The sequence below is a fragment of the Strongylocentrotus purpuratus genome, unplaced genomic scaffold (genome assembly GCF_000002235.5).
Source record: "Strongylocentrotus purpuratus isolate Spur 01 unplaced genomic scaffold, Spur_5.0 spur5_scaffold_20, whole genome shotgun sequence".
Classification (NCBI taxonomy): domain Eukaryota; kingdom Metazoa; phylum Echinodermata; class Echinoidea; order Camarodonta; family Strongylocentrotidae; genus Strongylocentrotus; species Strongylocentrotus purpuratus.
In genome coordinates this window covers 3731961-3876139 of record NW_022145606.1, presented here as the reverse complement: position 1 = coordinate 3876139, position 144179 = coordinate 3731961, and the positions used below count along the sequence as shown (strand labels likewise).

Sequence of the window (144179 nt, the reverse complement as noted above, 5' to 3'; positions counted from 1 at the left end):
TGTTCAAAGACACTACATTTTATTAGAGCAACATATTATTAAAATAAAAATATTGTTATTGCCAATTTAAAGAACAAAATGTAATTAATTTAGCTCTTGTAAATCATTGTACTGAAATAGATAACTGGATTCAATTTTTCTTTGTACAAAACATGTTGCTATACTGAACATGTACAGTGTTTATAAATGCTCCTTTTGAGGACTCTTCACATACATGTAGATTGTAAACATTTCCTTACGAACGTTATTTATTCATGGCATTATATAAATTGTGGTGGGCAGCCAATGGCTGAATTGTTCATATTTTACAAGCAAATAAAAAAACATTAATTTATAAATACATTACAAATGGTCAAATTATATGTTTCAATGCAACCATGTATGGACAAAAATCTGTTCCGTCATAAATCAATAACAAAGAAAATAAAGGTTCATGACTACTCCTTTGAATAATAAAGAATAAATAAAAAATAATGGGACATGTGCATGTGTAAGCCTAAATTTTCTCCCGCCATAACATGCGTCATGTGAATACAGTAGCTTTTATGAATGGACGGCTGCTATACTGTGCATGTGGCCCTTGACACATAACCTTGTTACCTATCTAAGTTTTGTTTGTATATCCACACGTTTGAATGAATGAACTCTTCGCTTTATTAGCTTCTACTTTGAAAGGAAGCTCACCCAAGGCTTTTACTAGCCTTTATTCCAGGTGCTGGATATATTTGATGCGCATCATACATACACGTATTGCCTTTCAAAGGATGAGTAGATGTCTATAAAGTTAGTCCTTCATACATTTGCAGATTATTTTCTCTCTGAGTATAGTAGATGGCAGTGCTCAAGGATAATATGCACCTGGGACACATGGGGGACCACAATCTAATTCTTTACTCACAAAATTCTGATACTTTGATGTACCGTTAACAAATGAATTATTCATAACGTTAACAAGTTTTGTAATTTATTAAAGCTATAGTAATTTAAGATGGCGCCCATGTAAATATGATGTGAGCGCACAGCGCAGGCAGGGACGCAACAAAACATGCACATCTGAAAATATTGATGATGCAGTGTTTAAACGCATATTGAAATGGCAGCCTTAACCGTGAAGGGGTGTATAAGGGCATGCTCAACAGGGAAAAAAATAATATTTATTTTTCGGGGGCTACTTTTCAAGCTTGCCTGCATAAAAATAACACTCTAAAACTTGTTTTGCTTTGAACTCTGTGCAAATTTACGGGGGCTCTTTTCTGTTTTTCAGGGGCTCTTTTGGGCATTTCGGGGGCAAATTTGCCCTGAGCCCCCGCGTATTTATTTTTACTAATGCTGAATGTCTGTGACTGAGACTAGTCCGTAGTAATGATTCAAAGAGGGCGGGGCCCGAATGAAAGCAAATTACCCTCAATGAATAAACCACAAAGAATGCTGGTTTTTATGAAAGATTGAGTGCCTGCATTGTGCATGCTTACTCATTTGTAATACAATGGAGATTGTAGGCAATAGAGAGATTTTTCTCTTTGCAATTTGTATGCTGTAGACACCATTGCATTGTATCTATGAAGTTATCAATTTAGGGTGAGTTAAATGTACACTCTTTGCTACGATAATGTATTTGATGTATACGTGTACATGTAAGTGTACCTGTATTTATTTGACTCCTTTATTTGTGCTTATTTGAATGTGTTGAGACAAAAGCTTCTATTAAGTGTTCGGAGCCCTAAATTTTCAAAAAATTTGATGGCAAAATTTCAGTTATATTGTAGCATAATGTTCTCTCACCCCCCCCCCTCCTCTCTCTCTCTCTCTATAGTCTATATATAAAATCATGTTCTCTCACCCTCCCCCCCTCTCTCTCTCTCTCTCTCTCTCTCTCTCATGTTCTCTCACACCCCTCTTCCACCTCTCTCTTTCAGCTTGTCTTGTTCACATCGTGTCTATGCAGACAGGATACATGTTAATTCTGACACCTCATGATGAGTCTTTCTTTCTCTCTCTACCGTCATAGTGTCCTACAATTTGTACATGTAGTATCATAGTATCCTGGCCATGATCCATCACCACAACATTGATAATCATTGTGATCATTATAATAATAATAACTGCAATAATAATTTGTCGCTGTTTTCACGAAGTGACGGTAGTGAAAAATAATTGCATTCACTTTGCGTGACGATTTTCCTCACTACCGTCACTTCGTGAAAACAGGGACGAATTGTACTACAGTCAAACCTGTCTGTAAAGATGTTTCAATGATAAACTACATGTATTTTCAACGGAGACAAAACATGTGGTATTTGTAGACTGGCAGTCTTTCTATACAGGTGGTCACTCCAGCAGGTCTGACTGTATTAGTAAGGGTAGTATAGTAGTAGTAGTAGTAGTAGTAGTAGTAGTAGTAGTAGTAGTAGTAGTAGAAGTAGCAGTAGTAGTAATGATGGTGATGATAATGATTTATTTATTATTTTTGGAAAGTTTACTAGTATACATGTTTAATTATTTCTCCAATTTCTCTTTGAATTGCTGTTTGCTGTAGGTTTAGTGCTGATCAAACTGACTCGGTGTAAGGGTGTATGGTACACGGAGACCAAGGTTGAGGTACGTATAGCACACTTAAAGCCCCAGTGCACTACTAATAGCTACTTGCGCCCTCTAAAGAGCAAACAATGCCAAAGCGGTGTCCATTGGTTCCCCATGGTCCCCTTTTTCTGTAAATGTTAATTGAGAGCTGAGTTGATGAGATAACCACCTGTCAGTGACCATGCAGCGAGCTAACCTTGTACTTTGTAATAACTTTCGTAAATTTGTGTCTGAACAGAAAGGGGGCTAAGCTTAGCCTAGGACTATAGGTGGGGCTAAGACCCCCCTTTAATCTCACCTACACATTCTGATGGCAGGACGATCATGTCGTGTGTTGTGGGCTTTAGAAATCTCCACCTTGAAATAACTTGCACACCTCTACAGTGACCTATTGTTTGATTGGAACAAGAAGAGGGGTGGATGGTTCACTCTGTTTCTAAAGTAGCCCCCGAAAAATAAATATTAATTTTTTCCCTGGAACACAGAGTCTCTGTATCTAAACGGACAATGCGACGTAGAGCTTTGCATACTTGTAAAACTACACATAATGCTGGTACGTACTTTGAAATGGTATTTTAAAAATCAACAAAGCATTCAAAACTAAAGCGAAAACAGAAACTGTTAAAGGGAAATCCAACCTTGATAACAAATTACACATGTACATGTATTCTAGAAGAAAGACAGATCAGAGAACTAGACATGTGAAAGTTGAATTGATATTGGACGAGTGAGCTGCTTGCAAGAAGCTAAATGTACACTTTGCATGTACATGTACATGTATGTACCGTCGATGTCAGTCTTTTTATGACTAGCTCATGAGTTTGCCTGAATTAAGATTTTTTTTCTATTTAAAGCTTTTTACTTTTTCTTTCTTTCTTTAAAAACAAGGGGTTAGGGGATACCAATATGTATGATGAATTGATTCCAAACCGAAATGTATTCAGAACTATCTTAGTTTGAAATGTATTAGCTACCTGTACATACATGTACATTGTACATTGACACTTGTATTGTATCCAGCCATGTGAGATAATTATGTAATCTAATATTAATTGCTGGAGTAATAATTTGTTTATCTTTTACCAACAGGTCTGAAGCATCTTTCCTGAAGAAAGGGAAACATTGAAAAGAGATTTACGGTGGAAAATAGTTGAGCGCCACGGACCAAGCAGGCCCAGGGCTGTAGGTAGCTAGACTGTGAAAGGGGGAGTCTGGACTCCCACAAAACACTGTAACACCTACATGAAAGAGAGTAGAAGGGACCAGAGGCGATCGTGACATTCCTAAGAGGATTTGAAGGAGAGACTTTGACGTTGTTTGATACGCAGAAAGGAGAAAAAAAGACTCTTTAACGATGGGGAAGGTACTATCAAAGATCTTCGGAAAGAAGGACATGAGAATTCTCATGCTGGGCTTGGATGCAGCCGGCAAGACAAGTATCCTTTTCACAAAATACACTCAATTTATTTCATTATTTTTACAGCGAGACTGCACACTTGTAGGCAGCTTCTTCTTCTTCCATTTTGAGTACATGCCTCTTTACAGAGTATTGTCGTACTATACTGGTGTGTGCAGGTGGACCACTACACCGGGGTTTCCCCCCTACTCTTATACAAATAGTGCAGTGGGTTCTTAACGTGCAAAGGTAGTAACTCTTCTCTACACAGGGCCTCCATTTAACATCTTATCCGAGGGACAGAGCGTTTTCCACTTAACATAGCCTGTGTCTATGAACAAGGGGAGGGGCACATTAACACACAATGCAGGCTTCAATCATCCCCCTCAAAACAGCCAACAATGCCTTAGCGGTACCTGTTGATCCCCCATGGTCCCCTTTTTCTTATATCCCTCCTTGATCAACTAGTGCAGATATGGTTTAATTAATTTTGATTATTTAATTTTGAAGGGAAAATTTCAGATCAAAATACTGTATTTTAAAGTGGTTTTCTCTCAATGATCAATAATTTAGTTTTTGAAAACAATAGAGGGGGTTAGTAAAACACTACCTGTTACCTATTTCAAATCAAAAGAAAAATTGACAATGATTTTGCTAATCATGAATATTTTGCTACCATGCTTTTAGGAAAGATTTCAATCATGTTTGTTTTACAACAACATTTTCGCCCTTTTACAAGTTTTGAGATTTTTGCCGCGTAAATCCATGCAACACCCCTTTAAAAGACCAGATGCACTAGTTTGGCCAGGAGGGATTAGACCTCACTGCATGGTCACTGGCAGGTGGTTATCTCATCAAATCAGCTCTCAGTTAACTAATGAAAAAGAGGGCGCAAGTACATGTGTAGGTATAAGTAGTGCAATGAGCCTTTAAATAGCCTCTAAACTACATGCACAATGTTGCTAGCATGCTACGCCGTTGGGCACATGTCAATTATTTGTTATCTTGATCACTCACTGTAAGTTTCATTGGATTCTGTGAGATTCTATTTTCTATATATTTACCAGAACTCAAGATTATATTGTTTATACAGTATACAGTACATGTATGACTGTGTATTGAGCACTTCCCTACTATGATAGCATGCGTCAGTCATGCATGCAATCATAGTGTACTGAATGAACTAGGGTGTCCTTACTGTGTGAAGTACTATGCATCATGGATAAGACAGTTCCTCATTTTCCTGCAGTAATTAACACAGGAGATTCAATTAGGCATGAGTAGGGCTATCCCCCTTTGTAGTGTTCTAGGCTCGGTGTGTATGCAGTACTCAGGGGTTTGGTGTCGGCACTCTGGTACATGTGGCTGCTATGCAGTATGTAGAAGAGAGTTTTAATACATGCACATGTACATGTATGTGGGGAAAGAAAGCTACTTCTACATGTATCTTTACTTGTGTGTGATGCATGGAGAGAGAGAGAGAGAGAGAGAGAGAGAGAAAGAAAAAAAGAGAGAGAGAGATAGATAGAGAGAGGAAAGGGGGGGGGGGGAGATAGAGAGAGGGGGAGATAAAGAAAGATAGATATAGAGAAAAAGATGTAGAGCGGGGGAGATAGAGAGAGAGATAGAGAGAGAGATAGAGAGAGAAAGAGAAATATAGATAGAGAGAGGGGGATGGGGGGGGGGGGGGGAGAAGGGGAGCGAGGGAAGGGGTGGGAGAGACAGACAGACAGAGAGAATAATAATATTATTTCCAGAGTAATTATTTCTGTATGCACATTCCCTTATGCACAGTATGTATTAGTGATCGCTTGACGATTCATATGGCATCATTTAATCTCTTTTTTCCTTCTAAAAAGATAGGGAAATCTGACCTTTGAGTTTTACCTGTACATGTACATGTATGTACGTGTACTGTGTACATTGTATAGACTATGAAGGTGAGTGTTAGAGAGAGAAAGAGAGAGAGAGGGGGGGGGGGGGAAGACACACAGACAGACAGATAGAGAAAGAGAGAGAGATAGAGACAAAGACGGATAGACCGAGAAGGGGGGGGGGGGGGGGGGAGGGTGACGAGACAAATAATGAGAAAACCAGAGAAGGATCGTTTGAAAACGAGTTTGAGAGAGGATAAAGAAAGATAGACAGACATGAGTGGGGGGGGGGGGTGAAAGTGAGGGTGGTGGAGTGAGAGATAGAGGAAGAAGACAATAATTACAAGGAAAACCAGAGGGAGATTGTTTGAGAAGGAGTTTGAGAGAGAAAGAGAGGGAATGAGAATAGGGATGGGCAAAAATGAGCACTTGAAAGAAAGAAAGAGAGAGAGAGAGAGAGAGAGAGAGAGGGTGCAGTGTCAAGAGAAGGAGAGAACCAAGAAATGGAATTGGGGGAGGGGGTTTAGAATTCAAATATTGAGCAGTAGAGAAACTGTTAGACAAGAAAAGAGGGGGAGTGAGAAAGAGTGAGAAAGGCAGAGGTGAGATAGCGAGAGAGAGAGAGAGACAGACCGACAGGGAGTTTGAGAGAAAGAGAATGAGAGGGAGTGACTGAGTTGGAGAGAGTAGGAAGGAAGTGGGTGAGAACACACTTGAGAAGGAAGGAAATGAAGCAAATAGAGTACATATTACCGTGTCAAGTGTTCATGACCGACCGTACTTCATTATGAATGCAGTCTTTATGACCTTGTTCACACTCACAAAATTCATCATCAAACTTTATGTACATGTACATGTACATTGTTCATGAAAACCATAGAAATACGTGTACGATTATTATTATTTTGTGTACCGGTAAGTACCTGCTTAAGTGACGACATGTATAGCAAGAGCACAAAAGATGGTCTTTGTAGACAGGTTACATGTTTCAATGAGAAAAACATTTTCAAGGGAAACTAAAAATGTCTTGGTAGTCAGGTGGTCCTTGTAGACAGAATATTATCTTTTTTTAACAATTAACCTGTACTTGGCAGTACTTATGACACTCATCCAAACTCTATCATTCTTTCTATTTTTTTTTGTGCGCCTCGAAGTAGCATTGTCTAGATACATGTAGACGGCGCTATATAAATGCCTATTATTATTATCATTATTATGGTCAATAAAGCAGGTTTGATTTTTTTAAGAAAAGCGCAGTAAACTTGGTAAGGCTTGTTCGGGTATGGAGCTGTAAACCATGCACAGACGTACCTCAAGATTTCCATATTTAAATCAAAATTGTCTTCATGAAACAGCACAAGTTTGCAAGGCACATTGAACAGTGCTCTGTCTAGTTGAGTGAGTCACAGCCTATTTTTAACAATTACAAATAAAGGCACATGTATGGTTTTATGGATGTTTTAATGGGAAGTCCCTCCCAGCTTGCCAACATTGCCAGCTTCCCTGTTTAAATGCAATAGAGTGTGTTTACACAACTAGAAATATTCAAACAAACATGTTGAGAGTTGTGAAGTACACTGTATATCAGGTAAATGTAGATTTGCTACAAACTCACTGATAATGTACATTACATACAAGTACATTGTAAATGTAGTTAGTTGTACTGGACAAAAATGACAGTGTGTGTATTTGAAATCTATTTATGAAAGTAAATTTGTCTTACATTTGTCCATGTTGATAAACAAAATGTGCTCCGTTTCCTGCTAGAGAATCGAAGAGTCATTGTATGTTTCTACAATGTCATTTATAAATGTTTTCAAGTCTGCTATTTTTGTCAAGTTAATGCGGGGTTCAGGTTCCATGCTGCATTGGTGTAGATACAATGTGCAAGTATGGGCAAAAGGGCACCCCCCAAAAAATATAAAAAGGGGAGAGGGATGGCTGAAATTAACGAAGCTTGTACAGAGTGTGGTGTAGTGCCCTTTTACAGTACATGTCAAGGAATGAGCTCTTTAAGTGGTCATGGTGCTTCACTGTTTAAGACTCTATCAAGAGAGGAAATTGAAGATTTAGCTTAACGTGAAGTTGTCATATTCTAAGCTACTCAAAAGAGATGATCACAATGACTCACTTATCTTATACATCAGATCAGGTCTGCATAGTTAAGTGATTAGTACGTGTAGTACAGTACATGATTAATATGTGCACAGTACAATGTACATCGCAATGTACATCACTTGGCTTTCAATAGATAAATGAGTTCTAGATGAGTTATCAATAACATGTTACAATATTAATCTGTTATTTATAATAAGGCTGTGCACAACAGTGCAATGAGGTACCGAGTACACTCCCAGGCTTACACTCGAATATTCGGAGCCCATGTTTTTATATAATTTTTTTTGCCACCACCATACCACTGGAGCAGTATTCCAAGTCCATCGCGGAAAACGCATGCAATTTTACTTCGAGTTGCAGTTGAAGGTGCTGATTTAATAATAATAATAACAGTAAACAATGCTGTTTTAAAAACCAAAGATGGCAGAATGATCCATTTTCCTTCGAGTCCAAACAGAAATCCGGACATTTGGTCCCAGTTTCTGAATGGTGAGTTTGACAGTGCTTGAGTTGGGGAACATTTTTACCGACGGTACCATGCCAGCGGCAGGCGCTCTCCCTGGCACGGCTAAGCGTCGGCCTGGACAGTGCCAGGTGACGGGGATTTATTTATTTATTTGTATTTTATTTATTTTTAATTTTTTTTTTTTGCGGCCGAATATTCGAGTACGAGAAATCGTACTCGAGTAGTTTTCAACCGTGCAGGTACTCAAGCATTCGACTACTCGTCGCAGCCCTAATTTATAAGCTACTGAAATCATGGCAGTTGATTGGCTGAGAGCAAATTTGTCATAGATATTTAGCATTTGTTATTGATAACAAGTTTTATGTGATATACATGTTGTATACACAAGTACACGTACTGTACATTGTACATGTATACATCACATAATAATGTACTATGAGTACTGAGCCCTGTTTTGTAAAACAAGTGGACAGAAAGTATTTTGTACATTGTCTACAGTGTGTACAATGTGCATGTACTGTACATCTAACATTGTCAGAATGTGGTTTACTCCTTGCAACTATTCAATAGATTTGTAACCTGCGTGTAAATTAATTTGTGAAATAACGACTGAAATTCATCCATTTAACGATGCTTAGTACAGTACTTTCCTGCTCTAGTTTCAGTTGCGTACTACCTTCAATAATGGCATTGCACTTGCGCACGTTACACACTTTCAAAGCATGTGAACAAATATGTACTGTATGCGTTATCTACAGTTGTGCTCAAAATTGATTAAGCTCATGAGTGTAATATTTCACACTGTTTGTAGCTAACATCAGATTTGTTATAGCAACAAATAAGCAAACAATAAACAGGAAGTACCAATGATACATGTAGCTTTTTACTAATGAAGAATTTAGAAAATGTATGTTGTTTTCCATAAGGTGCACTTGCACATGTGATAGTTAACAAACTTTCAAAGCATGTGTACACTACAGTTGTGCTCAAAATTAATTAAGCTCATGAGTCCAATATTTCCTAATGATTGTAGTCATTGTAACATCAGAATTGTTATAGCAACAAATAGGCAACAGATATGCAGGAAGTACTAATAATAGCTTTTACTAATAAATGAAGAATTTAGAAAAGTACCGGAATGTTATTTTCCATAGGGTATGGATAATTATGAATACAACTGTACAAGTACCGTATGTAACGTACTGTACGCACGCTGAGTATAAGAACATGTTGAGCTGTTGATGAACAAGTTTACAAATTAACTGTGAAGTGTACGATGTACATGTACAATGTACATGTACAGGGGGAAAATACAGACCTGGGGGGGGGGGGGGTGTTTCACAAAGATCCTAAGTAGAACTTAACAATAAGTTGGACTTAAAAATTATGGACAGCCATTGGAGCCTTAAAATGAAATATATTCAAAAGCAGATATTCAAGTATTTTAGACTTTTTATGAATTCCACATCTAGAACATGAAGTCTCCTTGATGATAGAAACTATGAATGATTTAAATCAACATTTTATGCCTTTCAAAATAACTTTTACAAAATATTTTCAAAGATGCTAATGGCTTTCCATAAATTTTAAGTCCAACTTAGAATTAAGTTCGACCAGGGACGTGATAGAGAAGGACTGGAATAAAGCCGCTCTCCTTTGACCCCATGCTCCAAGCCGCCGAAAAGTTATGCGCTAATCTGCAACTGTTGACCAGGTGGTGAGATAAAAGAGCGCATGAAATTTCAGGAGTTAGAATTCCTACATCAGGAAATGGTATCACTGCAACTGTTCGCTGTCCCTTCCAATGATTTCTCATCCATTGTTGAATGTGTAAAGAGTAGAACAAGCGAACACAAACTTGTGTACTTTCATCCTTTTTTAAACTTGAAAAATACAAAAAACACGCGAAAACACGCATTAGCAAACTTAATGTTATTGAAGATTGTAAACCATGGATCAAATAACGGGACATTAAAGCATGCACAAATTAGCGCATCATCCTAAAATATTGAGTTTTTGACAGGATGTAATTTTTCTTTTACCATCTCTGGCACACAAATTAAAGGAAGGACGGAGTTTTAAATTTGAAAATTTGTTTGATGCACTATTCCCAATAAAATCCCCATATAAAGTGTTTGATTTACACTGAAATTTTGCCGGTAATTTAATATTTTGTAATAAATGTAAAACTGGTGCCTGGCTTCCGAAAGTCCCCGCAGTGGAAGCGCGGTTCGGAGCATGGAACTTCAAAGCCAAGTGGAATGTTACACATCCCATTGTTACGCTTTAGAACTCAAGAATGCGTTTGAATAAATTACAAGAGTTTCGCCTCCTTTTCTTTCACCTCCCTGGTTCGACTTAGGATCTTTGTGAAACACCCCCCTGTACATGTATGTAGATTAAGGTTACAGTTAACACCTGAAATATTCATACCCCTTGTTGATTTGATTTAAAAAATCAATTATTTTTAAAATGCAAGATTGAAGAGTTGAACTACATGTAGTTGAATTTGGGCCTTTGTTGAAAATGAATCGGGACAAATCAATTTTTAACATATTTTAAACATTACAAAACTTAAGGGTATGAATAATTTAGTTATTACATTGTAATTCTGTTTACAGGAGTTCATAAATCTCTTATTATTGGTCTGAAAATCCAATTTATTTCAAGCTTTCACCGTTCTGTATGTACCCGTATATTCTGTCTGATTCAATATTGAGTTATTGACCAGTCTTCCTTTCACAGCCGTGTTATAAATATAAACTCGGACTTGGTTCAATCAGTCACGACTATCATAACTCTAAACTCTCTTATTATTGGTCCGATTTATTTGAAGCTTTCACCATTCTGTGTACCTGTATGATTGAGTGTTTACCTTAACCAGTGTTCCTTCCTCAGCGGTGTTATAAATATAAACTCGGACTTGGTTCAATCAGTCACGACTATGTTCTCTAAACTCTCTTAATATTATTGGTCCGATTTATTTCAAGCTTTCACCATTCTGTGTACCTGTATGATTGATCAATGAGTGTTTACCTTAACCAGTGTTCCTTCCTCAGCGGTGTTATATAAACTGAAGCTGGGTCAATCAGTCACAACCATCCCAACGGTGGGCTTCAACGTAGAAACAGTCACATTCAAAAATGTCAAATTCAATGTATGGGTAAGTATCAGAAAACACTATAATTATGTTTATTGAAATATGATGAAGGTGGTGGTGGTGGTGGTGGTGGTGGTGGTGGTGGTGGTGGTGGTGGTGGTGGTGACGGTGATGGTGATGGTGATGATCATAGTGATGACGATGATGATTGTGAGGATGGCTGTGGTGATGATGATGATGATGATGATGATGATGATGATGATGATGGTGGTGGCGGTGGTGGTGGGGGGGTGGTTGTTGTGGTGATGATGATGATGATGATGATGGTGGTGGCGGTGGTGGTGGTGGCGGTGGTTGTTGTGGTGATGATGATGGTGATGATGATGATGAAGGTGATGATGATGATGGTGGTGGTGGTGGTGGTGGTGGTGGTGGTGGTGGTGGTTGTTGTGGTGATGATGGTGATGACGATGATGAAGGTGATGATGATGATGGTTGTGGTGGTGATATAGTTGGTGATGAGGATAGATGACAATGATGGTGATGATAGAAAATAATAATGGCTAATGTAAATTTTGTGATATTGATAACAATATTATTGATAGTAATAATAACGATTTCTAAAATAATAGTAATAATAGTTAATACTACAACTACTATTTCTTGACACCTTATAATAATGATAATAATGATGATGATAATAATCTTTCACAACTACAGTAACAATGTTTTCTTTATGAGTTTCAAGCAATATAGCTACAGTCTGAACACAGCCTGGTTGCAACAAGGTTTTGTTCCTGTATGTTTGATCCAAATTGAGGCACAAGGAAATGTAAATGCCATACTTGTAATGCATATTATTGTAATGTATATGTTTATTTTCGTTAGTGCCAGAAAGATTCCTGCTCATTTTCTTTCCAATGGAATGATTTCTGTATGCACATTCCCTTTTCACAGGAAGTAACTGATCGCTTGACATATGGCATCATTTAACTTTAAAAAAAAGCTACAGAAATCTGACCTTGTGATTTACTGGTATGTACATTGTAATATAGACTATGAAAGCAAAGTATGCAGAATCGAGGCGATACACCACTTAAAAACAAATCAAAACCAAATATGAAAATTAACCTGTCTTTCTCTCTCTCTCTCTCTCTATCTCTCTTTTTTCTCTTTATCTCTTTCTCTCTCTCTCTCTTTCTCTCTCTCTCTCTCTCTGCTGAATGTTAGTGGTCCAGATAATCTAACTTGTATGGAGGTGTTACCCAATGTTTACCTAGTGCCAGACTATTCTGCTTCTATTCAATTTTTTTCTAGGATGTTTATGGTCAAAATAGCCTCAGACATCATGTTCATCTTCTTTTCTTTTGCAGGATGTTGGTGGTCAAGATAAAATTCGGCCTCTATGGAGGCATTATTACACAGGAACACAGGGGTTGATCTTCGTAGTAGACTGCGCCGACAGGGATAGGATAGACGAAGCAAGGCAAGAGCTCCATCGGATAATCAATGATAGGGAAATGAAAGAAGCTATCATCCTCATCTTCGCCAATAAACAAGACCTTCCAGATGGTAAGAACTCTAACTGTTACTGATCACCGGACCATTTGGTTCTTTTTCACCCTTTTTACTATCTTGTCAGTTTTCGCCCCTCATTTCTTTTTCTTTTCATCTTTTTTGTCTTCACTCGCACTTTTTCCTATTACTCACCGTTATCTTTTTTCTCCCCCATTTTACTTTCTTTCGCCCTTTTACTTTTTATATCTTGGCCTTTTTTCCTCACCTGCCCGTTTATCTTTTTCTCCCTTTTTTACCATCTCTTGCCCTTTTTATTATGCTGTTTTTGAGCCAATATATTATGGGTAACACCCTGAAGTGACTGCTAACCAATGATGAGAACCAAACAAAAGCTAACATTCTGTGGTGTCATTTCTGTTTGGCTTTCACAAATTAGAAATAAAAACTGAACTCCTAATTTTTGTAACATGAAGCAAGTGACATAATAATAATAATAATAACTATTTCTTATATGGCGCTTTTTCAGGAGGGCCCTATCAAAGCGCCTTACAGATATATATACTATTACCCCGGTCATCGGATTCAAGGCTTACCCGCACACAATGTATGCACATTCTCCACTCCCTGGGGAGCATAGATGCATTAATACCTATGTGCTGTTTCTCTTTCCCTCTCTGCAGCCATGAAGCCCATTGAAGTCCAAGAAAGACTAGGCCTCACCAAGATCAGGGACCGGAACTGGTTCGTTCAGCCTGCCTGTGCGACGTCAGGCGAGGGCCTTCTAGAAGGGTTAACATGGCTAACATCTAATAATAAACCCTGATCTGATGCAACACAAATATATATATCAACAAAAAAACAAGAAAAACTAAAGTCTGCCTACTTTTTCTTAGCCTAGCTTCCAGCAGGAGGATATTTTCCGTCACATTCTCTCCCCTATTGTACAGTCTAGCTTTTCGTTGCACCGCCCTCGCTAGTCAAAGGATGTTTTTGGAAAGACTTCAACATGTTTTGCTAGTCAGGGGTAATCGGTAGCGACAAATAGCTAAAGGGGTGTGAGATTGTGAGAAAATAATGATCTTCTTGTATGGAAACTAGGCTAACTATACCTTCTTGTAATCTTATATAAATAAAGACAATTTTTTAATAAAAAGATTTGTTTATACTTAGATGATTCAGTAGAGTTAATTCTCAGAAAATGAATTTTTGTTGTTGTTACAATGTGTATATTAATGCTCAAGATACTGTTCGCCTGTATGTACAAATCTCCCATATTGGTTTTGGAAAAGAGTTTCAATGTAAGGCCTGTTTACACATGGTGTGTCTGTTCAAGCGATTTCTTTTACGTTTCAGCGAATGTCAATTGGGGATGAAGCACAGTGCAGTAGGCAACAATGGTATTACATGTACGGACTACCCATCTGTGTGTTAAACGATGCAGAAATGTGACAAGCTTGGCGCGCACTATACGATCCATCTGTATGATCTGACTTTGAAAGAATTTGTGATAGCAAATGTTATGAACGTTCACACATGTAAAATCTTACTGAGCGAGGCTCTCATATCATTGATGAATTCAAAATTTCAAGGGATTTCAGGCTCCCTTGGACGGGAAATGCTAAATGGCGTAGAATCATACAAACGTCAAACTGGCTATTGGCTACGATTTGACGCAGTTTTGGTTTTATTTCGACTTGAAATGATACACACAAATTCCAAGTTGATTATTTGGCACCTAAATCAGAAAGGAGATAATACAATTCTAATTTCTACAAGAAATTGATTTGCAGTTGGATCGTATAGTTTGCGTTGAGCTTTACTAAAAAGAACACAATTCTGCCGGGTTTACGGAGTTGCATGTGAACTAGTCTTGTGGTGACTTTGCAGAGGTTTATTGTAATCGGACCTACCTTGCAGTGCCTATGTTGCAATAAAACCTTACATTTTCTCAATAGAGTACCGTAGTGTGATGTCATACTGGCTAATTTGTCAAGGTTGCTGGTTCCAAACAATTTTGTGCTAAACAATGGTGGGGTGATCACACCAGCCTCAAACAGTAAATCGGCCCTGCTCCATCCCGTTGCTTAAATTATTGGGGTGAACCTCATGCGCAGGCTCCGTTGTTTGGAACCAGTAACCTGGACGACGAGTGAATATGATGTTAGCACTTCGGTACTGTCTTACTTAAGCCAAAAGCTCTGAAGATCCCACCAAGGTGTTACAAATGTGGTGTTTGGTGCTTAGGCAGTTATTAAGCACATTCAAACTATTCCTGTGTTAGAGATCCTGAATTCATTTTATGGTTTTTGTGCAGTGTTAGCACCTGATGAGGTGTTTGCTTAGCACCAACATACTCCATTACACCTGTATTGAAATCCATCAGTGCATTAATGACTGAATATTAGCACCTAGTCTTGGTGTCAATGTAAATCCTTTTCAATCGCTTGAGAAGTTTCAAAGAATTAGTTTCTCGCTGCAAAAAGGACAAATTAATTTGACAGTATTTTAGTAGGCAGAGTATGAATTGCATTGCTGCTAAACCGACATGTACATGTATTAGTACATGTCATTAGTTCAAAGTTCAAAGCAGTTGCTTGATGTGCACTTCTGTTTCACCCTCTTCTTGATATCATGTGACTTGTCATGTGATTTAACCATCAGATCACATGACCAAAGTTGTCACATGCTACTTGCCTTTGTATTGTTGTAATGTACATTGGCTTTATGCAATCCTCCTAGAGAGACTGGATAGTAGTTGTTTCGCAACCCCTAGGGTTCTGCCGGAAAGTTTCTCAATGATCCTCGGTGCTATGGGAAACAATCGCTCGTGTCGTGTTCAAACGATTCCTAGTTACTGGTAATAATTTAAAAATATGATAGAACATTTGTGCTATACCACAAGTCAATACTAGCTATTAAAACTAATATTAAACATCTTTCCTGTACCAATGGTTGATATAGATGGCGATGAAGAATTAACAAAATGCAAGTTTTTGCTTGGGCTGAGCCTTAAAGCCACACTGTCCTACTTGTAGCTACTTGCTCCCTCTATATAGAAAACAATGCCTAACCGGTGACCACTGGTCTCCCATTATCCTCTTTTTCTAATGTTAATTGAGAGCTGAGTTGATGAGAAAACCACCTGTCCAGTGACCTTGCAGGGTGGTCTAATCCCTCCTGTAAACTAGTACAGATGTGCTTTAACAAATATGCTCTCAGCCAATCAAATGCATGGATTACAGTAGCTTATACCAGTTATTGCATCTTGCCATTGATAACAAGTTTCATGAAGCAAGGGTGGGCCTTAAAACAATTAAATTAAAATCAACTATTGATTCATATCTCCTGATTACATAATAATCAATGTATGGCAGGCTTTGTAAATGTAAAACGGGAGAAAAATTACATTTTTATTATTAATCTATGCATGTACAGGCATTTTGACTTACCTATTAATTTTCTTCTATATACTCCTTAGCACTAATTTGTATCTATTTCTTTTATTTGAAAAAGTGCTAATATCTGAATACATTTGAAAGATAATTCCTTCTTTTTTTTTAAATAAAAAGACTATCTGGGACAGTTTGCATTGAGTACATGTATTTATATTTTCTGAGTTATTTCAAAACTTGTCCAGGCTTTGAGAATTCTGTTAGAAGATGTAGTTACCCAACGATCAAGGCATTCACAACAGTATATCTTTTCAAAATGAACATATCTTTGTTAATTATTTTAGTAAAAAAAGTGTGAAATTAAATTTCACGTCTGTTAGGCATTATTTTCATTTGCAAAACAGTTGTGATGTAATTCATTATTCTTTCTACACATTATCAAAGCTCATCTGTACATTATTTTAGTTAAAATAATAGTTTTACAAAATTAACTCACTCAGGCACATTTCATCCTCAAAGGCACCCTTGTGTCTGCTCAACACTTGTTATCCTGGGCCCCTTTTCACAAAACTTTTCATCAATGACAAATGACAGTTTATGTTAATACAAGCTACTGAAATCCTTGCTCCTGATTGGTTATCAGCAGATTTGTCACTGATTTTTGTCATTTGTCATTGAAAAAGGTTTTGTGAAACAGGGCTCTGGACTTGGCCCTGCTGATGTATGCAATATGTGGGACTAGGCTAATGTTTCCAATGTAGACACCTATGCAGTGAGTTGATATTTGTTTAATGACTTATCGGCCCTTTCTGATTGAAACACAAGTTCTGCAGCTTCCTCAGGAAGTTCATACATGCTAAAGCTAAACAAGAGAGGTTTTGTGAAGTCAGCTTGATGATGTGGTAGTCATGAAACAACTGTTCAAATCCAGCTAATTTGTGAAAGCATTAAACCTATATCTGCGTTTATATAATGCCCAGAGTCAAAAATCTTTGTAACGGTTGTTAGACCGCTGGTTGGAATGGAGTAAAGGCTTGTCAGATGTGGCGCTGTAAACACCTCAGAAATGAGCCCTCGTGTTTTAAATGGATGGTAAATGCGCACAGTAAAGGACTTGAGCGTATATTCACTGGGCTCTGTGTTACAAGATACAGAAAAGGAAAGCTTGTTACACTTTGTGTCATTAGATAAAAAAAACGCAGCGGTATTGCTGCATCATTTTAGCCCAAGAATTAAAGCAGAGAAAACCTAATGCAGCATTCAATGTTGTAGCCGTTAGGAATGTAGAAAACAAAGCTTTTTGTATTGCATGCACTCGTGTATGGGAACAGTCCAAGTCATATACCACAGGGCTGTCTCCATGGCTTAAGTTTATTCTTCCATTGTGTATTGTTATGGAGTTATATCCACGGACATGAGTCCAAGCGTTACCTCTCAGTGCGTGAGGAAAGATGCATCTTTGAAACAGGGGGGGTGTTTCACAAAGATTCTAAGTCGAACTTGTTCTCTAAGTTGGACTTGAATATTATGGACAGCCATTTGTAGCCTCATAATGAATTATATTCAAAAGCTAAAATTCAAGTATTTTAGACTTTTCATGAATTCCACATCAAGAACATGAAATCTCCCATGATAATAGAAAATATAAATGATTAAAATCAACATTTAATGCCATTTAAAATAACTTTTACAAAATATTTTCAAGGATGCTAACAGCTTTCCATAATAGTCCAACTTAGAGATAAGTTCAACTTAGGATCTTTGTGTAACACCCCCTGATCTATTATTATTTAGCTTTTTTGTGTATATCTGAAAGAAAAAGATGAAATTTGGTGCAGTAGTTGTGTGTATTGCTTTCAAAAGTAGGAAAGATTATAATGTACATATCTCTATATTGACTCTCTCTTGTAATTATTAACTTTCCCCTCTATCTTGTAGATGCTCTTGATCTCCCCTCCAGCTTGGAATGGAATGATCCTGTCATGTATTTATAGCATAGATTATTTCTTGATTGGGTTCGCACCACTTTCAGATGATAGGGGTGTGTTTTATGATGAGGCATTCTTCCCCTCAGTGCATGTTGTATGTAAGGTAACAGTGCAAGATTATTAAAGACGATTACAGCTTTTTTTCATGTTTGTATTGAGATTTGTAAATTAATAACAGTCATGAATTACCCTTACGATTGAATTATATGTAATAAAACACTTCTGATCATACATTCATACATGTATTTATTATTTTTTTTAACATTTTGAATATGAAATGAAATTAATGCGCAGAACAAAGTTCTTTTTGGGTATACATGGTAGACCTTTAAAATAATGCATTTCAGTTGCTTTTTTGACATCTAAAGGCATTTATTCATCTGCTTTTGTTATTTTATTCTATTTATACCTAATAGTAGAGAAGAAGATTTATCCATAGATTCGTCAATTGCAACAAACTTACTTTGTGTATATATATCCCTAGAATGGCACAAATTCAAAACATTGTTCTGTAATCAAAATTTAGACAAATGTAAAATCAAACGATAAGAAAGAAAGATATGTGAGCCCTTATACTTATCCTGACCAAAATAAACACTTCATTATTCGTACGTTTTGCAAATACACTATTTTTCAGATACCGTATACTTATATTATTGTGCCATTTCCTTGTATTTTTATCTCACTTAACTACATGTGTATTATAACCTTACTTTCCCATCCAACACGATGTGTTATATTTTATTTTGCTTACCGGTATTTTTAATTTTTGTTGTACAGTGTACGAGCATAAAAGGAAACCTTTGTATTTTGTGTTCCTACCATCCGGCAGGGATTGAAAATTCAATTGAAATAGGTCAAAGGTCAAGGGGAGTCTGTTCTTCTCTCTCTTGCATTTGTTGTCGGATCCAGTTTGACCTAATGGGTTCATTCATTTACTCGCCAATAATTGGCTACTTTTCGCTGATTTTCGGTGAAAGGACGCCATTACAGGGATTGAAAATCAATTGAAATAGTTCAAAGGTCAAGGGTCACGGGAGTCTTTTCTTCGCTCTCTTGCATTTGTTGTTGTTGTCGTTTGATTCACGCATGTTCTTTTGCCCACTTTGCCTAACGCAGAGAATCAGAACCGGTTTGATTTAATGGTTCATTCGTTTACTCGCCACTGCTTGGCTACTTTTCGCTGATTTTCAGTGAAAGGCCGCCATTACGAGGCAGGTTTTTATAACTCACTTTGTATGTGATGTGGGCAGTTAGATAAAAGCCTCATGAACATGACGGAAGTATAGTTAGAAGGAAAACCAACTTTTTGATACCAACCAACCAACTGACAGTTTACATGTTGTGAATGGATAACAAAGGACTTTATTAAATGCATGTTGATGTTGTTGACGGGGCTTCAATGACCTTATATACAAACAATGTATGTATGAAGTAATTTGCATTCTCAGTCAAGAACTATTGAGAAATGAATAAAACAATATATGTGAGCCTACCCCTTACTGTGTTCCTGTAGTTGTTCCTATTTGTTGCTTTATTCATTTACATGTTATTTATAATAATAATAATTATAATAATAATAATAATAATAATAATAATAGTTCGTCCTTATATAGCGCATATCAGGACCGCATTTATTCATTTATTTAATTGTTTATTCATTATTTATTCATTTTTTAATTCATTCTTTAATGTATCATTTTTTATTAATTAATTTATTAAGTATGTATTCATTTATTAATTCATTTATTAATTTTTTTATTAAGTTATTAATTCATTTATTCATTTATTAATTCATTTATTAATTCATTTATTCATTTTTTTTATTAATTTATTAATTAATTTATTCATTTATTAATTCATTTATTCATTAATTTATTAATTTATTCATTAATTAAGTTTTTTTTTTACCAGTATTGCTTCATCAGTGATCTCAACACTGTTTAACAAGAAGGCATTGCATTGAAACTGATTTGTATTGGCTTCCTACATGTTGGGCTGTATTTTGTATTGTATTGTGTTGCAGTTTTAACTCACTTGTAACTCACTTGTAACTCACTTGATCCAGGATTATTCAGTCTTAAGACTGTTGTTCCTATCCATGGTTTTGTTCGGTTGGGGTTGTCATCGTATTTATCTGGGGCATCTTTCCACCATTTCTCAAGCCCAGATTTGGCCGCTTTATGTATGATCCTGGCGTATGAGAAAGTTATGTTACAAGTTCAACAACATCCTATTCAAAGCATGTTCATTTTACTAAAAGTATCAACAAGATGTCAGCGAACTTGTACTTTTGACACTTTTGTGAAACGCTGGCGTGCTCTCTTAGCTGTGTTGCTGTGTCTGATATATACCCTTACTGAAATCCAATATTAGATTTTGTGTGGGGAAGAAATTTGCAATATCAATATGAACAGTGAAACAAGATTTTTTTTTTCATAGTCTTATGAATGAAAGTGAAACTGGTGAGGTAGCTAGTACAAGCTTCCTTAATTGTCGGAGTAAAACCCTATTAGGATACAAATGTAGTGATGTCTATTAAAGGTAAAGACCAGTATTGGAAACGCCCCAATTTCAAAAAATGAAATGGAAGCTCTTATTACCAATCATGTGAAAGAATATGTTTTGACTAATACATGATGATAAAAAATTTGCCGGGAAACCGCCTACTAATTCATATATTTGGTAAATTTGTTTCTCTCATGGTCTGTGAGAGATATAGGGTAGTCCCATATACATCTTTCTGTGTATAGTGCTTGTAACTTTACGAAGAATGGGCCAAATTTCTTATCATTTTGATGATTCCAGAACCTTGCAGATGCTAGATGCTAGATGATCAACCTTTTCTGATCGATCCCACAACGTTTCTTTCACAATGCAATCGCATGACCATAACTGGTCTTTACCTTTAAACCAATGGCATGGTACGAAATGATTTATCACCTATTTAGCTTTAAAATCAGCCTGATGACTTTTATGGCCGGAACCAACCTGTGGTGATCTATTCATTACTTTTTTAAAAGCTTTCCCCATTTAGTGCGATCTCATACAGTCAAACCTGTCTATATAGCGACCGCCCAAGGGAAACACAAAAAGTGACCTTTGTAGACAGGTGGTCTTTGTAGACGGGTTCCTTTAGTACATGATTCAATGAGAAACCATTTTCAAGGGAAACAACAAATGTGGCCTTTGTAGACAGGTGGTCTTTGTAGACAGGTGGTCACTAAAGCAGGTTTGACTGTATTTCTTTTCAAATCTGATAGGATTTAGTTCATAGCTTGTCCAATGGGCTTCAGACTATATATTTGATGAACTATTATGTTGCCCTTTTTGTTTGTATGATGTATATTGTAAATGTGAAGTGGTAAACTGCCACAGGTTTTTTTATGCAACTACTAACTAAGGTCTTGGTTGTATTCACTGAACCCTGTGTTTTAAAGATACAGACATGTATTACATTTTACATCACAACAAATATTTACTTGTGATAAATATTTATTAATTTAGCACATAATAATTAACAAATAATTCTCTGAGCGCTTTACAATCTACATCAACATATATAAGAGGACAAATAACACCAATATATGCACACCAACACTTTCATACAAGAATAGTATACACTATAGGCCTACTGTATTTAATAAGAAAAGGTGCGTTTGAAGGGAAGATGTATTCCTGATCATCAAGGGCTGGAGCTGAAACCACAAAGGATCGGTTTACATATATATGCAAAGAGGATGTACTGTATTTAACAAATAGTTTTCAATTTCATTTTGCATCCACATTGCATTTAAAAGGCATCACAAATAACTGCAAAACATAACTGCAACATAAGTGCATAACATAACACAATCTGGAATAAAATGTTGTTGCTGTTCAGGTCAGAGAAGGAGGCCTGGGGTTTGTGTTCACCTCCTGCTTTGCTATCGTTTTATTGTACCTGTATATTTATTTTTTGGTCCAGTCTATAATTATGTACATATTTTATAAACACATACATAATATCTGCATGTATAAACAATGCTGATCGAGAGGAGGAGGAGGAGGAGGAGAGATAGAGATAATAGAGAAAGAGAGAGAGAGAGAGAGAGAGAGAGAGAGAGAGAGGAGATAAAAATAGACGGAGAGGGGAGGGGGGATATATATATATATATATATAGAGAGAGAGAGAGAGAGAGAGAGAGGGGGGAGAGAGAGAGAGAGAGAGAGAGAGAGAGAAGAGAGAGAGGGATAGAGAAGGAAGATTGCTAATAAGGCTCGGTAAAGTTAAAATGTAATACCATCTTCGGTACTCGCATCACTAAATATTAGTAAAAGTGAAAGGACCGGTTAACCGGATATCCGGACCTGTAAAATCCAAAATGGCGTTTTATCATACTGCTTGTTTTGTGATCACTGTGATGGTTGTCTGCAATGCCATCTTATATCCCACTATATTCAGCTCAATCTTCCGGCGTTGGTTCGGCGAAGCACCTCCGAAGCCAGAGAAGGAATCAGTTCCGGGTAAGATTGATATTTTGTTGTGAATTATCTCGTTTTAATTCAGTGTCAAGAGACGATGTTGTTTGCCATTCCTGGCCTGGCTGGATTGTGGATGAGCTGCTGCTGCACCTCGGTTTTGCCGTAGCCGGGTACGATGGACGGCGGCGCTTTGTGCATTGAGCTGAGTGAACGTGAAGTGTAGACAGTGTGTGAATGCGATGCTGATTTTGAGGATTAAAAGAAGATAGATTTCATAGTCTGAATCTGAAATAATACTGCTCAACATAGCTAGATGATTAATACCAGATATGATATTGATATGACCTAGATCTAGATTCTAGCCTTAATTAATTGGCATCCATTTGCCTGTGTAAACGATAGGGGAGCTGGCCGGTCTGACTCTGAAAATGAGGATTGGACGCTGTACTTCGTATCCATTTTTTACCCGTAACTCCGGCGTGGAGATACCTGACCAAAACATACCAAAAATCAAGTAAATCTTCATCAATTGTTCAAATAGGTCTAATAATGGTCATGATTTAAAAGTCTTTGTGTTTCTCACCTGGTTTAGTGGTTAGATCTAGACTCTCTAGATCTAGTGTCAATTTTATTATTTCTTTTGAAGTATTTTTCCTACAAAAGAAGACATTTATAGATATTCTCACAGGTTCCACATTGAACTGCTGCACAATTACAATACAATTGCATACCGTGCGTACGCGTACCGATGAAGGGCCTAGGGTAGTGTGGGCAGGTACAATGTATGCATGCGTGAAGTTAGTGACCGTAGTAATGATCTTAAATTTATTCATGGACACGTGTGCACATGCACCCCTTCGTCGAGTTGTCGGTATGCGTTACCAGAGACGCCAAGTTCAAAGATCAGCAATGCGTGACATTTTCATGATTCGGCGTGCGGGCGAGGGTATAACACACGTATAAGGTATAGCGTTTTTTCTAAACCTATCGTGCGCACCGTGCTTGAGACCATTTTCAGACCTTCAAAATGGGTGACGTTATAAGGGGGTTCACTATGTACAGACAGGAAGGATTAGATCTCAGACAGGAATTGGGTTAAAACACCTTTAATAAGGCGACAACGGCCTTAGAAACAACAATCGAAATCTTACAGACAATCGTCCATTTTCTCCTCTCCCGATCCCTCTCCCGATCATATCGGTATCGGTATCGGTTATCACGATATCAATCCCTATACTCTCCCCCACCAAAAATACCCTACGGGGTTTTTTTTCAAATTATATTCAAACATTTCCAAACTGCTCATAAAACAAGCCAAATCTCGCCCGAGACATATACATGTGAAGCAACAATATTGCAACCAAGCGCGCGTACAGACAAAACAGACGACCACCAGTTCTCTTAATTTGCTGTGATCGCTATCGACTCTTTCTATGTTGAGTTCAGGGTAAATCTATACACCCAGTTCGCTTGTCTGCGCAAGATACCATCAGTACTCAAAAAATGTACACTGTAAGAATAACGAACACCGCACCCCAAAGGATAGCTTCCCCCTTTAAAACAGAGATGCAAAATACATAATGCCAAAAACCAACAAGAAAAAACGTCCAATACAGATTATCGTCTGAACATGTTCAAACATATCCACGAATACCTTTTCAAAGAAAAATCAAAAGAAGTAACACAGCACCAGCACAGCTGAGTGCTCTTTTGTTTGATTTCTTTCTAAAAGAAATAACCCTTAGACAAATTTGTAATTTATCCCTACCTGCATGGCTAAAGTGTAGGATGAATGACAACTAAACATACTTCGTATCCTCTATTAATTTAAATCCGTTCAGCAGGTCCGGCAAAAACATTTAAATATATATAACAATATATATATATATTGTTATACCCAATGTCAGGTCAGATATAGTGTTTACCAAAGTGTAGGACGTTAGCAAAACTAACATCTGTATATGTGTAAATTATAAACTACACTCAATTGGTAGTCCTTTTGTTTCGTTTATCTTTTGAAACACAAATTCTGTGTACATACTGTATAACAATTTCATGTGCACAAAAATTCAGTGTACATGTATAACTCTAAGTAAAAACACTAGATGCAAAGACAGAAAATTCGCAGGGAATCACAAGTTTATATACAGTTCCAATTTTCAACAATTTCCAACCGGTTGTATTTATCCTTTAACTGTAAAGATAAGGATCCGACATGTTAATATAATAGTCATCAACAATTCTGAACTCTGAAGAGTGCATAATTCTGCACGAGCCGGAATTAAAGCACATGGGCACGCACCAATATAAATGGTTGACATTAAACATATAACATCAGTTGAAATAAGAGTCTGTTAGAATCTATATTAAGAGTCCAGATCAATTAAACTTAGCGTCCATTTAGTTTCGCGATCCATAGCCCAACTGTGACAGTCCCGCTCTCGACCAAACTGCAATCTTACTCGGCTATAAAGGTAAGTCAATGTAATCGTGAGTCGCGAACTTTCAACCAGTCCTGATCCAATATGCTACAATAAGCGACAATTTTAACAGCGTTGACAACATGCGAAGTCTATGTTCGAAGTAATTAGCACCCTTTCAATTGGTCCACATGAACAATGCGAGTTATCTTCTTGTTGGCAGCGTTCACCACAAGAAAATTCACTGGGGTTAGTTTTTTCTGCACAACAAACGGCCCAGTCCATCGTGGTGCTAGCTTAGCTGAGAAGTTCTTTTCCGCATTTGATAGAGGTTTAGTCTTCACCATGACTTGGCTTCCTTCAGTGATGCGGCACTCATCACGGCTCTGGTCGTAGTATTGTTTGGAGCTACTAACAGCGCGTCGACGATTGTGTGCGATTTCTTCTTGCGTAGGAATGTCTTTGTTTCCCTCAGTCTGCAGGCGGTTAGTCAAGGGAGAAGCCAAGCGCCGTCCAAACATAACTACTGATGGTTCTACACCAAGTGTGTCATGACTACTGCTGTTCAGGGCAAACGCGAGTTCAGCGAGATGAACATCCCACTGTCGATGGTCAGATCCGGTGTAAGCTTGAAGCATGGCCTTGATGTTACGATTCACCCTTTCGACCCAGTTCGTTTGGGGGTGATATGGCGTGATGAAGATCTGCTCAATCCCCCAATCTGTGCAGACAGCTCGCAGAACCTTCCCTCTGAATTGGGGGCCATTGTCCGAGAGCAGGGCTCCTGGAGGTCCATATCTGCAGAACAGTTCCCTCACTAGAGTGGTTGCAACCGACTGGCTGGTAGCTGACTTCAAAGGCAGAATCTCCACAAACTTTGAGAAATGGTCGACAGCCACCAGAATATACTCATGCCCAGCATACGACTTTGGCAAAGGCCCCATGAGATCTACACCAACCTTTTCCCAAGGCCTCGTGGAGGTACTAGACAACATCTTCCCTTGACGTCTCTGGTAAGAAGGTTTTGTTTGAAGACAAACCTTACAACTGCGAATAAAGCTTCTTACAGACCGCGACATACCACTCCACCAGAGACCCATCGACTTCAACCTTTGAAGTGTCTTCTTTCTCCCAAGATGCCCAGCTATTGGCTTGCAATGACACTCAACTAACACTGCATTCTGAAGTGCCTTGGGGATAACTACACATTCATTCTTATACAACACCATTCCCTTCAAACTGAAATCTGAAAACCTCTGAACAGGACCTTGATCCTCCCCACCACCATTCTTTTGCTTTTCAAGGATCTGAATGATTGGCAAAAGATCTGGGTCACTCTGTTGTGCCCTCAGGACAGAATCCTTTGTCAAATCCAAAGGAAGAACGACTTCATCCGTGGCCTCTGACTTGCCAACACAAGATGGGCAAGAGTATTTGTCCACCTCCTCCGCCTCTTGAGAACCAATATGGACACAAACCTGGTGATACCACTTATCACAATCATCACATTGTACCCAACTAACCGACTCATCATCCGGGGAAATGCAATCACTGGCTGCACATAAGTCCTTTTCATGTCCGTCACAGACTCGATCCGACAAAACCCTGTTTACAACTCCCACCAAAGGGGCAACACCTTTCTCAGGAATCCTAGATAGTGCGTCCGGGACATGATGTTGCTTTCCAGGCCTGTATATCACCTGAAACCGAAAATCCTGAAGCCTCAGAATCCAACGAGCAAGTCGCCCATTTTGCTTCTTCTTCCGAAATAACCAGCAAAGTGCCTGGTGGTCCGTTATTACACGACACTCTCTACCTTCCAGATATGGCCGCCATTTCTCTAGGGCCCATACTACAGCCAAACACTCCTTCTCAGTAGTACTATAATTCCTTTCTGCAGCAGACAAAGACCGACTCGCATAGGCGATAGTTCTCGTCCCAGACGGTTGCTGCTGGATCAGGACTGCACCGACCCCAACATTGCTGGCATCTGTGTGTACAGCAAACCTTGATTCTTCATCAGGGTAGCCTAGTATTGGCTCAGTGAGGAGGCTCTCCTTCAAGGCCTGAAAAGCACGAGTGCAGTCAGCAGTCCAATTCCAGGGAACACCTTTCTTCTTCAATCCATGAAGAGGTGCAGCAACCTCTGAGAAGCTAGGAATGAATTTCTGATACCATCCGGCCATCCCAAGGAACCTCTCTAATTCCTTGATCGACCTAGGTTGGGGATAGTTAACAATGGTAGACACCTTCTCGGGGTCCATCTTGAGTCCATTTGAGCTGACAACATGGCCAAGATATTTCATTTCTTGGCAGGCAAACTGACATTTCTCAGTATTTACGGTCAGACCCGCTTGTCGTAAGCAACAAAAGATCTCCTGGAGATCAGAGATGTGCTGCTCAATATCCGGAGAGAAACACACAATGTCGTCCAAGTAGACATAGCAATTTCGCCCTATCAGGCCATCAAGCACCTTGGACATCAACCGTTGGAAACTGGCAGGACCATTTACCACACCAAAAGGAAGGACCTTGAAGTGGAATAGACCCCTATGACAAACAAAGGCAGTCTTCTCCTCATCCTCATCTGCAACACCCATCTGCCAGTATCCACTGCGCAGATCTAATGACGAGAAAACCGAGGCACCATGCAGAGAGCTCAAAATGTCATCCACTGTAGGCATGGGGAAGGCATCAATCTTTGTAATTGTATTCAATTTTCGGTAATCGACACACATCCTGTACTTCCCGTTCTTCTTAGGGACCATCACTACAGGAGCGGCCCAAGGTGAATCTGAAGGCTCAATCTTCCCCATGTCCAGAAGCTTATCCAACTCTTCATCAAGAGCTTGTCTTTTCTCAGGACTCACCTTGTACGGGTGAGAGCGGATGGGAGAAGCCCCTCCTACATCAATTCTATGAATAGCCATGTTCGTATGACCAGGTACCTCACTAAACACATCTGGGAAGTCTTGAAAAACCTGATCTAATTTCTGTCTATCTGCTTCAGTTAGATCAAGTTTCTTCATCTCATCCTCAGCTTGGAGATGAACATCGACTTCTTCTTCAACATGTGACATCTCCTGCCCTCCATTCAACGAGAACTTAACTGGCCGCTCATTGGCCCCATTGCTACTTGTGCTATAACTACGACTGCCAAAATCTATGATAAGTTTCACCTTTTCAGCAAAGTCAGCACCAAGGAGGACAGGTACTGGGAGCCTACCAACCACATGAAAGACCTCAGTCGCAGTGCTGCCTCCTAGACCCACTTGCAGGGATGCTAAACCATCAGGCACTAAGGCGGTTTCATTGATCATGCCTAACACCCCTTCAGTTTCACGAGTAACCTCTACCCCTAACTCCTTACACAATTCAAAAGTGACCAGGGAAACCTCTGACCCCGAGTCCAGCAGGGCTTGGGTCTTCACCACTCTGTCATCTAGACCCTGAACAACAACATCTGCAATTGTAGCATCACCCCTATCCTTTGCAATGAAATTGCACCTTGGTGACGGTTCTCGAGTAAAGCCCTGTGGAGGTCCTCCCTGGAAACCCGACCCTGTGGCCCCCGGAGGTACCGGACAGTTGGCAATTCTGTGCCCGAGCTGGCCACACCGGTAGCAGGCAGCATTAAAGGATCTACGTCCCGTGGGGTTACTGCCTGCACCTGTCCGTCGTGGAGTGGAGGGATCACTCCCTGGGGTTGTGTTACCCGCATTCGCCCCCCTCTGGATTACTAATTCGTCCGCCTTGCGCGCAACTACCATGAGAGATGTGGCTTGTAGCTCCCTTAGCTTTAACCTCAATACTTCATCGGGTACTCTCTCTAAGAATTGGTCAATCATGACCAGATTGAGCCCTTTAGAGACTTCAGGCATCTCTACTGCCTCCTGGGGTATCTCAACCCACTTCAAAAAATAACCTTGTAAATGACTAGCGAATTCTTCATAGCTTTCATTGGTCTTCTTATGTTCTTTTTTGAACTTTATTCTGTATGCCTCCGGAGTGAGGTGGTACCTTCTCTTTATGGCCAGGACAACATCATCATAGTTGTTTTGTTCTCTAGTACTCAGGGCGTGGAATGCCTGCTGAGCTCTTCCAGTAAGATATGGTTCTAACAGCCGAGGCCATTCACTCTTTGGCTTGTTTGCTGCCAGGGCTAGTCGCTCAAAAGTGCTAAGGTAGCACACCATATCATCATCGTTACTTAGCTGATGTAATCCCTTTAACGGAGGACCAGTTTGTGCAGAGCTACCGATTGCAGCAGACAGTAAGGATTTGCATAGTTTCTCAGTCTCATGATGATGAGAATCTTCAAGGTGCTTCATGACCCGCAAAAGGTCATCCACACCCACACCTGTATTTTTTGGTTCATCCTCTACCAGCTTAGGCAAATCACATAAACATGAGATCCGCTCTTGCTTGGTCTTTACAGCATTGGTATCAATATGATTCAATTCACACAAGTGTGCTATGTGCTCAGCTGTAAATCTGCCGAGATATGCTGATCGGTCTGTCATGGTTAATTTTATCTTTTATTGAGCACTGAATATTATACTAGACTAGGCTAGATCTAATTTAAATTTAATTTAGTGACCTATTGAACGTGTGTGTTTTAGTGTATGGTGTATGGTTAGTGAGAGTGGTCTAGACTTCTAAATCTACTACTATTTTAATCAAACTTTTATTTATTTAGTCTAGTCTAGACCCTATGTATTTATTTATTTTTCTATTTCATTTTTAATGTTACTTCAATACTAGACTACTTGTGTAATAGCTACCTTAACTTTGATTAGTCTATCTGTAGAGTCTAGACCTAGATCTAGACCCTAGATCTACTGCTAAATCAACAAGCACTAGTAGTAGGCCTATAGGCCTGCACAATAAGTGGGGCAACAGTCACACACTGCATGAAACAACCGTGTCAATTAATTTCTCACCCAATCCTTAGATTTCCAAAAAAGCCATAGCACAAAGAAATCCCTGCCGATTACGCCAGTATAAGGGGGTTCACTATGTACAGACAGGAAGGATTAGATCTCAGACAGGAATTGGGTTAAAACACCTTTAATAAGGCGACAACGGCCTTAGAAACAACAATCGAAATCTTACAGACAATCGTCCATTTTCTCCTCTCCCGATCCCTCTCCCGATCATATCGGTATCGGTATCGGTTATCACGATATCAATCCCTATAACGTCATGCCTAATGCGTGACATTTGGTACTGTAACGGTTACGGTAACAACATGCAATTGTATTGTAATTGTGCAGCGGTTTGCTGTGAAACCTGTGAGAAAGTCTATATTATAATGTCTTCTTTTCTAAGGAAAAATACTCCAAAAGAGATAAGATAATCGACAAGAAACGACATGAAACGGGTATGAAACATAACAAGGATATCCTCGTATACAGGGACAAAATGCGTCTTAAAAAATAAGAAAATGCAGACGTAATTTTAAATCAGACTTTGCTCAAACTTTCAATGACCTGTTCCTCTCATTTTTTCTGCTTCTTTTGAAACCAACTTTAATATGAGAGTGAACTTTCACTTCAACAAGCACTACATGTACCGTAAATCTCAGATGTATACATGTACATGTAAGACGCACCCTAATTTTAGGACCAAGACCAAGACAAAAAAACAAACAAAAACTCTCTTCTCTTCAAATTAGGAACGTAGTTCTACTTCAATTTGTAGATCCCATTATTTATTCGCATTGTGTAATTCATGTTGAGACACAAATTTTCGAAAACCACTAAAAAGTATCTTTTTTGAGGACTCAAAATATCCAACCCCGACGTTTGAATTTTTCCAGCGGAAAATTAGAGCGTCTTATACACAGAGATGTACGGTAGATGTAAATGCAGATTATGATTATAATGATTGTATGTTTGTCTGACAGATTACCCCCCTCACATGAGGCCTAATGCTGGGGTGCGTGGAGGTGCGGCAGGGAGGCTGAGACCCAACCCAGGCAAGCCCTCTATGTCTGGAGGAGGAGGGGGAGCAGCAGGGGGCAGTTCAGGTATGCTCTCATATCATTACAGGGGGGGGGGGGGTGCAGGGAGGCTGAGACCCAACCCAGGCAAGCCATCTATGTCTGGAGGAGGGGGAGCAGCAGGGGGCAGTTCAGGTATGCTCTCATATCATTACAGGGGGGAGGGGGGGGGGGGGGTGCAGGGAGGCTGAGACCCAACCCAGGCAAGCCCTCTATGTCAGGAGGAGGGGGAGCAGCAGGGGGCAGTTCAGGTATGCTCTCATATCATTACAGGGGGGGAGGGGGGGGGGGGGGTGCAGGGAGGCTGAGACCCAACCCAGGCAAGCCCTCTATGTCTGGAGGTGGGGGAGCAGCAGGGGGCAGTTCAGGTATGCTCTCATATCATTAGGCCATTTAAAAAAATATACATGTTTAGGGTCCCTGCCCAATTTCTTTTTGGGGGCCACCTCCTATTTTTTGGATCTTTTTCTGATTTTAAAAAAAGAAAAAGAAAAAGGGCCTCCTCCTTCCTACTTTTCCAAAAAACAGGACGCTAAACATGTTTTTTTTTTTTTTTTTGCCTTACAGGGGCTTTAAAGATGCATAGGAGTGGGCTCTCATGAGTCAAGGGGGATTTGACACTGTTGTGTGATTTCTCCAAATAGCAGGTGTTGTCAATCACCATGATTAGCCATCATTAGTCTGAGAAGAATAAGAGAATTATCGATGCCACTCTGAATTATTCTTACCCCTTGTAAACAAAAACTTGTTTTTTTTTTAAGTATCTCAAAAATAAAAGATGGACTGGTTGATTTGGGGTCTTTGTTGAATACTTTTAGATGTACATTGTGTAAGCTTTATTATGTCACTTTCTCAAGAAACATAAATCTGAGCAACTCAATTTTGTACTTAATACATGTAGGTCAAAAATTACAAAACTTGGTTCGGGTATGCCTAATTCAGTTGTAAACTGCTTTTTTTCCACATCAAATGTACTGAATTTAAATGAAATACATTTCAAAGTACCGGGTAAGTAGGTTAGATAATAGGGACTTTTATGTGGACTGATGCGTGTGACGTCCATTCAAGGCAGTGCATTAAAAGGATGTCGATCGTAGTAATCCACATTGTCGTTGTGCAAATCTAAAAGTCCCTAATGTAAAATGTTGTTGACTGCATGTACACAGAATGGCCCATGATGTGGTTACTAATAAATAGATATTAATTTTATGTTTGAAGGTGGGGTCGATCCATCGTCTTTCATGGGTCAACAGGCGCAGGAATCCAAAGGCAGAGGCATGATGGGAACTGTACTTCCTGTCTATGCTGTAGGAATCTTCATCTACTTCGGCTATGTGATCTATAAGGTAAGGTTAGACACTATGAATATGACGGACAAAGAAAGCGGACAAAATATACAGTTCCTCAGGTAGACATCAAGGAACATCTCTTCACTGCTATTATGTAAAAATGTGTAGAACAGGTGTCACATGCAAATTCACCTGTTCTACACATTTTTACTTAATAGCAGTGAAGGGATGTTCCTTTGTCTACCTGAGGAACTGTATATTTTGTCCGCTTTCTTTGTCCGTCATGTTTATAGTGATAACGTGTATATTAGACAATTGTTCAATGGTCAATTCCAACTGACCTCCTAAAGGCTTGTTCAGATATGATGAGGTCAAATTATGATATGCTTCACATTTCTGTATCTTGGTCTTCAATTTTATGACCAATAGACCTTTTGTAATGCATTGCCTTTCCCTCACCCAAAGACTCTCCGAGAGACTAGAGGTATGTATTGATAGGACTCCTTCCAAGTTCGCTGTGTGCAGACTGGTGCATCCATTAATGGTATTTCCACCAAGTCTGGTGTCAGCTAACTATGGCCTTCTGCACATGGAAACTGATGAACTACCTACTTTCAAAAAGCTTGTCGACTACTAGACGTTTACAGTTTATTAGCAGAAGCTGAAATTACAATTTAATTTTGTTAATCAATCCTTGTTTCCCGCAATTTGGTTTTCCAGTGTGACAAACCATTGACACCCTCTACCCAGATGAAATCACTCAACAAGAGCGGTCAACCCTCCAGAGACAACAACTTTCTTAGACTTCAGTTGATTGTCCTCAAACTTCACTGTGTTGTATCTCCTTCTGATTTCATGAAGACCAATGTAGAATCATTGTCAATATCTTCTGTAATAAAAGTTGAGGTTTCATAAATCTTCACCATTAGGTTTTCCTGCAGGACAAACCAACGACACCCTCCACCAGACCGACCTGGGGCTTCTTAGACTTCAGTTGATTGTCCTCAACTTTTATCGTGTTGTTTCTCCTGATTTCTTCTTTGATAATTGTTGATGTTTCATAAATCTTCACCATTTGGTTTTCCTGCATGACAAACCCTCGACGCCATCCACCAGACCGACCTGGGGCTTCCCGGACGACGTGGCTCAACAAGAACGGCCAACCCTCCAGAGACAGCAAACTTCTTAGACTTCAGTTGATTTCTTTCACTGTGTTGTTTCTTCTCCTGATTCATCAAGACCAATCTTCATGACTTTCTTCTTTAAAAATTGTTGATGTTTCATAAATCTTCACCATCAGGTGTTCCTGCGTGACAAACCCTCAACACCCTCCACCAGACCAACCTGGGGCTTCCCAGATGATGTCACTCAACAAGAACGGCTAACCCTTCAGAGACAACAACTTTCTTAGACCTCAGTTGATTGTCCTCAAACTTTCACTGATTTTTCTTCTTTAATAATAGTTGATCTTTCATAAATCTTCCCCATTAGGTTTTCCTGCGGGACAAACCAACGACACCCTCCACCAGACCGACCTGGGGCTTCTTAGACTTCAGTTGATTGTCCTCAACTTTTATTGTGTTGTTTCTCCTGATTTCTTCTTTGATAATTGTTGATGTTTCATAAATCTTCACCATTTGGTTTTCCTGCGTGACAAACCCTCGATGCCATCCACCAGACCGACCTAGGGCTTCCCGGACGATGTGGCTCAACAAGAACGGCCAACCCTCCAGAGACAACAAACTTCTTAGACTTCAGTTGATTTCTTTCACTGTGTTGTTTCTTCTCCTGATTAATCAAGACCAATCATCATGACTTTCTTCTTTAAAAATTGTTGATGTTTCATAAATCTTCACCATTAGGTTTTCCTGCAGGACAAACCAACGACACCCTCCACCAGACCGACCTGGGGCTTCTTAGACTTCAGTTGATTGTCCTCAACTTTTATCGTGTTGTTTCTCCTGATTTCTTCTTTGATAATTGTTGATGTTTCATAAATCTTCACCATTTGGTTTTCCTGCATGACAAACCCTCGACGCCATCCACCAGACCGACCTGGGGCTTCCCGGACGACGTGGCTCAACAAGAACGGCCAACCCTCCAGAGACAGCAAACTTCTTAGACTTCAGTTGATTTCTTTCACTGTGTTGTTTCTTCTCCTGATTCATCAAGACCAATCTTCATGACTTTCTTCTTTAAAAATTGTTGATGTTTCATAAATCTTCACCATCAGGTGTTCCTGCGTGACAAACCCTCAACACCCTCCACCAGACCAACCTGGGGCTTCCCAGATGATGTCACTCAACAAGAACGGCTAACCCTTCAGAGACAACAACTTTCTTAGACCTCAGTTGATTGTCCTCAAACTTTCACTGATTTTTCTTCTTTAATAATAGTTGATCTTTCATAAATCTTCCCCATTAGGTTTTCCTGCGGGACAAACCAACGACACCCTCCACCAGACCGACCTGGGGCTTCTTAGACTTCAGTTGATTGTCCTCAACTTTTATTGTGTTGTTTCTCCTGATTTCTTCTTTGATAATTGTTGATGTTTCATAAATCTTCACCATTTGGTTTTCCTGCGTGACAAACCCTCGATGCCATCCACCAGACCGACCTAGGGCTTCCCGGACGATGTGGCTCAACAAGAACGGCCAACCCTCCAGAGACAACAAACTTCTTAGACTTCAGTTGATTTCTTTCACTGTGTTGTTTCTTCTCCTGATTAATCAAGACCAATCATCATGACTTTCTTCTTTAAAAATTGTTGATGTTTCATAAATCTTCACCATCAGGTGTTCCTGCGTGACAAACCCTCTACACCCTCCACCAGACCAACCTGGGGCTTCCCAGATGATGTCACTCAACAAGAACGGCTAACCCTTCAGAGACAACAACTTTCTTAGACCTCAGTTGATTGTCCTCAAACTTTCACTGATTTTTCTTCTTTAATAATAGTTGATCTTTCATAAATCTTCCACATTAGGTTTTCCTGTGTGACAAACCCTCGACGCACTCCACCAGACCGACCTGGGGCTTCTTAGACTTCAGTTGATTGTCTTCTATAAACTTTCATTGTTGTTTCTCCCTGTTTCTTCTTTGATAATTGTTGATGTTTCATAAATCTTCACCATTTGGTTTTCCTGCGTGACAAACCCTCGACGCCCTCCACCAGACCAACCTGGGGCTTCCCGGACGACGTGGCTCAACAAGAACGGCCAACCCTCCAGAGACAACAAACTTCTTAGACTTCAGTTGATTTCTTTCACTGTGTTGTTTCTTCTCCTGATTAATCAAGACCAATCATCATGACTTTCTTCTTTAAAAATTGTTGATGTTTCATAAATCTTCACCATCAGGTGTTCCTGCGTGACACCCTCCACACCCTCCACCAGACCAACCTGGGGCTTCCCAGATGATGTCACTCAACAAGAATGGCTAACCCTTCAGAGACAACAACTTTCTTAGACCTCAGTTGATTGTCCTCAAACTTTCACTGATTTTTCTTCTTTAATAATAGTTGATCTTTCATAAATCTTCCCCATTAGGTTTTCCTGCGTGACAAACCCTCGACACCCTCCACCAGACCAACCTGGGGCTTCTTAGACTTCAGTTGATTGTCTTCTATAAACTTTCATTGTTGTTTCTCCCTGTTTCTTCTTTAATAATTGTTGATGTTTCATAAATCTTCACCATCAGGTTTTCCTGCGTGACAAACCCTCCACACCCTCCACCAGACCAACCTGGGGCTTCCCAGACAACGTGGCTCAGCAAGAAGGACCAACCCTCCAGAGACAACAGCAAGAGAGTCTACAGCGGAAGCTAGCAGCAGAACTCAAAGCAGCTAACTATCCTGAATTGAAAAAGAGTGATAAGAGAGCTGCTGAGGTCGCCGCTACTGTCGCTGCTGCTACTGTTGCCGCCACTGGGGATAGCTCCAACTCGGCACCGGCAGGTGAGTAGCGGGGGGAAAGGGGTTGAGTCCAGGGGGGTGTTTCACAAAATCCTAAGTTGAACTTATCTCTCATTTGGACTTAGAAATTATTGAAAGCCGTTTGCATCTTTGTAAAAGTTATTTCAAAAGGCATAACATGTTGATTTAATCATTCATATTTTCTATTATCATCAGAGATTTCATGTTCTTAATGTGAAATTTATGAAAAGTCTAAAATACTTGCATTTTTGCTTTTGAATATATTTTATTTTAAGGCTACAAAATGGCTCTTCATAATGTTCAAGTCCAACTTAAAGTTAGGTTTGACTTGGGATCTTTGTGAAACACTCTCCTGGTGAATATTGTTTACACTACATCATACAGAATAAAAGGGACCATCATTTAAAGCCTATTGAGGATTGACAGGTTGGTGGGCCCAAGAATTGGAAAGCAACAACATAAATGTTTGGGGGAAAAGGAAAAGTAAGTTAAAACAAAGGTGGTGGGTATTAGCGGTAATCGAATGTAATTTAATTGAATGTTTGAATCAAATGAGATTGAATGAAATTGAATTTAATGTTTGAATCAAATGAGATTGCTTGGGATTAAAGGAAATTGAATGTATTTAATTGAATATTTGATTTGAATGAGATTGAATGAAATTTAATTTAATTTAATTGAATGTTTGAATCAAATGAGATTGAAATTGAATGTTTGAATCGAATGAGATTGAATGAAATCGAATGTAATTTAATTAAATGTTTGAATAGAATGACATTGAATGTAATTGAATGTTTGAATTTAATGAGATTATTGAATGTCATTGAACAAAATTAAATGTCATTGAGTGAAATTGAATGTAATTGAATGTTTGAATTGAATGAGATTGAATGAAATCGAATGTAATTTAATTAAATGTTTGAATAGAATGACATTGAATGTAATTGAATGTTTGAATTGAATGAGATTATTGAATGTCATTGAACAAAATTAAATGTCATTGAGTGAAATTGAATGTAATTGAATGTTTGAATTGAATGAGATTGAATGAATTTGAATGTACTTTAAATGAATGTTTGAATAGAATGAGATTGAATGTAATTGAAAGTCATTGAACGAAATTAAATGTCATTGAGTGAAATTGAATGAAATTGAATGTATTTCTTTTTTGCAGGATCGACTGAAGAAGTTGATATGTTGAAGAAGCGCCTGGAGGAGACAGAGAAGACAATGCAACGTATGATGGACATGATGAACTCAATGGGTGTGGCTATGAGCCAAGTCTCTCATCATCTATGTGAGTATCATCAGGGAATTGCTGTTTGGTTTACAATCCGATTAGTCTATTCCCATATGGTCTGTACCCATCATTATTATTAATTAGGATTTGATGATCATTATACCGTATGGATAGTAGACAAAATAAGCACCAGACAAACTGGAAATTAGACAAAATGAGCAATAGACCGAATCGTCGCTGTTTTCACGAAGTGACGGTAGTGGAAAAAAATTGCATTAACTTTGCGTTACAATTTTCCTTACTACCGTCACTTCGTGAAAACAGCGACTAAATGGGTAATATATTTATTGGACATTAGACCAAAATGAATTAAATCAAAATCACTTAAGTGTAAATGGTCATTAGACCAAATGATATGAAGACAAAATGATTATTAGACTATGTGCATAGTAGACCATGGGCAAAATAGACCAACTGGTTGTAGACCAAGCAGCAATAAAACTGTATCAAGTGGACAGATATTCCAGAGACAAATACATGAATGAATATGAAGAAATTATATGCGGACAAATTATTTTTAATGTCTCTATACCTTACCAGTATTAAGTGATAGAAAATAGTTTGACTGTATTTATATTGTATTTGAATATCTGCAGCAAACGATAAGTCTGGATCACCCACCCTGCTTCCGGGCTTCAGTGAACCCAAGGAGGTCGACGACCACGACATCGAGGACGATGACCTGCTTGACATCGATGTCGACAATCTGAGCGACGAGGAAGACCTCATCATCGGCGACAGCATGGATCCCTGTGGGAGCTCCGATGAGGAAAACGACGTGAGCACAACAAAGGATGATATGGACGACGATGTCGAGAGAAGACGGCCGAACAAGATGAACATTGTGGACGTGGAGGCGGACGATTACCATGATGATGACGACGATGATGACGGGGATGTCGATAGCGATGATGAGTCAGAGGTTGAGAACATAGGAGTAGAAGACGCTCTGACGTCAGACACTCTTAGACGAAGGAATGTTAAAGGAGGCGACTCTGCTGCAGACGGATCGCGAATCGAAGGATGATTTGTCTTTTTGTATTGAATCTTAACCAACAAATGATGCCATGTTAAATTATTTTTATTGTACATAGTACATGTATGTACAATATTTAATGTGTATATACCATGGGTTTGTATGGGGAGAAGTCTTGATGACTTTGAGTCTATACTTTAATTTCATCTCTAGTTTTGGAAATGATTAAACAAAATATAAATTAGGTATTGAAAAAAAATGACAAATCTGCAAGGATGATTTCTCTCCAGTACAGACACAGACCAGGACGTGATTGCCAACAAAAATCTTGTTATTTAAACTTTAGATCTTTTTCCAGCTTTGCTATGAAAGTAGAGAGCATATTTCTGATACTTTTAACATACATTTTTCCTGGATTCTCTATTGTAAGACCAAAAGATTTAGTTCCGAGAGGAGTTCAGATTCGTGAACAAGGCTATTGGCTCCCATTTGCAAAAGTTTCATGTCTAAAAAGTTTCTGGTATAACAGTATAACCACTGTACTGGACTTTGCATGACCTTATTCACTCCTTTTGAAAGATCTTGTTCACTCCTTTTGCAAGACCTTATTCACTCCTTTTGCAAGACCTTAATCACTCATTGTGCACCAAGTGTAAAAATTGCAGATGATTGCATCTATACTTTGATTGTTCTGGGCCCTGTTTCATGAAGCTTGTTAGCAGTAACAAGTTACAATACCTGTTATAAGCTACTGAAATCATGGCATCTGATTGGCTGAGAGCAAATTTGTAGTAGAATTTTAGCATTTGTTATTGATAACAAGTTTTATGAAAACAGGGCCCTGGTGCTTGATAAGATATCCCACCGCTGCCACCATGCAATCAAGGAGACCAAACATCAGCTTAACCACTTGACTGCAATTGGCTTAAAATGCGTTCATCAGCTTAACCACTTGACTGCTATTGGCTTAAAATGCATTCATACCCCCTTTGCTGTACAAAAACCTGACAAAAACTGTACACTGTACACAAAAAAAGCCGGATTCTTTTTGGAAGAGCGCCATCTACTGTTCAACACCTGTATAATATCATTGCAGTGCTAATAACACAGTAGGGGTTGGCATTATGCAGTGCTACGGTCTTGAAAGTGCAATGCCCTAAGCACGTACATACATGTACGTGGGTAGCAGTCAAGTGGTTAAAGGCTTGCTCAGATATGATGCAGAAAATCACCCGCTATTTAAAATGATATGTAAAGTGTATGGGCTTCACAATTTTGTATCTTATGACACAGACCGCTATTATAGTCCTTTGTTGCGCTCATTTGCCATTCATGTACACATAAACAAAACAACGCTGCTGATTTTTTTTTTTGTGGCGGTTTACTTGCGCCATATCTGAACAATCCTTAAATAGACTTGAACTAGAAAATTAGGCTATTTGTGTGCATCCCTGCTCAGTTACGTGGCCGAGGTAACAATAGTGGAGTACCAGGAGTGTCAAGTCTGACGAACATTAGGCACTACTATACAAATCCCCACTATTATTATCATTATTAATTATTCCTTCCTTACCTTGGGTGGCACATCTCGTCCAAGATAACTGTAGACCACAAACGCAGTCGTGATAACATGAAACTTTTTTTCTCTTCTTTTTTCTGATACAGTAGGTTTGTGGGTGCACCATGTGAGCGAGAGAGAGAGAGAGAGAGAGGGTTGAGGAGCCCTGAAAAGGACTCTGACTCTGTAATCTTTCTTGGGGGTGTGTGTAGTCCTGAAAAGGACTGTTGTTATCTTTCTTAGCACCAGATACAGCTACATGGTTTTCCATTGAAGATATTTTATGCCAAATGTAGAAATGAATTTAAGTATAAAAACTTATGATTTTAACAGTAACGGTTTGTTTTGATGATTATTTATTTACCCAGTGGCACAGTAGATGTTAAATTTGTTTTCCTTAGTAAGAATCGTTGCACAAGTACTTTCAATATCAATAATCTTCCTGTTAATATATTAATCATTCATGATTATTTATCGATTTGTAATATATCATGTTAGATTTAAATGTTCATACATGTATGTGTATTATAGATATTCATTCTTATTGTAAATAGTTTGTGTTATTTATGAATATTTAGTGATTGTGGTTTTTTTACTGGTGTGTTTGTGGAAATTGCCAAGTTTTTCTCCCTTTTATGTTGTTGTTTTAGAGTAACATAGCTTTTATAGTTGTTTTCTTTTTTAATTTGTGCTAGATAGCTTTCAAGCTCTTAAACCGCTTGTTGGTGATTTCATATTCCCAGATATATATGGGCAATACCACAAGTATTATTAACAAAACTGATATAGTACAGTTTCCTCTTTTCTTTTGCAAGACATATCTCCATCACATGAAAGGTGCCAGGTACAGTCTTTTTAAAATTTAATTGTTGATATATTTTAAATGATCTCTTTTTATAGTAAGAGGAGTCAATAATCAGCCCATGTTTTTATTTATTTATAATGTAAAATCTGTTCCTTTAATTTGGTATATTTTGAAAAACTCCCATTTTTGGCGACTGACATGCGAATAGTGCTCTAAAAGCATAGACATTAATTTGTAATACATGTATGTACTATCCAGAACCCTAATGAGGCAATTTATGATAATCATTTTTAAATATAGCGTAGATATAGCTCCTTATACATACATGTAAAGTCTGAAATCGTATTCATTCCGTATCTTAAATCTGCTAATTTATGTGTTGATTTAAAATGTTCATGTATTTAAAGAAACACATAGGCTGATATATTATCAGACAACCCTTTTACTATTATGTAAATGAAATATTTTACACTGAAAGCTTACAAACTGTAACTTAAATCTTCCCTCTGTATTCTGTATGAAAACAAGGATTTATTTTGGCATATCTGCAATACCCATGTCAAATATCCTATTTTGTACAAGTTTCCTTTTTAAGATAATTATGTGTGCAATATTCATAAAGTAAGTGTTAGAGGTTGTATACTATCAGTCATTTCTAGACAGCTTTTATTTGTAGGGCTAAATTCATCACACTTATTCCTCTAAACTGGCAACAATGATTTGTTTTATTTTGTCACTACATTGGCAAGATAAAATGTAACGTCTCTGCAAATAATATGCATAGACAAGAATGTTGTCAAAAATGTAGAACAAATTGCCAATTTTAATAGAAAAACAATGATTTTGAATATCTAGACATGTTGCCAACTTAAGGATTGTTGAGCCTATTTTCCTTTTGAAAACTTCTTGGCATAAAAAACAATATAGTCCAGAAAACAGAAATGGTTGTGGTGTGTGCAAAAATGTTTTCCCTGGCTTTCTACTCATGCATATGTTTAGGGTTCTGAATCAAATCTTACACTGAATGTTCAAGATTACAAATAAATGTCATTTGCCAAACCACAAAATGTGGAATGATTTTAGTGACAGGGTTATATGCCTCTCATTATGTACCTGTATCCACAAAATATTTCTTTTCAAGAAATCAGTACTACCCTTCCTACCCACTACAGTGCTATTGTAATCATGTACTATATCACTTGTAAGATTAGTCCAAACTTGATAACATAACATTTTACAACTGTTTAATTCATTTACTGCATAAACTCATGGGAAGAATTGCTGCATTTGTCCAAAACTTGACAAAGAAATGTTAATTTATGGCTGATGTATGGCTGTCAAATGAAATTGTCCAACTTATTCATCTTCCTATTCCAATGGCTTACTATTCTGGTTAAGTATGTTCACTCTATATTCCTGTTTATCCTTTTAAAGATCGGAAACATTTCACTTCTTCCGTCATTTTAGAGCAACAAGTCATCGATTAACAGCTAGCAAACGGTGTACGATACGTACAGTGTATTCAGAATGGTGGTGTGACCATAATTCGCGTACTAACACTAAAAGCGCTTAAAGAGGAGAGCAATACGCAGCGTATACAATTAAAGTTCGTTCCACTGTGTAGATAGTACTACTATCTACCAAGTGCAACGCACTTTTATTGAAGATAGTAGTACTATCTACACAGTGTAACAAACTTCTTTTCTCCCATCAATGATGGGCGATCTATCTTTCATCACGATTTACTTTTGACCAATCGTAGAGCAAGATTCTTACTACCGATATGTGGAATATAATACATTTTATTGTTTGGTTTAGAATGTAAATGTTGGTGATGGAGTTTTCTCCTTTTTTTTTCTTAGTCCCACACATTATCTCAGTGGAGAGTATTTGTATCAAAACGATATATAAACCATTTTGGGGTTGTCTTTTTGTTGATGTTGTTATTTATACACATTTGCTGTTCTATTTATTATGTGTTTTAACTTTGTCATTAATATTTGTGTTTTCCTTTTGGACATTATTCACAATTATAGCAATATTATGTGTAAGTAGCATTTGTAAAGTATTATTTGTGCTTTACATAAAGTGGAATTGTGAAATGAACAAAGAATCTAAATGCAGTGCTGTGTGCTTGTATCATTGTATCGTTTCAAATGTAGTTAATTGAAGTCACCAAACAAAGAGTGGCGATTGATCTGAACGAATCACAATCAATCGCAAATGTCATATCACATTTAAACAAAAGAAGACAAAGTGGTAGAGGGAGAGAGAGAGAGAGGGGAGGGGAGAGAGAAAGAGAGGGAGAGAGAAAGAAAGAGGGGAAAGTGGTAGAGAGAGGGGGAGGGGAGAGAGAAAGAGAGGGAGAGAGAAAGAAAGAGGGGAAAGTGGTAGAGAGAGAGAGAGAGAGAGGGGGGGGGGGGAGAGAAAGAGAGGGAGAGAGAAAGAAAGAGGGGAAAGATGGAGAGGAGGAGAAAAGAGACAGAACAAGAGAGAGAAGGGGGTGGGTGGAGAAAGCTATAGAGATAGAGGGGTGTGGCATGAAGGAGAGAGAGAGAGAGAGAGATAGAGGGGTGTGGCATGAAGGAGAGAGAGATAGAGGGGTGTGGCATGAAGGAGAGAGATAGAGGGGTGTGGCATGAAGGAGAGAGAGAGAGTGGGACAGGGGAATAGAAAGGTAGAGAAAAGTAGAGTGTTTGCACATAAAGTGTTATCTATTATAGAATGACAGAATTGTATTTTTTGGTATTTGAAGGGGATGGTGCTCCCTCTTCAATGGACTTCTGTTAAGAGGTGTCATTGGTGTTCTTTTGATCAAATTTTGGTTCTAGTCCAATCTGTGGGCTTATATGCCTTTAAATAAGAAGACACTAAAATGTATTTGCCACCATCGACCCAAGTGCTTTAACAGAATGTGATTTTGTTTAAAAGAGTAAGGCTACTCCGACATTAAATTGTTTTTCAACAGAATCGGGTCAATAAAAGTTTGAGCAAATAATGATTAACATAAGAAAGTTATGAACATTTGAAGGCGCAATCAATCAAACATGAATTGGCAATTCTCTGACGCATCTTACGAGGTCTCCTCCAATTTTTTCCTGTACTAAAAACTTCAACAATTGAAGAAACTTCAGAAATGTTTCCATCGTACCTTCACCCTTAATATAATTATTGCACATGTTTTTTATACAACTCCTGTACGACACGAGTCTCTTCTGTCACTAATAACTAAGAAAAATGAAAGTCAATGAAATTATTTGTACAAAGCAAATTGGAGAGGAGCTCGCAAGATATTCACAGTGTTGCCCATTTGTTTTTTATTTATTGCAACTTCACTAAATCTTTACTTTACTACTTTTAATCAAATATTGCTCAAACTTTCACTGATCTACTTTTATAACCAAGATAATACCAAGGTGGACTTGCCCTTTAATAGATACTTTCAAGTTTCACTTGGAAACATTCATCCAGAATACTCATAAACATTAAAAACAAGCAAGTGACACTCTTCTTTTTTCACAAATATTTGCACAAATATTTATTCACAGGAATTTCATGGAGATACAATGTATATAGATAAGAATGGGCACAAAGTACTAATATAGAATTGGGTTCACAATATATGATATATATCAAACAGAAGCCATATACAAAACTCACACTACAGATATATAAATATTCATAATCACGCTTTCTTGAAAAAAGACAAACAATAAGTACATGCTTCATCACAGAGGATCTGTCGTAACTAAAAAAAGATGAGACAGATTTCTTTTTTCACACTGAATAATTCATAAAATACACACATACTATATGAGGAATGGTAATAGATTCCAAAGGGCAGTCAGATTTGAATATACAGTGAAGTGTTTGCATGGATGATGGTTATGATAACAAGCGACTGAAGAAGGTCATCTGATCGGTGATGCAACTTGAAAATTAGTTCTTTCTTCACAATCAGAAGAAAAATTCATTTCCTCTTGCGTTCGAGCACTTCCTACTTAACTGTATAAGAGGACAGTCTTTCCATTTAAAATTATTTGCATCTGCTCTGTTTTTCTGTTTATCAGATTGTTATGTAATGACTTCTGAGTGCATATGCCTATACTGGAACTGAATGAATTAAATGTTTTGGTTTGTGGTTCTTTAAAATTACAAAATAGCCGTCCAGAGACTAATTGCATAATTGTTACCATGTAAAAGTGGCCTGTCATAAGAAAATCACATAACAGGCACTCCCAACAAGTCTATAACATTGTTGAGGGAGACATATCATTAATTATTGAGGTACGACCTGCCGATGTAGAGCATCTATTTTCAAATTACCCACATTATAATACACACTTACACCCCTGTAAGAGGCAGGATGGGAAATACTTGTCATCGTCATGGTTATCATTATTTTTATCATCCATATCTGACCAGCCTTTCACAGAGGTTACATACATGTACACAATTGCATGTCTTTAATATTGCATAAAACAGAATGTTGCTATATATTCAGACAATACTAGTCATTTTTGGTATATCAACACTCAACATATATGAGTAAGATAATATGGTCAGTGATTTTCATTTAGTGCAAACAGGACACAACTTCATAAAAACGAAGACTATTCTCTTAACATTCCGAAATGTGAGTTTCTTTATGTTATATTACTACTATAAGGATGTATCTTCCAAGCATGTTTATTTATAACTTATTATCAATAGCAAGCATTACATGATAGCAGTATAGAATTCCATAACGACCTGCAGCTACACAGCGCAAGCTCTATGGCAGTAACAACTTTTGAGTTCTAATAGCACGTTCATAAAATCAGTCCATTTTTTTGAAAGGAAGAAAGGGCCCTTTGCAAACATACTGTACAGGAACAACTCCAAAAAGGATTGATTGAGAGACGGGAAGAGAGAGAGGGAGAGAGAAAGAGAGAGAGAGGGAGAGAGAGAGAGAGAGAGAGAGAGAGGCAGAGAGAGAGAGAGAGAGAGAGATAGAGAAAGAGAGAGGCAGAGAAAGAGAGAGACAGAGAGAGAGAGGCAGAGAAAGAGAGAGACAGAGAGAGAGAGAGAGAGAGAGGGATGAAGAAGGGAAATGGAAAATGAATACAAAAAAAGGGAAAAATCTATCATACCCAAAATATTATTTGGAAATCAATTATTATACCTCCTGATATCAATATGGGCCTAATTTGATAATGCTTTAAATAACCTGATGTCTTTGTATTGTGTAATGCTTGAATTACATGTATACAGACTGAAGCACCAATACTGACTACAACATATCAACATTAAGTACATACGAGGGGGGTCATAATACATTTCTTCACCATTGTTTATAATACCTAATGAATTTCAATTAACATTTCATTATCAATACACTCTAATTGAACCAGGATACACCACTGTATGGTTTGGGACATTTATAATATAATATATTCATATCTATTTTAATTGCACACATGAATATTACAAATTCGACTTCCATATATCAATCCATTTCATTATATCTATATATTAAATTGAAATCAATGCAACAAACAAAAAAATAAAACAAATGAAGACCTAACAAATTCAGAGCAAAAGAAAGAGATGAAGAGAGAGACAGAGACAGAGATAGAAGAAAACGTCACATACTGCATGTGATCGTTAATCGGATGATCATTACAGAAACCAATATCTGGGATCTAATGTTGGAATATATATTTTATTTAATTAAATCTGATAATTAATCCATTCAATATGATATATTTTGTTTCTATCACACACATCTCACTACATTCCCATAACACCTACAAAAAAAAACACAGCAATATTGACTAGGGGTAACACATTTACCATGGCCATGTCTATTCAACTAGAGTGTAGTATGCAAAACTGGGCTCGTACGCGCAATAATCGATAATACATTATTAACCAAAAGGGACAGAAGTATCGACAAAGTGCCTTACTATTCTTCAACATGACACTGTTATCATTGACCAAACATAGAAAATATGATGACATTATATTGTATAGACATGCAAATTGATACACACGTTCTGACTGATAAAACATCTTCAATTCAGTATAAGTGAGAAATTATTTTGAAGAAGAGATATACATTTATTTCACTCAACATCAACATTGAGAAGTGGTATGCTGAAAAACATTTTTGTATCTTATTTTAGTGAAGGGATTCAGTTATAAAATCTATATCCATCTATTTATGTCCCATAGTTTGGAGGCTGTTGGGGTGCCAATGAACACAGGTTCTCCATAACTTCCCGTCTTCAGCTGTTCTTGTTACCTGCTCAAATAACATTCCCATCCACTGCTTGATGTTATCAGTCCATGTCCTAGCTTGTCTGTTTCTCTTATCAGTTCCGCCTTGCAAGATAGTGTTTGCCAAGCTATTCTCCCATCTTCTCAAACCACTGTAGCTGTCTTCTTTTCACAATCGTGATGAGATGATTGTGTTCCTGTATATAACTCTCCATCATCTCTCTCTTACTGTAGTGGTCTATTGGATATATGCAGTTGTCGAAACAAGTTGAAATTGTTCTCATTAACTCCAATTTTGACAGAAATGTATATGAAATACAAAGTATCCATGTAGGCCTATAAAGTTACCTTCACTAGTGATCCAACACCTCATCATAGTTAAGCTTTTAAATGACAATTCTACAAAACTTTCCCTAAAATAAGAGATAAAATAATTGCAAGCATACCACCTCAGACTTACACTTAAAAACACAATTTAACCTGATTTTTTTAAAACTTTTATAGAATGTATAATAAGTAATACTTAATATCAAAAGGAAAACCACTTTCCATTCATACACAAAAATAAATCACCATTTCTACTTATACATCTGTTTTTGGATTAACATTGAAATAATGATACATTCATTAATGTACACACACGTTGTCTGTTTAGAGCCATAAGGGCTCTAACTCTGTTTCTAAGAATACAAGTTAAAGCCCTTTAGCATCAAACAGACAACATATTTTATTGCTAGCAATGTCATTGTTACATTCACAGCTAAGGAATAACTCCTCATACAGTCCACCAATTTAAAAATACAATGCTCAATTTTTTTTTTGAATTTCCAACCCCATTTTGCACTTTTATTATAAAAAAACTATGATATACAAAATGGACGAAGCGAGTGATCAAGAGTATACATTGTACATAGAATGGTATTGGACGCAAACTTCTAAAGCTACATGTATTTCACGCAAGGAAAAACTGCATAATATCGTTCACATTTTGCATAACATCACTAAAACCTCAATATAATCATTTCATGTTTCCTGTATGTATATAACATCAAAATACAGTTAATATCACATTTTAACTTTTTCTGATTACATTAACATCAATTGGGTCTAATACAAAATAAAACCAGAAAAAAACAAGAACAAACATAACGATGTATAACAATATCACAATGCTGCTTGTTAGTGTCGGCTTGCATGGTGATGTAGATATACAGTAGGCTTGCGGGTGCACCATGTTCTCCTTAGAACTATAAGCTAAGAAAGATAACCAACTGTCTTTTTCAAGACTACACAAACAGTCCTTTTCAGGACTACACACCCTCAAGAAAAATTATACAGAGAGTCTTTTTCAGGACTCCTCAATCCTCTCTCTCTCTCTCTCTCTCTCTCTCTCACATGGTGCACCCGCAAGCCTACTGAATATCACAAAGCTTTAAGAACTCTAATATCTGAGAGAAGAAAAACAAATACAGAAAAATTAGCCAATTATACAGGTGTAGATGAGCTTTCACACCTTTGTCACTTTTTAATCATAACAAAAAGTGGAACTGGGTCTGTCTTCGGTCAAGAGGTAGTCAAATGGCCCTTGAGGTTTGTTTAAAGTGATACTCAACTGAAATTTTTGCCCTAGCGTACTGTTTACTGCACAGCGCCATCTCTTGGTCAACTTGCCAACAGTGTGTAACCAAATACCCAATCTCTGCTTCGCAGACAGAGGATTCAATGCGAGAACCAACAAAGCAGCGATTAATGGGACCCTACTGCTACAACTGACCTGAGATGGTGCTAGAGGGGATTCACTAGTACAGTGTGGCTTTAATAGTTAAATCAAAATTTGTAGCGTGCTTGAAAGGTATGCTATGAGTCACAATCAAACCTGCCCCCCCCCCCCCCCCACCCTAAAAAAGGGTATGGGTGGGGTTTGTTTTCATTGTTTCTTCTTATCATTGTTTTGTTTCGAGATTGCAAAGATTCTACTATCGATAGACCATGTAGACAAGCTTTGCTCAGAAGAAGAACATTCCTAGCTGCAAATTTTTTGAGGAGCCACAAACAATTGAATTGAATTGAATCAAATTAATAATTGGCAAGATAGCACAAGCAAATACTTATTAAATGCTGATGAAAAAAATGATTCATATCATGTAGTTGCAGCTCAAGAGAATATATCATATATTCAGAGCACCATCATCATTTGTTTAATGCTGATGAAAACAATATGCAGCAAATGAATAAAATAATGCAGATGAGGCAAAAAAAATTGATTCCTATTTCTAACCCCTTTGTAATATTCTTCCTGCTCTAGTCCTTTTTTGCGTGTGTATGAGGAAATCTAAGCAACAGAGTATGTGGAAATTAACAAAATGGGGCAGTTTCACTTCACAATCATTCATGTAAGCAGTTTGTTTTTTGGTCAATAACCTGTGAAAGGATGCACACAAGAATGTGTTCATGAACAGCACACATTAACAATTCTTTTCTATAAATTACTTTGAAAGACCCTGATGCGTTAAAGCCTTTTGCCGCGATCCTCTGAATAAACTTCTACCCTGCAGCCCCATGTACATGCAACTTTATATCCATCTTTTCCTTCAGTTAATGTACGGTATTCCAGTGTTAAAATATATAAGAGAATTTTGTCAATAAGTGAAATTGTGTTTTTAAAAAAGGGCATGTTACTGTAAGTACACTGTACATGGACGGTAATGTGTTAATTTAGTACACATAACATTTAACTTTTTTTTTTATCTGTCAAATCCACACCATACCTCTAAAGCCCTGCAGTACTTACCACTAAAAACCTTGTCATAAACCTCTAAATCTATGAAACTATATTTACCTTGTAAACCCATCAAGTATTTTCTTTTCTTTGGTAACACACCTGTGAGTACGTTCACAAGAGGGTACGTCTGTGAAATATTCTTCTGAATATTATAAGTTAAGTACTTTATTTTCTGTCAAATTCATGTGAAAACTTATTGACCCTCTATACCTAAGGAACCGTTTTGAGCCAATCAATCACTCAAATATTTCCGGTTGATGTGAGTTGTGAAAGTGCACAAGCATGGATGTTTATGGCAGCAGTCTTACCCAAACGAGTTCAATTTTTTCAATCAAATACTTGAAAATTTTGTCGAGTTAACCATGTACTTTGGTAAGATGAAAAACAGAGTAACTACCCACATCCTAAATAATGAAAGAAAAGCTGGTATGTAACTATACTAGAAGCACAATTAAGCAAAATAAATAACACTCACTCATAGATCTAAGCAATGGAAAGACATTCACAACGGGCCACAGACAACAGTTGAATAAATATATTTCTTTCCTCAGCAGAAAAAAAAAAATCTACACAAAATACACTACTCTCATACCAAAAATAAATACCAGTAATCTATCACAAAGTATATGCACGTTATAAACATAGGGTCTTAATCTATTTATACATAATAAATACTCATGATATATTGAAATCCATTATGACACCGAGACTGTATACACTAATACATATTGCATTATATGTATGTCATTTGAAATGTAATAACCTCTCTATTACCATTAAAAGATATCACATGAAATAAAACATATGACCTTTGACCTCAGTTTACATAGTTGCCAATTTGATGATTATAATGATTTCTCCATCAACAAAACGAGATAGATACAGCCCCAGGTCACAGTGCACTTCACATGAAAACCCCCGGAAGCCCGGCTGTAATTTTATCTGAGTCGCTATCACATTTACAGGTGTTGTGGTCTAGTGGATAAGTCTCAAGACTGTGAACCAAAAGGTACAGGGTTCAAATCCATGCCACAACATCAGAGACCTTTGGCAAGCCATTACATCTAATCTAGATTTGCCACATGATGGTACCTGGTAGGATCTATTCCTTGAATGCGCTGAGCGCTACGGTTTATGTGGTAATGTTAATTGTTATTGCACGCTACAAGAGTCCTATCTCGCACCCCGGGACAACGTGTCTGACACGGCCGGTTGTAGCAACTACTCCGAAGATAAAGATACATTAATCTTGGTCCAAGGAGACACGAAAGAACACTACGGTTTCGAGAGCTAAAGTCTGTGAATTAATAACCAAAGTCCTTTGCATAGGAACATTACATCACAATGTGGTAATCGCGATAATAGAAGGGAATATCATCATCAAGAATTTTAATCACAACTACAACAAACAGCGGACAAAAAATAGAATGACTAATAGTAATGGTGAGGTTTTAGACTTTGGCTAGATAAGTGCTTGGGACAAAACCCTGTTCTCCGTCTTTCTCGACCAACCACCACTCTGAGTTGCCTTCTGTGTCTTGAGCTGCAATGACCGTCACAACACCGCCCTCTGTCAGGCTCAGCTCATTCGGACTGCTGGCCGTAAAGCCCCACTCAGCATAATAATACTGCCGTAAAAGATTACAGTATGTAATGTATGAATTTGTGTAAGAATACACTGCATTATAATACTGACGCAAAAGATTACGTTACGCAATGTATGAATACACTACATAATAATACTGTCGTAAAAGATTACAATATGTAATGTATGACTGCAGTGCATACTGATACTGTCATGAAAGATTACAATATGTAATGTATGAATACACTGCATAATAATACTCTCATAAAAGATTGGGATATGTAATGTATGAATAAAATGCATAATAGTACTGTCGTAAAAGATTACGATATGCAATGTATGAATATACTGCATAATAATACTGTCGTAAAAGATTACGATATGTAATGTATGAATACACTGCATAATATTACTGTTGTAAAATATTACGATATGTAATGTATGAATTAGTGTATGAATACACTGCATAATAATGTTATTACACTTTGTGTTTCCCTTAGGCAGTCGCTATAGACAGGTTTGACTGTAGTTTTAACATGTTGAAAGTTAGAGGACCTGAATAAGAAATAATAAATGATTTGCAGCGAGTTATTCTATGTTTCATCTTTATTTTGGCAGAAGTTTGTGGCTTACCTGGGGTGACCCGAGGTCGCTATAAGGCCCTTTATTGGCCTCATCATCACTGGAGTAGATGTTTGTTGAGTGACTTTCGTTACATGCTGCTAGGATACCCATCGGTACAAACCCTTGGGATGCTGTCAAGAGAATCAAAATCAAAGTATTTGACAGGATTGTTCACAAATGATGTAGGAAAATGTTTGTTTAACATTTCTTTTTAAAGGTTACGTGAATATCATAAGTGGTATACATGCAAACAATAAAAATGGCTACGTGCTACAGATGTCCTATGCATACTCGCTCCTCTGTTTGTTATTAGATACAGACTTAACAATTATGGAAAGCCGTTGGCATCTTTGAGAATATTTTGTAAAAGTTATTCTAACAGGCATACAAATGTTGATTCAAATCATACATACTTTCTGATATCATGGAAGATTACATGTTCTTGATGGGGAATTTATGAAAAGTCTAAAATACTTAAATTTTTGCTTTTGAATATATTTCATTTTATGGCTACAAATGGCTCTCCATAAGTCCAACTTAGAGTTAAGTTCGACTTAGAATCTTTGTGAAACACCTCCCAGGGAACCGTTTCACATAGCCTTTTTTCAAATTTGCTTATAACCAATCAGAAGCAAGGATTTCAGTAGCTTATAACAAAACCTGTCGTTTGTCACTGTGAAATGGTATTGTTGAAATGGTATTGTAATGGTATTGTAATGGTACTGTAATGGTACTGTAATGGTACTGTAATGGTATTGTAACGGTATTATAACGGTATTGTAAAGGTTTTGTAATGGTATTGTAACGGTATTGTAACGGTTTTGTAATGGTATTGTAACGGTATTGTAATGGTATTGTTATGGTATTGTAATGGTATTGAAATGGTATTGTTATGGTATTGTAATGGTATTGTAATGGTAGTGTAATGGTAGTGTAATGGTATTGTAATGGTATTGTAATGGTATTGTAATGGTATTGTAATGGTATTATAATTTTGTAGCTTTCAGTCTTACCTCCACTGTCGACGTACCACCTGTCAGAGCTCCCGGTCGGATCCTGCTCTTTAATGATCCCCACAATGTTAGCCTTGTATACACTGATATCCATTGGCTGCTGGGCTATGAAGTTAGACTTCACTTGGTATACCCGGCCCGTTGGGTAGCGTGTCATGACGCTCTGACGCTGCGCCTCGCTCTGAGCTTTTGATGATGGCTGTAGAAATAAAGAGAGACATTTGAGCTTATTAAAGACTTCCGATCGGCGATAGGATTAATCATCTTTTGTATCTAAAGATGTAAAGTACATCGAGTTGTTCTGATGTCGTACCTTGCTATGATCTTTTGACAATGGTTATACAATTGAGAGCAAGAAATTAAATGATTGAAGTCTATAATTTTTGTATATAAAATCCTAACTATAAGTCTTTTTGTTATTAATTTTAACATGGAAAGAGAATCAGAGCTGCTCTGACGTTTTGCCTTCCATTGGGCTTTTAATGATGGCTGCGCAATAAAGAGACGTTTTAAATTTGATAGTTTTATTACTAAAATACATACCATTCAAAATGAATGGAGTTGCTCTGTGCTTTTGAGGATAGTTGTGGATTTAAAAGAGATATTTTAAATAAAGACTGAAATCATCAATAGTCTTTTTGTTATCATTAAAACACTTTAAATGCATCGTGTTGCTCTGATGCTGTGCCTTACTCTGCGCCTTTGAGGATGGTCGCAGATTGGAGAGTGAAATTTGAAAGACTGAAATCTGTATAATAATAACTTATCAACAGTGATCTGTTCAATAGGTTCTTCAACCAACCCCTGGCAACAATTTTTCCCCTGAACAGTTCACTAAACTAACAGAATTCTGAACTTCAACCCTTGACTCAACACTGTACCAAAGGTTGATCCAATGGCAACCCTTTAGCTTTAAAGAGACGGTTGAGTGCTGGGAAGAGGTAAAACATGATTTGTGAGCATTATCATTGTTTTTATGCAAGTGTGGAAGAACATCAGATAAAACATGTTCCCTGAAAAGTGAAAAGCAACTCTCTTCAAAAGCCTTAGTATTCTAAGTATGACATGTAACAGCATACCTATTGGGACAGATTTTTATGTCACATGTTCATGTAGTCCAATATACATCTCTGTGTGTACCGAGACTGGGCCAAATTTCTTAACATTTTGATTATTCCAGAACCTTGCAGTACACACCAATACTTATATGCTAGATGATCAACCTTTACTGATCGCAATCGCTTGACCAGAACTCAACTATATGCCTACATGCCTAAGAAACATAATTCTCAACTTACTGGTTTACTTGCAGGGACTTTCGGCTCGGTAAACGGCTTCTTGGATTTCTTCTCCGTCTTGTCGACCTTCCGGTCAAAGTTTCTCGGTACGAAGGAATAGATGAGCATCCCTTCAGATGCATCTTGATGGCTCGTCTCAAAGTCAGACATGATGTTTGTCATGTCGGTCGATTTGACGATCGAGAGCTGCCAATTTGAGGAAGATCAAATGAAGAACAAGTTTTTATAAATAATGGTACATGTAGGATATTTCCAATTATGTTTCATACACATACATTTTAAAGTACCTGTGCATGCAGCAAAAGAACTCTTGCACCTGAAAGTTAGTGGATTTGACGATAGAGACGAAGACAAAAGAAGGAGGAAAAGTTTTTATAACTATGGTTCATGTAAGTCATTTTCAATTGTTTGTCATACAAACATATTGAACATGTAAATATACATGTTTATTGCAGCATAAGAATTCTTAAATTTTTACCTCAAAATCAGACATAATGTGTGTCATGTTGAACTTCTATACGAACTCAGTGTTATTTGATCTGGTTCATAACATTACAAACCAGAGGGAAAAAACACTGAGCTCCTATAGGAAATCTTTTTATTCAGATGGTCATATCTCAGCCAATTGGCTTTCGACATTTGGATATTATTTTTGATGCTGTTTCTGAGAATAAACAAAATTTTGAGAAATTCTGACAAATAGATTTTTATGATGTCACAGATTCGGTACTCTATATCCTTTTCTCCAATTAGGTTTTACCTCAATCAAGGGATAAAGCCTCTTGAGTGTCGAGTTAATGTGATCTCTCTCAGCCTCTATGAAAGATATGACGCAGGATTTAAAGAGCGCCAGTGACATGGAGCATAGTCTAGGTAGCTCGTCTTTGAGTTGAATGTTAAGAGCCTCGTAATTCTTTCTTGCAACCTCCTTCTCATCCTTGACCTAAGAAGATGGAGCCAAAGAGAAATATAAAAATTAATTGGTTTGGTTTGATTTATAGATTTCTCTTTTGATATGAACATAAACATGTACAAGGTACATAGAAATTCAATATTGATATCAAAACAATGTCATGAGATTTATAAAAGACAAAATAAAAATATTGCAACTGAAATAGAATAATTATGTATAAGTCGTACTTCTATTATATTTACTGCATGTTGATGTAACTGTTTTTATTATGGAATTATAGAAATGAATTGAAAAACTGGAAATGATAATGGAATATTATTGAGCTAAGTTTACACAATGAAATGGAGGGGCATTCTAAAGAAGCAATGTTTGCATGGCACAAGCCCCTTAAATTAGGCTGCATAAACATCTAGTTTCGGTCCCAAAAAGTTGTAACAGTATAATCTAAAAAAACGGGCAAAGTTACAAACAAATTTACTGTTTTGTTGAGAAAATTTATAATGAAAGAGAAAGAGAGAGAATGAGGGACAGGAAGATGAAGATTGGGGACAGGGTTTAGTATATAACATCATCACAACAGGTCCACACTATTACCATTTATGTTAGGTGAATAGAAAGAAGACACACTCGCAAAATCTATTCAGCTATTTTGTTGTAAACGACCACATCTAGGACGTGTATCTGATGACCATATGAAGCTGATACATGGGCCCCGTTGCATAAAACTTACCATCGATGGTAACTTTGCCATCAATGGCAACTACCATGGTAACAGGGCTCAACAGCCAATCAAAATCAAGGTTTCCATGGTAGTTACCATCAATGTTAAGTTGTGTGCAACAGCCCCCTGCTCTACTTATAGGTTGAATCAGACAAAACATCAAATTAAAGTAAGGTTTTCATGTCAAGTTGTGTTCACAAATTTCCATGATACAATTCAATAATACTTGGTAATGGATGGGAATCCTTTGGACAGTTTCACATACCTGTACACGTAGGCCTTCAATTCAAATGTTTCTCACATACGTTTGAAGCAAATGCATAATCACTTTTTTCTTTTTGGTGGACAGTTGAGACAGGCTCCATATAATGTGGGTTTACATAAAAATTCAAACCAAATCATACACTAGATGTTCATATACAGTACACAGCATGCTCTTTGAAATAAGTTGAGAACATTCATGTGTCTCATTCGACCACACACTATCATTAGAGTTAACAACTAAATTATTCATAACCCTTGTAAAAGTTATGTTTGTGTGTAGTTCGTGACTTAAGAAATGAATGGTGGACTGGTAAACGTGGGGCCTTTGTTGAATACTTTTAACAAGTATGCTGTAAAATGTCACATTCTCAAGAAACATGAATGGGGAATAATTAATTTTTCACCTCCTTTAACAATAAAATTGTTAAGGGTATGAATAATTTAGTTTTTAACTTTGTCATTCCTTGCAAAATATATATATATATAAATCATGGCATTACACCAGCCTGACAGTAGTATGTTTTCTGGACCAAATGTTCGGACATAAACATGTGAAACAGATAAAATGTTTGTAAACGGAAGATGGGTGCATGACACAGCGTACATGTGAATGTACTGGATGCAAATAATTAAATATCAAGCAAAATCTTCACAACAATGTTAGAAAGATAAATTAGCATTAATATGATAAACAGTATTGATAGGAAATATATGATATATGGAGCTTGCAAATAAAGGCCTTGTTATTAGATGGTAGAACACTGCCTCTTGCACCGCTTTTGATGGGCAGAGGCATACAGTTAGAAACTTAAAACATAATTATAATGACATTCATTTTCTTTGAATTAGGAGCAGCAAGACTTGAGAAGCATTTAAATCAAACAAACTCTCTCAAACAATGAAATAAGGGCAAATAAATGAATGAATCAGTGTAGGGACAATACAGAGGTACCGGTTCATATATCAACCAAAGATAAACAAGATCAATATGGAAAAGTAGTTATCACAGATTATCATCAATCATTTCATGTTTCATGCAAGTATCTGTAACAAAAATGATATAAAGGGTGGTTTCTCATTACCAATCACTAAGTAAACTTGAACTAAATTATATGATGTTCCTTTACTGCACAAATGAATTCATAAACTTGAATGGATCAGAAACTTGGAATGTGAAGACAGTAGAAGAAGGTATCTTGAGGAAAACAGAAAGAGCCAAGAACACAAGTAAGCTCATGGAAAGGAGGGGTCCGGAAGAAACTGTGGTGGGAGTGGTAAAGAGAATTGGATTGAGATGGGTGGGTCATGTGTTGAGAAGGGAAGATGATGAACCTGTGAAATGAGTGCGGGATCTGGAAGTGGATGGCGTAAGAGGGAAAGGAAGACCGACAATTTCATGTAAATATATGGTGAAGAAAGAAAGCAGTAAGGTTTGGAAAAATGAGGAGGATGCTCAAGACAAGAAGAAGTTGAGGGAGGGAGTGTCATCATGGCGCGAAAGTCAGTAACCCTTTATGAGAGGGAACGTGCTAACTGTAATAGTTGATGATGATGATGATAATGATGATGATGAAGATGCCAACATGAAGAACCTTACTCACATCCTGGCACAACTAAGCCACCCCTCCCCCCACATACACTCTCCTACCAAACCCAAGATCAAGTGAGTGATTTTCTGGTTTGATAAACAATTACATGTATCATGCAGGGGAATTCGCATGACAAATATACACATTTAAATTAAGAATTTGTCCAATTTTAAACTAATAATGTATCATTCAGGCACTTATTGCAAACACTTGTTGACAAGAATGTAAAGCATGCGCCATGTAGTGGTTATCAACACAAAGGATACAATATTCATTCATTAAAAATTATATCACTCTTTTCAAGAACATCTCAACTCCACAATCTTTCTCTATGTTTTCTTCTTCTTAAAAAAAATATTGTCACTGACACAGACAAGACGAGGGGCAGGCAGATATAATTTTGGCGTCTCATTTCCCAAACCTCTCTTGGATGTCGTTCTTTGAGACGTCGGGGCGCCCCTACGGTCGTTGCCTCGTCTTCGCTAGCACTGTCTGTGAGTCTCTTATGTTTGGACTACGGGCGGTTTGATGTAAAAGGAGATATAGCAAGAGGAATAGAATCATGAAAAAAAGGCAGGATCTTTCTTCTACAAAGACATAGCAGTGATCTCAAGATCGATCTACCTAAATAAATCACTTTTCATCCTCGAATTGGCACATATTCTTCCTGTTTCCAACTCCTACATACCGGTAGCTCAAAAAATACATCAAAATATATAAGGAATCAACTAATGTGGATGAAAATCATTGAATTCTGCAAAAAGCTGCCATTTCAAACACAATTATTAATTACACATTCACACTGCACTGCCAATTTAGAGACTGTAATGATTACACACAATTAAATCATTCGTATGCATGAATGGCACAATGTGCAGCATTGGAAATAGACTTAACATGTTCTGTGATATTTACTGTCTGCTCATGTGTGCAATTTCTAACAATCTGAATGAAACAATATTATTTATTTTAAAAAGGGACATTAAAAAGGTGACAGTGAACTGTGATGGATTCAAATCGCAATTCATCACACATAAAAAAACCCACACATACACCTGCATTAATTAACAAGTTGGTGCATATCCAGTATACAATTAGTAAATCAAGATTGTATCATGCACACGTCACCAAATAAAACCCGGCCCTAACCCCAGGCTAGACTTACCTTAAACCCAGCGTTAAACTTAACACAAACCTTAAACCTAACCGTAGATCCATCGCAAATTCTGTAGAGCCTTTAGCTCGTAAAATTTTCCATTAAATCCACCTCATTCTGGGCTTCCTTAAACATCTTTTTGTTCTAATTCTTTTTTATACATACATTTGCCAAGTATACCCATGACCAGTCCTACCGTCTATGGCAAAATACTGTAGTTGTAGTATCGACAATGAGACAACAAACATCTATGCTATGTTGAGTACAATTAAACATATAACCTGAAGCAAAGTGGGGGGGGGGGGGGGGGGGAACAGCAATTAAAATGCATTCATTACTAACGAGTGCAATACAGTGTGGATCTTGGCAATGAAAATTAAAAAGAAAAGAAGAAAAAAAGTGTGCTTTCTGACCTCTTTTAAAGTCTTCACGAGCAACTTTAATCAAATCAAACCTCATTCTCATCTGCTTCAAATATTTGTTTTCCTATAATTTTTCCTCTACTTGCCATTTACATGCTCTTCTACCAACCACAAAATGAACACTATACAGACTACAAATACACCAGGAGAGGGTGAAAGGGTGGGAGGGGAGAGACAGCAGTTAAACCACTTGGACTGCCAAGGGGTTGGCCATGCAAATCAATAGTTATGGTTCAAAACCTCTTTTGAAGTCTGTGTAACAACAAAGTACACCAATCTAAAAATAGCCTTTCATGTCCCACATTTCTGTCTACAAAGTAATCAGGTATGTGTAATACAAGTGAACCAGAAACAAGAGGTGATGAAAGACAGTTGAATCACAGCTCTGGATCAAAGTCATGCACATATTACCTATGAAAACTTCTGAACAAATTAAACTACTTCATGAATGACCCTTATTCTTATCTTCAAAAACATTTTGGCCTTCTATTTTACACCTCCAATAGGCACTTCTACCAACCAAACTATACATTACATTCAATCAAGTACAAATAAACCAGAAACAAAGAGGTAAGGGATTGGAAAGATGGAAGAGTCGTGGAGGGGTGGGGACAACAGTTAGACAACATTGGTCATAAGGGGTTCTGGACACAACATTGATCTTGGCCATGCAAATTTAAAGTTGTGTTTCCCAACATCTGAAGGCTTATTCTCATCTTCTCCAAACATTTTTGTTCTTTTATTTTACATCTATACATTTAACAACAACGATCTTTGCTCTGAGGAATGCAAGACAAATCTGAAGCAAGGCAAGTGGGGTGGGGAGTGGGGAGGGGTAACAGTTAGATTACAACGACAACCATCATGGATTGGGGCACAACATTGACTTTGGGCATGCAGATTGAAAGTTGTGTTTCCCGACCTCTTTAGAGACCTTCTCCTTGAGCCGCCGGGGGCTACCCACGGTCGTAGCCTCATCGTCATCACTGTCAAGGTCTTTCTTCTTGTGCTTAGACTAAGGGATGGATGTGATGCAGAAAGAAAGGGATAAGGAAAGATGAGAAAGATGAGACGAGAGACACTGGTTAAAGAAATCAAAGTCTTGAAAAAAGGAAATCCTCCGATCTTGAGCAAGTTTGATCTTGGAAACTTTGTAGGACACTTGCTCCTATGACAACTGCTTGGAAAGATGTGAAAGATTAGATGAGGGAGACATATTAAAGCCTATCTGCACTAGTTTGGCCATGAAGGATCAGACATCCCAGCGTGGTCACTAACAGGTGGTTATCTCATCAAATCAGCTCTCAATTAACATAAGAAAAAGAGGATCATAGGGGCATCTGTTGAACAAGTCTGATCTTGGAGAGGTTGCAGGACACTTGCTCTTGTGACAACTGCATAACTATTACAAATAGGGCATTATTGTACAAACTTGTCAATGATACCAATTAAAAAATAATTATACATTTATAGTAACAAGAGACAAAAATTAATTCTCAAACTTGAATTGCAGAACTTTTGTGAAGAGGGTCATACTCCTTCATATTTTGTCTTTTATTTTTTAGTGGAGAGTCGGTGACTGTACTGTCCGTCTTTCCATTGAAATTCAGACTTAATATTGTGAAAGCTACTGAAAAGGTTAGAGTGTTACTAATCCTAAGAGCCAGGGTCCCTGTTTCACCAAACAAGTGCCAACATTTGATGACAAAATCACGTACAGTCAATGAAACGCAGTGATTTCAGTAGGTTAAATAACAAACTATGGCTACTATAACTTGTACATGATGACAAGTTTCATGAAACAGGGCCCAGTTTAGACACAACACTGCAAACCACTTGAAAAAAAACCTACCACCAAAAAAATGATGATTTGAAGGAGAGGATTTAATTCTAGGGCTAAACTGATCACATAATTGTTATTCAAATTGGCAATAATAAAAATTGCCTTTTTATTGCTACATTGTAACATATCGTTCCTGTTTTCACGAAGTGACGGTAGTGAGGAAAATCCGCACGCAAATTGTATGTGATTTTCATTCACTACCGTCACTTTGTGAAAATAGGGACGATTATAATGTAATGCCTATGAAAGTTAAAGAAAAAAAAATTTGATCAAAAAATAACAAATTTGAACCTATCTAAGTGTTGCCAATTGAAGGATCTTACAGCTTTTTTTCTTTTTTAAAACTCTTGCCATCAAATGCAGTATAGCCATGAGATAAAAATGGATGCAGTGAGTTCAACAATGTTTGCCCTTACTTCTCATGCATCTGGCATATATCTTTTAGGGTTCTAAATAAAAAAGGTTGAGTCAAACTACTGTGGGATAACTGATGCGAAAGGAGCGGGCCTTTGATACAAGCCGGTATGTTTTCATCTTCATCATAAAAATATTGCCCCTGTCATTAAGGAACACCAAAATATCTACCCCGGTGGTTTTCCAAATCTGTTTACAGCATCGTGTCTAAACAGTGCTTTAAATACAATCACTTCAACATGGTGGGGGTTAATAAAAGAAAAAAAAAATGATGAAAACACTGCATACTGAAGTGAAGAGATAAGCACCCACTAGAGGGCTTGCATCCGACCTTTGACCTTTTAGCGCTCGATCGTCGTGGGCTAAGGCGTGTTTCGTCGTCTTCCTCACTGCTGCCTTCCTTCTTCTTGTATTTATACTTCATAGTGAGAACATAACAAGCAACAAAGAAGGTTGGTTTTCTATACTGTACGTAAACCTTCAGTATTTTACGAAAACTGTGTACTGTATCATACGCAGTTGGGCTTCATAAAGATACAGTGAAACCTGTCTATAAAGACCGCCCTAGGGAGACAAGAACAGTGGTCTTCACATGCAGGTGGTATTTATGTAAAAGTTCCTTTATTACATGCTCCAATGAGAAACTATTTTTAAGGGAAACAAAAAAATGTGGTCTTTCTATACAGGTGGTCACTAAAGCAGGTTTGACTGCAGTATGCATGTAGTACTCAGTGAGGCTCTTATTGGCTAGTATAGCACTGACTTCTTGAAATAACGTAGTGCATACGGTGTAACAAAAACAAAAGCACACTAAATGCTCGTTCATATATGATGCTCTAAATCCCTGCAAAAAGAAAAAAGCTGCCATGGTTTTTTAACAAGTAAATGAATGACAACTGCATGAACAACGGACCTGCCTGATTCACTGGTCTCTGTGTTATAAGATAAAGAACTGTGATGCATATCACACTCAACATCATCATAACAATTTTAAACCACCACGTAAAACCTTGTCATAGCTGAATGAGACCCAAGACTGAAACGATACATACGGTGAGAAAATCAATTGACTTTCATTATTAGTTCAAATAATAATACTAATATAGAATATTTAGTAGTGCTAAAAACAATTACCACGGCGCTTACAAATAAAATATATGGAAAGAGGACCAAACAAAATTCACAGGAAGTAGATCACATCAGGCGCATCCCCCCCCCCCTTGAGCGCCAGCCCCCCAAAAAGGTAAAAATCACGTGTTTTTACATGATTTTTTCTCATGGGGGGGGGGGGGGGAGGGGGGCCCTGGATCCGCCACTGGATCACATAGATCACTGGGGAAAAAGGTGAGTTTTAAGGATCTTTTGAAGGTGGCAGGACAGGTTATTTTCCCTTATGGAAACGGGGATCATTGAATACAGTATAAATAAAGGATCCTTCCCAGATGTCAATATGCTTTGCCATGAAAGGTATTAAATGATCAAATTGATTGGAGTGTAAAAGGTTGCATGATGAATTGCTCTAATGGATTAAAAGCCTGAATGATATATGTTGATGAATTGTGAATATCAATAGACCCCTTCTTTATCAGCTTGAATTTACCAAATAACCCGCTATTTTCAGTTTTCGGATTATTATCCCGAAGCTCGAAATTGCGTCTTCACCAAACCGATACACTCAGCACAAACTAGCTCAGACGGGCACAAGACCAAGATTTCTCGACAAAATATACCACTAATTGCAACTGCAGGTTGTTGAAGATGCAAATTAACTGACTAATTTGCAATTGGTCACCGATTAGGCATTGTTTGCTCTATAGAGGGTGCAAGTAGCAATAAATAGTGCAGTGAGGCTTTAAACATAATAAAAAGGGGTCCATGGGGGACCAATGGTCACCGATTATGCATTGCTTGCTCTATAGAGGGCGCAAGTAGCTATAAGTAGTGCAGTGGGACTTTAAATACCTGCTTAGTCCTGTACTTCTGGCGAAGACGCAATTTTGAGCTTCATAATAATAATATTCCAAGTCTGAAAATAGCGGGTTATGTGGCAAACTCAAGGTGATGAGGACAGGCCTAGTGAGGCAATGTAGGGCGAATGCTTGCCATGTTTTGCCAATTTGAGGATTAAAAGCTTTAAATACCTGCTTAGTCCTATCCTTCTCCTTGGTCTTCTCAGCCTTGTTGATATAGCTATCGTAATCAAGCAGCTTGTCATAGCGCTTCTGGATGAGTTTATGCGGGCCCTGGAACATGTTGAGAAGACTGTTGAGAGGAGACATCACTCTCTGCTGCACAAATAACGTCTGCGGAGAAAACAAAAGACAGATCGTGAAGACGTACAGGTGGTTCTCTTTGAATTGATGTAATGTTTGATGGCTTAGGCATTGCAATGTACATCATTATCATCTACATTATCCCTATCTTCATCACCATCATCATCGTCATCATCTTCAACTTACGTAATCTTTGTCGAGTTTGTTGGTGAAGATGATTCTGTATATTTCCATCACCATCATCATTACTATCATTATTATCATCGTCATCTTCAACTTACATAATCTTGTTAGAGTTTAGTCGCGAAGACGATTCTGTATAAGACCTTCATCAATATCATCATCATCATCATCGTCATCGTCATTATCATCGTCGTCATTTATCATTGTTTTAATCATCATCATCAGTATCGTCATCATCATCACCATCATCGTCAACTTACGTAATCTTTGTATTTTATTGGCAAGATGGTTCTGAATATGATAGTTATCATCACCATCATCATCATCACTGTCATTATCACCATCATCATCATTATCACTGTCATCATTATCATCTTCAACTTACATAATCTTTGTAGAGTTTATTGGCAAGATGGTTCTGTACTGCTTCATACTTGTTTACCTCATGGAGGTTTGACTGGTTGGCATAGTAATCAGAGATATCGCTTCCTACTGTTGCTTCTACTGATGTAGCTTCCTGTAGCAAACACAATAGAGAAGAAAAAAAAGGTAATAATAATAATAATAATAGTTCGTTCTTTCATGTCGCATTTCAGGTCCGCAGGCCTTCTCAAAGCACTTTACAGATATATCATTAACTCTGTCATCGTATTCAAGCTTACCCGCATACAATGTATGCACATTCTCTACGCCCTGGGGAGCATTCCAGCCAGGCGTCATTTTTTGTTTTTACATTTGACACTTGCTCATCTAATCACATTAACTTCCGCATCCTACCAGGTACCGATTTTAAAACCTGGGTGGAGAGTGGCAAATGCAGATCAATGTCTTGCCAAAGGAAATCTGCGTACTTTGCAAGTTATGTGCATACGGATGTGATTCATAAATAAATTCTATAAAAAATGGCAAGACTTTACCTTGAGTTGTTCTAGGTACGCATGGACATCCTTGACGAAGATCTTGATGGTTTTCTCTAGAGTATGGAAACTCCTCTCTGCCCGATCAAACTCTTCATCAATAGTCTGAGATAAAAGATAACATAGAAAACTGATCATTAAAGCCATACTGTATTAGAAGCACTGACGCTAAAATCCCATCTAGAGCAATCACACAGGAGCATCAAGCAATTTTAATTTTAACTGTGAGAATTAAACACCGAATCCTCAAAGAGCGGCCAGGAACAGAAAGATATGTTTTAGACTGCCACCATATTACAAATAACAAACGATAATAAATAACACACATCGTCACCTTCTTAAAATAATGGTGTAAGTCATATTTTCAAGATTTGAGAAAAACAGAGAAAACTGAACAAAACATAATTTTACACAGGAAAGTTTGTGGATATATGACTATTAAAATACAAATAATGCAGTCTATCAAATCTGTTTCATTAGAGGATTAGATTACTCATTTACTTTGGGTTTACTCAATAATATAATTTTTTTTTCCACACGCTTGATTTAGGCCATTATACTAACTAGGTATAAGCAGCATGAATATGTTCAATTTAGAACATATGTAATTTAACAAAGGTGGATAACCTCATGAAGAGATGACTGGGGCGAAAATATCACTTTCTTCAAAATGTGACCTAGGCCATTATTTTAAGAAGGTGACAATATGCAGAATGTAGAAAAGAAGGATGAATGTAACGTACCTGTGTACCGAATCCGGTCATCTGGGTGAATCGTTGGTTGATTCTCTGTGATTTTTTACGCAGTGAATGCAAGTTGATCTTTCCAAGCTTATCAGACATCGCCTCCTGACCTCGGTGCCTGTACTTTAAGACTGACAAACACAACAAAACAAGATGTGGATACAAAACGTGTCAGCTCTAAAACACATGGGGAGTGTTTCAAAAAGACTAAGAGTGGACTAAAATATGGCAGGCCTTTCATGCCACTGTTTGCTCTCACCATTTACTGGCATTTGTCTCTCAAGGGACGTACAAAACATGATCACGAATCTACAGAATTTATATTTTTTGATAATTCATTGTTGAAGGAAAAAATATTATCTGAAGATCATAATGGTGAGAGCAAACAGTGGCATGAATGGCCTGCCATATTTAAGTCCAACTTAAAAATGATCTTAGTCTTTGTGAAACACTCCCCAGAAATAGTTGCCACTGCAAATCCTAATGACTACATACATGCATAATCAAACATGCCTTTTGTAAATGATTGATTACTCTACATTATATAACTCACTCCTAGATGCTAATCAAATTATTGGTCAAACACAGTCAGGTGGGATTCTTTAACTAAGACCAAATCTTTTTTCCTCTTTTATTCACAATTTCATTCTTACAATAGTCGGTAACCCAATCAAGATGTTACCTAAATCTTTTTGTCTCTTTAATACATGACTTTATTCTTATAACAATAAAAATCAATAGCCGACATGTTACCAAAATCTTTGGTTGATAATGTCATCCCTATAATAATACTCAATAGCTAAAATGTTACCTAAATCTTTTCTCCTCTTGAATTCGTTGATGTCTGTCGCCACCTCTGTCATGGTAGAGAGAGCAAGCTTGAGTGTTGATCGGTCTTGATGCTCTTCCTCAGTGTACTGATATTGAGAGAGAAAGAGAGAGAGAGAGAGAGAGAGAGATAGGGAGAGAGAGGGGGAGATAGAGAGAGAGAGAGAGACAGACAGAGAGACAGAGAGAGAGGGGAAGAGGGAGAGAAAGAGGGAGAGGAAGAGGGAGAGGAAGAGAGGAAGAGAGGGAGAAAGAGAGAGAGAGAGATAGGGAGAGAGAAGGGGAGAGAGGGGGAGATATATAGAGAGAGAGACAGAGAGAGACAGAGAGAGAGAGGAAGAGGGAGAGGAAGAGAGGAAGAGAGGGAGAAAAAGAGAGAGAGAGATAGGGAGAGAGAAGGGGAGAGAGGGGGAGATAGATAGAGAGAGAGAGAGACAGAGAGAGGAAGAGGGAGAGAAAGAGGAAGAGAGGGAGATTAATTCCTATTTTTAGAGAGAGAGTAGCACATACAGGAAGATTCATTTTTACCAAAAGATACATGGAAAGGTTTCTCATGCAGAAAGATGTCTGCGGAATCCTAGAGGAGTTAGTTGAGAGAACCAATTCAGTGATTTGGAATTTGTGCTACATAAAAGACAATTGTACAGTGAAACCTGTCTATGAAGACCTCCCAAGGAAGACAAGAAAAATGGTCTTTATAGGCAGGCAGGTGGTCTTAATGTACAGGTTCATTTAGTAGATGTTTCAATGAGACTCCTTTATTCAAGGGGAAACACAAAATGTGGTCTTTTTATACAGGTGGTCACTAAAGCAGGTTTGACTGTATAAATGTATGAGACCATGGGGGTGTTTCACAAAGATTCTAAGTCGAACTTAACTTAAGTTGGACTTAAATATTATGGAGAGTCATTTGTAGCCTTAAAATAAAATATATTCAAAAGCGAAAAATCAAGTACTTTAGACTTTTTATAAATTCCACATCAAGAACACGAAATCTCATGGATAATAGAAATTATAAATTATTTGAATCAACATGTTATGCCTTTTAAAATAAATTGTACAAAATATTTTCAAGGATGCTAACAGCTTTCCATAATTGTTAGAGTTAAGTTTGACTTTGAATCGTTGTGAAACACTCCCATGACATCTATACAGAGCTAAGCATTACAGGCCAGGGTGGCTAGATCCCTAAGAAACACCAAAAAATCTCTACCTTGTAGAGCTCTGCGATGAGGAGATGGTATTTGAGTATCCTCTGGACTGGCTTGATGAGAAATGAAGCCAGATCCCAACAGTTGGTACTTTGCCTGAAAATAAGAAACATGAGATGATTAAGATGATGTCAAGTTTCATCTAGTTCCCATATCAAGATGAGTCAGCATGTTTCTTCTCTGTGGTCACTAGTTCATTTACAGTGGACTTGGACAAAAAAAAATCTAATGCCTAAATAGAGGGGGGGAATATAAAAACAAAGCAAAAAGTTGACCATGCACAAAATCAAACTTTATGTATTTTGTTGGATTAAAAATGATTTATATCTCCTTTAAAAAAAAGTTAACTGATGGATTAGATTTGATATCATGGGGTATATTATTCCACAATTGTGGCCCTTTAAAAAAATTACATTTCCTAGTTATATTTAGTCTTATTTTATTTAAATGAAAATTAGAAGAACTTCAAGTATTATATGAATGTAATGCAGAATTAAGACAAAATTTGCAGGAGAGATTACTTGGTATGATAATAAGGACTGTTTATAATAAGGCGCTTAACCAGTTATCCTTTCAACATAGTGTCAGTAGAGTCAGGTTTGGCATGGAACAAATAGCATCTACTAGGTGATGTGATGAGGCTAATGTTGGACACCTAACAACTTAAAGCTTCAGAGTTTTGAACTACATGTATACAAACAGTTATTTATAAAAGTACATTTGGAGAGTACATGTTCTCATTGAAGGACTACAAATATAAATGGGTGGTTTGATATAGATTGAAGTGACCCAAATGCTTATGCCTTTTTCAACCTACCTGACTAATTCCAGTCCTTGGTTGATGTACTCCTGCACTTCTGGATTTTCTTCATACTGGAAGAAAAAAAATATGATCACAGCATACCTAAATCCTCTTTAAAAGAATCATTATTTGTGTTAAATGTGCTTTTGCAGAGGCACATGTACTTGTATGTTAGTCAGAACTGGCTGCGCATCTCTCATTTTGTCCCAAGATCTGCAACTTATTTCTAAGGAATGCAGGAGACACATGCACCTGCAGAAGGTTTTTCAACATACTCTCTGCATGTGGGCTACACTTTTTGATGGCTGCATGTGACGCATGCAGCCATTGTATTTCATTCAGATTTCGCAAGCGGTTCTTGTAGTGGTCTCTGTAGCTGCATGGCCCAGTAAACAGCCATAGAGCGCCTTAGCATCCCGCAGCAGTTGTAAGGCACCTGCATGGGGGTTGTGAGATTTTTGATGTTTTACAAAACTTTGAAAAATGAATGCATTAAAAAAAAAAAAAATCACAATGATACCTTTTCGAGGAGAGCAGAAGCATCGTCATGATTCCTGCAATATTGTGCGTATGCTTCATGAAGATTCCTGGAATGGTCCATGAAGATTTTACCTGTAGAGACACATACAAAACAATACAGTCAAGTTTATCTTCACTTTATTTCAACCTGTCTACTTTATGGATCTATCACATGAACTCCTTTGAGCAGTTTATGACTGCGTAGAAAAGAAACATATGCCAGCCAATCAAAGCTCAACAAATAATTGGCTTATGCCTAAAGGATAGGAGCTGTCTTAAATTCAGGGTTAAATACTAAGCCAAAAGCTTCGACTCAATACCTAAATTGGCTTAGTAATTATCTTAGTCAAGAATGAAATAAAATACTCATATTTATTACCTAAGTATTGAATTGAAAACAAACCCTGAAACCTGACACCTAAACTTGACCCAAACTGTAACCTTTAATCTGAAGCTAACCCTACCCCTAATCAAAAATATTCTAAAACTAGAGCTGACCCTAAAGCTAACCTCAACTTTAATTCAAAGCTAGCCCTGACCCACTCTAATTCTAACCCTACCCCTGAAGCGAGCCATAATACTATTCTCCAGCCTGACTTACATGTACCAAAGAGTTGATCTTCGATAGGCTTTTCTGCTGCTCCCTCAATGTCATGCAGGAAGCTTTGCCACCCTGAAACAGAAACCCTTACCCTAACCCCAACCCTAACCAAGCCAGAACCCTGACTCCAATGCTAGCTTGCAAAACAGTTGATCTTCTATAGGTTTTTCTGCTGCAGCGTCGATGTTGTGCAGGAAACTCTCTGCAACCTCTATGACCTGAACCCTTACCCTGACCCTAACCCTAACAAAATCAGAACCCAGACTCCAATGCTAGCTTACCAAAGAGTTGATCTTCTATAGGTTTTTCTGCTGCAGCGTCGATGTCGTGCAGGAAGCTCTCTGCTACCTCTATGACTTGCTCCATGTTACCGAAAAGAACATCCAGCTCCAACCCTTTGGCCTGATTTACAAGAAAACAAACAAATTAACAAATTTAATTATTCCTCCTTTAATCGTATTTGTGTATTTCATTCTGCAGTTGCAAGTGTTTATGATGAACATATGATATGGCCAATGTATTACAGTTTCAAATATGCTCATTTGTAAGGAAAACCGTGACTCTTTAACTTTCAAATTTTCAACTAATTGCATAAAACAATAAAGACAATGAAATTACTCCAACTGATGACAATATCTTCACAAATATTGAAAATTTTACACTCTTCAAACCTTTGACACTGTAAAAATGAAAAAGTAGTAATAGTGAGTACCTAGTATACAAATCAATCAGACATGTACTAGTTTCACTACTAGACACAACAAATTGAGAAAAATGATGCACTCCTATAATTTGCTATAAATAAAACAAACCATAATATGTGTAGATAGTACAGAAAAATAGATATAGATAGCATAGTAATATTCCAATGTCCACCACCCCCCTTCCTTTGTTTACAATGTGATATTATAATTATTCTTGGGATCACCCCTGACAAACAACTTTGCTATGATTCCCCCTCCGCATACTGGTTCACCATGCTTAATTATTAGTTCCCCTTTTGTCACTTCCTTTTGTCGTAAGTTGGTCTTTTTATGTTTGTATTCCTTTGTATTTCATAATGTATATCATTTTGTATTTGGATATTTTTGAACTGGAATATGGAAAATATTAAATGAAATGAAAATAGAATTAGATTGACCTGACATAACACAAGATATATAATACACTCTTGTATTTTTGCAAGAAGAAAGAAAAGAGTATGCAATTTGTGTAGATACTGACAGACTTGACACAGAGTGAGAAAAGTGATACACTTCAACAGCTAACTACAACTTTACAGCAATATTTCACAAGTGGTTCACTCCAGCTCAGAAAAAATGTGTTCATTTCTAAAGTGACTGAAAAAGAAAATGTTAATAAGAAATAACTTATAACAAAATTCAATCCAAGGTTAGTTGATGCATATCATATACATGCATAAGAGCATTAGTGCAAGTATTATACATATCTAGGTTAGTAAATTCAAAGTTAGATGATGTAAAATTACATATCAAATGCATTCAACTGTACATCACATGCATTCAATTGTCTATCACATGCATTCAATTGTACATCAAATGCATTCAATTGTACATCAAATGCATTCAATTTTACATCAAATGCATTTGACTGTACATCAAAAGTATTAAATTGTATAGTAGCAGGCCATAGAAGTAGGTCTCAGAAAGTTAGTTCATCATAAAGCACATTCAAGTAAATTCAAAGTTAGTTCAGAGATGTGTATGTATATCAGATCAATTGGTGAGTTATTTCATTACAGGACAATGTGAATCTTCAAAAGCTTCTCATCGTTAAGCAGACATTATGAAAAATGTACACGTAACCAATTAGTTTCTCTGATTGTCCATGCCTTTCATTCAAAGCAGTTAGTTATCAAGATTCTGTTTCCCTTAAAAATTAATAACTTGGCTTATTCATCTAAATCAAGCTGAAACAAAACTTCCTTGAATAATTTAAAAAATACTAAGATACAATGTACATGTAACATACAAATATACTGACAAATCTCTGTTTAAGAATCAAATCGCTTTACAAATAGTCAAGGTTTGCTAATAAGGTAGGATCCAGATTTGAACTTTAAGATTTTTGTATAAGGTTCTTGTATAAGGCTTATATGAATTACAAGGTATATTGTTGTTTAAGGTTGTTTGTATTTGGTTTACAAGGTATAATGTTGTTGTACAAGGTTGTTTGTGTAAGGTTTACAATGTGTAATTGTGCTGCATAAAGTGTTAGGTTGTCATATAAGGTTTATATGGTTTAAAGGGGTTATAATGTATAAGAAATGTTGTATAATGTTGTATAAGGTTTATATGGTTTATAAGGTAGGACAAATGTATAAGGATGTACAGGTATGAGGTGTTTATGGTTTAAAGCTATATGGCATACAGAATGTTGTATCAGGTTAAATAAGGTTTAGTGTTAGGAAAGAGAAGGACGGGAAGGAGAATCTGAAGTGCAGTGCTCATCCAGTGTTAGTATAACTTGCAAATCTTATTTACGTATCAAAAGGTAACCGATTGGCTTCTACAGGTGATCATGCATCCCTCTCCAGCTACATGTACAAGTGCATTAATGGGGAACGTACCGCACAACAAATAAAACCATTTGTCATCTTCTCAGAGCTAGAAGGGCGTTATCTGTTAAAGCATTTGAGTCAATACCCTTCTGGCGCCAAACAGATGCTCTGTGATTTCATTTGAGGCAATAAAACACAAGATAGTATATGCATGTATGTTGCAATCACCCTATACAGCTTATATTCCTTGGATGTCACTTTTAGGGTCAAGCTCGCTATCCATGAGGACCGCTATTCATAAGGACCATTATTCATAAGGACTGCTATCCATAACGTGTAACAAAATGAATAGCGATCCTTATAAATAACGAGCAGACCCCAACTTTTAGATTCACAGGAAAATTTGTCATTACATTAGTCACACTCGAGACAAAGTGACCCTGAACTGACCCCAAACTGATGCCAAACCAAATCAAAACATACAGATCTTTGACCGATTCTTTGGTCTGAAGTTGCTCTGGAGAGTGTTTCACAAAGGCTAACATTGAATTTAAGTTGGACTTAACTATGGCAGGTTGTTAATGCCACTGTTTGCTCTCACCATTATGATTTTTAGATAATGTTTTTCCCTTCAATAATGAATTATCCCAAAATGTCATTTCTGTAGATTTGTGACCATGATTTGCACGTCCATTGAGAGACTAATGCCAGTAAAAGGTGTGAGCAGACAGGTGCATGAACGGCCCACCATAGTTAAGTCTAACTTAAAAACAATTTTTTTAGCCTTTATGAAACACCCCCTGCTGCCAATCTTATCAGTGTAACTAAATAAGAAGCCAACTGGTTAGTAATGATTTGAAATCCAAAGTGCTTGTTATGATTGGTTAGTTTAATCTGCATCTTTCAAATCAAGTTGCATAATTCTGACCGCTTTCTTGTTCTCTGCCGCTCGTTCCAATTCTTCCATTTCTTCCTCGGCCTTCACAATCAATATCTCATTGATTATGATCTGGTATAAAGGGAGACAAGGAGATAAACGCACAACGATGGGAACGGTGGTTAGGGGCACTAAACAAAATGTATGATGAGAACCAGATGGGCATGCAATTTTGTTCCAAACATTGGCAAAAGGTTCTTGCCGCTATTGATCTACCAGAACGGTTTTTGGCAACGCGAAACCTTTACATAACCACGATTCAGTTTTGTTTCATTTTTCATTTAATTGATTCCATCGCATTAGAGCCCCTCTAAAGTTTTGGGGGCTCAAAATTCCCCGAGTGAAAGAGGATGTCATTTAAGACACACTTCTGCAAAGATTTCTCCTAAAAAATGTGTTTGAAGACAAATTTTGATAACATTTCGGTTTCTAATGTATGCAGAAAACATAATTTCACATTAAGATACCATTTAAGCCACAATTTTGCCGTCAAGTTTTCGGGGCTCCCAACACTTCAAAGTGGTTTCAAGATCTGAAGCACTTGCACAATTTGTCAAAGTTTCACAAACTCAAGAGTTTTGAGTTTTATAATGGACTAGGCCTGCACATGGTGTACACATCTGTATTGATAGGCAAGACATAGGACAACATGCTTTTTATCAACCTTGAACATCTATTTAAATATATATATTATACATGTTCATACAAGGGCCAAACAAAATCAAATAACATGCAAATGACTATACATATAAATTAACACCAATATATTACAGACTGCGTGATTTTGCATTCTCATATATATTCTGTTTGATTGCTTCTTTCCTGTGTATACATATTAAAGATTGCAGCAAAATTTCATGCATAATACACACAAATCTAGCATACAAATATCAACAACCATGACTGTGTACAACTGTTCTATGAACAATGATGGATTACATTTTTCATGCAAATTTTGTTCAATTAGAAAGACAGCTAACAAAACAAAACAGCACTTAAAAGCATGCCACTTTAATAGTTAACAATTGAAAGTCTTTTTTCCCCCTGAAGTGCCTTTTCTCTCTTATTTCATCAATACTTCTAACTACTTCCTCTCTCTCAAGTTGTCTCCCTGACTGTCCATCTATCTATTTGCTTAAATGCATTTGTCTGTCTGTCTGTGCATCTCAGTCTTTTCAGTCTTCAGTAGCTCTTTGAAGGCTCTCCATCTCTCTCTCTGTCTAGTCATCTCTATGTATGTCTGTGTGTGTGTCTCTCTCTCTATCTCTCTCTGTTTGTCTACCTTTCTCTCTCTGTCCTATTAGTATCATACCTGATTCTCCTGTAAGACTGTCATGAATCCTTCCTGGCACAGCTTGATATCTCATACATAATCATCCTCGGTCTTCAGAAGTTCTTTGAAGACTCTCCATCTCTCTCTGTTGTGTCATCTCTCTATCTCTCTCTCTTTATCTATCTCTCTCTCTGTCTACCTTTCTTTCTCTGGCCTATTAGTATCATACCTGATTCTCCTGTAAGACTGTCATGAACCCTTCTTGACACAGCTTGATATCTTGTACATAATCATCCTCGGTCTTCAGTAGTTTGTTAAATACTCTCTCTCTCTCTCTCTGTCTCCTCATCTCTCTCTCTCTCTCTATCTGTCTCTATCTCTCTGTCTGTGTACCTTTCTTTCTCTCTCTCTCTCTCTCTCTCTCTAGCTCTGTCTCTCTGTCTGTGTACCTTTCTTTCTCTGGCCTATTTGTAGCATACCTGATTCTCCTGTAAGACTGTCATGAACCCTTCCTGGCACAGCTTGATATCTCGTACATAATCATCCTCAGTCTTCAGTAGTTCTGTGACAACTTTTTCTCTGAAGTCTGCAGGCGTCATCTTTGGTGCTGGGATAGGTTCAGGCATCAGCACTGCGAGTTGTTCTAGTGAATCAAAAGTAGTAATAATAATTATAGGCATTTCTATAGCACCGTCTATCTAGAAACTCTATTCCGAGGCGCATTAATTATTACCCCTGCTTTAACCCAGCTGCTATTACGGCGCTCCAGCATTTCAAGGAATTAAGTCATGCCAGGTACCCATTTACCTCACTTGGGTCGAGTGTGGCAAATGAAGATTAATGCCTTGCCAAAGGATATTCGTGCTGTATTGGGAATCGAAAATATTGTCCGATCCTGTACACTTGCAAGTTACATGAAAGAGATGGACAATAGTTCTTCCAATGGGTCTTCAAAATGAGGTTGAGTGAAGTTCTTGCATGTTACAAGTTGAATTCTGGTCATGCGATTGAATTGTGAAAGAAACGTTGTGGAATCGAGCATATGAGTATTGGTGTGTACTGCAAGGTTCTGGAATCAACAAAATGATAAGAAATTTGGCTCAATCTTGGTAAAGTTACAAGCACTGTACACAGAATGATGTATATGGGACTACACAAACTTGTGGCATAAAAATCTGTATGATGATACATGCTATATTTAGAATATGAAGGCATTTGAAGAGCCATGCTTTTCAGGGAACATTTTTTATCTGATGTTCTTCCACACTTGCATATTAACAATGATAATGCTCACAAATTATTTTTCACCTCTTTCCAGAACTCAACCTTCTCCATAAGTCCTGTTGTGCAAACAATAAAATCCACATACCTTGTAAAGTTTCGATTTGTCTCTCTTTGTCCAAGATGTCTAGTTCGTCGTCAGCGATCTGCAGCTGTAGCTCTGCTTTGTCTGTGTCTACAGTAACAAACGCACACTCCCTCACTAGGTTGGATTTATGCAGTCTCTGTGCCTGTTATCATCATAGAACAAGTGCAACATTGCAGATTATTAATTGCATGAAGGGTTTTGCGCTGACCAGAAATATCAATGGGGTGTCATACGCTTTGTGCAAAAGTACCCTGATGACAGTGCAATTTTAAAACAACATTTGATGGTTACAATTTCATGTCTTTTTTTTTCTTGAGCCGTCCAGCCTCCCGCGTCAAATGCCTGCTGCTAAGACAGTGCAAACAATGAGTGCGGGGTACTACGTGCAGGGTTGCTTAAAGATATAATCATTTGACTGGTTGCGCAATATAACATCGGAAAATAACCTGGAGTGAATTATGCTAACTACAATCCTCACTATAAATATGAGGTGATGAGGTGTGGACCAATCACATCAGAGTATCTGTAAGAGCTATTTACTATAAGATCACATTAACTTTGATCAACAAAATCCTGCTGGTTCCAAGATTTTTCCCGACTTGTTTTTCAATTACAGATCGATCAATCAATCTTTTATTTACTGGGTGTAAGCCACAAATATGTTTAAACTATTGAAATTTCTCCCAGGAAGCATTACATTTATAAAAGAATGCTGTTTGTACATGGAAATCTATTCAAGGGAGATGTAAAAAAAAAGGAAAAAAAAAATACCTTACCTCAATCTCTTCTTTGAGTTGTGCTATCCCGCTCTCCAAAGCGGCAATAGCCTCCGCAGTATGAGCCTCACCATTCACTGTGTTACAGAATGAACAAGCAAGGAACTTTTATAATAGATTGCCCATGGTGTACACAAATATGCAATCATCCAAGGCCTCGTCTTACAACGAGTTGTGATTGATCCAAATCAATCGCAAGTCCTCCAATCAATCGCAAGTTTGCAGTCTCCTATCTCTTATGTACATAATTGTGATTGCTAATTTGCTATCAATCGCAAATAAGTTGCGATTGACATCATTTCTTTGTAAGACGGGGCCCAGATCTTTGTTCGATTAAAGCAAGCATCTACATGTATATACTTGAATGCATTCACTTGATAAATAATTTTGCATACTACGTCACTTCATCTTGAAATGGTGATGCCCATGTTGTCCTGAGAAACTGTAATCTATACGTCTCTCATACACTTTGCGGGAGAATCTTGTAGAATAATTGGCAATACAATAAATCTCTCAGAATGACGAAAAAGTATTTCTTGGGTGAAGTTTCCTTTATATGTGGTGGAACAACATAATCTCCAGCAAAATTACCACATGGTTCAAGTGGCGCTCATTAAGGACCTCCATCACTTTGGAAATAAATATTCTTAAATGCACAAAGTGGGACTTCTCAATGTATAATTTATAATGTATAATTTGGGATATTTTGGGATCTTTCGTATTAACAGAAAATCAATGCTCCTTCTCTCCCCTTTCCTTGTCTTCTCTGCAAGTCGCACTTCTGCGTTTTTATTTTTATTTTTATTGTTGTATCTAGGTTGAGGGCTGCGGACATGTCAAGCTACTTTGCTTAATCTGTAACCCTCCTGCATCTAATGTATGTTCATTCAATATATTTGCTTAATTTCGTATATTGTTTGTATATACAATTATATACACTTGAAATATTAAAAAAGATGCAGAAACCAATAAATCAAATCAAATCAAATCAAATAAGCTTATTTTCAAAATGGCTTATGGGTCCGGATCTTGGTCTCACCTGCGCCTGGCCCTGACGAGTCATCTTCATCTTTCCTCATGTCTGGACCTAGTCTAGGAGCAACAGGCCTACCAGGAGGTACCTTCTTCTTAGCTGTGAGGGAGAAAGAGAGGGGGAGAGGGGGAGTGACGGGGAGATGGAGGGGAAGAGAGGGGGTAAGAGAGAGGAAGAGAGAGAGATGACAGAGTGAGAAAGGGAGGGAGGGAAGGAGGGAGAGGGAAGAAGAGAGAGAGAGCGATGAAGAGAGGAAAGGAGAGAGAGAGAGAGATAAAGAGAGAGAGGGTGAAAGAGAGGGAAGATAGTTAAAAGAGGGAGAAGTACATAGGAAAAGAGAAACAAAATAGATAGAGATAGGGGAAGAGAAGGGAGAGATAAAGTAAGACCGGTAACAGATGGTGGGGGGGGGGGGGGGTGACACATAAAAAGAAAGATAGAGAAGACGAGAGATAGCACAGATGAATGAATGCCAAACCAAAAGAGAGACAGAGAAAGATGCAGGGGGGGGGGGGAGAGAATAGGGAATTTGAAAGAGAGAGATAGAAGAGGGTGGGGAGGTTTTAAGGGAAGGCAAGTGAGAAAGAGAGGGAGATAGAAAGGAGAGAAAGAAAAAATAAGTGTGATTCTTTTCCAATGCAAGATAAAGAGGTTTTCAGTGACTGAAACATAACATACACTCAATATACAAAGCTGAAACAGAAGAAAAATAGGTCCATTCCATTGAAAGGATACAGTTTATTCTAAATGTATATCAAACAGCAAACATACTTGATACCATGAAAAAAGTACATATGATATGGAAAATACAATGTTCTGAACCAGCAAACCTTACCTTTACTCGATATACAGCTTGAATAATGATATATAATAAGGACAACCTGTGCAACTGCAAGCAATATACTCTAAGTAATCCACAAATTCCTGGTCAGTTGAGGTTTAACTGTGTATCATAGAGTTCCTTTCTGATTCCTCCCTCTCTATCAGTTACATGTAGTTATATGCATCGTACACATACAATGCACAATGCAGCACTAAGCACTCACATTCTTGACTGGTATTAGACTTTGTATACGTGCAGTGAAGCAGATTCACTTCAAACCAGTACAGTGCCTCACTGCTCAGTGCATTGACCCCATCCCATTCAAAAGATAGGGCTTCTCTAAGGGTGTGATATTTTGTTTGTATGTCTGGTGGAATCAAGATTGTTTAAAGAATTCTCATACAGCATGTGTTTAAACAGATAAAAACGCATTATCTTTATGAAATTGAACATTGAACATGGACAGCACAAAGTACATGTCATTTTTTTGTATACAGGACGTGTTTCTATAGTTGTCGTAGTTTTTTGTTTTTGTATACTCTTTGGATTGGATTGTGTTTTCTGGGCGTGTTTTGTTAAATAATAATCATTATCATTTGTCAATTTCAAGTAATTAATACCTACCTGGTACCTATTTACTTCACATGGGTGGAGTGGGGAGAGTCAAGATATTGTCTTGCCAATGGGCATTAGTGGTGTGAAAGGGATTTGAACCCTGTACCTCAAGGTAATTCAGAGTCCAGATAGTATCTATTAAAACCTCAACATATTTTAAAGCCCCACCGCACTACTTACATATACTTGCGCCCTCTATATAGCAAACAATAACTAATTGGTGACGATTGGTCCCCCATGATCCTCTTTTACATACGTTAATTGAGAGCAGAGTTGATGAGATAACCATCTGTCAGAGACCATGCAGGGAGGTCTAATCCTTCCTGGCCAAACTAGTGTGGTGGGGCTTTAAATGTGGCTTTGAATAATCAATCATGGCCAATTTATTAAATCAGGCAGAAGAGCAAGCATCTTCATTGTTAACACGTACCTGGCATGACTGGTCTTGCCGGAGCTGGTCGACTGGGTTTGTTGGACTGTGGGGGCGCTGTTTCCTCTACTCCACCTATTCCCAGGAGATCACCCACAGCTGCCTGTGAAGGCTGCCCTCTAGTGGTGGATGAATGCTGCTGAAGAACTGAGCAAGGGGAGAAAGAATTGAATCAATTGGACAGAGGTGATCTCTGGACAACTCCAGGGGGTGTTTCACAAAGATCCTACGTTGAAGTTATCTCTCAGTTGGACTTACAAATTATGGAGAGCCATTTGTAGCCTTAAAATAAAATATATCAAATAGTGAAAATTCAAATATTTTTGACTTTTTGTAAATTCCACATCGAGAGCCTGAAGTCTCCTTGATTATAGAAGTCATGAATGATTTGAATCAACATTTTATGCCTTTTAAAATATCTTTTACAAAACATTTTCATAGATGCTAACAGCTTTCCATAATTGTTAAGTCCAACTCAGAGATAAGTTCAACTTAGGATCTTTGTGAAACACCCCCCAGGGATCTTAGGCATATTTAGCCCATAGTTATGATCATTGTGAAACTGTGTTGAAGAAGCATACCGGTACATGTACATGTAAGTTCTACAAGGATATGACCTACAGTAGAAAATGTAGGGTGTTCTTTAGTGGTTGATGAATGTTGCTAAAGAACTGCACAAGGGGAGAAAGAATTGATCGATTGGAAAGAATTCTCTGGAGAATTAGCTCATAATTATGATCTTTGTGTGACTGGGATGTTATGTAGCAAGTGTAGGGTGTGCTTTTGAGCTTGATGAATTCTAATGAAGAACTGCACCATAGGAAAGACATTGGATGAAATGTGAAATACGTTAATGCCCATTACAGGTCAACAAATTTCATGCAATCCTCAACAACAACAGCAACACAAAAAGACCAAAGCAAAATCAAATACGTGAGATTTGTTTTAATTCAATAACAAGCATTGGCAATCAGAAGAGAATAGCTGATCAGTTCTGGCCTTTTTAGACCTCTGTCCTGAGTATGTTATAAGTATTAGCTGTTAAGATATTACAGAGAGAGAGCTCCATATTAATTTTACCAGCATTGCCAATTGGAGAGAACTAATCAATATCATCCTTTTTAAAACCCGATTCTGAAGTAAATTGAAGGTGAGGCTATTGGGTTACGACAGAGAATCTGAAACTTACCCTGACTGATGACTCCAAGATCTTGATCCAGGAGAGATGCACCTCTGGTGACAGGAGGTGGAGGAGCAGGAGCCTGCTGACCAGACACGTCCGTCTCCTCTGTCTCCCACTTTGAGGTGTCAAATATCTGCTGAATGCTGGCCTCAAAGTTAGCCAGCTCGGGGTTGGCAGCACGCTGGTTGTCGGTCAAGAGATCCAAGTCAGGCTTGGGCGGAAGGACCGGTTTCTGCGATGGCAGTGGAGGAGCTGGCAGCACAGCCTCTATGTTGTCTACGCTGGACCTAGGTCTTGGGCGGGGCACAGCGGTCCGAGGATCAAACTTCTGTGGCTTAGGAGGAGCGATGGGACGCTTACCAGGAGACGGGGGAGGGGGAAGCTTGAAGGAGGTAGAGGTCTGAGGATTCTCTGCGGGAATACTGAGAGGGGAATTGATGGTGAAGTTGATACCCTGGGCAAAGGCATCATCAGACATGTCTGATGGGATGCTGTCGTCTCGCGGGAGGCTGGCGTCTGGGAGGCTCTGAAGAGGATCAAAGGAATTAGCAAAGGAATTGTCCAAGGTACTGTCTCCCTCTCCTGGAGGAGTAACAGCAGAAAAGGGATTAAAGGATGCTTTGGTGGGTTGGATCTCTGCCTGTTGCTCCTCCACAGCTGCTGCAAATGGATTGGGGGAAGGTTGACGAGGAGGAATGGGCGGTCGGAAATCGTCCTGCTCAGAGCCAAACGGAGCGTTACTGACCGCATCCATTTCGCTGCTGAACGCTGCATTGAAATTTGGTGTCATTTCCTGCCCGTCATCTTGGATAACCTTGTCCAGGTCAGAGTTCACTTGTGAGAGGGTCAGAAGTCCCGACCCTGCACTGGTGTTAGGGGAACTTCCTTCAAGTAATGCACGATCTAAGTCCTGATTGACTTGCGATATCGTCAAGAGTTCTGGATCCTGGCCCACAGGCTCTGAGCCTCCGGACGGTGCAGCGGTGGCCTGAACGGCGGCACTTGCGTCTATACTGCTTCCCCTATTCACTGGACGCTGCACGCTTCTGATCTGCTTAGAGCTAGTGGGATTGAACGGCCTTGCAGCTAGGATATCAAACTTGGAAAGACTGTCTAGGGACTCTTGTTTGGTCATGGTAGGTCTGGGGTCCGATGATGCGTTGCTCACATCTACTGCGGACATTGGCATCATTATGGGAGACATCGGTGAGTCAACAGGACTCATGTCAAGAAGGGAATTCCCCCTTGTAGGTTGAGGAGGTGGCGTGGGAGTTGAGCTTTGGGTTTCTGCGGTCATGGGAGCGACGGTTGCAGTGTTGGCAGAACTCTTTCCTGCAAACGACACTGGTTTGAAGGTACTGCCGCCTGCTTTGAAAGCATGAGGAAGAGAAGGATCTGACGCATGGGTAGCTGGTTTTGTTGGAGCGAGGGGAGGATCAGAACCCCCAACAAGAGGGTCAAAGAACAGTAGATCATCCAAACCACCACCACCTCCAGAATCAGGCTTGGGGTTCTGAGATTCAAGTGTCCCAAGTGAAAACAATTCATTGGCATTCTTATCCGCAGGTGCGGTTGTAGGAACACTCGGGGCAGATCCTTTCTTTGAAGGTTTGACACGTGGCGGTTGAGGAGCAGGTCTCTTGAATGAAGGAGTTCTAGGTTTCTCTAATAATTGCACATAAGCGATTGGGATGAAGCCAACCTTACCGGCAGGGTTCTTTGCTTCGTACCATTCATTGTCTGGTTTACTCATGATGGTGATGATGTCACCCTGTTTGGCGGAGACATCGTGTTCTGTTTCAGGGTTAAAGTCGTACAGGACTTTCCCTCTTCTGCCTTTTATAGGAGGGGCCCCTTTACCCTGTCCAACATCCAGTAATTGTGGCTTAACAACAGCAACTTCACCCTGCGTTGATGAAGATGACAGCACTGGGTTACCGGATGCTTTACCTTGCTTCAACGGAACACTCTTGGACTTTGTCTCAGGGGGGACGTACCCAGGAGGGATATCCACAACGATTTGAACAAACTCTGCAGGAAAGAGTCCAACGTTTCCATCTAGCTCCCCTTCAAACCAGTTCTCATCAACTCGCTCTCTCAGATATATAGTCTCACCATCCATAAAGCTTAGCTCACAGTCTCGCTCCGCACTGAACGGAAATAGTGTCTTTGCCTTTGGCCTTTCTCCCGTTGCGCCCGATGTAGTACTGGTCCCTTGGAATGCCTTGTCTAATACATCAAAGTTTAAATCAGAATCATGGGGTGTTCCTCCAGTCTTTGGTCCATTTAATGAGTTTGAATCGAGCGCTTGCACACATATTGCTGGTAAGACTCCTGATTGGCCGTTTATTGTTCCTTTCAACCAATCATCATCCACCTTGCCCGTGATGGTGATGATGTCACCGACCATGAAGCTAAGTTCCTCACTGAGTTGTCCTGTCACTTTCTGAGTGGCTCTTGCCTGGTAATCTGAAAAGAGCAAAAAATGGAAAAAAGAGGAGGGTTTTTACAGGCAACTCTTCTGCACAATCACGTTTCTGTTATACTCATTAAATTGTTATCAATTCTGGATCTTTCAGTGCAAAAGTCATGTTGGTGCATTGTATAGCAACATTAAAAGCACAGCAGTGGTGCTATAGTCTTCAGTGACATGTACATGTAGTTCTCTCCTTCTCCAAGGCATTTCATTGGCGTTCCTGGCTAATAAAACATCTAAATTACTCTGCACTATCAAAGTGCAGGAAAATATAGTTACAAAGCAGCTGCATCATATATCAAAGTATAATGATTGTTTGTTTTATTATTATTTTCATCATTATTGTTACTATATTCATAGTCATCATCGTCATCAAAGGAGGTGCGATGGCTCAGTGGCAGAGTAGCGGGCTCAGGCTCGAAACCTAGTCAATGCACTTGTGCCCTTTGGAAGACATTAATCCTTATAACTAAGTCCATCGGAGAGGACTTAAAGCCATTACTAACAAACATGTCATGCTTTCTTAGCAGACAGGTAATGCAATAATCGATTGTTATTACTAGTACTGTCATCATTATCATTACCAATTGTTAATATTGTTATAATCATTATTTCTATTATTTGTATTACTACTAATACTACTATTACCATCATCATTATCACAATCACCATCATAATCCTCATCATTATTAATATATTTCTATCATTAATCAATAATTATTATGATTGATAACTAGTAAGGGCTGTTATATGAACGTACCATGTGTTGAAGCCTGATTGTTGTGTTGGAGCGATGCATCCTTATTCACATAGCTGACAGGGAATATCCCTGATCTCTCTCCTATAGAGCCCTGTAACCAGTGCTCGTCAATCTCATTGGAAACAGTTATCATGTCACCTGTATCAACAAAGAAAAAAATAATTTTAAACAAAATAGAGATTTAATTTATAAAACTCCACAAAGAGATGAAATAAAAGTGACTTAAGCTCAAGCATTTTAGCTATTTCCCACTCCTGACGACGGATAGTCAACCTGTTTAAAACGTCAAGCCATTCCTGCCACCTATCCTCTCCAACCTGCGCTATAGTTCTCCTTAAAACTATAAGCTAAGAAAGATAACCAACAGTCTTTTTCAAGACTACACCAACAGTCCTTTTCAGGACTACACACACTCAAGAAAGAAAGAGCATCGAGATAACCTTTTCAGGACTTCCCAATCCTCCCTCTCTCTCACATGGTGCAACCGCAAGCCTACTGTATATAATCAAACTTGTTTTAATGGGACCATATGTCTACACATTTCTAACGAAACCCGTTCCTTCACCCTGAAAGGGCCGGCCTAGCATTGATCCCCCCTGAATTTGAGTACCCGCAATATGCTTGAAGATGATTTTTAAACAGTAAAAAGGAAAATCATCAAACTCCACGAAGAGATGAAATCCACAGAATAAAACACAATCAAATAGGGGCTTGGTAACATAGTTAACATGAGAGAAAATGGTGCTAAGTAAGTGACTTCAATGCTTGATGTGCAATTAAAGATAATCTGAAAGTTTCAGTGAAAACGGAACATTATCAATGATACAAATTTGGAAAAACTGATCTGATTGATTCCTAAATTCTCAACTATATTATTATAATTCAATTTATTTCAGGTGAATGTAAATCGTCACAAAGCAATGGAATGCCTCTTTATACAATTCCAAACATTTAGTATCGTTATTATTATCATCATAAATATCATAATTTGTAACCATGCTCTAACCTGTCTTGAAGCAGAGATCGCCATCTGTAGAACTGTCATAATCCTGGATAGCTGTGACTTGATATGAGGCTACTTTCTTATCCGATGCTACAGATAGAACACAAGGGGGAGAAAGGAAGAATACACACTTAGAATGTTCCTTTCAAAATGGCATTCATATGGAATAATGTCACGTCTTGCAGCCGATCAATTACAAAACATTTTCTTTTTTCATTACCCAAATTTGAAATGATAATAATCACCTACAAGGACTCACCTTGTCTTCTTGTAATTATAATTTCTTATGAAATTTGAATTAAAAGTGCAACTAAAAACAATTTAACAAATTCTACCACGGCTACAAGAGAATACATTGCAGCTTTGGGATGTATATTTACTATTATTATTATCAATACAATTATTAAGTAATTGGCGTCACCTGTGCCTGGGAGGCGAAAAATAAGCTGAATCACTGTCACTGTCAGGTTTCTATTCATGTTGTATATTTTAAATCCTTATACATTTAACACATTTTTGGTACATTGCTAATATTTTCCATTACAACACTCCTCAACTTGTCTTGTATTTGCAATTTCTAATGAAACTTAAATTAAAAGTGCAATTTTAAAGTTGATATAACCTGAGAAGGCTACAAAATATACATAATAGGCGATGAATATCTTTTAAAATGCATGTACTGTATGTACACCATTATCAGTACATTGCTGTTTTGTATTACGGTGGGGGGGGGGGGTACTAAGTTGAAAAGTCTGGAGCAAACACGGAGACAGAGCGGAGAGAAAGAGTGAAGAAAATAAACAAAAACAAAAACAAAAAAGGGAGAGGTGAGCGATTTAGCCTGGACATCTCTAAATGCGGCTTTATAGTAAACAACAGGTAGTCATCAAATTCATTTAACAAATCAGGTAAAATAACAGGAATCTACTTACTTTGAACATAAAAAAATTGCCACAAGCATTTTACTTTTAATCTGAAAAGAGTGGAATACCACCAAAAAAAAGGAAACAAGTTTGATTTACCGCTACTTAAAAAAAGACAAATCAAGCTTACTGTTTGAGCCCGCATCGTTGAGTGGCTTGACGAAGCTTGCCGGGAACGTACCACTCTTTCCATTGCATGTACCACTGACCCAGCTCTCGTTGATCAGTGAGGTGATGTCCACCTGATCACCAGCTCTCAGAGCTAACTCACCGGGCTCAGTCGTCTCAAAGTCAAAGATGGCTACCACCTTCGACCCCACCTCCATGATGGTCTCTATGGCAACAAGAAGAAATTATTGAAATAAGTGAAATGAATTGAATTAATTTAGTTCAAATTAAACATACAATTGAATTCAAAATTAAATCAAATTAGACTAATCTAAATTCAAGTTAATCAAGGTAAATTGAAACTAAATTGATTTTAAATCAAATCAAATCAAAGTAAATCAAATTCAAGTTACATGTACAGTAATCATAGTAAATTGAATTTAATCAAATTAAACCTGAAATTGTAAAGTACACAAGCAAGGTATTAAAGTAAAGTAAAATAACTAAATTAATAATAAAATGTGCATGTGATTGATGTATTTGTTTGTGAAACAGAAACATGGTTAGCCTTTTAAAATAATGTAATGTTTGTGTTTGTTTGTTTTATTTATTCACCATGTAAAATAATTGTTTACAGATAATGAAATTCAGTGGGTTACATCAAGATATAGTACAAACATGTAGTAGGAACAGTGCATAAACAATGTAAAATGATACTGAACCTTGTAAAAAATAAAACCAATATTGAATTGAAAAGAATTCCCCTTTAAAGTAAAGATTCCTTTTCCCAAACTCCTCTTGCTGCTGGAGAGGGAATTAATTAAAATCAGACTATCAGATTAGAACTGATTAATGCTTGACTATCACATGTCGAATAATAACACAGGAAATCTTAATCAATTAATTACATACAATTACCACACTAGTTCATAGTTGTACAGATGGGGAACGTATACATTTTATAAGTGTATCACACAATATTGTTCTATTTCTCAGCCCTGTATACAGTATGTTGCGTACAACATGAAGGGCATATTGATTCAATATTATAGAGGAGGAGCGATAATCTAATTTAGACGCCACCAGATACTCCTCAACAAAACAGAGCAGATACTTTAACACGCGCGTACATGTAGAGAACATGTAAGTGTGGGTTTCCATTCGACATTCCTCCCCCATCCTTTATTAATACACACTATCTTAAAATATATCTCTTCTCTTTCATTTCATGTGCCCACCCTTCTCTCTATCTTGTCTTGTCTCTCCATTTCTTACTTCATCTCTGCCATTATCCCTCTCTTTATTCCGTCTCTTTTGCTCTCCCTCTCTCTCTCTCTCTCCATTTCTCTCTATTCCTCTCTCGCTCTCCCTCTCTCATCTTCCCTCTCCCCCTCTCTCTATATCTCTCTCTCCGGCTCTCTCCCTCCCCCTCTCTCGTTGTCTCTCCCCCCCCCTCTCTCTCTCCCTTTCTCCCATTCTCTTGTCTTCCCTCTCCCCTCCCTCCCTCCCTCCCTCCCTCCCTTTCTCTCATTTCCTTATCTTCACTCTCATCCTCTCTCTCCTTCTCGTTTCTCTCCCTCCCTCCCTTCCCCTCTCCCTCCCTCCCTCCCTCTCACTCTCTCCATCTATCCCTCCCTCCCCCCTTCTCTAAGCTCCTAAGCACGCAGGAAATTAGTCCATATTGATTAGTTGAGGCCCTAAATGAGATTGCATCCAGCCAGCGATCATCGCTCACTGAAGGCTCTTATTATGGAGAATCAGCTTGAGTGAATCATCCTGCATATTAAAGTATCTAATCCTTAAAGCTTGTTCACATGTAGGGTTAAACTTTGGATTTTTTTTTCCTAGCATGGCTCTTTCTAGTAAGTAAAAGGTAGTTTTAAAAAAACAATGGTATTTCAAAATTGGGTATTCTGCTTTATTGGCCTTGCATCTTTTATCTTTAAAGGTAAAGACCAGTATTGGCAACGCCCCAATTTCAAAAAATGAAATGGAAGCTCTCATTACCAATCATGTGAAAGAATATGTTTTGACTAATACATGATGATAAAAAATTTGCCGGGAAACCGCCTACTAATTCATATATTTGGTAAATTTATTTCTCTCATGGTCTGGTGAGAGAGATAGGGTAGTCCCATATACATCTTTCTGTGTATAGTGCTTGTAACTTTACGAAGAATGAGCCAAATTTCTTATCATTTTGATGATTCCAGAACCTTGCAGATGCTAGATGCTAGATGATCGACCTTTTCTGATCGATTCCACAACGTTTCTTTCACAATGCAATCGCATGACCATTACTGGTCTTTACCTTTAAAATATCCGGAAGAAACACTACATTAAGGCCCGGTCCCACTGCACTTACGGATGCAAAGAGGATGTAAAACGTAAAAAAATCTTGCCATCCGTTGTGTACTCATTGCATACATGTACGTGTTTCATACGCTCTATCCATCGAGCATCCGTCCACTGTGATTTCATCCGCGCAAAAAGTTTTGAGCTGCACAAAACTTTTAGAACGGATGAACTTCCACCGTGTACGATGTAAATCCGCGACAAATACGAGCAACAAACGTTCTATGTCCGTTATCATCCGTTAAACGTCCGCTGTATCCTCTCTGCATCCTCTGGGCATCCTCGCAACTCACATCCGCTGCAGCTGAAAATGGAAAGAGGGAGGAAAGATAAGGTACATGGAACGTCTATACATCGTTAGTAGCACGGAAATAGAAAGGATGTAAGCGTATGCATCTCGTATGTAAAGTATTGAAAGCTGTCATCCACTTACATCCGCTTTCATCCGATAGGCTTCCGATGAACATCCGTTTAACATCCCCGCTACATACTACCCACGTCCGTTATTTTCCGTTCTGTTTTCGCAAATTTTTGGAAATTTTGTCCATTTCTGGAGCGGATGAAAACGGATGGAGCCACCCGCGAAATTTTGCTTGTCCGCTGTGTCCTTTATGCATACGTTTTGTGTCCATCGGCCAGTGGGACCGGGCCATTAGGAAACAATTCAACTTGGTTTCAATTGGATTCTGTATCAGGACAATACAAGCTTCATACAGTAGCATTCATCAGTCCACACGTGTGCACAGAAGCCCGGTGGCTAGCTTCTAGGTATGCGGACCATGGGTATAAATTGATTGATTCGTCATTGCATTGAGCTCACACAGAGAGGTTTCCCAGGGAAAGGCCACTTTATCAGCACATGAGCAGTTAGAGGTCATTTATTTTTAAACCCATGACTAAACTGGCTACTTTCTCGTGGAAGTTTCTTTAACGCTTCAATGGTGCATTCAATGATACACAAGCGAAAGTACTCTTTTCTTCACACTTTTCAAAAAAGTGAAGAAAACACACAAAGTGGGACCTCTTCGGTTTAAAAGATCAGTGGAAATTTGAGTTCTCTTGTACATGTACCAAATGCTAACTAGTAGCTCTAAAGCAATGACCAGCAGCACATATTCTGCATTGAGCAACGGTGAGTCAAATAGGAGAGTATTTCAAAATTCCACTACCCAAGGAGAGCAGTCTTGATTGAAGAATGAATCCAGGCGAAAAAATATATCTGGCAAAAATATTCAGAGAAGCTGATGTAGACGGATGGGTAAACAAATCCAGACATACAGCAAGATGGACAGTACTAGACTGCACTCAGCCCCATTAGACTGCCACTCAATAAAACGGTGAAAATAAATCGTCCTCGATTCATTAATTTATCTGCTTCAACGCCCCTCCTCGGACTATCAGTCATGCAAAGGAGGAGCGCAATTTCAATTTTTCTTAAAGGGATCTGGTAACTTTGTCTTAGATCCTTTAAAAAAAATCCTTGATTTTGCTCATGCTGCAATGATAATTATAAACCTTTAGGGCAGTCAGGAACCCTATGACTTTTACAAGTCAATCACCTGTCTGATAACTGGTAGGAAGATATTTATGATTGAAAATCTAAATCAAATTTTGCATTTGGCAAATGCTACATAACACTACAGTCTATTGAAGAAAATATGGTAAAACCGGTCACTCAAAGGTTTTTACTTTTTGGAGGCACTTCTTGATCATTTTGAAGCACAATTTTATTAGGGCTTCAATATAAGGCGAGGCGTCAAAAATAAATATACCAGCCAGCGGCAGCTAACTGCACTTGTGCGTCCTGGCTGCATTTTTTAAATTAGCTCAGCCGGCTACCGCTGGCGGTAGGAAATAGCATTCAAAAGCATGCGCCGGCTGCCGCCTTTCGAATGGAAACCGAGCCTCAGATCCCAGCCTGGCACAAGCCGGCTGGGCTAATAAGTGAAAAATAATTGCCCCAGCCAGGCTTCGGCCGTAATTACAGCCTCGATGCGCCAATACGTGAGGCGGCAGCCTGCTGGTATCGATATTTTTGACGCCTCGCCTAACACCATATCACAGGCACCTAACCACATAGTGCCGTGCATCTCAGATTTAACATTGTTAAACGATCCCTTTAAAGGGAGACACATCGTTAGTTTCCATGTGTAGTACATGTAGGTCATAATTAGCTGACACCAGACTTGGTGGAAATACCATTGATGGGTGTACAAGTCTCGCAAACAGCAAACCCGTAGTCCCACCAAGAAATGCCCACTACAATGTAGTTTCTCAGAGGGTTTTTCGGATGAGGGATACATGTATATACCAACAAAAAAAAGTCCATAAAGGGTGAATGGTAGAAAATGCAAAGCAAAACTTGTTCGTCAAAAAAATGAAGGCTAATCCTGGTGATTGACAACACCTACATGTAATATTGGGTAAACACTAAACTCCTGAATGGTGTCAAATTTCCCACGAGAGCCCTAACTATGCATCATCTACACATATTTTGATTGCCCCGACACAGTTGGAACTTAAAAGAGCCAGAGGGTTTAATCATCAGAGTTGCATAAATTTCCAACTGGAAGAATTTCATTACAGTAGTCTATCTAACACACGTTCAGGTCAGGAATCAGACAAGCTGTAATCGTGGAAGGATGTTTTTTTTACAGGAAAAAAAAGGGAATGGCACTCTAGCATAGCTGCCAACATTTGATTTTTTGTAATCAGGGAGATTTTTGAGACGCGAGTGCACTGAGCGACAAAGGATTGGGCAATTTTTACAGTAAATTTGTGTATCATTTTTAAGGAATCAGTGAGGTTTCTGAGATCCTATGGCCGATGTTGTTTTTATTTTAATTGTAATAAAATTGTCGACAAAATATAACCCCTTTTTGCATAAAATCAGGTATCAAATGGGCTCTAAAAACAAACTATTTTTTTTCTCCATTTATTTTGAATGAATGAATGAATGAATGAACAAACAGTGTACACACTGCAGGGAATAATTTTCCTCAAATTTTTTGATTAGCAATTTCAGCCGATGGATAAATATTTCAAATGAAATTCTGTACATTTCTATGGAAGAAAACTGCTACACAAAAGATATTTTGTATAGCAGTCATGCAAAAATGCATAGCAAATTGCGATGCGATACCAGGAAAATTATTCCCTGCACTACCTACAGTTTCGCCCACATGTTATCTAAGGAAGATGTTAACGCAGTGAAAAACAAACAAGTTGTTCACTTGGGAGAGGAGAGACAAATTTAAAGGCCATTTATTTGAAATGTACAGATTTCTTTATACTAATTTGGAGTACGTACATGTACATAAAATTCACATCTGAAAAATAAGCTTCACTATCAGGTAAATCTGATTAAGTCAAAGTGTGTTTAATAAAAACAAACAACATTGCTTGATACATGACTCTCAATTCATACTGTACATTACTCGGTGTAAAGAAAACAAAACAACCAAGGAAGGGAATCGGGAAATCATTCAACCCTCATCATTTCTGAACATGAGGAGGAAACATTTATTCTTACCCTTCTGAACGTGTAAGATATCCTTATGAAAAATGAAATGCAATGTTTATTTCATGTTTAATTCACTCAAAACATGTCAAGTAGCTAGCTTGGGCTCCCTCGTTCCAAGAATAGAATCCCTCCTGCCATGAGTAATCCTTTTAAACGTATCCTTTTAAAATTGTATTTGGCACAGATCTCACAAAAAACTTCAAAGTTGAGAAACATGCTCCATATCCTCAAACTGAAATAAATCCTCTATTCCAAACTGCTACGGTAAAAATTGTCAGCAGAGTACTGTATTCCAACCACCAAGGACATACATGTACATGTAGACACCATGCAGGAACCTCACTCCAACTCACAGGGAAATGTTTAGATGTCAAATGCTCCAGCACACAGAGTCTACAGCACACTGTCCGCCAACCACTGATGGTATGATAACCATTCTAAATAGCCACCTGCCAAATACATCCACATGTATGAGCACACTGCACTCTGATAGTAACGAGGCAGGACCTATTCACTAGTGCTGATATGCGATGGTGTGCAATACATGCGTGCTCATTAAATCTTGGCGAGGAAGCCTCTGCTCTGATCATCCCACGCACACACACACACTCACCCTCACCCACACACGAACATGCACCCACGCACAGCCAGGCAGACACAGACGCAAGGGGTGAGAGCAATTGGACTGTTTCGCTAGCTGGCGATACACTTTGCTATTACGCAAAGGCATTGACATTTAAACGTATAGATTGCTTCCTTTAGGTATGAAAATGTAAAGATCTTACACATGCACTCTAGAGAGCTACTGCATGTGCTTCCATCTTCTTCAATCTGTCAGACGCATAGTTTAGTTGACAATACATGTAGATGTAAAAACATCCTCTTTTAAGTCAATACATAAATTTATACATTATGCAGTTCCTATATTATAATCATTACAATTAATAATACATAATATTCCTTGATACTTAGAGAAGGCACTTGGAGTTAACCCTATACTAGATATCCGATATTTGTCATGAAAAAGCTGCCAGTAGTAGACCCGTAGGCCCAATACATGCATCTTTATCATGAGAAACCTTTATTGATGCCTAGATTGCATCATTTGTCAAAAATGATGCATTTTTTACTGATAGTAATTTATTCTTATTCATTCATGTATCCATTGCATTTACAGTATTATGGTTGTAAAAGTATTTGCAATTCTGCTATCTAGTCATAAATGATTGAATAAAACATTTTACATGAATAAATAAATAAATAAATAATCCCTTTTTACTGAGACAAGCACTGCTTCTCTCTCATTCTTTCGCAGTCTTGGTGTCTAGGACCTTCTCTTAATTCCTGTTATTTTCCACATAATTCCGGCAGCCAAAGAGACCCCATTCTTGTGTTCCTAGTTTTCTTTTTCTTTATGTCATCCGATTTCTGTTTTCTATCCTATTTTTTTAGGTTTCCTTTGATGACTGAAATAAAACAAAAATCTTTAGTATGTCTTAAATGAAATGCTAACTTTCATCGATGAATAACCCTTCTGTTTCCCAAAATATATAGAACTCTTTTCTTTACACTATGAAAGATTTTCAATGATTCAAAAAATGTTAAATTGTAACATCTCTTCCTTGTGTGAATTATTTCATTGCCAATTTTCCATGACCATCCTTCCTTCCTTCTTCCTTCCTTCCCCATACCCGTCTCTCCTCCACATTGAATGCTGTCCTTCAAGCTATTTTGCCTCATACATTGTTAGTTATAAGTGATAACCCATATCTCAGATCTGATCATGGTTTTAAGTTAGTAGCTCTTTACATGTAGGCCAAATAACACAAATAACTTGTTTCTCGTCCAGACTTTTGAATAAAAGGAGCAGGCAGGGCATAACTATTTACTATTTTTCTTATTTTTTTTTTGGTTTTTGTCCAAGATGGCTGCCATACTAATTTTAGCTGGCCAAGCCTATTGTTATTTTATTCACAGATATTGTGCTATGCGAGTATACTGATGCAATGTATGACAACAAATATGATGATCAATTTGAACAAAATATATATCACAGGCTTTTATTGTTTGGGCTTTTTTTTATGTTGAATTTAGTAAATAGTTTAAAAATGAAGGAGGCGGCAGCCAGAAAGGAGGCGAGAGGGGACGAGAAACACTTAATTTCTGTTATATGGCCTTGCAGGTGTAATGTAGGAGCGTAGATATACAAAGTGTAATGAGTTAATGACACATTCAATGTCAATTTGTAAAAGCAGAACAACAAAATATTGAATAACTTATAGGACATCAAATGTCTAAATAATTTGGACTTGTACATTCTGTATTTTCTCAACAATTATGTTGTACATAGCAAGCTGTGTACACATACATGTACATCTACATGCAACCATAAATATATGATGTAGTTAAATCAAACTGTGTTTAAATACATGTATTCTCTGTATGGAAGTTTGAAATCCATTTATTCCGTCATCAATAACCAAGAAAAATAAATGTTATCAACCTTTGTATACAGAGCAAATTGGAGGAGCCCTAACAAGATACATCAGTGTTCCCACTTTGTGTTTCGCTGATGGCGACTTCAAAAAAGCATAACTTTTCTATTTTCAATCAGAAATTGCTCAAACTTTCACTAACTTATTCTTTTGGGGGGCAAATTAAGAGGGTGGACCTCTGTTTAAACAATGAGGCAAGCACATGTCCATTTATATAGATTTGTACAGCATACATTCAATACATAAGGATTAGTAATTCAACATCTACCCCAGATAGACACAGTTTGCTATACTGTACATGTACACATGTGTATTGTACAGTACATGTACAGAATCTTTAAAGCTTCTCTAAACCAGGGAGGTAACTGACACTTCCCTGTCTAAACTGTCTAAAGTATAACAAAATGTGAAAGAGGATGTCATTTAAGACAATGCTCGATTTGATTGGGTAAACCCATCTAATCGAACATTGATGAAAGAATGTTACCTTAAGGTTTTCTGAGTACAACACAAAACCCAAATTGTGTATTATTTTATCAATTTGTCTTTAGAAAAACATTTTGGGGAGAAAATCTTTGCAAAAGTGTGTCTTAAATGACATCCTCTTTCAAATTTACGGGGAATTACAAGCACAGGTACAGTGTACATGAAAGCATGCAATTCTTCACAAGTGGGTAATTCAAAAGACAGTATTGGTAATATACACTGTACATGTATGTATCTGCATACATTGTACATGTATGTACACTGTACGCTCAGGACTGCATGAATTTATTAGGGCTCTGATTCAAATGCTAAATTAAATTATGCCACAAAATGTGGAATAATTGTTTCAAAAGGGTTAATGCCTTGAGCAATGATCAATCGTCACTGGAGCAAATGTAGAATCCCCAATACCCATTCCAGCAAATGCACAGAATTGATCGAGGGGGGGGGGGGGGGTGCAAAATCGTTGGTCTCAAGTGACCTACGATCACCCTCCGCTAACACTATTGATTGCAATCTAATTAAATTTACATGTGCATGTATGCGGGCTAGGTACTGGTGGCAGGATTCTCACATGCCTCAAATGTATACTTATGATGCCTGGATGCATGGCCTTTATCTATATGTTATTACGTTTCACCTTCTTCGTTTCTATTTTCAGTAATAAGATTGTGTACAGCAGGCCTTGTACCGGTAGATGTTTTATGAAAAATGACTCATCACACATTACAAATCAAAATGAACAATTGTAGTAATTTCATACATTACTAAAAATTTACCGGTATTAAGCCTATACATGTACATATATAGATGACTACAACTATTTATGTCATGCAAAGTGTCATGTCAAGCATAACTCAAGATTTATTTTCTTTTATATTACAACTTACTCCTACAGTACAGTACATCTTAATCAAATTATTGGTCAAACACGGACATGGACGTTAAGCGCAACTTTGTACGTACATTTACATGTAAGTGCACTTACATACATAGTATGTGTGAGCCTATACAGTGTACTTGCCTAGCACTGCGCTTTAACGTCTATTACTTGTGCGTGCATGCTTCTAGTAAGCTTATTAAACTTGGGATTTATTTGTCAGCCATAATGACACCAACAAATCTTGAAATGAACTTCTTTTTATACTGAATAACAATGATCTAGGAGTTTTGTAAATGATGCATGTTTTCATCCACTCATCACAACATCTATCAGCTCTTGTTGAGGCTGTATGCATCTATTGATAAATGCATACAGCCTCAACTCAAGTGTGGTAGATCGTATAATGAACTCATTTGCATGCATCATTAGTATACTATCAAAACTAAATCGTGGTTGACTTTTCTTATGAAACATCCCTTAAGCGGGACTGCACTACTTGTAGCTACTTGCGCCCTCTATATAGCCAACGATGCCTAAGCAGTACCCGTTGATCCTCCATGGTCACCTTTTTGTTATGTTAATTGACAGCAGATTTGATGAGATAACCACCTGTCAGTGACCATGCAGGGATGTCTAATCAAGCATGGCCAAACTAGTGCAGATAGGCTTTAAACTTAAAGTGAATTGAAAGCAACCAGCATTGTGTTACATATCAGTTCGAAATTGAAATTCTAATCAAGACAGGTATTGGTGTGCACATCTGAGACACCATACAGCATAGCTCAGCGACCTACAGTGTACATGTTCACACTCTCAAATCATTGTGTACATGTACACTGTCGCTCATAAAGGTGGAATATTTTAGATTTACCCCATTTAATGGAATTATTTTAAAAATTATTTAAAAATAAAAGATCTAGATAATAGTATACATTCTCAGATTTTATTGACTAATAATTTGCCAATGTGTGTTTTGCGGGACTGCTAAAGCATTTGTATGCTACTATGCTTATTTACTAGGGGACCTAAGCCATCAAATCATAAATGACAGTAATAAGGATTAATGCCCCACAAAAGGGCACTAATATAGCACATCGACACGCGTTTGATCCTGGGGCCTCACAGATACGAGACCATTGTTTTGTCACTGAACCATGACTGTACGCAGCGGGGGCTAGGGTAGGGGGCAGTTTCCATGAATACAAAAAAAAGAAAGAAAATGCAATAAATTTGCAATAATTTATTGCATTTTACCCGGGTCCCCAAAATAAAAAAATCCTCTGGACGGCCATGCATTGTGGCTCAAGGCATGGGCACACGGAGGATTTTTTTATGTTGAGACCCGGGTAAAATGCAATAAATTATTGAAAATTTATTGCATTTTCTGTTTTTTTTTTGTATTCATGGAAACTGCCCCCTACCCTAGCCCCCGCTGCGTACAGTCATGGTTCAGTGACAAAGCAATGGCCTCGTAACTGTGAGGCCCCAGGATCAAAACAGTGTCGATATGCTATATTAGTGCCCTTTTGTGGGGCATTAATCCTCATTACTGTCATTTATGACTTAAGGGCATAGGTCCCCTAGTTGATAAGCATAGTAGCATACACATGCTTTAGCAGTCACACAAAACACACATTGTCAAATTATTATTCAATAAAATCTGAGAAAGTATTCTATTATCTAGATCTATTATTTTTAAATAATTTTTAAAATAATTCCATTAAATTGGGATAAAAACAAATATTCCACCTTTATGAGCGACAGTGTACATGATATCCTTGCATATCCTCATGAGAATCGTTGCTCTTTCAGATTAATCACCACGGTTGTGAATATTTCATGACCTGATTCTAGTACCAGAGTAATTTTCGCACACCGTCTCCATGTAGCCTTATTCACACGCGGTGCTGATTACCCGTCTTAAAATCTAATCCAATCTAAACATGAAATTTGTTGAGCACCGATAAAACTACATTGTACATACAATATGTAGGTGCCTATCAAAGGCACTGGTGAGATTAATATTTGAAAACAATTGCTATGGTTGTGAATATTTCATGACCTAGCTTCTTTCTCCCTGTGTAATTTCCCTCACTGTCTCCATGTTGCCTTATTTACACACGATGCTGATAACCCGTCTTACCATCCAAACCTGAAATTTGTTAAGCACCGATAAAACTACATTGCAGATGTGCATGCCTATCAAAGGCACTGGTGAAATTGATATTCAACTGCTATGAGAGGCCTGGCTGTTTTTATAGGCTCAAGGGGACGTTGCATCCTGCAATGACCCCTCGGCACGCTATGGTTGCTACGGTAGTGAATATTTCATGACCTGTTTTTCCCTGTGTAATTTCCCACACTGTCTCCATGTAGCCTTGTTCACACGCGATGCGGATAACCCGTCTTACAATCCTGAAAGTTCCTGTAGGCTAGCTCTTCAAATGCCCTCATATTTACAAGTAAAGAGCTAAACTGCTAAAGAGTGTGGAGTGTACGATTAGGGACACTGATTTCCGCCATTTTCCGGGATCACGGAAAACAGACAGAATTCACGGAAATGACCATTTGAAATGAAAAATGCAATTTCGAACAGAAAAATAGCGAAAAACCCCTTTTACGTGTACCTCGAAACTTTTCATTTTTCAAGAAGAAAATCGTAAAACTTACACTATTTTTGTGATTTGTTATGCAATGAACAAATATCGGGCCTAAAATCATGGTTAATAATTGCATTGTGGCACAAACTGTGCGGAAGTGATTGGAAAAGATTGATCATGTTTCATTGTATATATATACTGTGAGGTTTCAGAATCATCACAGTGATGAGAAATTGGCCCAGTCTGGCTAAAAGTCACATGCACTGTAGTATTGTGTATATGGGGCTACACCAAAATGTGACCTGACATTGTGGTCTAAGCTACATGTACATTGTATAGGGACACTGATTTTCCGTTTCAGAAAATCTGGAATTCTGTTTCAAATGGGCTGAAAAACAGAAATTCTGTTTTGCCATAGACTTTGTACACATGAAAAAACTAAAATTCTGTTATAACATTTTCATTAAAACATGAATTTGGACCCATTTCACAAATTCTTTTTTTCAATGACAAATGACAACAAATCAGTGACAAATCTGCTGATATAAAACCAATCAGAAGCAAGGATTTCAGTAGCTTACATATCAAAAACTGTCATTTGTCACTGATGACAAGTTTTGTGAAATTGGCCTCAGAACTTAAGTTGATATTTAGAACATGTACATGTACACGCACCTAACAGATATAAAGTCTTATGAAAACTTGAACTTGATAATCATACCTGTACTCCATACCCAACTCTAATGCTTTTCAATGAATTTAACCACATAACGACTTTGAAAAGTATTTTTAATGAAAACTATCGCTTATACTTTACTGAACTACCAGTATATTTTTTAACCATTTTCATAAAATACACATGTCCTTGCATTATAACAGGGGTCTGAATTTTTGTATTCACCTGTACATCACAAGTTCCTAATCTCACTCTTTTCCTAAAACATGTGATATTTGCAGTATCAAATCAACTGCCTTTCTTTTTTGTCTTCTTTTTCTCCATTTCTCTTCCTCCCCTCTGTTTTTTTGTTAACCTCTTTTTACCTGCTCCCTTTTTTTTTAAACCCTTTTCCCTTTATGTTTCTCTTCTCTCTCTTTCCTTTTTTGTTTCCCTTTTTCTTTCTCTCTATTCCACTCCCCCCCCCCCCCCCCTCCCTCCATCATGCTCCTTTTACATTTTCTGTAGCTTCTTTGATTCTCACTTTCTCCCTCTTCCTTCTCTTGTTTTCTGTTCTGCTATCATTTGTTTCTCTATTTTTTTCCATTTTTCTTTCCCTTCTTCTCTTTCATTTCTCTTTACTACACTCTCCTACGTTACAATCGCTTTGTTGCACTGCTATACATGTAGGATTGCGTGTCACACTTTTTAGTGCACTGTTTTGCATTGCTATGTTGATGATGTACGGTATATACAAAATCATTTACTGGTAAAGCCCTGTGGGCAAAAACTCATACTGTACATGTAATTGATGACGTTTCTTTTATTTTCAACCTGTATTTTCGTCTTTTACAGAGCCCAGCCAGAGATTATCCTGCTTGTTGAATTGGTGAGCGAGCAAAGCAAGCGAGAAAATAGACACTTAATGAAAGAAAAACATCATACACTCATCATAGGCCTACACTAGATGTATTTGTAACTTATAAATTTTAATACAGAGGGAAAACCTTTGAAATTATATTTTGTATAAAAAAAAGTAGAAAAGATATGATTTATATTCGGTCATTTTCTGCCTGAATATGGCAAACTTTAAGCCCCAGTCCCATATAAAGCCGGACCAGCACGGACGAGCACGGACCACTCCGGACCATCCCGGACCATGGTCTGGGGTGATCCGGGATGGTCCGGGATGTTTTGTTAAAAAAAGTGTGATGCTTTAAAAGCTACAGTCCCATATACGTCCCGGACCGTCCCGGACCATCCCGGACCCCATCCGGAGTGATCCGGGATTCGGTCCGTGTTGACACCGTGTTGGCACCGGGGTGGTCCTGGATGGTCCTGGATGGTCCTGGATGGTCCTGGATGGTCCTGGGCGGTCAATAACTCACTCCCGGACTGCCACGGATCAACACGGACCGCCCCGGCGCCACTACGGATGACCCCGGACCCAGCACGGTGGCTACACGGATCACCCCGGATCAAACTATTGTCCCGGACCACCCCGGCAGTTTTTGACCGTCAAAAACATCCGGGGTCGACTCCCGGACCGCCCAGGACCATCCAGGACCATCCAGGACCATCCAGGACCACCCCGGTGCCAACACGGTGTCAACACGGACCGAATCCCGGATCACCCCGGATGGGGTCCGGGATGGTCCGGGACGGTCCGGGACGTATATGGGACTGTAGCTTTAGGAATCTTGCTGCCAAATATATCTCAATTCAAAATTCTTCAGGAGTACAGCACCCTTGCCTAATACAGTGTATGCCTATTATTTCAACATAACTTACTGGTAAAGTTTATCTTTGGGTCTCCAAAAATGAGAAACAGCGGAAATCATGCAGGTTAGGAAAAGAGGAGATTAGTAAATCGTATTCCTTTATGTTTGTCTTCAAACTGATAAAGTGGCATTCATTGGCTCTCTACTGTATACATATGTCAAATGTATGTTGGATAAGTCAATGAATTACTGGTGTACTCGTATGGGTGAAATCCTTGTACTGTAGCTGTGTCATTGTCTAGTGGATCACATTATGTGGTTATATAGTTCCACCACATCCTATCCTTTAGCAAGACATATAATTACTCTACATTTGCCACTCTCTTCCCCAGTGAAGAGTGCAGTGACAAGTTGGCAACCATCTGAACCAAAATAACCCTTATTATACTACTCCCCCTCTATTTCCAGTTACTATACATGAATGCTCAGGTACAGTTTGGGTTGAGAATGGTACTTGAAAATCAATCTTACTTACAACTGTAGTTACTTACCAGTGTTCCACAATTAAAAACAAATGAATAAAACAGCTCACAAATACTTTACGTTTTCCAGAACTCGATCTTCTGTTTAATCAAATAAATGACAATTCACTGAGACACTTCTCTCATGTCAATTCATTCTCTAGCTCTCTTGTCTCAATTTTTTGTAATATTATTTTGATTACCAGATTCAAGTTAGTTACAATTAAGTTACATGTATGTACTATGGTATCTCAATCATCATCATCACATCATCAACTAGCCCGAATTTTCTGTCTCTTTCGTTCGTAAGCCTCTGATTTGGGTAGGGTCGGCTCCTCTCTAAAGAGAGGAAAGAGAGAAGAGCCCACCCTACCCAAATCAGACTCAGAGGCTAACGTACGAAAGAGACAGACAATTCGGGGTAATCATCAACATATCTACTACTCAATTACCAATGACCAATACCAATCCAATTCTAAATTTCAACGTATGATTCAAGATACCGTAGATACCATAAATACAGGCCTTAAATTAATCGACGGCCATCGACGGCCAGGCCGTCGATGCCCCTATGACTGGCCGCGGTGCCCTCCCAAAAAAAGATATATTCACGGCCAAAAAGGCCGTGCCCTTTTTTTCCAACTGGCCGACGTGCCTTTTTTCCAACTGGACGTGCCCTTTTTATTTTAAATTTGCGCACATAAAACCACCAATTGCGCCCATAATCATCTAAAACTAGACGGCAAGGCGCAAGTGTTTTCCGTGAAAATGCGCCCATAAATTATTAGAACAGTAAAAATACACGAATCACGAACAGTTTGCCGCCCACGAGCTCTCTTCTAGCTTCGTATTTAGTGCTTTAATAAGGCGCAAGTGCCGTGAAAATGCGCCCTTTGTTATTATATAGGCAATGCGCTAGCGCACGTACGTACGTACGTTCATATTATGCGATCGCATGATGTGCATATGGTGCATGCTGTTGACGCACGCACGTACGAACAAATCGAAGGCCAGGATCAAGAAAACAAATCGTCAAATGGAGAAATAAACAAGCATTCAAATAGTCGTTAGAGATCTGTCGAGGTTTGTTTGTAGACTAGGCCTAGTTTATTATTTTATCTCAAATAGAATTTAGAATTATCTTATTAATAAGTTAAGAACACCTACGATGTTCTCGATCGTAGTTACTCTCATTTTGCCACCAGCCAACCTCGCTTCAAAAAGCTACCCCGCCAGCTTCCCAAGACGAACGTTTCGAGTCCCGGTAAAATTCCGAGGGTGCATCGGTTTCGCTGGCAAACTTCCAGCCCGACAGCTTCCCACCAAAAGTGGCGAGAGTGTGTGTGCGAGGAACGATTTTGGTTTCGTGAATGCACGTTACGCAACTGAGCTGAGCGTGTCACTTTCAGCTGTCGAATGTCTATAAGGACATTTTTACATCTTATTTCATTAGTTAGGCCTATGTAGACCTTTCTATACAACAGTTAAAAAGATAATTTCTTCAAATTTGCTCCTACTACCGAGAGAGTGGCGGAAGGTTTGTGTGTGAGGTGCGATTTTGATTTGGAATACCCGGCCCGGTAAACTTGCCAATTAAGTCCTTCTGACGTTCGATGTTTGTGAAATTGACAATTTATTTATTCATTTGCTCATCAATATTTTTAGTTACTTTAAAATACTGTTTAATGTGCAAGTTTGATGTTCTTAATCAATATTTCCTGTTCATATTGTTAAGATTAAAAAGTTATTAAATTGATCGTTCGATCTATTCACATTATGAAATTAACATTTGTAGACTCTCTTTGAACTTATGATTAGATAAGCGGCCTATCTGTTTTTGGAAAATTGCCCCTTGCTCTGGTAAATTCCCGTGGCAAAGGGCAACTTAAAAAAAAAATTGCCCCTCAGTGCTCCTGGCTGCTAAATCTAAGGCTTGCGGGCCGCCGCCTTGTTTGCAGGCGCGTAGCCAGAGTTTGGTGTTTGGGGGGGCACGTACATGTAATCGATCGAGGTCAAAAAAAGGGGTCTACAAAATTTCAACCGATCCTGGAAATTTTAGGGGGGGCACGTGCCAAACTCGAGGCCAAACTGGCCTTGCCCTAAAAATGACGAAATTTAAGGCCTGTAAATAGATATTCTCGTAAAATAAGCCACTGCTCATTTGTACGTAGGCCTAGACTAGTGGCAGCGCACTACAAGGAGGAGTCAACAACAACGATATATGAGACTAGGCTCTTCAATGGACTCTTACAAATTTAGTTATTTCCCCAGGACACTTAAGGACTGGGACGAGCTACCTCAAATCATCGTTGAACTGCCCTCTTTGGAGCAGTTCAAGGTGGCTCTTGAAACAATTTAGTTCCCTTTTCAGGAACTGTACCGCATAGAGCTGTATAATTATACAACTCTATGCTTTATCCTCATCTAGATGCTGAACAGGCGTTGATGAGTATCACCATAGAAGTAGAAGTAGAAGTAGTGGCTGATTGTGAATTGCGTGTAGGCCTATGAATGTGTGTGTCACTGAGCTGTGTGTACACTCGATGACCAGTGCAGTGGCTAGTTCCAGGCAGTGGTTTATTTCACGAGAAAACGTTATCAACATTACTTCAAGTGCAACTGTTTAGCAAAGGCATGAGGGTCTTACCTTTAAATCTGAAAAAGAAGAAATAAACTCTAGCCCCAAAAGACGGATGCCTCTCTCAGGCTTTCTCACAAGAAATATTATAATGTCACTTGTCTCAGCTCCGGAGATCTCTCTTCACAACGCCCGGTGGACTGCGGACATGACATACAGTATAAACAACGATATAAATTAAGAGACCGGTGTCTCTTTTTTGCCAATCTGGTTTGCTGCCGAGTCAGGGTTATTATATCCGAGAATTGAGAACAATCTCGATGAGTTGTGATCGTGTGAAAACATGGCGACGTCCATAGCGCTACTCTGCGGTAAGGCCAGAACATTTTCTTGTATATTTTCGTTCATTCCTGATATGATATTCCACCGATATATGCTTTTGATATAACAAACAAAGTTTATCCACGAATTACTTCCATTTTGATACATTTTGTTTATGTTTGATGGTTTTAGAGTGAAAAGAAAGACTGCCTTTATTTTGTGAAGTCCCATATGTTAACATTCGCGTCAAGTTTCGTGGGCGGGGAGAGGGGAGGGGAGGGGAGGGGTTGGGGGCCGGGGGGGGGGGGGCGGTCGTCATAAGTGCTTCAACAATAATTGTTTTTGTTCTCCCATTTATTTGTTACAAGTGCAGGATGTGTGCAAAAATGTTACATAGACTAGATCTAGACGTAGACCTAGATCTAATTCTTAGGATTCAGCCCAACGGCCAACTCAAGCTCAAGCACGATCAGTGGGTGGGGCACCTTTGGCCCTCAATAGTAGTAGTCTATCTTTTAGTTAATCTCTCTCTCCCTCTCTCTCTCTCTCTCTCTCTCTCTCTCTCTCTCTCTCTCTCTCTCCCTCTCTCTCTCCAGGGCGGATGTGTATCCAAGATCTACCTAAAAGGATGTCTTGTTCACGTGTACAGATGTTAAACAGCAGTATGCACACCACACATATCACCAGACGCACATGCAGACTTGTTTCTACAAGTAGCCTTAATCAACAGGTGTTTCCAACACACTACCATCATCAGCATTTGCCAAGGCCCAGGGTATTTCTTCGGACCTGTACAAAGACACATGGAGCGGAGCCTAATATGCTAATTACTTGCCACACTGTGTGGATTAAATCAGTATTTTCACAAAGTACATCAGAAACTTCCAAACAACATTTTTCTTGCATGGATTTGAAACAAATCAAACAACTATCACATCATTTTCTTAAGAACCTTATTCTTTTTCCTTTGGCACATCAAAATGCAAGTACACAATGTAGACTGATGTATCACCATTTCTCAACAAGAGCATCGTATTCTACATTGAAAGGTGATCATGTTAGAAGTAATTACCAGTCTCCACTCAGTGCCCTTTACCGAATGCAGGCCTATGGATCTAGTGCTGGGAACAAGACTGGTGATCCCCTCTCCCCCAAGAGCCCAGAGTTCAGATGCTACATGGATCATCTGACAAAGGAGCACCAGGCCATCTCAGAGTCACTTCAGGTCAGATATTATGCAGCACATGGTTATATGTGTTGTATGCATGTAGACACAGCTGCCTCATACACTGTTGTAGAGAACTTTCTGTTTGGTTGTGATATGACAACCGGTGTAGGCCTAAGTTATGATACTAAGGAGGGCTTTTCTAAGACATTTCTTATGAACCAATTTTTGCTGTAACCCCCGGTTTTTAAGATAGCCTGCATGATTTCCATATTTGTGAATGATTAAACATTTAAAAAATCTTTGAACCATGAGGGATTAAAATTGGCAACCTTGGACCAGGCTTTCTTATGCTCTTTCGTGGTGTTAGAAGATTCTGTATTTGATCATCATTCTTCCAAGACCGGTTCTTTATTTTCCTTCATTCCTCCCATATGTTTTTATTTCTTCTAATCAAGTACCCTAAGTATGCATGTGCGTGTACATGTAGCAGGCCTGATAAAAACCTGATTGATATTGGTTTCCCAATTTTTTTATTTTTTCCAAATTTTTTTCTTCTTCCCAATTTATTATTTTTTTCTTTTTCTTTTCTTCCCCATTTTATCCTGATTTTCCTGATTTCCCCCTTATTTTCTCTATTCTTCCCTATTTTGCCCTATTTTTTTCCCAATTTTCTTACTCAAAAGGGGAGAATTTTGTTAGATGCCACTTTTTCCCTGCGAATCCTCTTCTTCTTTTTTTTTTACTCAAGGGGGGCGTGGTTGAGGGAAAACAAAAAACATATTTTTTTTTAATGCTCACTATCATCCCTGATGTAGGTCCTCGCATCTGTGTTTTAAGGTACAAAAAACCGAGTTGCACTATGTTGATATATTTTATTTTGCCCCAATTTTGTTCGTTTGTCAGAGAGGGGATCCCATGTCAGACTCTAAGCAGAAGGAGCTAAGAGAATCCTTGATGGAGCTAGGAGCTGTTCAATGGCTTCTATTGGTAAATCAATAATGATAAATCAAAATCGATTTTAGCAACTGTCCACCAAATGTAAATGTTGGTTTCTTTGTTTGTTTGTTAGAGAGGGGATCCCATGTCAGATTCTAAGCAGAAGGAGCTAAGAGGATCCTTGATGGAGCTGGGAGCTGTGCTTGATAAATGGGAGGAGCTAACGTCAGCTGAAGAAGAGATTACAGAGCTTCAACGTCTTATTGAAGGTACTTCAACTGAAAAATAATGATAATGCAAAATAATAGTAATGATAATATAATAATAATAAAAGTGATGACATAATTATAATAAATTTAAATCCCCACTCTACTACGTATAGCTACTTGCGCCCTCTATATCTGTATATCAAACAATGCCTAATCGGTTCCTGTTGTTCCCCCATGATCCCCTTTTTCTTATATTAATTGAGAGCTGTTTTAAAGAGATAACCACCTGTCAGTGACCTTGCAGGGAGGTCTAATCCCCCCTGGCCAAACTAGTGCAGACGGGCTTTAATAGTAATAATGATGATAATAGTAACAATTATAATAATGATGATGATGATATAATAATAATAATGCTTGGTTGGTTGGTTGGTTTTACCAGACTGCTAAGAAAGCATGCTTATGCTTGTAATTATTAAAGTAACCAGGGAATAGATGGCTTTTTGTCTTCTTTGAGGGACTTGTGATTGAGGATTAATGCCATGATACCACTTGATTGGTTTTGAACCTGACACCTCCAATTTACAAGACCACTGCTCGAGCACTGCGCCATCGTGCATAATTAAGAAGAAGAAGACAAAGAAGAAGAATTATAATGATTTTAAATAATATCAATAAACAAATAACAACGTAAGTAGACAATATTTGTATCTGAGCTTCAGCATCGTATTCATGTTTGGTTTCCATGTTAATAAATGTCATTCATAATGACAGCTTCAGGGGAACGTTTCACAAATCATTTTTTTCAATGACAAAAGTCAGTGACAAATCTGCTGATAACCAATCAGAAGCAAAGATTTCAGTAGCTTATAACAAAAACTGTCAATTGTCACTGATGACAATTTTTGTGAAATGGGGCCTAGGTTTTAGTTCTGACAGGCTATGTTCTGACCTTGCTATGTTCCTTCTGTAGAACCATCAGATACCAGTCAAGATAAGGAGATGCAGGAGTTAGCAGCAGCTGAGAAGGACGACCTCGACGCCATGATTGCTGATATATCAGAAGAGGTAAGGGCCAAAGGTTCTTCAGATTTCAAAGGTTAATTGTGACCAGACACCACAAAACCACCAAAAATATGCCAGATATGATTATTTGTGTGTTGTTACTTTAAGATGATATATTACTTTCTATTAGTTTCTTGGCCTTTACAATTTATTTTCTCCATGTCTGTACATATATTAATTCATATGATACGTTAACTTTTTCTCTCCTTCTCTCTCTATTCTTCTCCCAGTTGGTTGACCTACTGTTGCCCTCGGAGGAAACGGACGATAACGATGTCATCATGGAGTTCACGGCAGGGGTCGGAGGTCAAGAGGCCATGTTGTTTGCGGCAGACATGTTTGAGATGTACCAGCGTTACGCAGCTTACAGGGGATGGACGTTCAGCGTCTTAGAGTACTTCACAACAGATATGGGTGAGTGGTTACAGTGAGGTGTTTCACAAAACTTGTCATCAGTGACAAATGACAGTTTCTGTTATAAGCTAGTGAAATCCTTGCTTCTGATTAGTTATCAGCAAAGTTGTCACTGATTTTTGTCATTTGTCATTAAAAAAAGGCTTAGTGAAATACCCCCAGGACTCATGCTATGGTGATGGTGTTGTGATACGATGGTTCAAGCGCTTGACTCTCAGACCTAGGGTTTAGGGTTCAAATCCCAAGCATGTACTGAAGTTCTTTGGCTTGACTTTAAAGGGACTTGGTAACGTTGTGCAGATCAGAGAAAATGGTGCAAAAGTAGTGACTTCTTTGCTAGATGTGCAATTACAATTAATCTGAAAGTTTGAGTGAAAACAACCCATTATTAATGATAAAATTGGAGAAAAAATGATCTGATCTATTCCTGAATTCTCCCAAATAAGTTATTATAATTTCATTAAAATTTAGGTGAATGTAAATTGTCACAAAGCAATGAATTGACTCTATATACCATTCCAAACATATAGGTAAGTGTTGAAAGATTTTTAAAAGCCTGTTTTATGTCTTATTTTCATGGGAAAATGGTTGGGAAAATTCAAAAATTGGTTTGGAGAATTTACTGTTAAAGTGTGTCGCACAGTGATGCCTTCAGAGAAAACCTTCAATATATTTGTGGTTTGAGAATCTTTTCAGGATTTTCTGCATGTTGGTGGGTTAGTACGGTAGAAGGAATATAAATAGTAACATTTCATACAAAAATTATGCAGGTCTCTCATCAACCTTCAACAATTTACCAACAATTTACCGAGTCACTTTAACCCACATTTGCCACTTCCCACCCTGGTGTAAATGGGAACCTGGCGATTGCTGGGCTAATACAGCTCATTTAACGTATGTTGTTACCAAAGAAGAAGAAAATCCAGTCAGTCATTCAATAGTGTCCAACAGTGAAGTCTAGCAAGTAAATGGGTTTCCTTGCATAATTTGAATATTAGGACACTGCTAACGTTTAAATTTCACAGATAGGACATACATGATATATTCATAATTCCTGCAAAGTTTTACAGAATTTGATGTTGGCTGCAAAAGGGACATGGTATATTTAAAGCATGAGCATATTGTGAGTAACCAAGATACCTTTTTTTATTCCCAGGTGTTTTAAGTCATGCTAAAGTGAGTAAACCAGTGATAACTTTTTTTTCCCTCAGGTGGTTTAAGACATGCTAGTGTTAGTATGAGCGGTGACCAGGCATACCTGCTTCTAAGGCAGGAGGCAGGGGTGCACCGAGTACAGAGGGTACCAAGGACAGAGAGCAAGGGGCGTATACACACCAGCACCATGGCTATAGCGGTGCTACCACAACCTAAAGAGGTACAGGTTTGAATCCCTTAAAGACAAATAAGTATGGGCTGTCATTGGAACTTTTGACATTAATCGTTTCATTACATACTACATATTGCTCTGTAATTGCTCTGTAATTTCCACCAACCACTCCCCATTGGATGTTTTTTATGAGGACTTCCAATTCGCCTTGGGCAAGACTTGAACACCCATTAATTGTATTTTACTAAGTCTGGTGTCATTGAATTTTGGGCTGTCATGGGGATTTCGACACCACTCGTTTTTTACCGAGGTTAGAAATTATCAATCACCAGAAACAGCCTCCATTTTGATAACCAACAGATCTTACATATTGCTCTGCAATTCCTTTCTTTCTATTCATCTCTCTCTCTCTATCTATTACTTCTCCAGAATTCAATAATAGCTAATGTTATGTATGTGACCAGGCACCACAAAACCCCAACAAGTTTTTAGTCTTGTTTTTAAAGAGGAGATTCTCAGCTTTAAAATTACATAGAAGGAATTATACTCCTTCAACAACAAAAAGTAATATTTGACCGTACTGAGCCCTGACTGGAAATAAAACCATGAGATGTTAGATACCTGTGCACTCGACCAGGTGTGTGAAGGAAGGCCTGTGGGCCATGCTTATTTTAGTTGGCCTATTCCTTCCCAGTTGCCAGTGTCTAGGAGATTACTATAATATTTGTCAATGTGGATATGTCATGGTCTAGTGGGTATGTCACTGGACTGTTAACCACATCATACAGGGTTCAAGACCAAGCCACCTCACTTACATCCTTTGGCAAGAAATTAATCTACATTTGCCACACTCGGCCCAGGTAAGGTAAAATGGGTACCTGGCAGGAATTAATTCTTTGAAATACTAAAGCAAAATATAGCAGCCATGCTAAATTGTTGAGAGGGGAAATTTTGTTTTGTCCAAATGCTCATTACTCCCATTGTTTAAATTAATATAACATGGTGCTATACGTTCCAAAAAGCTGCTGAAAAATTGATTTGGAATCTTTTTAACTCTTGTAAAGCTATAATATAGGGGATGCATTTTCTGATGACAATGACAATATTCTTTTCACCGTAGATTGATCTGAAACTGGACCCTAAAGATTTGAGGGTGGAGACCAAGAAAGCTAGTGGAGCGGGAGGACAGCATGTGAACACAACTGACAGTGCTGTCAGAATTACTCATCTACCAACAGGTATTGTAACGCCTCATTCACACTTGTATATTACTATCCACAAGACGACCTAAGTCATTAACAATGGGTTGTGGGTCGCTGATCTAGTCAGCCATTGGTCTTGTGGGTTGCTGATCCAGCGAGCAATTGGTCTTGTGTGTAGCTGATCCAGCGAGCCATTGGACTTTTGTGTAGCTGATCCAGCGAGCCATTGGTCTTGTGGGTTGCTGATCTAGTGAGTCATTGGTCTTGTGGGTTGCTGATCCAGCGAGCCATTAGACTTTTGTGTAGCTGATCCAGCGAGCCATTGGTCTTGTGGGTTGCTGATCTAGTGAGTCATTGGTCTTGTGTGTTGCTGATCCAGCGAGCCATTGGTCGTGTGTGTAGCTGATCTAGTGGGCCATTGGTCGTGTGTGTAGCTGATCTAGTGGGCCATTGGTCTTGTGTGCTGCTGATCTAGTGAGCCATTGGTCTTGTGTGCATTGCTGATCCAGCGAGCCATTGGTCGTGTGTGAAGCTGATCTAGTGGGCCGTTGGTCTTGTGGGTTGCTGATCTAGCGAGCCATTGGTCTTGTGGGTTGCTGATCTAGTGAGCCATTTGTTGTGTGTGTTGCTGATCTAGTGAGCTATTGGTCTTGTGTGTAGCTGATCTAGTAAGCCATTGGTCTTGTGGGTCGCTGATCTAGTGGGCCATTGGTCTTGTGGGTTGCTGATCAAGTGAGCCATTGGTCTTGTGTGTAGCTGATCTAGTGAGCAATTGGTCTTGTGGGTCGCTGATCTAGTGGGCCATTGGTCTTGTGGGTTGCTGATCTAGTGGGCCATTGGTCTTTTGTGTTTTTCATCTGGGGGAGGTTGAATCAAAAGTGATTAAGCAAAACAAATACAAGTTAAATAATTGTTTATTTTTCTTTCTTTAATCTCATTTTCATCCAACATCAGGCATCTCGGCTGAGAGTCAACAAGAACGTTCCCAGCACAAGAATCGTTCCATTGCCATGACGATGCTCCAGACTCGTATCTACAACCGCATCCTAGCAGACCAGACCAGCTCCGAGCGATCAATGCGCAGTTCCCAGGTCGGCACAGGAGGGCGTTCTGAGAAGATCCGAACCTATAACTACCAGCAGGACAGGATCACTGACCATCGTAGAGGGCGCACCGTCCATGGTGTGCCAGAGTATCTTCTGGGCTCGGAACTCTTAGATGAGATGGTGACTAGCTGTGTGGAAGGCGATCAGTGCCAACAAGTCAGAGAAAGGATTCTAGAGGTTTATGATAAGAACAGAGATAGTGGAAGATAATAAAGGATCTTATAATGAATACCGATGCTTATATCATCCGCAGCATTCATGGTCTGTTCTTGCTTTCTGACCTCTCAGATAAGATGGTTGTATAGAAGGCGATCAGTGCCAAGAATTCAGAGAAAGCATTCGAGAGGTTTATGATAAGAACAGAGATACATGTAGTTGAACATGAGAAAGGATGTGATAATGACCACTTATATCAGGCGCATCGTTCATGGTCTGTCACAGTATGTCTTGCTTTCTGACCTCTTAGACGAGATGGTGACGTGCTGTATGGAAGGCGATCAGTGCCAACAAGTCAGAGAAAGGATTCTAGAGGTTTATGATAAGGACAGAGATAAATGTAGTTGAAGATGAGAAAGGATTTGATAATGACCACGTATGCCTATACCCGGCGCACCTTTCTTGGCCTGTACTTGCTTTTTGACCTCCCAGATGAGATGATTGTATAGAAGGCGATCAGTGCCAAGAATTCAGAGAATGCATTCTAAAGGTTGCTGATAAGAACATGGATAAATGTAGTCGAAGATGAGAAAGGATATGATAATGACCACTTATATATGGCGTAGCGTTCATGGTCTGTCACAGTATGTCTTGCTTTCTGATATCTCAAATGAGATGGGTGTATGGAAGGCAATCAGTGCCACGAAGTCCAAGAGAGGATTCCAGAGGTTTATTATATGAACAGAGATACATTGCGATCAGTATAGAGGCCACTTGACATTGGAATTGGCGTGACATAGAACGTGTGACAAAGGACCACTCGTGATAATTTACTGGTTTGGAACTTTAGCTCAATTGTTGGCAAATCGTATGCGACCTGATCAACCCCATTCAAAACGTTACCACTTCTCTCCTCTATAATATTTGTCCGGAACTTTATCCTGCTTATCTCAAATTAGAGCCTTGTACTCTCTTGTATAAAGACCACTGTTATATCTAATTTTTGCAGTGATTTTCCTACTCATTATTAAAATAGTAGGATAAAAGGAACTGGACATAGTTGCCAGTTCCTTTTATCCTACTATTTTTACCTTGTACAGCAAGATATATAAATTAGGCCCTGAGTCTACGGAATGTACACCACAAGGTACAGGGTTCGAATCCTGCCATGGCACTAATGTCCTTTGGCAAGACATTAATCTGCATTTGCCACACTCAACCCAGGTGTAGTAAGTGGGTACTTGGTAGGATGCATTCCTTGAATGCACTGAGCACTGCGGTTACCAGAGCTCAAGTCGGGGTAGGAAAATCTTAAAGTCCTTTAGAAACGCATAGTGGCGTTATATCATAATGTGATATGCATTATACTACAACAGAACATTATTAGTGTTTTTCTTTGGTCTTATGTAGTGTATAGTGTAGTACTTTCTAGTTCACATGAGCTCTGTTTAATTACCACAAAAGTGTTGAACAACTATGAATTGGCCATTTTTGTAATGAAGTTTCATTTAATGCATAGGCCTTTGTTAAAGGACCCGTTTACTACCGTATTCAAATTGTGTGCATACAAAGGTTGCTCTTGACAACCTGCAAACATGCCTGAGGCTTGTCCAACATAGCAACATGTGATGTAAGCAGACTGGATTATAAGTACTGTAGTTCGTTCATTAATAACAGGTTAATGGAATAAATCGTTGGTAAGTCGCCAGGAAAGAAACATCCATACATCTGAATATGTTAGTAAACCAATCCATTGTCTCGTATTGTTGAGAAATATTTAGAGAAGTAAGAATGAGGAAAGGTAACATGACGGATAACGACATATCCAAGATAGCGGTAGGTGATGGGAAGGAAAGTAAAATAACGAGTGAATACATAAGCAGAGATGCCAACCAGTACGATTAAATCGTATTTAGTAAGATATTAAGTGTGAAATACGATCATACGATATCACCTCTTAAAATACAATTTTTCATTTATTTTTTTTAACCCATAACAAAAAAAATTGCATAGAAACATGTACAAGTAAACCACCGCAACCTCAACCAAAATTTTGCTTTACAATTTTCTCATTATTTTTTAATAAAAGAGCAAACATTTTATTTGAACGTACTTACCAGCAACACATTTTTCTGCAATTTTACTAGCACGGGGCCGACAGGCCGGTGGTAGTGTTGAGTTTTCGTGAAAATCTTTTTTTTTTTTGTAGGATACTAAGTCTGTTTTTTTTGTGTCAAGAGGTTGGCATCTCTGCATAAGGGTGAATGGGTGAAAGGAATGACTGAAAAGAATGAATGAAAAATGAAAGAAGGAGGAGAAGATGAAGAAGGAGGAGAAGAAGGTATTTGTTTCAGTAGCTTATAACAGTTATCCCCCCTTCCTTATGCTCTGTGTGTAGTAGCAATGTATCAAAGCAACAAATCAACACTTCAAAAGCATTTATCTTTCAATACGTCAAGCCTGAATAAACATTGTAAAGATAAACCGAATCGGGCCTTTCTTTTTAATAAAGAGCGTTGTTTATAGAAATATCAAGATTACCGTCGTTCAAACAAGCAGGCCCTATTTGCATTTAAAAATAAAAGAAGGAAAAAGATTGATCCATATTGATCTATCTATCATAGAGAGATAGAAATGGGAGTGCATTTTGAGAAACACATTTCGACATCTATTTATCTTTCATTTACTTTAGAGTCAGCTGTGGACAGTGCGATTCACTCTTTTCTCCTTTTATTCTTTAAGAATACAATTTTCTGCTCTAGGCAGTCACATGCATCTTCTTGATGAACTGTGTGTGTTCAAAGTCCCACTATTGTCCGGATACGTTTTTTCTTAAATGATTAAACTTTTCAATGAGTCCACTTATCCATCAAAATGTATCATGTTTCGATATGTAAATAAAAAAATTTCTATCAGCATAAATTGATGGCACATCCTTATCCTTCTCATACCCTTCATTTTCAGACAACCCCATATACTCGTCGGTTGATTACTTGGATTTGAAATTCAGATCATGCGTAATAGTCTATATTGAGAGGACTACCATGCAATCTTCCCCTGTCGACTAAATAAACTAAATAAAAAGGTAAATGGTTGTCCTTGTAGTTTGCATTGACCTTGTCATTATTTTTGACGAAAGAGGATGAGAGTGTACGTAGTCATAGAATAGAGACGGATAGAGAGAGAGAGAGAGAGAGAGAGAGAGAAGGGGAGTACAAGAGAGTAAGCGGGTAATGAAATGGAGAGAGAAGGAAAGTGTGAATTAAGAACTTGAACATTGTCATCTTCTGAATATAAAGTAGAGTAATCCAAAGGAAAAGGAAGTAGAATAGGAAATAGAAACTGTTATATACCTCTCTTTAGAAATCTAGCCATCTTGTTGGTCAAATTTGGAGTCGGGGGTCTAGCCATGCCCGACTACCGGTCAATAGTCTCTTAAAAGATGCCCGCATGCCCCGGTTAACGGGCGACATGATTGAATTTTTGGTGAGATCCCCATTGGTTTACATTTAAAAAGTTTCTTTGTGCGAGCGCGGCTACAAAATACAGTACAGTGTGTGTGCGATTCCCGAATGATTGTTACATTCAGGCAACTTCCCAGCGAAGATTTACAGACAGTGTCTCAGATTTTCTGTGATGTTTTAAGTTTAACCAGTCTTTACTCAAGAAAAGGATAAGGTAAGAATTTTGTATAGATTATTTTTGTGAATTCGGTATAAAAAAGATATAAAGACTGCTTTAATGTTCGAGGCATATTTGTTTCTGTAAGCTCTTGAGGAAGTTATATACTGCTATCACCCCTTGGCACGCCTCGGAGTGATAGCGGGATGTAACGTCCCCAAGAGCCTATAAACAACTATCCTTTTAATAGCAGTCATTATATCTATAACAATAACCAGTCTACTCCCTAGATGTATGGTTGAGGTTGATCAACACTATAATAAACAAATTAAACAATATTATACAAATAGTAGGGAAAGTTAGACAAAAAATGTTAAAAATGTACTCCTTGGAATTGAACTGGAAGGTTATTTTAGAAATCCAACCCGTCCATTTCAAGCTCCCCTCTCCCTCTCCCATCCAACTCCATCTCTCCTCCTGTCTTCTCCCTCTCTCCCCCTCTCTCCCTCTCTCCTCCCCCACTCTCTTTTCCCTCTCTCTCACCCATATATTCTCTCCCATATCTCTCTTTGTCCCCCCCCCCCCCCACACACATAGTTGTTTGATTATTTTGCAACTATATATACACTATCAGTTTCATGCTGATCTATGATATTTCTGTAAACATCGCTATCTGAAAAAAGGCGTCTATTTGTGTTAATATTTAATAAGTTATGTATTTGAATTTGCCTTTTGAAGCAGTACAAGCATATTATGTGATTAAGTAGAATGTAATATTGCACATGTCATAAAGAAATGGGGCGTCTTCCTTATTAAAACAGCCACCTTGTTGTCCCCAAATAAATTGGTCTTTAGAGTCAATATATCACTTAAGTTTACATTCATTAAGAACTGAAATCCAACCCGAAAGTTAAACATATATAGCCACCACTTGAACTTGCTTTTACTTACAAAACCAAGAAAAGTTATTGACATTTTCAATTTACTCCGTACCGTCAAAGGTTTACGAGCAATCGTTCTAAAGTGAGGTAAGGTAACGTCACTTCCATATTTTCTGTGATAGCAGATTTTCTGTGATGTTTTAAAGGTAAAGACCAGTATTGGCAACGCCCCAATTTCAAAAAATGAAATGGAAGCTCTCATTACCAATCATGTGAAAGAATATGTTTTGACTAATACATGATGATAAAAAATTTGCCGGGAAACCGCCTACTAATTCATATATTTGGTAAACTTATTTCTCTCATGGTCTGGTGAGAGAGATAGGGTAGTCCCATATACATCTTTCTGTGTATAGTGCTTGTAACTTTACGAAGAATGGGCCAAATTTCTTATCATTTTGATGATTCCAGAACCTTGCAGATGCTAGATGCTAGATGATCAACCTTTTCTGATCGATTCCACAACGTTTCTTTCACAATGCAATCGCATGACCATTACTGGTCTTTACCTTTAAGTTTAACCAGTCTTTACTCAAGAAAAAGATAAAGTAAGAATTTTGTATAGATTATTTTTGTGAATTCGGTATAAAAAAGATATAAAGACTGCTTTAATGTTCGAGGCATATTTGTTTCTGTAAGCTCTTGAGGAAGTTATATACTGCTATCACCCCTTGGCACGCCTCGGAGTGATAGCGGGATGTAACGTCCCCAAGAGCCTATAAACAACTATCCTTTTAATAGCAGTCATTATATCTATAACAATAACCAGTCTACTCCCTAGATGTATGGTTGAGGTTGATCAACACTATAATAAACAAATTAAACAATATTGTACAAATAGTAGGGAAAGTTAGACAAAAAATGTTAAAAATGTACTCCTTGGAATTGAACTGGAAGGTTATTTTAGAAATCCAACCCGTCCATTTCAAGCTCCCCTCTCCCTCTCCCATCCAACTCCATCTCTCCTCCTGTCTTCTCCCTCTCTCCCCCTCTCTCCCTCTCTCCTCCCCCACTCTCTTTTCCCTCTCTCTCACCCATATATTCTCTCCCATATCTCTCTTTGTCCCCCCCCCCCCACACACATAGTTGTTTGATTATTTTGCAACTATATATACACTATCAGTTTCATGCTGATCTATGATATTTCTGTAAACATCGCTATCTGAAAAAAGGCGTCTATTTGTGTTAATATTTAATAAGTTATGTATTTGAATTTGCCTTTTGAAGCAGTACAAGCATATTATGTGATTAAGTAGAATGTAATATTGCACATGTCATAAAGAAATGGGGCGTCTTCCTTATTAAAACAGCCACCTTGTTGTCCCCAAATAAATTGGTCTTTAGAGTCAATATATCACTTAAGTTTACATTCATTAAGAACTGAAATCCAACCCGAAAGTTAAACATATATAGCCACCACTTGAACTTGCTTTTACTTACAAAACCAAAAAAAAGTTATTGACATTTTCAATTTACTCCGTACCGTCAAAGGTTTACGAGCAATCGTTCTAAAGTGAGGTAAGGTAACGTCACTTCCATATTTTCTGTGATAGCAGATTTTCTGTGATGTTTTAAGTTTAACCAGTCTTTACTCAAGAAAAGGATAAGGTAAGAATTTTGTATAGATTATTTTTGTGAATTCGGTATAAAAAAGATATAAAGACTGCTTTAATGTTCGAGGCATATTTGTTTCTGTAAGCTCTTGAGGAAGTTATATACTGCTATCACCCCTTGGCACGCCTCGGAGTGATAGCGGGATGTAACGTCCCCAAGAGCCTATAAACAACTATCCTTTTAATAGCAGTCATTATATCTATAACAATAACCAGTCTACTCCCTAGATGTATGGTTGAGGTTGATCAACACTATAATAAACAAATTAAACAATATTGTACAAATAGTAGGGAAAGTTAGACAAAAAATGTTAAAAATGTACTCCTTGGAATTGAACTGGAAGGTTATTTTAGAAATCCAACCCGTCCAATTCAAGCTCCCCTCTCCCTCTCCCATCCAACTCCATCTCTCCTCCTGTCTTCTCCCTCTCTCCCCCTCTCTCCCTCTCCCCTCCCCCACTCTCTTTTCCCTCTCTCTCACCCATATATTCTCTCCCATATCTCTCTTTGTCCCCCCCCCCCCCACACACATAGTTGTTTGATTATTTTGCAACTATATACACTATCAGTTTCATGCTGATCTATGATATTTCTGTAAACATCGCTAACTGAAAAAGGGCGTCTATTTGTGTTAATATTTAATAAGTTATGTATTTGAATTTGCCTTTTGAAGCTGTACAAGCATATTATGTGATTAAGTAGAATGTAATATTGCACATGTCATAAAGAAATGGGGCGTCTTCCTTATTAAAACAGCCACCTTGTTGTCCCCAATAAATTGGTCTTTAGAGTCAATATATCACTTAAATTTACATTCATTAAGAACTGAAGTCCAACCCGAAAGTTAAACATATATAGCCACCACTTGAACTTGCTTTTACTTACAAAACCAAGAAAAGTTATTGACATTTTCAATTTACTCCGTACCGTCAAAGGTTTACGAGCAATCGTTCTAAAGTGAGGTAAGGTAACGTCACTTCCATACACTTTAAAATTTTTCACATTTTTGTCTTCATTATTCGAATGAAGTTTATATACTGAATACAACAAATTATAACAAATCCGAGACCTCTCTGCCGTAATATCTTGTTATTTTAAAAATTCGCAGGAATCAAAAATGACATTTGCTTGATGTTTTTCCGCTTTGCGATTTTTTGTTTGTAACAGCTAGGAAAGGTTTTGAGGAATCAATATATCAATGACATACGAAGCATGGGTCGGGTTGATTCCTTCTTATCATTGATGTGTCCAAAGTATCACTATTGTTACGAATCAAAAGTATAATAACTGATAAAGGGATATGAGACTATTTTTACATCACGCAATATCTCATATGTCGATAAGTAAAAAATGATAACCTATCTAAAGCAAACAACAGGAGTTATGACTTAGCTCTTTTACTTCTCATGCGAAGTAAAATATCTTTCATTTTCAATCCAAGAAGTCACTGGTTCGTTCTCTGGGTTCTTAGAGTCATCTGAATGTAGTGCATTTTTGTCTACTACGGATTTAGTGTCGATTAGGACTGAATATTGCTTCGTTTGTATTAAAATAAAAACAAATTCATAAGTAAGTTTTCTTTTCTATTTTTAGAAAAAAAAAATTCAGTTGGCTTTGTTGTAATAACTGTGGTGTGGATAGGAATAAGAAGTTTTCAATGACAGAGGATTAATCCAAACTATGAATTATGTTAGTTGAGAAATACCCGATAATATCGTGCTGAGCGTTTGGCGGGTTTTGGGGGGGAAAAGTTGGGCAGATGGTACTGGTAAATCGAAGTTGGGCAAATTTTGTCCGATAATTGGGTTATTTTCTCCCAACCATTTACTGTATAAAATTACCTCATGAAAGGTAAAGAATATGTTGGGTAGGTGTCACTTGACAAATCAATGTTGGGCAAATGTCGTCCAACAATTGGGTTATTTCCTACCAATCATGATTGTAGTAACCGATGAAATAATTGGGTAATGTTATTGGGCAAATAAGAGTTGGGACATTTTTGTCCAAAATTTGGTTATTTTCTCCCAGCCATTTACTACACGTATTAACCCAATTACATTTTCAACATAAGTTGGGCAGATGTAACTGGGCAAACGTAAGTCGGGCAACATTATTATCCAACAATATGGTTATATTCGTATATTAGGGGTATCGTGGTCGAGTGGGTATGTCACGACTGTGGATCACAAGGTCCGTGGTGCGAGCCCCGCCACGGCACTAAAGTCCTTTTTGAATATAATATTTTATCCAACTAGTGTCACTATGTTGAGAATTGGGTGAATTTCTGATTGGGTAATTTTTTGTTGGTTAAGAGTTGGGTATTTTCTTCTTATCCAACACTGGGTAATTCATGCAAAATCCTGAACTTACCCAACTGTTGGTTGGACATAATCGCCCTCATGTTGGGTAAAAATTGGGGGGAAAATTGCCCAATATTTTGTAGAGCGTATTAATTGCCGTAAGTGACGGCGTGTGATGGTGTCATCATTACGGTGCTGATGATCGTCAGTAGATCAGTAAATCTAAGCTTTGATTAAAGACGGATATGAACCAAACATAGTCTGCCTTTATTGCAGTTTCAGGGACGGTATTCCGAAAACTATGTTAACTACTATTTTAAGTCGAAGTAAACATATTATATCCAAATCGATATTCTGAAAACTATATTATGGGCATGTTTTCTTCTTTCTAGTGACACCCACGACACGTCAAGTGTGTCAAAATTTATCACTCAAGTGATAAGGCGCTTTTAAGGAGAAAAAACAAAAATTAATTTATTTATTTGTACATGATACCCGAGAGATTTGACCATTTCTACGTCACATTGCGTTGACCAAATTGAGATTCGCATAGATGTAGTGATTTGTTTATATTTGAAACATTCATAAGTTTATTAGTACCATTTATTTCAAACCTTCGTCATTTTTTCCCTCTTATTGTCTGCTTTGCCTTGGATACAATCGAACTCATTACAAAGCTTAGATTAACCTTTAAAGCCCAAGTCACACTGGGTGTGTCACCAGTAACCAGACAAAATATGCGACCACCCACAACCGATTTGCAAGAATTAATTAACAGTGGACGATCAGTGGCCGATTGGATGTACGGCAGTGGCTGATCGGTTGCCGAATGTCGTACTGTTTGAAATAGTTTGATACAAAACAACACATATAAGATTAACGGGCATTATATTGCCGCAATCACGCAGATGAAAAAAAAATCACTTATTTCTCATTATTTGTTTAGATATAGTGTGATTCAATTTATATATTTTTAATTAATTGTAAGGTCCTCGAATAAAAAAATAGCTGTATGCACTTCATTTGTTTGAAATGTGAACGATATGTCTTCTCCTAAAGTCAAATATCTCTAATTTAATTTACATCATCGTTAACATTGCAGGTTACTCGATACCATTTAATCTTCATCATGGCGTCCAAGTTCCCAGGAGAGAGAGATGAAAAGGTCAAACTACGCGCTAGAAAAGGACATGACATGACATGGTCATGTGACATACACGGTGAGCCAATCAAGTTTTACTGTAAAGAACACGAGATCCCCGTTTGTCATCCATGCGCGACTAAAGATCACCAGAAACCCTGTCACCTTGACAATATCGGAGATGTCACCTTGGAGCTGGTCAGAAAGCTGGATGATAAACGGCTTGAAATAGAGGAAACGAAAGCACACTTAAAGAAGCTTGACTCTACAATACAAACTTGTTCAGCTGATGCAATAAACCATCTTCAGTCCATCGATGGTGTGGCTAACTCTACGTTCGAGAGTAAAATGAAGAGTGCGAAGGACAAGGAACGGGATAAAATTTGTTCGATAAACGAGGAGGCGAATGAGGAGATACATCTGATAAATGAGAAGAGAGAAAAACGAATCAAATTATGTAACGAAGAAGCAGAACGGCAAAAACAAATCATAACAAAAAAACAACGAAAAGTCCTTTTTGATACAAAGAATATAAACGAGGTGATTTCTAAAAAGATTAAAGATCTTAAAAGTAAGAATCAGCATGCGATTAGAACAATGGATAATATTGATTCCAAGATCAAACGAATCAAACAAGATGACAAAACATTAGTGAATGAGGCTCCTCAAGTACTTGCATCCCTAGATGAAAATTTAAGTTCAAATGTTCATCAAGATCTTAGCGACTGTCTTGACCGAATAGAGCGTGAAGTTCAGAAAGTGAAGTTTGTCGAGGGTGAAGTAGATGGGGAACACTACGGGAGAATTGATGGCTATATCGGTAAATGGGAGCTTGTCAAGTCAATCCACATTCCATCGATTGTTAATTGCCCATGGGTGCGTGATTTGATCAGTGATGATGAGATATGTGTGTGGGACGTAATGAACGAGGACATGTATGTTACAAATATCAACACTGAACACACAGAGAAAGTCATTGAAGGAGGAAGTAGCATGTATATTACATCATGCGCCCCTAGAGACAGCAACGTAACAGTATGTGGTAAGTGGAGCAGGGACTGCACGGATGATAGCTTGGATGGGTGCATCACTATATATGACAGACAATGGAAGGTGATTAGAGATATCAGCATACCGAGGAGTAAAAGCTCTAATAATAGTGTGTACGTTGATGTTGACAGGGATGGGATGATCCTCGCTGGTCAGCTTGATCATTCTAATATCTACGTCATCAACCCTGCTGATGGTAAGATAGTAAACTCTATTCCGATGCAGGGCAAGGCGGTGAGGGGTGAGATACAAGCCTTGTCATCAGGTGATATCGTTGTAAAGACAAATTATAATAAATTCACTGTCATCTCACGATCAGGAGAAGTGAATGTTGTCATACACTGTGCTGAGTGGGGGGTGTCATATTGTCTGGTTGACAAACTGACAGAAACACTCTACATCGCATACTGAGATCCAGAGCGTACTATCCACGCAGTTGATCAAGTGTCATGTGGTGGCATCATCCAGGCAAGGAGGATCGTGGAATACGAGAAATCAGACCTTCTGGTAACCTTGTAGATTGTAACGGAGACAAGTTTTGTGTGTACAAGAAGATATTTATTGTATAAGTCATCAGAATAAATAGATGGAATTCCTCATATTTCAGGATTAATTATTCTCAACGGAATATAGGATTATTCGATTGTTCATATAACTGAGCCGAGTATAACATCTCTTTTTTTCACGAAGGATTTTTAAAATACTTTTTATATTACTAACGGATTAATTTTTACTTGATATTACTTCGAAATCTTGGTGCCTTTTGAGAAGTTGTTATAACCATATCCGGAATATAATAAACAATTTCACCTTTCAATAATTACGTGATATATAATTTCTCAATATCTTAATGGAAATTTGAATCTCAGTACATTTCTGTAATGAAAGAAAATAGCGTTTTGGGAGAGTATTCCTGGGTTAGAGAATGTTTGATAGAAACGGGCTTAACCTGATCATCATATTAATTTAGTAATTATTGTTAATGAACTTGTTTTTGAGGTTTTCACATGAATCAATATATTCAAATGGATGGGATTATAAACTAAACATTGGTTTGGAAATGACAACTCATTCTAAAAGAAAAACAATGTAGTTATTTCCTTTTAGTGCTACACAATATTTTCAGATCAATACGAAATCATCATATTGAATTGTATTGATACACATTATTAATTTATAATTTATACTGCTAATTATGTGATCGAAAAATGCATGTAAATTTACGATACTTTGTATTATGTACAAACACAATTTAGATTCACAGGCGATTCAGTAAACCTTAACATGTTTTGCATCTGTATCAATTTGCAAATAAGTATAAAGTTGTTATATTATCTGTTTGCATACCGCTGTAAAACATCTTTCCTAAATCTATCTCAACTCAGTCAAACTGAAAACATCACATGCTCTTTATGAATTTCATCAGTTATCTAGACTTATTATTCCCTTTCTCTTCTTCCGTTTGTACTTTTTTGTTCTTTATTAATCCCTCAATAAGTTCTACATGCAAGTACTTTTTTTTTACTTTTTTAAATTTGATATCATTACCCACAGTATTTGCACTGTTCCTGTTAAAGTACATTTTAACCAAAATCATATTATCATTAAAGTGACACAGTAACGTTGTTGGAGGTTGATGAAATATTGCGTAATTTTGGTATAAGATGTTACTTAATATATTCCTTCTAATGTACTAACCCTCTAACATGCACATAATACTACAACCATTCTCAAACCACAAAGATATGTATGGTTTTCTTTGAAAGCGTCACTGTGCAACACCCTCTAACAGTGATTAACATTCACCTAAAATGTATTCAGATTGTAGTAATACAATTGGGAGAATTAAAGAATCGATCAGATCAGTTTTTCCCAATTTGTATCATTAATAATGGTCCATTTTCACTAAAATTACTAAGATTATCTTTAATTGTACATCGAGCATTTAAGTCACTACCTTAGCACCACTTGTTCTTATCTTAACAATGTTATCAAGTCCCTTTTATGTAAGGACTATTTGTTTAAAATACTAAATTATATCTTTTTTCATTTCTACGTATGGTATGCCATCAATGTTATCATCAACTATATTTATGTACACTATTCTATAAAATGTAAAACTGTATTATGTTTGCTGTTATTTTGTTTTGATTGTTCATTTTACAACATATTGTCATAATTATGTTGCAACGCATGATTTTTTTAAGAAATACCATCTTAAATTGAATATAATTAGATTGAGTGGGATATCAATGTATGATACTATGACATTCTTTACAGTAAGTTTAAAGATATGTATCTTCACTTTATTCTAGCTTTCATTCCCAGACTGTCTTCTGAATGAAGAAAAAAAAATGGCTTGTTAATACAATTCGCAAAATGTTGCTTTACATTTATAGATAATAAAGTGGAGGCTAATAATGAAAATATGCCATATGTATACGTATATTTCAATAGTCAAACTTTGTCATAAAATTAATTGTTTTATGTTATCCAAATGTCATTGTGTTTATTTAGTCAAAAATGTTACTTGTCAAAACGGTAAAGAGTATTTTCACAGCGTTGACGAAACACTCCATATTATAAAGAGTAGTTTTGTAGTGATGATTATTTTGTTCATTTTCATTCAGGTATCCGTCCATTAGTTTTTTAATCATGTTTCCTTTTGGTCATTTTCATTCTAGTATCTGACGAGTAGTTTGGTGGTCATGTGTAGTTTGTACATTTATATTCTGGTATCTGACTAGTAGTTTTATAGTCACCTTTATTGTGTGCATTTTCGTTCTAGCATACGTGTCACATTTACAGAGACAAAATTTCAACCTGGCTTTTCATTTCATTAGCTCAAACAATTAAAATAGAAACGTAATAAAGAACACTTTATCCTTATTTGTAATTCTTTCAGTACGACTTTAAAAAAACAATTGTGTTGGTAATGCTTTTAGAAAACACAAACAAGCATTACAAATAGTTTGAAATAAGTTCATGGAGAGAAATGGAACAATGTAAATACAGAGAGAGAAGAAAAAAAGAGAGAAAGAGAGAGAGAAGGTGGAGAGATATTGAGAGAAAAGGTGGAAATAGAAAGAGATATGAAAAGAGAGAGAGAAAGAGAGAAGGTGGAGAGAGAGAAAAATAAAGAAGGTGGAGAGAGAAAGAGAGATAAATATCAATATAAAGAGAGAGAAGCTGGATAAAAAAAGAGATACATAGAGAGATATATATATATATATATATATATATATACATAAAGAGAGAGAGAGAGAGAGGAGGTGGGGAGAATGGAGATAAAGAGATATACACGAGCGCTATCGCAAAAAATTGTTTATAAGATCATGCATCCCTAAGACATTAAAGAGTATCATGATCATTCAACATTCTCATTTTGACCAGAGAGAGGTAGACGTGTCCTATTATGACCAAGTAATTGCCCGGCACTGGAGCTTCACAATAGGCTGCATCGCTAAAATCATGTTGTTGTGATAATGATAATGATGGTGATGATACAGAGGATAATGGGGATGATGACGATGATGACGATGATGGCGAAGATGTTGTTTGTCTCGCAATGTATGGTCAACAAGGGATCTAAAAGATCACGACGTTTCGTGTGCCGCTGCAACACTTTGCCAGGAGATAATGTAAGCAAGCGTGTTTTATACTCTACGGGCGGACCGGCCCGCGATGGTTCGTTGCATTTAAGCATCCGTGGTCCCCAATGACCTACCAATCATTTTTTCCAGTTGTCAAACTAAGATAACGTCACCTTCAAACACTTGAGCATTGTCTCATTTTTGTTCTTCAAGCGGGTAAAATTGGCCGAGTTACAAACACTTTAATATAGCAAATCCGAGACCTCTCTGCCCGAATATCATGTTATTTTAAAGATTCACAGGAACTAAAGACATATTTGCTTGATGTTTTCCATATTTGCGATTTTTAATACCAGGATAGGCTTTGAGGAATTCGTCAAAATCTTTTTTTTTCTGGTGAAAGAAGTACGCACCTAGACTAAAAAGGCGACCTCGGCATATTCTAAAAATAAAGTCGCCTTCAAGAGATATCACATAATTAGAATTGATCTTGTTCATTATCTCTCTCTCTCTCTTTCTCTTTCGCTAAAATTATGTCTCTTTCTCTCTGTATATGTGTGTCTGTCTCACTATCTATCCATCCATTTCTGTCTCTCTCGCTCTATTTGTCCGTCTGTATGTTTCTTCTTCTTTTTCTCTTTCTCTCTCTCTCTCTCGCTTAAAGTTCGTCGGTAGCAAACAAAAGGGATTTTAGATGTTAAATACCAATGAACAAACATGCGAAGCTTGATTTGGGCTCGTTGATGCTTATCATTTATGTGTCCAAAGTATCACTATTGTTACGTATCAAAACAGTAATAACCGATACGGTAATATAAGACTATGTATTCATACAGCAATACACCATATTTTGATATGTAAATATTGATAGTCTCTCTGAGGCAAACAACGAGAGCAATAACTAGCTTCTAGCTTGTACTTCTCTTGTCATGTATAACATCTTTCATTTTCAATCAAAGAAGTCGCTGGTTAATTTCCTGGGTGTTTGCAGTCATCTGAAATTAGTGCATGTTTGTCTGTTACGGATTTAAGATCGATTACATCTGGATTTTGTTTTGTAATAAAACAAATTCAAAGGTAAGATTTATTTTCTGTTTTAAGAATTATTTTGTCAGTTGCCTTTGTTGTAATAACTGTTGTGTGGATAGGAAGAAGAAGCTTGCAATGACAGTGGAGAAACAGCCGATAGTTATATCGTGCTCAGCGTTGCTGGTTTTGGGAAAAGGTAGGGGAAGAAAGAAATCCTATACTACATGTATTTATTTCTGTAAATGCCGGAGTGTGATGGAGTCATCATTGCAGTGCTGACGCTCATCAGTAGATCAGTAAATCTAGGCTTTGATTAAAGACGGATGTGCACCAAACATATTCTGCCATTATTTCAGTTGCAGGGACGGTATTACGAAAAATATGTTAACTACTATTTTAAGTCGAAGTAAACATATTTTCTCCAAATCGATATTTTGAAAGCTATATCATGGGCATGTTTTCTTCTTTCAAGTGATACCCACGACACACCAATTGTGTCAAAATGTATCTCTCAGGAGGATCTTTTTTTCTGAGGACCATTAATGATTTGCTAATCCTGATACTAATTAATATTTAAATTAAATTATAATTGTTCAGTAGTACGCCCAAGCACCTGCGACCAAGTGATAAGGCGCTGTTAAGGAGAAAAATCGAAATTAATTAAATTGTTTTTACATATTACTCGAGAGATGTGACCATTTTTACGTCAAAATCCGTTGACCAAATTGAGATTCGCAAAGATGTAGTGATTTGTTTATTTTTGAAACATTCGTAAGTTCATTGGTACGAATTAGTTCAAACCTACGTCATTTGTTTTCTCTGATTGGCTGTTTTGATACAATTGAACTCATTACAAAGCTTAGATTACACTTTAAAGCCTAATTCACACTAGGTGTGTCACCGGTTGCCGACTTCTGACAACCAGACAAAATATGCGACCACCGACAACCGATTTGCAAGAATTTACAGTGGGCGATCAGTGGCCAATTGGATGTACGGCAGTGGCCGATCGGTTGCCAAATGTCGTACGAAAATGTTCCATAAGAAACAACTCATCTCAGATTAACGGGTATTATGTTTGCCGCAAACACGCAGATGAGAAAAATTTGATTAATTTCATTTCGTTTATACATTTTTAATTCAATTTTTCAATTTTTTTCAATTTCATTTATTTCCACAGATTCATAAAAGACAGTATAAATTACAATTAAATATAAAAGCATTACAACAAAAGATGAACCTGCAGAGGGGGTAATCAAAAACCACAGAGGTTTATCGGGGATCACCCCCTGCTTAAAATTACAATATAAAAATACAATAGTTTTCTTAATTAAACAATAACACATACAAAAACATATATAGATATTACATGCAAATTAATGTTAAGGTCCTCGAAAAAAAAAGGATTGTATGCACTCAATAGGTTTGAGATGTTAACGACATGTCTTCTCTGAAAGTCATCTCTAATTTAATTTATTTCATTGTTAACATTTAAGGTAAATTGCTACCATCTGCTCCTTATCATGGCGTCCAGGTTCCCAGCAGAGAGAGATGAAAAGGTCAAGCTACACCCTAGAAAAGGTCACGACATGACATGGTCATGTGATTTACACGGTGAGCCGATCGCTTTTTACTGTAAAGAACACGGATTACCCGTGTGTGACCGATGTGCTATCAAAGATCACCAGAAACCATGTCACCTCGAAAATGTCGGAGACGTCATCTTGGAGCTGGTCGGGAAGCTGGATGATAAACGGCTTAAAATAGAAGAATCGAAACCACACTTACAGAATCTTGACTCTGAAATACAAATTTGTTTAGCTGATGCAAGAAACCATCTTCAGACCATCGATGGTGCGGTTAACGTTACGTTCGAGAGTAAAACGAAGAGCGTGAAGGACATGGAACGGGATAAAATTCGTTCGATAAACGACGAGGCGGAGAAAGACATACGAACGATCAATGAGAAGAGAGAAAAACGGATCAAATCATGTAACGAAGAAGCTGAACGGCAACAACTAATCATCAAAGAGTGCCAAGCAAAAGTTCTTTTAGAAACAAAGGAGATATGCAAGGTGGTTTCAAAAAAGATAAAAGATCTCACAAGTAAGAATCAGCATGCAATCATCACTATGAATAATATTGACACCAAGATCAAACGAATCAAACAAGATGACAAAACGTTGGTGAATGAAGCTCCTCAAGTACTTGCATCCCTAGATGACAATCTGAGTTTGAATGTCCATCAAGATGTTAGTGACTGTATTGACAGAATACAGCGTGAAGTTCAGAAAGTGAAGTTTGTCGAAGGTGAAGTGGGTGGGGAACACTACGGGAGAATTGATGGCTATATCGGTAAATGGGAGCTTGTCAAGTCAATTCACATTCCATCGATTGTTGATAAACCTTGGATGTTAGGTTTGACCAGCGATGATGAGATCTATGTGTGGGACTTAGCTAATCATGACACTTTTGTTGCAAATATCAGCAGTGAACAAACCGAAAAAGTCAATGAAGGAGGTAGTCACGGTGTTATTTCAACATGCGCCTCCATAGACAGCAACGTAATAGTATGTGGTAAGAGGAGACGGGACTGCGCGGGTAACAGCTTGGATGAATGCATCAATCTCTATGACAGACAATGGAAGGTGGTTAGAGACATCACCATACCGAGGAATTACTGTGATACTGCATGGGTGCACGTTGATGTTGACAGGGATGGGATGATCCTCGCTGCTCAGAGAGATCAGTCTAATATCTATGTCATCAACCCTGCTGATGGTAAGATAGTAAACACTATTACGATGCAGGGCAAGGTGCTGTTGGGTGAGATACGAGCCTTGTCATCAGGTGATATCGTTATGCTGACAGGTAAACGTGAATTCACTGTCATCTCACGATCAGGAGAAGAGAAGTCTGTCATACACTGTGATGAGTGGTTCAATGCACAGTGTAGCGTTGACAAACTGACAAACACACTCTATATCACATACTGGGATGAAGATCGTACTACTACCGCAGTTGATCAGGTGTCATGTGATGGTATCATCCAGGCAAAGAGGATCGTGGAATACGAGTTATCAGACCGACTTCGGTACGTTAGCCCATGCTTCGTAACTCCGACTGGTAACCTTGTAGCTTGTGACAGTAACAAGCTTTTTGTGTTCGAGAAGAGATTTATTGTATGAGCCATCTGAAGATAAAGATGCAATTCCTCATACAGCAGGATCAATTACCCTCAACAGAATAGAGAATTATTCGATTGTTCCTTTAACTTATATGAAGTTAAATTAAAGCATCTCTATTGAATACTGACAAAAAATTGTTTTATTTTATATAATTTCGAAATCCCGGTGACTTTTGAAAAGTTGTTAACACTAACCCGTAATAAAACAACTTTAACTTTCAATAATAACATAATATTTTGTTTCTTAATATGATAATGGAAATAAGAATTAAAGTTATGAATCGGGTACAACACGTTTAAAGCAGACACGGTAAACCTTATCTGTATGTTTATAATCTGTATATACAGTCAATCTTAGTTTTAATTACATTTTATTTTTGGAAGCTTTAATGTATGGGATTAGAATTAAGCATGGATTAAGAAATACTCAGAAAACGATCGATATAAAGTATCAGTAGGCTTAGCCACTTTGAAACAGTGATACATTTTATGTTTTTTTTCTTCATTTCTACGTATTGTATTATATTTATATTAAAGCCTCGGTCACAAATGCCATTACGCACTGCTACGAACGCCGTACGAACGATTTTCAGACAACGAACAATTTTCAGAACCTTTTATAGCATACTACGGTCACAAAGGTTCGTATGAACGATGCATTCGTACGAATCTCCCTGTTTTTCCATGGTCTTCCCGAATTTCCATGGTCTGAAAATAGTTCGTACGGCGTTCGTAGCAGTTGCAATGGCATTTGTGACCCAGGCTTTGAATGCATGTGGAATCATGATACATTACTGTATGTAGGCCTACTTAAACAAAAATAAATGTACAGGCGATTCAACAAATCTTATAATCTCTTGCATTAATATAGAATAGCAAAGTATGGATTTGTTATGTTATATTTCTGTTCATACCGCTGTCAAACATCTTTCCAAACTGCTATACATCTATTTCAAATCCGTTGAACTGAAAACATCACATGCCCTTCATGAGTCTAACCATTTCTGTAGTCTAATGATTCTGTATCTATTCTCCGGTTTGTACTCTTAATAATATAATAATAATAATAATAGCCTAATAGTCCACTCCAAATTTTATTATACCGAAACGGAAATTCTTTTTGCCCAATTGATCGTGAGCCCGGCAGCCACTGAGCAGCGCCAGATCGACGTTGCTCTTTCCCTTATTGTTGAACGCCAACATTATCATTAATATTAAGTGGACAAAACAATCGTTTTTAATGACTTTCAATACTTGTGTAACCATGTAATAAGATACAGGGAAATTTGCTATCGCTCTGTAGTATTTCATAAATGATTACTTTCCTATACTTATATTTGGCATCGATACACACCGTCTCATTTAAGGGGCTATATGTTGTACTTTACGTGGCCTAAGATAAAGGTCTTCATCTTTATTCCACTTGAATTACTTTGTTAGTAATTTTTAGATTTAAAACCAGAACCTTTTGGGGCAGTCTCCCGCATGGTAAGGAGACTACCTGTCTAAATACCATTTAAATAATCTGAAGCTTTCCTTCTCTGATTTCGCAATTCACAATCACTGCGAAAGTATTTGGGTGCTTTTGGTTTTGTTTTTGTATCTCTTCATTTCTTCGTATGGTTTGCTATATAAAGTTATATTAAATTATATTTATTTGTGTACACTATTCTTGTTAATGTATAACTTTAATATGTTGCTCGTTATTTTCTTATTTGATTGTAAATTACGCACGATCCAACATTACATGTATGCTAAAACACATGAATTTGTTGAAACAAATCATATTTTAAGTTAAATATAATTATATTTCATTGGATGTATTTTTGTACATTCTTTACAGTAAGCCTAATATATTCATGTATCTTAACTTTGTTTTACGTTAAATTCCTAGTCATATAAGTAGTGCAACTTTAATACCAGGTTAGGCGGGCTTTAGAATGTAAACAAAAAGAAACACAGGGCTTGTAAATACAGTTTGTGAAACTTTACTAAACATTTTAGCTGACAAAGAGGATACTAGTTATTGAAGTAGGCTTTTAAGCAATTTTTGAATAGTAGCGCTTTTTCATTTAAAGGAACTGTTTCATCTTATTCAAATATATCTTTATATAGTCCAAAAGTGCATAGAGTAGTTCCTAAGCGTTGATGAAACACTTCTTACTATGAAGAGTGGATTGTAAGTCATGTATATTTTGTTCATTTTTATTCTGGTATATATTATTGTTTTATTACCAGTGACATTTGCAAAGAAAAGCACGTCAACATGTGTCCTTACTATACCCGCCCAATTAATTAAAACAGAAACTTAATCATGAATACTTAATCAATATGTGCCATTCTTTTAGTGTGACGTTTACAATTAATTTATTCGAAAAAATAGTTGTTACAAATATAAACTAAACAGGCATACTGCGTAGTTGGAATATGATTAAGTGATTTAAGCGAGAGAAATAGGATAATGTAGATAGAGAATAAGAGAGGGAATAAGGAGAGACATCAGTAAGAAACAAGACAAAATTCACCTTTGATTGTACCTTAAGGCCCGGTCCCACTGCACTTACGGATGCAAAGAGGATGCAAAACGTAACAAAATCTTGCCATCCGTTGGAAAACGCTATGCATCCGTTGTGTACTCATTGCATACGTGTTTCATACGCTCTATCCATCGAGCATCCGTCCACTGTGATTTCATCCGCGCAAAAAGTTTTGAGCTGCACAAAACTTTTAGAACGGATGAACTTCCGCCGTGTACGATGTAAATCCGCGACAAATACGAGCAACAAACGTTTTATGTCCATTATCATCCGTTAAACGTCCGCTGTATCCTCTCTGCATCCTTTGGGCATCCTCGCAACTCACATCCGCTGCAGCTGAATACGGAAAGAGGGAGGAAAGATAAGGTACATGGAACGTCTATACATCGTTAGTAGCACGGAAATAGAAAGGATGTAAGCGTATGCATCTCGTATATAAAGTATTCCAAGCTGTCATCCACTTCCATCCGCTTTCAAGCGCTAGGCTTCCGATGAACATCCGTTTAACATCCCCGCTACATACTACCCACGTCCATTATTTTCCGTTCTGTTTTCGCAAATTTTCGCAAATTTTGTCAATTTCTGGAGCGGATGAAAACGGATAGAGCCACACCCGAAATTTTGCTCGTCCTCTGTGTCCGTTATGCATACGTTTTGTGTCCATCGGCCAGTGGGACCGGGCCATTAGATACACTAGCGTTATCACTGTAATAGGGTTATATAAGATCATGCATCAATGATACATCGAAGAGTATCACGATTAGTCAACATCCTCATTTTGACCACCAGAGGGAGGTAGACCTGCCCTCCTACTGCTAAGTGTTTGACCGTCACAAGGGATTCACAACTGGCTGCATCGCTATAACCATGGTGATTGTTATACAATTGAGGGTGATTGTGATGATGATAATAATGATGGTGGTGACGATCATGTTCGTGTATAATCACCATGGTTACTGTTAATACCACGCATATGAGGCAGAGGATGCTTGTGCATCATCGTTCATTATCCATGTATGAGAATCATAGAGGACATGGGTAATAGTAAGCTTGGATAACGGTACCTCAAATTTGCCTGTCAAAGGAGTTAATCAGAAGCAGAATGATATACATGCTTTGCAAATTGAAATTAAAGTTCATATTAATTTTTCGATTTCTCCACTTGGACATTTTGATTAATCCTTAAAAAAAAACGTATCTAGTCCTTTGCAAAAATCCATTTTTATTTTTTGGGTTTAGGTTTTCAATTTTATCCGGTACAAATGAAAGTTAGATGGTAATAATGCAATGAGTTTCCTCTCCGATGATGTTAAGCATCATTAAACCCGTTTCGCTTTTTCTGTGATGCCTATGGCATGTTAGCAAACTCCTCATATTGTAACCAAAACATCTTTTTCCACATGCTGATGACGAGATGGTCATTATTGCAGTCGATCTATGCAAGAAAAAACAGCATAAAAGGGCCGAACTGAGGTAAGGACACAGTGCATAGGGATAGGTCCCGAACATGGGGATTCCCCTTTCGGCACATACCAACCATGATGAAATGATTCAAACAGTCTCGCCAAGAGATGACGCTCTGCTATGTTTTCGCATAGACTGCTTGACTAATGTAAGCATAGTAAGAGTGAGTTGCAGATGGCGCGCTTCGCTCTTGAACGCACGGACATAGTAGCTCACTTGCAAACGATATCACAATGCTTGTAACGTACTTATAGGACCTCGTTTTGGTTTAATTTTAAATTGATAATCAGTCTAAATGATCTTTGGTGGGGTAAATATGGATTTTGATATAAGACCTTTTACCACACAGCTGGAGTTATGTTTTACCTACTGATATTACACAAGTTAAGTCAATTCATAGACACTTCTAGTCAGTGGCGTACGCAGAATTTTGTCAAGGAGGGGGGGGGGGGGGGGGGGGGGTTAACATTTTGAAATCGAGCCGAAAATTTCGCAACGACTCAGCCAGCCGCTGAATAGCGGGGGGGGGGGGGGGGGGGGGGGGGGGTAAGAGGATTCTTTTTTCTTTGTTTTTTTGTCTCGAAATTTGAAAATTTGACATTTTGCTCCGTAGGGGAGAGGGGGGGGGGGGGATAAGGTCACTTTTTTAGGTCAACCATTCGCATAAATTTTTTTTCTTTTTCTTTAATTAAAAAAAAAAAAAAAAAAAAAGGCGGGGGGGGGGGGTTTGCTAAAAAATACACCAACAAAAACACAAAAGGAAGGTACCGCCAAAGTTTATAAAGCATGTTTTGTAAGACTACTAATTAATACATAACATTGTACTCGTCTACGTATGGAACTATGCCTTTGGCTTTAGACTTGAAATATGTGAAATAGCTGAACGGTATAACTGAAATAGTTTTATAGTAAATTGAAGAGATTGTATAATATCATGATGGATTCAACCCAACAATCGCTTGTCTATTCTTTTTTTGTGGATAATCGGTCTATATGCTCTTTAATGTAGCGAATATGGATTGTGGTATCAGCCTCTTTACCACACAACTTTAGTTATATTTTACTTATTGATATTATACAAGTACAATCTATTCATAGACACCTCTACTCATACAACACACCCGCGACGTACACCCCTCAGGGATGCCAGTTTTCAGGCAATAGCCTGAATTCAGGCCCTGGCGAGTTATTTTGAGACCAGTGCGATCAGTGCCAACAAGTCAGAGAAAGGATTCTAGAGGTTTATGATAAGAACAGAGATACATATAGTTGAAGATGAGAAAGGATGTGATAATGACCACTTATATCAGGCGTAGCATTCATGGTCTGTCACAGAATGTCTTGCTTTCTGACCTCTCAGATGACATCCATGAATTTGAATATGTTTGTATACCAGTCCATTGCCTCTTATTGTTGAGAAATGCTTAGAGAAGTAAGAATGAGGGAATATAACATGAATGATAACGAGATAGCGGTAGGTGATGGAAGGAAGGTAAAATAAGGAGATCAATACGTAAGGATGAACGGGTGAAAGGAATGACTGAAAGAATATGGAGTGGACAATAGATGACTAAGGAGAAGATGAAGGAAAATAATTTATGAAAGCCACGGGGGGGGGGGGTGGGGGAGCACGTGCCCCCAAACAATTTCCAAGATCGTTTGAACTTGTTAAGACCCCTCCCCAGGACATCGATCGATTACATGTATGTGCGCCCCCCCCCCCAAAAAAAAAATAAAAATAAAATAAATAAATAAAAAAAATAAAAATAAATAAATAAATAAAATAAAATAAATAAATAAATAAATAAAAAAATAAAATGAAAAAATCAAACTCTGGGTACGGCCCTGCAAATTGCTGTATTCTCATGTTATTCTATAAAAAAAATACCATTCTACATGCATCTGTTATATGAACTGGTGTGTCAAACGTATCACTTTTGATCAAACACGATATTTGTTGTGTGGTTAAACTTTTCAATAAGTCCACTTATCCATCTAACTGTATCATATCTCGACATGCAAATAAAGATAACTTCTATCTGCATACATTTATGACTATAAGCGCCTTGTTATCCTTCTCACGCGATATGTAATGCACTTCATTTTTTGAGACAACTCAATATAGTCGTTAGTTCATTGCTTGGATTTGAATTCAGGTCATGCGTAATAGTCTATATTGAGGGGAATGCCTTGCTTCCCCTGTCGACTATATCACCTAAATTCAAAGTAAATGCTTGTCGTGGTGACGATCATGTTCGTGTATAATCACCATGGTTACTGTTAATACCACGCATGTTGTCGTCGTTCTTTTTGACAAAAGCAGATAAAAGAGAAGGCATTCTAAGAAGAGAGAGAGAGAGAGAATGAGAGAGAGAGAGAGACGGTGAAGGGGTGGGGGCAAGAGAGAAGTCAAAGAATGGAATGGAGAGAGAAAGAATGTGGGATTGAAGAACTCGAAAATTGTAATTATCTTCAGAATATAAAATAGAGTAATAATATGCAAAGGGAAGTAGAATAGGAAATATAAACAAAAAATATAGGCTTCTACCTCGGTATATGGTTGAGGTTGATCATCACTGTAAACAAATTTAACAGATATTTACAAAAATAGAAGGAAAAGTTTTTAAAAAAAGTTAAACAATTTACTCCTTGGAATTTAAATGGAATATCATTTTGGAAATCAAACCTGTCCATTCCAATCTTCCCTCTCCCTTCTGTCTGTTCTTCCGTCATGTCTTCTCCCCATCCCTTCCAACTCCCTCGCTCCTCTCTCTGTCTTCTCCTTCTCTCCTACTTTCTTTCTTTCTCTCTCTTCCCTCTTCCTCTCTCTTTCTCTCACTGAACCTCTCTCCTCACACACACATAGTTGTTTGATTCTTTCGCCAAAAAAGATTATCAATATAATGCTAATGTATGATATTTCTTTCAATATCGCTATCTGAAAAAGGGGCGATTATTTGTGTTAATGATTAATGTATTTGAATTTTCTTGTTGGAGCAGTATAAGTATTCCTTGTGTTAACGTTCAATGTAATATCACAGAGCAAAGATAAATGTGGCGTATTCTTATATATAACATCCACCTTGTTGTCCAAGTTCAATTGGTCTTTAGAGTCAATATATTACTTGAAAAAACATACATTAAGAGCTGAAACATAACCCGAAAGTTAAATATCCTGAGCCACCTCTTGCAGTTGCTTTAAATTTACAAAACCAACAAAAGTTATTGAGATTTTCAATTTACTACGTACCGACAAAGGTCTACGAGCAATTATTCTAAAGGAAAGGTAACGTCACTTTCATATTTTCTCATTTTTCCCTCATCATTTGTGAGTCACCAACAAGCGGGTAAAATTGGCCGGGTTATTAAAATGAAAGGTATATAATACAAAAACTTATAACACATCCGAGACCTTTCTGCCAAAATACACAGAAATAAAAAAAAGACATATGCTTGATGTTTTTTCAGCGTTGCGATTTTGTTGGGTATCAGGATAGGTTTTGAGGAATCAATATATCAATGCCATGCGAAGCTTGAGTCGGGTTGATTCCTTCTTATCATTGATGTGTCCAAAGTAGCACTATTGTTACGAATCAAGTAGATAATAACTGATACAAAGATATGAGACTATTTATACATCACGCAATATCTCATATGTCGATAAGTAAAAAATGATAACCTCTCTAAAGCAAACAACAGGAGTTATGACTTAGCTCTTTTACTTCTCATGCGAAGTAAAACATCTTTCATTCTCAATAAAAGAAGTCGCTGGTTCGTTCTCTGGGTTTTTACAGTCATCTGAATTCAGCGCATTTTTGTCTAATACGGATTTAGTGTCGATTAGGACTGAATATTGCTACCTTTGTGTTAAAATAAAACAAGTTCAAAGCTAAGTTTTCTTTTCTTTTTAATAATTAATTTCAGTTGCCTATGTTGTTATAACTGGTGTGTGGAAAAGAAGAAGAAGATTGCAATGACAGAGGATTAATCCAAATTATGAGTTATATTACATGAGAAATACCCGATAATGTAATCATGATGAGCGTTTGGCGGGTTTGGGGGGATGGTAGGGGAAGAGAGAAATCCTACTACAAATTGTATGTATTGCCGTAAGTGCCGTTGTGTGATGGTGTAATCATTATGGTGCTGATGATCATCAGTACATCTAGGCTTTGATTAAAGACGGATATAAACCAAACATATTCTGCCATTATTTCAGTTGCAGGGACGGTATTCCGAAAACTGTAGTAATTTCTATGTTAACTTCTCGTTTAAGTCCCAAAGTTAACATATACCCTTCATATATCTCCAAATTGGTAAACTGAAAACTATATTATGGGAATGCTTTCTTCTTTCAAGTTACACCCATGACACGCATATATATATATATCAAAGTGTATGACTCAGGAGGATCTTTTCTTTGTAATGATTCGCTTTCCATTATATTAATTAAAATTTGAATTAAATCTTAAATGTTCAATAGAACACCCAAGTGATAAGGCGCTTTAAAGATGAAAAACAGTAAATAGTAATATTGTTTTACATGATAACCGACTCGAGGGACTTGACCATTTCTACTTCACAATCCGCTGACCAAATTGAGATTCGCATAGATGTAGTGATTTTTATATTTGAAGCATTTGTAAGTTTATTAGTACGATTTATTTCTAACCTTCGTCATTTTTAACTAATATCTAATTATCTAATTATATAATGGCATTTGAAAGATAATACTAATTTAGAACTCCTCTTAAAAAAATTGGGCTTGAAAACGTCTTTAAGTGGGAAATTAACGACTATTAGTTGTCCAATTGACTTAGGAGCTATAGAGCCAATAAGTAATAGTCTTGATTTTCAGACCATTATACCGCATGGTCATACGTTTTATGCTGCGCAAAGATTTAATCAGTTTAATTTTGGCCGTTGCAAGAAGTGGGTTATTGATGTAGACAAATCTTTTACAGCTCATTTTATGTATGTTATTACCAAAGAAGAAGAAAAGGCCAGTCAGTGACTCAATACGGACAATAGTGTCTGACAGTGAAGTCTAGCAAGTAAACGGGTTTCCTTGCATAATTTGAATATTAGGACACTGTTAACGTTTAAATTTTACAGATAGGACATACATGACATATTCATAATTCCTGCAAATTTATTAATGTATCAATGCCACTGAAAGATCAACTTTATGAATACAAGGCCAAGCACCTGAAGTTGTTCTCCAAAACCAACATCACCCATCCTGAAGTTCTCTCTGATGACGCAACTGATGACAGCGACGCAACTGTTGACAGCAACGCAACTGATGACAGCCCAGGCCGATCTTTGTCAACACCTAGTACTACTTCTACTTCACCACCATACCATGAGCAGCTAGAGGGATACCGCCACCGACATAGTGTGATCCGCAGCAAACGAGATGTAGTTGTGGTCGGTGATTCCATGATAAAACACATCGACGGAAGACATCTCTCCCGCAGCAAGAAAGTGAAGTGCGTCTCTTTTCCCGGTGCAAAAGTGAGAGACATCTTCACCTCTTCACCTTGCGAGTTTCTCAAGCCAGGGGGAGAACTGATCATCCACGCTGGCACCAACAACATCTCTGAGGGTGCTGGTGAAGTTTGCCACCAAATCACAGACCTCGGCAAGTCTGTTGCTGCCGAGGGGTTTAACGTCTCAGTCTCTACGATCATCCATCGTAGATGGGAGAGTGAAGCGGACAAGAAGCGGGTCGATGAGGCGGACAAGAAGCGGGTTGATGAGATCAACTATCTGATGGAGTTGGCAGCCAGCGAGAACAGATGGGGCCTCATCATCAACAATGATATCAGCGAGCAGCATCTCGGGCGTGATGGCGTTCACCTCGATCAACAGAGCCGGTCAACGAATTTTGGCAAGCAACCTGAAACGCCTCATCAACAGTGCTGACCAACCGACAACACGAGGCCATGGCTGGACTCAACGGTCGTCCGATCAAGTTACAGGCAGTGAACCTGGAGCAAGGCAGCATCAAGCCATCTACCGAGAAAACCAGAGTCTTCATTCTGATGAGGAAAAAAGCAGCCCCGTAAAGTCCTACGCCGAATCTGTTTCTGGGACATCTTTGGATTTCAGTGCAGTCAATCAGAGGTCACGACTGAAACCAGCCTTCAGACCATCCAAGGTGGACATGAAAGACTGGGCGAAATATCTTCAGTTTGTAAGAAGGGTATTGAATTAAGTGAAAGTTTGACAAAATCTAGTGATGATCCGAAAATTATAGTTGACGGTCGAAAATATAAGTTCCCTTGTGGGAACTGTGATAAGCCAGTCAAATGTAATCAACACGGCCTTCTGTGTTCTTATTGTAAAAAATGGTTTCACACTAATTGTCAAGCTATCAGTTTTTCAGAGTACCGCAGGTTATATTATGAATGCCCTGTTGAGAAGTGGAATTGTTTAACATGTTGTCTGCCATCTTTTTGTGACTCATTATTTACTGACGATTGTTTAGAGAAAGAAAGCCAAAACGAGGATAGACTAAAAGAAAACTATTTTAAGGTAACGCGCGTTACACCTGAAAAGCAAGCGATAGCAAGAGTAATTCAGCCAAACCTCAGAGATGGAAACACTTCTCTTTATCAAGAATTTGAAGAAAAGCTTAAAGTTAAAGGCCTTCATTTTTTACACCTTAATGTGAGGTCTATTCTAAACAAGATATCGGAACTTAGAATTCTTTTTAAAAGAAAAAGGCTGTCTATTATTGCTTTCACTGAAACATGGTTAAACAATTCCATAAATGATGAAGAAATTGAAATAGACGGATATAAAATCATACGTCATGATCGATCCTCTGGCTCTGGAGGTGGTGTATGTTTCTATATCAGAAATGATATTGCATTTAATATTATGGATGCTATAAGTACTGGAGATACGGAATCCCTGTGGATAAATTTGCTTATACCAAGATCAAAACCAATTGTTGTTGGCGTTCTGTATCGACCTCCGAAAAACAATTTGTTTATCGAGAAATTGTCCAATATTCTTGATACATTAAAGAAGGATGACGAAATAATTCTTTTAGGAGACATGAATATTTGTCTTCTTCGCAAATCTCCACTGGCTAAAAAATATATTGACTTGTTGAGTCTTCATGGGTTTAGTCAACTCATCAAAGAGGCAACACGCGTTACACCTACATGTTCTTCTCTATTGGATCATGTTGGCTGTACCAAAGAAAATAAAATAAGTCAAAGTGGTGTCATTGATCTAGGTATTAGCGACCATTATTTTACTTTCTGTACACGGAAAAATGTTAGACTGGCTATAGGTCATCACAGGACTAATGATATCAGATCCATGAAAAAATATACAGAAGAGTCTTTCAATCTTCAACTATATGTTGTTGATTGGTCACGAATAACTGACTGTACAGATGTAAATGAGGCATGGTCAATATTTCAACATATTTTTATCTCAAATTTGAATATGATAGCGCCACTGAAACGGATAAGAATAAAACAAAGATCAGAAACTTGGGTGACTAAAGATATTCTTTCCCTAATTCAAGAGAGAAATATAGTATACAAAAAATGGAGGAAAAGAGCAAAAGATGAGAAGCTCTATAAAAGATATAGAGTATTAAGAAATATGGTCCAAAGAGAGGTGAAAAAGGCTAAACTCATTACTTACAAAACAAGATAGAAGAAAATAAACAAGATTCGAAAAAACTTTGGCAGAATCTAAAAAACTTAGGATTGAAAAATAAGAAGCGAAAAGAACAAGAATCTGTCATTAAAATTGATGGGGAATTATGTCATGATAAGATGGCCATCGCTGATGAATTCAATTCTCATTTCTTAAATGTGGCTGCCAAATTAGTAGACAAACTCCCCCTTCCAAAGACTTTTTCAGCGCAGACAATGATTGTATTCGTGACTTTTACGAAAGAAAAGGTGTACGTGAAAACAGCTTCGAGTTATTAGCAATCAGTAAACAATTTGTTTTCAAAGAGTTACGTAAGTTGAATGTATCAAAAAGTACTGGGTTAGACTTGATTCCAGCTAAATTTCTAAAAGATGGTGCGAAGGTTTTATTTAAGCCTCTAAATTACTTAATGAACCTATCTATCTTGACGAGTACTTTTCCAGAGGATATGAAAATAGCAAAAGTGACTCCACTTTATAAAAAGAAAGATAAAACTGATGTTAGCAACTATAGACCTATTAGTGTTTTAAGCGTAGCATCAAAGATTCTAGAAAAATCGGTCTGTGTTCAAATTGAAAGATACTTCAAAGAAAATGATATAATTTATGAATTTCAATCTGGTTTTCGACATGATTATTCGACTGAAACATGTCTAATTCATTTGACTGATTATTTGAGGAGAGAAACTTCCCAAGGGCGCTTTGTTGGTATGGTGCTCCTTGATCTGCAAAAAGCTTTTGATACAGTTAATCATTGCGTCTTATTAAAGAAGTTACAACTAATGGGTTTTGATAAGGCAAGTTTAGATTGGTTCAGATCCTACTTATCTAATCGGCACCAAGTAGTGGCCATTCATGATATTCGTTCCAAACTAATGCCTATAACATGCGGTGTTCCTCAGGGAAGCATTTTAGGCCCAATTCTATTTTCAAGTTATATAAATGATATGTGTATTTGTATAAAAGACTTCAAACTATCATTGTACGCAGATGACAGCGTACTACTCTATTCAAATCCTGATCCTAAATATATTGAGGAAAAGCTCAGTGAACAGCTGTCTACGTGTGTCGATTGGATGACTGATAATAAGCTTTCTTTACACTTGGGAAAAACAGAAAGCATTTTATTTTGTTCTAAAAGTAGTTCTAAAAAGTCATTTGAATTCAAAGTGACACACAATAATCAAGCAATCAAGAGAAAAGAGTCTGTGAAGTATTTAGGCATTGAGTTGGCTAGCGCAATTTCATTTTCATCTTTAGTAGAATCAGTTGTAAAAAAAGCAAATTCTCGTCTGAAATTTTTGTACAGATATCAAAGTTGTATGGATTTAAAAGCAAGACGTACACTCTGTTTTGCTCTTATTCAATGTTTATTTGACTATGCTAACCCTGCATGGTATAGTAACATAAACAAGTCAGATCAAAAGAAGTTGAAGATTATACAGAACAAAATGGTGAGATTTATCAACTGTTCTGGTCCAAGAACTCATGTTGGCTACAGCGAACTTTCTAAAGCTGGTTTTCTTGAAGTCGACCAAAGATCAAAACAACTCGTATTGCATCACGTGCATAAAATATATCATGCTAGGTCGAATCATTATATTCGATCCAACTTCGATCTTGTTACTGACGTACATGATTTTAATACAAGAAATAGACGATTCAACTTTAACTTACCAGAAAGAGTCGGTAGTATTGGAAATTCGTTTTATTACAATGCCATAAAACATTGGAATTCCCTTCCCAATGGTGTAAAAGAAATAGGAAACTATGATCATTTTAAGAGGAAATTAAAGGAATACCTAATACTTGACAGTCAGAGAAGAGAAGTGAATGACATGTTATATGATTGAAATTGTTATTCTTCTGTCGGTTCATACTTTTTCATGTTGTATATAATTATGTTTTCGTACGTTATAGAAATTC

At 37.8% G+C, this 144179-nt stretch overlaps 4 protein-coding genes across 5 annotated transcripts in view; 3 read left to right on the top strand and 1 right to left on the bottom strand.

The window, feature by feature from the left end:
• LOC115918858 (ADP-ribosylation factor 6) overlaps positions 1-16926 on the top strand; it is a 20967-nt gene extending 4041 nt beyond the window's left edge. Inside the window, exons 2-6 of the mRNA XM_030992640.1 lie at positions 2537-2598; positions 3670-4016; positions 11494-11597; positions 12908-13106; positions 13733-16926. Of these exons, the coding sequence (XP_030848500.1) occupies positions 3935-4016; positions 11494-11597; positions 12908-13106; positions 13733-13875 (528 nt within the window). The 5' untranslated portion in view covers positions 2537-2598; positions 3670-3934 and the 3' untranslated portion in view covers positions 13876-16926. The remainder of the gene's footprint in view (positions 1-2536; positions 2599-3669; positions 4017-11493; positions 11598-12907; positions 13107-13732) is intronic.
• Positions 16927-22765: 5839 nt separating this feature from the next.
• LOC115918857 (resistance to inhibitors of cholinesterase protein 3-like) lies at positions 22766-39603 on the top strand. Of its 2 annotated transcripts, XM_030992639.1 has the most exons (7): positions 22766-22938; positions 31225-31279; positions 31391-31455; positions 32539-32666; positions 36309-36564; positions 37718-37840; positions 38440-39603. In XM_030992639.1, exons 1-7 carry the CDS (start codon positions 22797-22799, stop codon positions 38868-38870), a joined length of 1200 nt encoding a protein of 399 aa, XP_030848499.1. In that variant the 5' UTR covers positions 22766-22796; the 3' UTR covers positions 38871-39603. The 2 variants fall into 2 exon arrangements, with proteins under 2 accessions (XP_030848499.1, XP_030848498.1); XM_030992638.1 differs by lacking the exon at positions 31391-31455 and having other exon boundaries at positions 31225-31347.
• Positions 39604-48943: 9340 nt separating this feature from the next.
• Positions 48944-104359, bottom strand: LOC575618 (dynamin-binding protein). The gene is made up of 27 exons (XM_030993216.1): positions 104261-104359; positions 86397-86600; positions 85347-85433; positions 84341-84478; positions 81111-83573; positions 79922-80068; positions 78060-78152; positions 77021-77097; positions 76245-76386; positions 75355-75518; positions 73594-73674; positions 70426-70546; positions 69545-69636; positions 69040-69095; positions 68225-68318; positions 66995-67100; positions 66184-66314; positions 65441-65545; positions 64909-65040; positions 64209-64370; positions 60733-60825; positions 58654-58746; positions 55506-55688; positions 54746-54931; positions 53448-53646; positions 52444-52565; positions 48944-51853 (listed from the first exon to the last, which is right to left on the bottom strand). Exons 2-27 carry the CDS (start codon positions 86590-86592, stop codon positions 51677-51679), a joined length of 5640 nt encoding a protein of 1879 aa, XP_030849076.1. The 5' UTR covers positions 86593-86600; positions 104261-104359; the 3' UTR covers positions 48944-51676.
• Positions 104360-104391: 32 nt separating this feature from the next.
• On the top strand, positions 104392-114686 carry LOC593361 (peptide chain release factor 1-like, mitochondrial). Its single transcript, XM_030992637.1, has 8 exons — positions 104392-104562; positions 105109-105737; positions 106750-106885; positions 107796-107890; positions 108118-108301; positions 109513-109676; positions 110749-110866; positions 111785-114686. Exons 1-8 carry the CDS (start codon positions 104535-104537, stop codon positions 112144-112146), a joined length of 1716 nt encoding a protein of 571 aa, XP_030848497.1. The 5' UTR covers positions 104392-104534; the 3' UTR covers positions 112147-114686.
• The last annotated feature ends 29493 nt before the right edge of the window (positions 114687-144179 follow it).

What these genes read in the sequence shown, in the direction of transcription:
- LOC593361 (XM_030992637.1), top strand. Translation starts at nt 104,535, where the DNA reads ATGGCGACGTCCATAGCGCTACTCTGCG. An exon ending in GCTTCAACGTCTTATTGAAG is followed by an intron (nt 106,886 to 107,795) that starts GTACTTCAACTG and finishes TTCCTTCTGTAG; the next exon opens with AACCATCAGATACCAGTCAA. An exon ending in GTACTTCACAACAGATATGG is followed by an intron (nt 108,302 to 109,512) that starts GTGAGTGGTTAC and finishes TTTTTCCCTCAG; the next exon opens with GTGGTTTAAGACATGCTAGT.
- LOC575618 (XM_030993216.1), bottom strand. Translation starts at nt 86,592, where the DNA reads ATGGAGGTGGGGTCGAAGGTGGTAGCCATCTTTGACTTTGAGACGACT. An exon ending in CAAGGACTGGAATTAGTCAG is followed by an intron (nt 68,319 to 69,039) that starts GTAGGTTGAAAA and finishes TCTTATTTTCAG; the next exon opens with GCAAAGTACCAACTGTTGGG. An exon ending in GGCTTTATCCCTTGATTGAG is followed by an intron (nt 54,932 to 55,505) that starts GTAAAACCTAAT and finishes TCAAATTGGCAG; the next exon opens with CTCTCGATCGTCAAATCGAC.
- LOC115918857 (XM_030992638.1), top strand. Translation starts at nt 22,797, where the DNA reads ATGGCGTTTTATCATACTGCTTGTTTTGTGATCACTGTGATGGTTGTC. An exon ending in AGCAGCAGGGGGCAGTTCAG is followed by an intron (nt 31,348 to 32,538) that starts GTATGCTCTCAT and finishes TTATGTTTGAAG; the next exon opens with GTGGGGTCGATCCATCGTCT. An exon ending in CCAAGTCTCTCATCATCTAT is followed by an intron (nt 37,841 to 38,439) that starts GTGAGTATCATC and finishes GAATATCTGCAG; the next exon opens with CAAACGATAAGTCTGGATCA.